General features: G+C 38.6%; 1 protein-coding gene and 1 pseudogene across 5 annotated transcripts; one reads left to right on the plus strand and one right to left on the minus strand.

Annotated features, from left to right (window-relative positions):
• Positions 1 to 19,270: 19,270 nt before the first annotated feature.
• On the plus strand, positions 19,271 to 86,794 carry AKR1D1 (aldo-keto reductase family 1 member D1). 5 transcript variants are annotated; one of them, XM_058297434.2, is made up of 9 exons: positions 19,271 to 19,486; positions 32,446 to 32,613; positions 46,177 to 46,293; positions 56,985 to 57,062; positions 62,262 to 62,384; positions 73,821 to 73,930; positions 74,731 to 74,896; positions 77,831 to 77,934; positions 81,955 to 81,986. In XM_058297434.2, the coding sequence occupies exons 1-8, from the start codon at positions 19,394 to 19,396 to the stop codon at positions 77,927 to 77,929; spliced, it is 954 nt and encodes a 317-aa protein (XP_058153417.1). In that variant the 5' UTR covers positions 19,271 to 19,393; the 3' UTR covers positions 77,930 to 77,934; positions 81,955 to 81,986. The 5 variants fall into 5 exon arrangements, with proteins under 5 accessions (XP_058153417.1, XP_058153416.1, XP_058153414.1 ...); XM_058297433.2 differs by lacking the exon at positions 81,955 to 81,986 and adding an exon at positions 83,604 to 83,673 and having other exon boundaries at positions 19,277 to 19,486; XM_058297431.2 differs by having other exon boundaries at positions 19,283 to 19,486; positions 77,801 to 77,934.
• A 40,368-nt stretch (positions 86,795 to 127,162) lies between these two features.
• Positions 127,163 to 127,926, minus strand: LOC101440874 (V-type proton ATPase subunit E 1 pseudogene; annotated as a pseudogene).
• Positions 127,927 to 144,179: the final 16,253 nt, after the last annotated feature.

Here is a 144,179-nt window from a genome sequence, read left to right on the forward strand (position 1 = left end):
GGAAATTGGAGGGCAGACACTGAAGCAAAAAGAGCAGCACGGGAGGGATCCCTATCTGAGGACCTGGTCACTGCCCTCATTTTGCAACCTCTTAATTATCAGAAACTCCAGTATACATTGCCTGCTCTCATCCCACAGTCTCTGAATCACCAGGAGCTGCAATATACTCAAGCTGAGAGAGTGGATAATCTCTGAGGGCAGGACAAAAGGAGTGAATGGGTAGTAGACATTGCCCAATCACAGAATAGTTGTGCCTTGAATATTAGCCACAACTGTAGTTCAGGACTATCACAAAAACACACACTTGGGAAAAAACCATCCTGTAGAAGTGTTAGAAAGATTCTTCTACATCCCAAGTCTAGTCACTATCACCCATGCTGTATGCCAGTGGTGCGTGACATGTGCAAAGAATAACACTTGTCAGGGACCCACAGGAGAACCAGTAGTCCATGAATTGGTAATATGCCTCTCAAAGATCTAGTAGTTGATTTCACTGAAATGCCATGATCCAGAGGCTACAAATACCTCCTAGTCCTCGTTTTCACCTCTTCTGGCTGGGTGGAAGCCTTCCTCACTCAGTCTGAAAAGGCTGAAGAAGTGGCCAAAGCTCTACTCAAGGAAGTCATTCCTTGATATGGGCTACCCTCTCAAATGACTCTGACAACGGACCTGCCTTTGTCCCCCAAATCACTTAAGAGTTTGCCAAAGCACTGTGCAGCCAATGGAAACTGCACACTGCTTACTGTCCTCAAAGCTCAGGAAAAATAGAGCTAATGAACCATACAATAAAGACTTCTAATGGCAAAATTTGCCAAGAAACTGGGCTAACATGGGTGCAAGTACTCCCGAGTGCCCTCTTCCAAATTTGACCCAGTCCAAGCCATAAGCTAAGCCTAACCCCTCATGAAATCCTCTTTGGGAGGACCCACCCACTTAAAACGAGATATAGAAGGTGTGACGGTTAGGCTATTGTTTCAACTCGGCCAGGTAATTGTGCCCAGTTTTTTGGCTAAGCAAGCACTGGGCTAACTGTAATACAAGGGCATTTATGGACTTTAGTTACCATTGACTTTACTGCAGTGGTAAATCATAGATAGCTGGTTATAATTACATTAATCAGGGAGATTGCCATTAGCAATGAGTGACACTTAGCCTGATCAGTTGAATGCCTTAAAAGGGGAAGTGATTCCAGCATTGAAAGGGAATTTTCCAGTTTGTCTGGACAGCCAACATCTCCCAGAATTCATCAAGAATCTTCATTGAACTTTCGTTGGGCTTACGGTTGCAGCCTGCCTGTGGAACCTGGACTTCTGCATCCCCACGGCTGCATGAGAAACTCTGATAAATCTCTTACTATCAACAGATATCCCTTGTTGATTCTGTTTTCCTAGAGAACCCTGACTAATACAGCGTGGTACCAGGAGTGGTTCTTGAGGAAGAGACTTAAACATGGGGTGTCTTAGGTGGTTCTGGGAGTTTTGCAATTGTCTCTCTACCCTAATTGGACCCAAGGGTACTGATGACTCCCTTTCCAGTAATGAAGAGGCTGCTAACAGTCCATGGCATGAGTTGACAATCAAGATACACAAAATAGCGTCACTGGATACCCCTACTGCCATGCTTATAAGAAGCAATGATCTGGGTGAGAGAGTTTTCAACACCTTAACAGAGTTTTATGGAGTCAAATGGTATAATGATGTTGGCTGGCTCCTCTAGAGTCTCTGGATACTGTTACAAAAGAAAGAGATGAGTTAAAGACTTCAAATTGAAACCTAAACATTGAATGGATGATGCAAAATTCTCTATATATGCTCTGAAAGAAAATCTTGTCTTCTGTAGCCACAGGCCTAAAATATCTGAGAAACAAACTCAGACTTTCATTGTATGAGTAGCAGAGTTACAAAGGAAACTAAAATCTCAACCCCACAGGGTTTCTGCAGTTAAAGTGAAGGCATTGCTTGGAAAAGAGTGTAATCCAGAGAATTGGGATGGAGACATATGGGATGATGATGATATTGATGGAGACATTGGAACCCTCAATTCTGCTGAGACTTTACCAGATAAGCCTGCCATGGCCTGCCCTGTCCCTACCACACTTTGTCAACCTTGTATCATCCAGCCTCCAGCCTGTTCCAGGGAGTCTGAAATAACTGCCAGCCCTGAGGTTGGTACCAGCCAAACTGAAGATTGCCCTGCCCAGCCTCCAGCCTGTCCCAGGGAGTCTGGGCCTTTTCCCAGCTCTGAGGCATGTACCAGACAAACTTCAGCATGCATTGCCAAGCCTCCAGTCTGCCTTGAGGAAACTGCCTTCCAACACCTGCCTGAAGAGATTAATCCTGTCTCACCAGAAGAAAATGCAAGGGACTACCTTGAGGACAGTAGCTTGCAAGGCATTTCTAATCCTTCTCCTTAACCACCCCCACCACCTCTCTTGTCTTTAAGACCTATTACTAGACTAAAATCACAACAAGCCCCCAAGGGTGAAATACAAACTGTGACTCATGAGGAAGTAAGGTATACTCAGAAAGAACTGCATGAGTTTTCCAACTCATATAGACAGAAATCAGGGGAACATATGTGGGAAAGGATACTAAGGGTATGGGATAATGGTGGAAGGAATATCAAGTTGGATCAGACTGAATTTATGGATATGGGCTCACTAAGCAGAAATTCTGGATTTAATGCTGTAGCTTGAGGGGTTAGAAAGGGCTCTAACTGTTTGGGTGGCTAATTGAGACATGGGCCAAAAGATGGCCTAGCATGTCTGAGGTTGAGATGCCCAATTTGCCCTGGTACACGGTAGAAGAGGGAATTCAAAGGCTTAGGGAGATTGGAATGCTAGAATGGATTTACCATTTGAGAGCTGCCCACCCACCCCTAGAATGTCCAAAAGACACACCTTTACCCAGGACTATGAGGAATAAATTTGTAAGACTAACTCCATCTTCCCTGAAGAGCTCTGTGGTTGCTCTTCTCTGTAGTCCAGATATTACTGTAGGGAGGCTGTGATGGAATTAGAATCCTTAATCATTATGGGAATGATTGGATGTCAGTCTGGTAAAAGTCAAGTATCAGCAGTTAATCACAAAGTCAAGGTGGACATGGCTGCCACAAGGAAAGGCAGATTCAAAGAAGCACTCAAATAGTCTGAGTCACGTAGAGTTATGGTGTTGGCTAATACATCATGGGGTACCTAGCAGTGAGATAGATGGGCAATATACTAAATTTCTTTGGGGTCTGTATAAACAGAAGAGTTCTGGGTCAAGCGAATGAAGCCCTAACTCAAACTACAGATGCAGAGAATCACGGTCCCTTAATCAATTCTCAGACCTGAGACTGTTTACAGGCCCAGAGCCGCTTGAATGAGGAGGCTTCCCCAGGTCTCCTTGGGGAAGGATCCTATTAAACTGCCCAAAATTTATACTCTTAATGTTCTTACCACCTTTCCCCAAGGAGATCTATGGCCTTTTACCAAGTACCTGTGCATTGGGGAAAAGGAAATGATCAGACATTTCAGGGATCATTAGACACTGACTCAGAAGTGACATTAATTCCAGGAGACCCAAAACATCACTGTGGTCCACCAGTCAGAGTAGATTCTTATGGAGGTCAGGTGATTATGGAGTTTTCACTCAGGTCCATCTCACAGTTGGTCCAGTGTGTCCCCAGACCCATTCTGTGGTTATTTCCCCTGTTCCAGAATGCATAATTGGAATAGACATACTCAGTAACTGGCAGAATCCCCACACTGGATCCCTGACTTGTTGAGTTAGGGCTACTATGGTTAGAAAGGCCAAGTGAAAGCCACTGGAACTGCCCCTACCTAGCAAAATAGTAAACCAAAAGCAATACTGGATTCCTGGAGGGATTGAAGAAATTAGTGCCACTATCAAGGATTTGAAGGATGCAAGGATGGTGATTCCCACCACATCCCCATTTGACTCTCATATTTGGCCTGTACAGAAAACAGATGGATCTTGGAGGACGACAGAAGATTATCATAAACTTAACCAGGTGGTGACTTCAATTGCAGCTGCTGTCCCAGATGTGGTATCATTGCTTGAGCAAATCAACACATACCCTGGTATCTGGTATGCAGCTGTTGATTTGGGGAATGTTTTTTCTCAATTACTTTTAGTAAGGACCACCAGAAACAGCTGGATTTCAGCTGGCAAGGCCAGCAGTATACCTTCACTGTCCTGCCTCAGGGCTGTATCAACTCTTCAGCCCTATGTCATAATATTGTCTGCAGGGATCTTGATCATCTCTCCCTCCCACAAGACTTCATACTGGTCCATTATATTGATGATATCATGTTGATAGGACCTAGTGAGCAAGAAGTAGCAAAGACTCTAGACTTGTTAGTAAGGCATTTGCATGAGAGAAGATGGGAGATAAATCCAACTAAAATACAAGGTCCTTCCACCTCAGTGAAATTTCTAGGTTTCCAGTGGTGTGGGCTTTGTCAAGATATCCCTTTTAAAGTAAAGGATAAGCTGTTGCATCTGGCTCCTCCTATGACCAAAAAAGAGGTACAGTGCATAGTTGGTCTCTTTGGATTTTGGAGACAACACATTCCAATTTGGGTGTGCTACTCTGGCCCATTTACCGGGTGACCAGAAAAACTGCTAGTTTTGATTGGGTATTGGAACAAGAAGAGGTTCTGCATCAGATCCATGCTGCTGTGCAAGCTGCACTACCACTTGGTCCATTTGTTCCAGCAGATCCAATGGCACTGGAAGTTTCTGTGGCAAATAGAGATGCTGTCTGGAGCATCTGCCTTTGGCAGGCTCCTATAGGAGAATCACAACGCAGAACCTTAGGATTTTGGAGCAAAGTCATGCCATCCTCTGCAGATAACTATTCCCCTTTTGAGAAACAGCTTTTGGCCTGCTACTGGGCCTTAGTAGAGACTGAATGCTTAACCATAAACCATCAATTTACCATGAGATCTGAGTTGCCTATCATGAGATGGGTATTGTTTGACCCACCAAACCATAAAGTGCACAGCAGTACTCCATATAAAGTTGAAGTGGTATATACAGATAGGGTTCAAGCGGGTTCTGAAGGCACGAGTACATTACATGAGGAAGTAGCCTAAATGCCCATGGTCACCACCCCTGCCATGTTACCTTCTCTTTCCCAGCCCTCAGCTTTGGCCTCTTGGGAAGTCCCTTACAATCAGTTGACTGAGGAAGAGAAAAATCAGGCCTGGTTTACAGATGGTTCTGTACGATATGCAGGTGCAACCGAAAAGTGGACAGCTGCTGCACTTCAGCCCCTTTCTGGGGCATTCCTGAAGGACAGTGGTGAGGGCAAATCCTTCCAGTGGGCAGAACTTTGAGCAGTGCACCTTGTTGTTCATTTTGGTTGGAAGGAGAAATGGACAGAGGTGCATTTGTACACTGATTCATGGGCTGTTGCCAATCATTTGGCTGGATGGTCAGGTACTTGGAAGGAACATGATTGGAAAATTGGTGACGAAGAAGTCTGGGGAAGAGGTATGTGGATAGACTTTTTTGAGTGGACAAAAATCATGAAAATTTTTGTGTCCCATGTGAATGCTCACCAGAGGGTGACTTCAGCAGAGGAAGATTTTAATAATCAAGTGGATAAGATGACCCACTCTGTGGCTAAGGCTCAGCCTCTTTCCCCAGCCACTCCTGTCATTGCCCAGTGGGCTCATGAACAAAGTGGCCATGGAGGTAGGGATGGAGGTTATGCATGGGCTCAGTAACACAGACTTCCCCTTAGCAAGGCAGTCTTGGCTAAAGTCACTGTTGAGTGCTCAATCTGCCAGCAGCAGAGACTCACACTCTGCCCCGATATGGCTCCACTCATCGAGACGACCAGCGTGCAACCTGGTGGCAGGTTGACTACATTGGACCACTTCCATCATGGAAGGGCCAGCAGTTTGTTTTAACTGAAATAGACATACTCTGGATATGGGTTTGCAGTTCCTTCATGCAATGCTTTTTCCAAATCTACTATCCATGGACTTACTGAGTGTCTTATCTACTGCCATGGCATTCCACACAGCATTGCTTCTGATCAGGGAACCCATTTCACAGAAAATTATGTGTTTGAATGGGCACATGCCCATGGAATTCACTGGTCTTACCCATGTTCCCCAACACCCTGAAGTCATTGGATTGATAGAATGACTTCAATTATGAAGCCAACTAGGTGGCAGTACCTTGCAGGGCTGGGGCAAAGTTCTCCAGGAGGCTGTGTGTGCTCTAAATCACCATCCACTCTATTGTGCTGTTTCTCCCATAACCAGGATCCATGGATCCAGGAATCAAGGGGTGGAAATGGGAGTGGCACTCAGAGAAAGAGAAAACTTATCAATAGTTCAGCAAATGATCAGCTTAGGAAAAACGCTACAAAACCTGCATCACTGGATCCAAGAAAGGACCCCCATTAGCTTAAGCAGCTCCATACACCCATACAAATCAGGAGATGCAGTCTGGGTCAAAGACTGGAAATCAGCTCCACTAACTCCTCGATGGTGAGGATCCTATCTTGTCATTTTATCCACCCCCACTGCAGTTAAAGTACCTGAAATCACCCCATGGATATACCATAGTTGGGTTAAGCGAGCTGCCCCAGATTCCTGGACCTGTATTCCAGATACCCACAACTCAACCAAACTCATCTTGCCAAAGAACAAAACGCCGAGTCCTGCTCCAGTCACACCCCAGAAGCTGACTGGTCCACACACAGCTGAAGGTTGAGGACGGAGCACCAAGCTCTCCTCCAATCAAACTCCAGAAGCTGACTGGTCTATACATAGCCAAACAGTAGGAATCTGGTTTAATCCCAGTTACAATGCCCCTTCAGTTATTTTCCCTATTCCTAGCCCTGACCCTCCCTTGGTCCCAAGTCAGCACCACAGAGTGTAAGCCATGTATGCAAGAAGTGTGAACGGGGACCCATGTCAATACTACATTAATATACTATAGCCATTACACCTGCAAGGGCCAGATAACCACTTGCCAGTTTCAGGGAATCTCCTATAGTGTCTGTAATGTATCCAGCCAAATAACCTGCTATGACCCCAAGCCCCCAACAGTGTTGGAATAATAGCCAGCATAAAGCATGCTGGAATATTTGACATGACTACTTTAAATAGAAATGTGTGCAGTTTGGCATGGAAATAAATGACTAAGAAAGAAGTCAGTGAAAGGAGACGGTGGCTTCTTGTGCCTCATTGTGTGGGTACATGTTAAGATCAATGTGCATAGTGTTTGCCAAGTTTTTAATTATAGCTTTGCTAAATAGAGCATTGTTTAGAATTGTACAAATACTATGACTTTGTACAATAAAGTTGTCAATAGCATTTGCTCTGATCCCCTGAACCCCAGTCTGCATGATTTTTTCATTTCTTCATGAGTCACACAACAGTTTCCCATAAATGGGAAATAATAGCCTTTAATCAAGATGGGGAGCTACTTAACTCTACCCCAGTCACTAACCGGACCAATGAGTGTCCCTCCTATTTGATGCATGTCAGGTTATAGACTCCAGGATACCATGGAACACCAACTGGAGGACTCAACTGGGAGCAGGAATATACTCATAACAATAAGTATTTGTGTGCTCCAGAAATGAAAATTGCAGCCCAAGGTGGGTGCTTCTGGTGGAAATACATAGGTACATACTACTGCCCTTACTGGTCCTGTGTCACCTGGACTACCTGGGACACAGACACAACTAGACAAACAGCTGTTGTCATCAAAGGAACGGCCTCTACTAACTGTCACGTGGTTATCCTTAAACCTCACCATCCTTAACCCTGAATCCTGGCAGACCCAGGGAGCCCAAATGGGCCTCTGCTTTGATGGTAAAGGAGTAGACCCAGGAGCCTATATCTGGATTGGGTATCAGGAACACCCACTCACAAGTAAAGTCCACTCTGTGTTCCACTCCTTCTATGAAGAAATGGAAAGACACTTTTCCATTCCACAGGTAGCAAAAAAACTCTTTGTAAACCTAGCTGAGGTAGTAGGGGCAGCCTTAAATGTCTCCTTATGCTATGTATGTGGAGATACTAATATGGGAGACCAATGGCCCTGGGAAACTAGAGAATTCAATTATAGCCAACCATATAATGAAACTGGCCTCCCGAGATGGTATGCAGCCCCTACAAACTTCTGTCATAGGAAAGTATTGTGCTTCAAGGGTATGCCTAAACTCCTCTATATCTGTTGGAAACCTAACATGTATGGGAGGAAGATTCCAAAATCACACCACCAATACAATGGAGCCTTGAGGAACATGGAATGAATCTGACCTCATTTTCATAAATCATACTTTCCCCTAATTAATCACAGTGTGGAACTCCACTGCAAAGGACCCCTTTACTGCCCCAAACAGTCTGTACTGGATATGTGGGAAGGTCACATTCCAAGAACTTCCCCAAAATTGGTGTGGTACTTGTATGCTCAGTACAATAAAACCCTCCTTCTTCTTCATTCCCTTAACAGAAGGGAAAGGGCTGAGCCAACCAGTATATCAAAACATAAGAGAAAAAAGGGCTGTCATTACCTGGGGAAATGATGAATGGCCCCCTGAGCATATAGTCCAGTACTATGGGCCAGCAACTTGGGCAGAGGATGGCATGTGGGGTTATCAACCCCCTATCTATATGCTAAACTGAATCATCCACTTACAAACTATGGTAGAAGTAATAACCAATGAAACCACCCATGCTTTATACTTACTAGCCCAACAGCAAACTAAATTCAGAAACACTATCTATCAAAACAGTCTGCTTTTTCCTTTCACGGCCATTGCTGAGGCGACAGCAGCCAAAATGAAGTTCAGTCCCTTTGTGACCTCTGATCAGAGCAAGAAATATAAAAGGCCTTTCAATGCACCTTCCCACATTCGGAGGAAGAGTATGTCTTCCCCTCTTTCCAAAGAGCTGAGACAGAAATATAATGCTCAATCCATGCCTATCCGAAAAGATGATGAAGTTCAGGTTGTATGAGGACACTACAAATGTCAGCAAATTGACAAAGTAGTCCAGGTTTACAGAAAGAAATATGTCACCTACATCGAATGGGTGCAGTGGGAGAAGGCTAATAGCACCACTGTCCATGTGGGCATTTATCCCAGCAAGGTAGTTATCACTAGGTTAAAACTGGATAAAGACTGCAAAAAGATCCTCGAACATAAAGCCAAATCTCACCAAGTAGGAAAGGAAAAGGGCAAATATAAGGAAGAAACAATTGCGAAGATGCAGGAATAAAAGAATCTTATGCACAAGTTCCATTAAAAACTGCTAAAATGAAAAACAAAAACCGTCTCACCCTAGACTATCTCCTGGCAGCTGAAGGGGGAGATTGCTGAAAGTTCAGTTTCTCTAATTGCTGCAAACTTAGACAGCACCAGAAAGGTTATCAATGAAATTATAAACAGAATGGTAAAAAGTGCTCATGTTCCAGTGCAAACCTGGAATGGATGGAATTTAAGTAATCCCTTTGGAAACTGGCAGTCAATAGCAGACAATTTCAAACTTCTGGTGGGAATAATTGCTTTCCTCATAGGAGCATTCACTATACTTCCTTGCCTCCTCCCTTTCATTGTAAGCAGGATACACACCCAAATAAGTGGTATAGTAAAAACTCAGACAGCTGCCCATCTCATGGCTCTATATACATACCAGTCAGTTCAGAGAGACTCCAACAATAGCAATGCTGAAGCTTAACAACATTAAGGAGGCATCAAAGGGGGGAAGTAATATGGCCTGTGCATGAATTCAAACATATCTGATTTTACATCCAAGTATGCCTAGTTCCTGGAAAGCTAGTTAAGTGATTTGACTCTATAGGCTTTGAATATTCAGGGAGGATGCAGATTGAATGTGTATTCGAACTTATATCCAGACAGATTAGGGGTGATAATGTTAATTCAAGCTTGCCTGAATGTGAGCAATATGTTAATTCAAACCTACCTGGTACTCAAACAAACACTTAAAATTCTAAGAAACTAACAAAGAAAGTCCTTTTTGCAAAAAAATCACTGCTTGACTAACCCACTTCTATATCCTCTGTATAAAAGGAACCTAGAAATCCTATTCAGGACTTGGTTTATTTGGACAGAAGTCAGCTGGGCCCAGCTGGCTGTCAATGAATCTTCCTTCTCAGAGATTTCTCATGTCCTGACCTTCAAGACCATGATCACCTGACTTCTCTCTGCCATAACACTCCCATCCCTGAGATATTCGATAAATATGATGTGGAAGCTTGGGTGGAGGCTTTTAGTCCTTGAGACTCTGAGTCCCCTGTTTCCATCTTTTACTAATTCTTGTGCCTCTTAAGTTCTGTGGTGCCTCCTGTTTAAGTTGTTCCTTTGTTGAGCTGGTCTCAACATAACATGACAAAAATACAAAATTGTATTCAATTAATTGAAATTTTAATAGATATCTTCTTAAAGGGTTTAAAATTTTGACATTTTCATATTTCTACGAGTCATAAAACAATGATTTAGTGAAAATTGTGACTTCCAGATTCTTAATTAGCTTGGATCTTAAATAAAAGCTAAATTGAGTTCATTAATAAATTGTATTTGAATGCCTGGCCAATATATTAGTAAGAAAAAGATACAAAAATTAGTCACTGAACAGTTTAACTTACCCTTTTCTCTTTGCATGGCTATAGATTAAGTATATATGTAAATGCCTTTGGATTATGCTGTATAATATGTTTGTTTTTGTTTTTTGCCATTTTATATTTGAGATGAATGATATAAAATATTTGTTAACAAAAAAATAACAAAACACTTCTTGGTTTCCTGTCATTGAGTTTTCTCTGTGTCTGAAGAAAGCAGAATTGGTTACTCTGGTTAAATGTGATAATGTAAATGATTGGCTATTCTAAGTAAAATAGATAACAGAAAAAAATACAAATGCAGAGACAACATAATACATATGAATTGTTTATTTATCAGGGAAGCAGTTATTTTAAAAAATGGTAAATTCAATATGATAAACATCACTTTATTTAATAAACTTATAAGTTAATTATATATTGACTGAAGTTAAAAGTGTTGCATTTATTATCTATTTGTATATTTATATATCTCTGTATGTAATAAATTCTTACATATAAAGGAGTATTAACAAATCCTTTACAACAAATCATTATATGAATGGTGAACAATTTTGCCTTTTCAAATCTAGGCCCCAAAATCATGAAAATAAAATATTATGGAAGATAGAGTTGAATTACAGCTGGACTTGAGAAGCTCTATCTTTTAACTCTGGGTCTCCTGGATTTTTTTTTTTCTTTACTCTTGGCCAAAATAAGGGCAATCTTATGATATGTTACCTAAAGGGTGAAATTCCCCTGGCAATCTGTCCATAACCCCCAAGGTAGTTTTTAAGTGATGGTGAGCAGCTGGATCAACCAGTTAAGTTAGATGGGTTTGAATTTGTGGCCAAAAGACACAAAAAAGCCTCACTGGGTACTTCTGGTTTTGAGTTCCATTCCATCTTGAGATTCCTCACACAGATATTGGTGTTGCAATTGGGAAATACGGTGTGGTCTTTGTGCATATATGGACCCTTGGGAGCTTGAGCTTTGATGTCACCGTGTGGACCTTCATGCTTGCCTGCATGCTCTTGCTGCACTAAATCCTTCACCTCTAAATCCAAGTGTTACCAGTCTATACTCTGAGGAGCCAGGTGAGTCCTTCCAAATATTCCAACTTGAGAATCTTTTCAGTTAAAATGTTTTTTAAATTCCTAGAATTTATTTTTTAGAGCAGTTTTAGGTTTACAGAAAAAACAGAGCAGAAAGTACAGAGAATTCCTATATATCCTCTGCCTTAGTTTCCAAGGGCTGCCATAACAAGTACCACAAAAATGGGTGGCTTAAAATAATAGAAATCTCGTCTCTCAGCTCTGAGGCCTAGAAGTCTGAAATAAAGGTGTCAGAAGGGCTATGCTCCCTCTGAAACCCATAGGGGTGAATCATACCTTGCCTCTTCCTATCTGCTAATAGTTTGCCAGCAATCCTTGGTGTTCCTTGGCTTGTGGCTTCAGCATTTCAATATCTGCCTCCATAGTCACTTAGCCATCTTCTCTCTTGTCTGACTTCGTCTCTTCTCCCCTTCCTAAAGGACACCAGTAATATTGGATTAAGGGCCATATTTCAACTTAACCAGTTCCATCTATAATGACCCTATTCCCAAATAAATTCATATTCATGGTATTGGGGTTAGGGCAAAAGATTTTGGGAGACATCGTTCAAGCAATAACATGCCACTTGTATATAATTTCCCCTATATTAATGTCTTGGATTAATGTGGTATATTTGTACAATTGATGAACCAATATTCATATATTATTATTAATTAAAATCCATAGTTTAGATTAGGGTTCACACTGTGCATTGCAAGTTTTATAGGTTTTGACAAATGCATGTCATATGTCCATTACAGTATGGTATAGAATTGTTTCACTGTCCTAAAAATGCCCTGTTCTCCACCTATTCTTCCCTTCTCCCTTCCCCTGAGTCTCTTGCAACCATTATCTTTTTATTGTCTCTATAGTTTTACCTTTTCCAAAATGTCATATAGTTGGAATCATACAGCCTTGTTGGAATCGTATGTATGCTATGGAATCATATGTAGCCTTTCACACTGGCTTCTTTCCCTTAGTAATATACATTTAAGGTTCCTCATGGTTTTTTGTGTGTGTATGGCTTGATAGCTCATCTCTTTTTATTGCTGCTATAAACATTTGTGTGGGGTTTTTTGGTGGACCTAAGTTTTCATCTTTTTTGGGTAAATACCACAGAACATGATTGCTTGGTCATATATTAAAACTATATGTAGCTTTGTAAGAAATTACCCGATTGCTTTCCAATGTGACTGTATAATTTTGCATTCCATCAGTAATTACTGAGAGCTTCTGTTGCTCCATATCCTCTCCAACATTTGATGTTGTTTTGGAATTTTGCCATTTTAATAGATATATATGGTATTTCATTTTTATTTGAATTTATGATTCCCTAATGACATGATGTTGAGCATCTTTTCATTTGCTTATTTGCCATCTGTGATGATTAGGCTAATGTATCAATTCAACCAGGTAATTGTACCCAGTTGTTTGGTCAAGCAAGTACTGGGCTAATTGTAATACAAGGACATTTATGGACTTTAGTCCCCAGTGAGTTTACTGTATAGATAGCTGATTACATCTACAGCAACCAAAAAGATTGCCATCAGCAAGGAGTGACACTTTATCTAATCTTATGAATGCTTTAAAATGGGAAGCGATTTCAGCATTCAGAGAGAATTTACCATTTTGTCTTTGGACAGCCAACATCTGCAAACTCAAGGACCTTCATTGGACTTTCACCAGAGCTCCTGGTTTACAGCCTGCCTGCAGAACCTGGTCCTGTGTACCCCACAGTCATGTGAGAGACTCTTATAAAATCTCATACTATTTACAGATATCTGCTGCTGATTCTGTTTCCCTAGAGAACTCTGACTAATACACCATCTGCATACATTCATTGGTGAGCTGCCCTTTCAGATCGTTTGCTTATTTTTTAATTGGGATGTTCATTTTCTTAGAGTTGAGTTTTTAAGAGATCTTTGTATATTTTGGACACAAGTCTTACACCAGGTATGTATATTTTCTCCCAGTCTGTGGCTTGTCTTTTTATTCTCTTAATGGGGTCTTGCAGAAAAGAAGCTTATAATTTTAATGAAGTCCAACTTACCAGTTTTGGGGTATTATATTCCAAGAGTCATTCCCAACCCTAGATTCCCCTAGATTTTCTCCTAAATTATCTTCCAGATGTTTTGTAGTTTTGTGTTTTATATTTAGGTTTATGATCCACTTTGAGTTAATTTTTGTTCAAGGTATAAGGTCTATATCAAGGTACTTTTTTTCTGAATGTGGATGTCCATTTGTTCCAGCACCATTTGTTGAAAAAACTATCATTTATCCATTAAATTGATTCTGTTTCTTTGTCAAAGATCAGATGACTATATTCGTGTGGGTCTATTTATGGGCTCTCTGTTCTGTTCCATATGATATCTTTTTATGACTAAATTAACACTGAGTTTCCTGGAAAAACCACTAGGAACCACAAAGATTTATTTTAAAAAATAAAGCCAAAACAATCAGGTTTGGTCAGCATTCTCCAAATTTTAATTAATTCAGAACTATTGGGGGGAACCCTTTTGTTTTATCAAACTTAAGATGAAAAGAAAAAAAACCTGATTAATCAAAATAAAAATTCATCATCTCAACTTAATTATATATAAGTAAAAGATATTAATTTAAATATATATCAACAATTGTATACTTTTCAGGTTAAAAGAAACATATCCATGTTTAGTAAAAAGACCAAACATATAGGTCATAAATACTATACCAGACCCAGCTGGATTTTTAAACACATTTTTTGAGACCTGGGTTTGGTCATCTAGGCACCTGGATGAACAATCTTTTAAAAATAATTTTTTTTCTGGTAATTGCCTGTACTACAGTTGGTCAGTGCATCCTGTCTAGATTCATAAGTGCTATTGTATAGCCACTTTAACATCAGATCATTCAACAACTCATTCTACAATAAAAGAATCAGAAGGCACTAACTCGTGTCCAACTTAGAGGCAACGAAGCAACATTCTCCTGATAACTTTCTTAAAAGGAGAATTATAACAATGAGAAAATGTAGACATCAAAGATTAATGTCTTACAGACTGACTTTGTCCTTGGCCAAAAATGAGAACTAAGGAAAAAAAAAGCAACCTTGACATCAAAATCTACTAGCTTGTAGCTGGTCTGGTTTTTACCACTAAGCAATGGTGTGTCCCTACTGAACATAAATAATTCCACAGCATGTCAAGATCAGTTGAAGACTTTTCATGATCATGATAGACAAGAAATAACCAAGTCCACCCTATAGTTATGCCTGAACAGAGACACTATGGAATTACAAAAATGACTAAAATTTCCTACTTTAGCTGACATAATCACTGCTACATTTTCTCCAATAACAATTCTAGTCACACTCTATTCCTTCTGCCTTGTAAATTAAAATTATTAGCATCTCTATTCACTCTATTGCCCCTCCATGATGGCAACAAAAAACAAAAAACAAAACTCAAACTTACCCCAAATCACCTACATAAGCCCAGTTTCTACAAAAAGCCTTTCCTAACTTTCTCTTAAGACATCCCATCTTTTCTGATGGTGTGCAGTTTTCCTTGATGCAGGAAGCTCATAAAACTAACTTAATTTGATTACAGGTATGTTCCTGGTATGCCCACTTTCACCAATTCTATTCATTATAAAGAAACTTCTAGCCAGAGCAAGTAGGCAAGGAAAAATAAAAATAAAAGATAGCCAAATTGAAAAAAAGTAATAAGTTATCTCTATTCACAGATGGCATGATCTTATACAAAGAGAATCCTAAAGAACACACACAAAGTAGAAGGAATAAACTTCAGTAAAGTTGCAGGATACAGGATCAGCATGCAAAACTCAGCTGTATTTCTCTAGTCTAGCAATGAACAATTTGAAAATGAAATTAAGAAAAATTGCAAGGGGTTGATGGTGGGGTAATATATGGGAACCCTGTATGATGATTCTGTTTTTTGTAAGTTCACAATTTTTACTATACACTTATTGTTTATAGATGTTCATTTATGAATGATAAACTTCAACTTTTAAAAGTTTAATAAAAAAGAATAAAATACTTAGGAATAAATTTTTAGCCAATGAAGTGCAAGACTAGTACACTGAAAATGACAAAATATTGCTGAAAGAAATTAAAGAGGTCAAAATAAATGGAAAGACATCCTTGTTCATTGATTAGAAGAATTAGTATTGTAAAGTTAGCAAAACTACAAAATGCGATCACAGATTCAGTGCAATTCCTACCACAATTCCTATGATCATTTCTGCAGATATGGAAAAGCTTATCCTAAAATTCATATGAGGTTGCAAAGAACTTCAAATAGCTAAAACAAGCTTGAAATGGAAAAGCGAAGTTAAAGAATTCAACTACAAAAAAGTTACAGTAATTAAAACAGTGCGGTCTTTGCACAAGAGCAGACATAAAGATCAATGGACTAGAAATAAGTGCTTACATCTATGGCCAGCGACTATTGACAAGATTGCCTAGTCCTGTTCTTGGAAATGAATTGTCTTTCCAACATATGGTGCTGGGAAATCTGGATATGCATATGCAAAAAAATGAAAGGGGACCCCTATCTCATACGACATACAAATATCAACTCAAATATAAGAAATAAAGCTATAAAACTCCTAGAAGAAAATGTAGGAAAAATATTCAGGACCTTGTATTAGGCAGTGGTTTCTTAGACTTTATACCCAAAGCACAAGTAATAACAGAAAAAATAAACAAATGGGACAACATCAAAATAAAACCTTTTGCACCTCTAAGGACTTTATCAGGAAGTAAAATGACAACCTATACAATGGGAGAAAATATTTAGAAACCACGTATCTGGTAAGAGCTCAATATCCAGAATATACAAAGAAAATCCTACAAATAACTACAGCAAAAAACAACACAATTAAAAGTGGGCAAAAGACTTATATAGACATTTCTCTAAAGAAGACATACAAATGGCCAATAAACACATAAAAAGATGCTCAACATCATTTGCAATTAGAAAAACGCAAATTAGAATGACAATGAAATGCCATTTCACAACCACTATAATGGCTACAGTTTAAAAAATGGAAAATAACAAGTGTTGGATAGGATGTGGAGAAATTGGTATCTTCATACATTATTGGTGGGAATATAAAATGGTGCAGCTCCTGTGGCATTTCCTCAGAAAGTTAAATATAGAAGAATTACCATATGACACAGCAAGCCCACTTCTAGGTATATACCCAAAATAATTGAAAGCAGGGATTCAAACAGATATTTGCACACTGATGTTCATAGTATCATTATTTACAAGAGCCAAAAAGTGGGAGTCCTCCAACTGTCCATCAGCAAATGAATGGATAAACAAAAAATGGTATACATACGATGAAGTATTATTCAGCTGTAAAAAGAAAAGAAGTTCTGATACGTGCCACAAAAAGATAAATATTGCATGTTCTCACTGATATAAAATAATTGGAATAAGCAAATTCGTAGTCAGAAACTAGAATACAGATTATCAGAGGTGGGCATGGAGGTGGGGAATCCGGGACCTCTTTCTTAATTGTTGGTTTACATTTGTGGTGATGAAAAAAATTTGGCAATAAATGATGGTGTTGGTAGTACAATGTTGCGAATGTAATTAGCACAACCTAATCGTATATTTGAAAATGGGCAAAATAGGAAATCTTAGGCTGCATATGGATTACTAGAATAAAAAATTTAATAAGGAATCCAGAGAACTGTACAATTTCAAAGAGTGAAACCTAATGTAAACTCTGGACTACGGTTACTAGTATAATTATATATTGTTTCATCAGTTGTGACAAAGCTACAATGCTAATGCAAAATGTTAATAATAGGGAAAACTGTGGGGTGGTATATGGAAACTCTGTACTATCTGCACAATTTTACTGTACACCTACAACTTTTCTAATAAAAAATTTTAAAAACCAAAACAAACAGCAACAAAGAGGAATAAATATTGATATAAGCAACAACTGGGTGAATCTCAAAGGCAATGTGCTGAGTGAAAGAAACCAATCTCAAAAGATTAAACAGACTTGGCCCAGTGGTTAGGGTGTCCGTCTACCACATGGGAGGTCCGCGGTTCAAACCCCGGGCCTCCTTGACCCGTGTGGAGTTGGCGCATGCACAGTGCTGATGCGCGCAAGGATTGCCCTGCCATGCAGGGGTGTCCCCCACATAGGGGAGCCCCACGCACAAGGAGTGCGCCCGGTAAGAAGAGCTGCCCAGCGCCAAAGAAGTGCAGCCTGCCCAGGAATTGCGCCCTGCCCCCCCCCCCCACTGACGACAACAGAAGCGGACAAAGAAACAAGACACAGCAAATAGACACAGAGAACAGACAACGGGGGTGGGGGGGTGGATTAAATAAATAAATCTTTAAAAAAAAATTACATACTGTATGATTCAATTCATATGATATTTTCAAAAGATAAAACTAGAGTGATAGAGAGCAGATAGTGATTTTCAGGGGTTGGGTTGTAAAGGGGTAGCTTGATGAAGCTCTTCGGAATTGTGGAAATTATCCGTATCCCAATTGTGATGGTTGTTGTATAAATCTATTCATGTGTTAAAATTCACAGGACAAAAAAAATCATAAAAATAAAGAAACATGACTAATCAGTGTTTGTTGGATCAGTTTACAAATTATGTTGAAGACCACTACTGCTTATTTCTTGATGTTCCAGCCTCCTTTAAATAACTATGCATTGTGACTGACCATGTGTACATAAGCAAGAACAACTCTCCTGGAGAGAGGGCAAGTTATTGGACTTCAGAACACTTTCACCATTATAGATCAGTAACCTTTGAAGTTATCAGGTCCAAAGCTCTCATTTTATACTCAGCACCATGCTTTTAAGGGAAGTGTGATAAACATCTGTTTTTTCCCTATTAGCTCCTTCTTTTTCCTTAACAGGCTCCAGACTCTTTCCAGGTAAGATTAACCCCAACTCAAAATCTAGAGATGGTATCTAATTATCTTAAGGCAGTCTATCTTTTTTCCCTCTGACCACTGTGAATAAGTTAGTGATACATAAACGAAAACAGGCGGTCATGAAAAACAAGACTCAGTTTCTGCACTACTCTTTGAGTTGTGGATTAAATGAAATCTCTTTTTGTTTTTTGGTTGGGTTTATACTGTAACCACGTTTGTCCAAAGGCTGCTGGCAATCACTGTTACATGGCAAGGGAGAGATTTTGCTTAGAGTGGCATAAAGACCGAGGAGGTAGAGAAAAAAAGCTAGAGGATAAATAACTCTTTCTCTTCATATCTAACTCATTGTTTCCCAAACTTAGTGGCTGAGAAAATCCCAGTCCCATTGAATTAGAATCTCCAGGAAGATCCTGTGAAACTGCTCCAACCTCACCTGAAGTCAACCCTAAGGCTAGGGTTTTCAGGTACATGACGAAATTCCCTTTATAGTTTAAGAGAATTTGAGGCCAACTGAATTTGTTCCCTTTTATTTTTTATTTCAGTCTTTACTTTGCAGTTAAGTAACCTGAGCTTTTATGGGATATTTTATTTACATACCTCTGAAGATGTTCAAAGGACAACCTCTGTGAGTATTTATTGGAAGAAAAACATTGATAAAACTCCTCCCTCTGACCTGCCTTTCTTTCATTACATAAACCCTCAGACACTTTTTGAAGAAGAGGAAATCTCCCTATGGTGTTCCATTGCACTCATAGAAATTTGGATCCTCAGAACTCTCTCCAAAATGTACTTCAGTGCTGCAAATCACCGTATACCTCTAAGTGATGGAAACAGCATTCCTATCATCGGTATTGGAACCTACTCAGAACCTAAACTGGTAAACTTATATTTCTCTTTTTAAACTCTTGCCCAGTGTAATTTGTTTATGATTTCAAATAGTTCTCACTGATTTACTTTGTGTAATAATCAAAACCTCCAAGGATTACTGTTTGTTTGATCCGGTATTAAGTCAAAGATTGAACTACACCAGAAAATGTTTACATTCCTTAAAAATTGTTTTACAATAGAGACTGAGACCTTCCTGCTTCTTTTACTGAAATTCACCTGATTGTTGTTTACTGGCTGGTTACTGAGGACCATGAGATTTGTGAGTTTTTGGCTTGTGATTACTTTAAAGTTTTCATTTGAAAATTTTTAGTTAAATCTAACAAACATTAGGTTAGTACCTACCATGTGCTAATGACTAGGTTATAGAATTTTCAAGGAGGAAGAGAAAATATCTCTATTGTCTAGAGATTTTAAAAAACCTAATAGAGAAGTACTCTTTAATATTTAGTTGTAGAGCAATGAAAATAAGGGTAAATGCTATACTATAACCATAAACGGTGTCTTTCTGAAAATACAGAAAGGAGAGCAATTAAATTTGACCATTAAGATTGAAGTGGGGAAGCAGACTTAGCCCAGTGGATAGGGTGTCTGCCTACCACATGGGAGGTCTGCGGTTCAAACCCTGGGCCTCTTTGACCCATGTGAAGCTGGCCCATGTCTGCAGTGCTGATGTGTGCAAGGAGTGCCCTGCCACGCAGGGGTATCCCCCGTGTAGGGGAGCCCCATGTGCAAGGAGTGCGCCCCATAAGGAGAGATGCCCAGCGTGAAAGAAAGTGCAGCCTGCCCAAGAATGGCACTGTCCACACAGAGAGCTGACACAACAAGATAACACAACAAAAAGAAACACAGATTCCCAGTGCCACTGATGAGGATAGAAGCAGTCACAGAAGAACACACAGCGAATGGACACAGAGAGCCGACAACTGGAGGCGGGGGGCGGGGGAATAAATAAAAAATCTTAAAAAAAAAAAAAGATTGAAGTGGGTTTCCTTGTAAGTATAGTAAAGTTTGTGAATATAGAAGAATATTTTCCTGCTTTCCTCACTGTAGTTCAATATGCAGTTTGCCAGAATAAACAGTGGAAGATGTAGAAATGCTACTGAAATTTGTGATATCATATTTGAAGCTAAGTATAAATTAGCTAGGCAGAGAAGAGGGGTCGAAGCAAGGCATTTTAGGCAGAAGAAGCAGTGCAGAGGCACAGGGATACCTAATAAATCCAAGGAAGGTTAAGCCCAGAGTGGCTGGCACATGGAGTTATTGGTGAAGTGTGATTGCCCGAATCTAAAAATGCAAGTTGAGACTGGATTGCAGAAGATCTTGATACAATGCTAAGGAACTGGAATTTCACTGTATAAAAAATAAGGAATCATTTAAAGCTAAGAGCAGAGGAATAGCATCATCGAACTAATTTGCATATAGAACAACACTTATTGCAGTGACGGAAAGCAAAACATCAGGAACAAAGCTTTTGCATTTTAAAATTTTTTAATACCCCAATAATTTTTACCTTAATTTTTCTAAATTAATATGTATTCTATATCTAACCTTTGAACTCATCACTATATTCCAATTTGCTATTAATGGAACCTGGCAATGTATTGGGCCTTATTTTTTAAGAAGTTTTAGATCACAGAGAGGTTCAACAATGGCAGGGGAGGAATACTGGTATGTGATGTTATTGACAGGGGACACATGGTTGGCAGGGAGTTCTCCAGGGCATATATCCAGGGTACATAGAAATGTTTGGATATTTTCATAGTGGTTACAATTAGGGACAACAACTGAGGGAGTGCTGGGTTCCTGGCCAGGGGAGACCTATCACAGTCCCTAGAGGAATGGCAACAATCCCCCAAGTGCAATGGCAAGGACCAGAAAGGAAGGAAGGCCCAACAATGAACCCTTGATGCTAATGACTATGCTTGTAAGCCTGTGCACCTGAAATAAGAGCAAGGCCTAGAGCTGCAGGGTGCCTAAGAGTTACCCTCTGAGAGCCTCTGTGTTGCTCAAATGTGGCCAATCTCGAAGACAAACTCAGCATGTAAATGCATTGCCTTCCCCCCAGCATGGGACATGACTCCTGGGGATAAGTCTCCCTGGTGCTGAGGGATTACTACCAAGTACCAGCTGATGATGCAACTAGAAAATGACCTTGAATAAAAGGGTCAACTCAGACCAGCAGAGTATCTCAGTCTACATATAACACCAGGAGTTTAAAATGCTTTTTGACCTGAATAAAAGGGGGAAATGGAAAGGACAAATGAGTTTATATGGCTATCAGTCTCCAAAAAGAGCCGGTAGGTTATCAGAGGGGTTGCCCTTATGCACACCTCAGCAGAGTCCCAGAGACAGATAAAGTAGATACAACTCCAGGTATTGGTTCTTCTGAGGGCTACATAGATTCACAGCTTCTATGGTCATGGCAGATGGAGTTCTGTGCCATGTCAGTTGGCCCTACTTGGAGTTTGTGTTTCTGTGTGATGGAGCTGGACTCAGATGTGATCTTTGTCCACAAGCCTCTCCGGTTACTTTTACCGGAACTGTAGTTGGTGCTGGGGTTTGGTGTATACCCAGGGGACCTGAATCTCTGGACTGACTATGTGATAGCCAGGCCCTGAGCCTCAACAGACTTGCAACTACTACACTCTGGTTTATTGGACTTACCCCACTCAGCTAACATGGAGGTGTGCGGGCGCGGCTGCTGCTGCTGTTTGGGGCTGCGGCCAGGCGCGGGGCGGCGGAGGGGCCCGGCCGGCAGCGAAGTGCTCTGGGCCTAGGCAGAAGGCCTGAGCGGGGCTCTCGAGGTGTGGAGGACACGCAGTAAGGAAAAGGCTGCGGAGACCAGCTTGATGCGCAAGACAAGTCTGCTTTATTAAGGAAGTGCAGTGGGTTATATAGAGGATGAGGAGGGCGGGGTAGAGCAGGAGGAGTAAGGGCTACGGGGCGGCTGGGGATAGGCAGAAACTTGTGGGTGGACTTGTGGTTTGTGCCGTAAGCTGTTACTAGGGAAGTGGGCAGATTTCAGGTTATGGTGCAACAGCGGTGAAGAAGGTCAACCACCACACCAGAGAGCCAAGAGTGCCTACAACTGAAAGCAGAATTGCATCCAGCATCCATGTGGAGTCTAAGCCCCTCTTGATATAGATGTGGAGTTGACACAACCATTCTAAGGTCCACAGGATGGAGGAATAGAGAATGGATTAGAGTGGACTTATTGATATTCTATTCAGGAACTACTATGATTAGTAATCGAAGAAAATGTGGCATTGGTGTAGAGAAAGTGGCCATGGTGGCTGCTGGGGGTAGGGAGTGGGAGGAAGAGATGTGATGTGGGGGCATTTTCAGGGTTTGGAGTTGTCCTGAGGGGTGCTGCAGGGACAGTTACCGGACATTCTATGTCCTCCCATGGCCCACTGTGTGGACTGTGGGAGAGTGTGGGCTATGGTGTGGACCATTGACCATGAGGTGCAGTGGTGCTCAGAGACATATTCACCAAATGCAATGAATGTCTCATGATGATGGAGGAGATTGTTGTGGGGAGAGGAGTGGGGTGAGGGGGGTGGGAGGTATATGGGGACCTCATATTTTTTTAATGTAACATTAAAAAACAAATAAAGACAAAAAAAACACACAGTAAGAGCACATACAAAAAAGATAGCTCTGGTAACAGAATAGAGAATGGAAAGCAGAGGACGAGGAATAACTATAGAGTGGTAACATTTATATCACAATCACCCATTCCACTCCAAGTGCCAAGTTCCCTGGTTTTTGGTAATGAGAAGGAAAATCACCCCTGGAGCAATTCCATGAGTGCATAACCTTGGTCTCTTCCTCTTCTCACTCCACACATTGTCTCAAGAACCATATGCTAGAGGCACCTTTTGACAACCTAATTTTGCTTAGAGCATAGGTCTGGTCCATATTCTAAAATTCATACAGTACACATTGTCTCTGTATGAACTCATCTGTAGTATTAGCTCCAACCACATATATACAGAACTCCAAAATCTATATTTCCTATTCCATATTGTGCTTGTTATATTTCCCCATATTGCTATGGTCTGGTTACATCAGAACTACATGGGACATTTGTTAAAAATACAGATTCTTGGGCATTACCTCAGATCTACTGAATCTGGATCTTTAGTGGTAAAGCCTGATAATCTGCATTTAACAAGCTCTTCAATAATTCTGATGTATGACCAGGTTTGTGTTCCACCTTTCATAGGCATCTCCAACTCAACATGACAAACTACACTCATCATCTCCCCTCCCATAAAAAAAATACTTCTCCTCCCAGCAAATGGCTCCTGGCGCCTGCTGCCTAGATCCACTGGCTTCATATATCAAGTTAACGCCATCTGGTAACAGATCTTCCAGAATTCTGTTTGATCTCTTTTCCTGAAAAAATTGTAAGATGCAGATTAGTGGGATGAATACAGCTAAAGCTATCTTTATGCTGCAATTTATTTGTCACTAAATGTGAATCACTTTTTCCAAGCTTCCAAGAGCTATCCTGATCGTGTGTTAGCATTGTTTCCTGAAGTCATTGCCAGTGCATTAAACCATGTATCAGAAGATATTTCCATATCAATAAACTCTCATTTTTCGAACTACATGTTCCTCCCCCTCTTGATGCAGTATCCTCAATATCCAATTATATGTACTCTCCTGCTCCTATTGCATGTGTCTAGATCTTGCAGTTCCTTCAATGTATAGTTCTCTTTCTTTCCTTAGCAAGACCAGCAATCCATGATCAGGATATCTTGTGATATCTTCGCCTGGTAGTTAGGAGGAGAGATGAAAGTAGATCCTACTTGGGACATATGTTATTTGCAAGGTAGAGGCCTCTGAATCATTGTCAAGGAAAGAGAGTATACTAGGCTTAAGTGGGGAAGAGTGGCTAACTTCTGCAAACCAAGAGAGTTCAAGGAGATCTCGTATTTCGAGATTCTCAAGTACATTGATCCAGTTATCCCTAACCCAAATCTCAGGATCCTATTTCTTTCTAATCAGAGACATGCCAGGGTTAAGAATTCAACCATGTTTGGAGTTCCACTAGTCTTAATAATCAAGTCTATACCAATGTCACATTGTCTTAATGACAGTAGTTTTGTAAAAAAGCTTGATATCTGGAGAAACATGTCCTCCCACCTTATTATTGTATTTTGTGAGTCTTAGGTTGGTGTATGACAGAGGTGGCACTTTAGAACTATAGGAAAGGAAAATCATTTTAGTAAATGTTGAGATAATTGGGCAATTCCATAGGAAAAATAACCTCTGAGTTTAGAGTTTTCTTTGCTGTAATATTTTAGACTGTTTATTTTAATTCCTTCATCGTTACAAGGATTATTAGATTTCATATTTCAAGTCAAGTTTTGTACGTTTTATTTTTGTAGGACTTTTTCGTAAAGTTGTTCATACTATGCTATCTTTTTAATATTTTAGCATCTATAGTGATATCCTTCTATTCATTCTTTTTTTAATTCTTTATTCTTTTAAATGTTACATTCAAAAAATATGAGGTCCCCATATACCCCCCACCCCACCCACCCCACTGCTCCCACATCAACAACCTCTTCCATCATTGTGGCACATCCACTGCACCTGGTGAATACATTCTGGAGCACTGCTGCATCACATGGACAGTGGTCCACATTGTAGTTCACACTCTCCCCCAGTCCACCCAGTGGGCCATGACAGTACACGCAATGTCCAGCATCCGTCCCTGCAGCACCACCTAGGACAACTCCAAATCCTGAAAATGCCCCCACACCATATCTCTTCTTCCATCTCCCTACCATCAGCAGCCACCATGGCCACCCTCTCCACATCACTACTACAATTTCTTGCCTTACTAATCACAATAGTTCCCCAGCAGAACACCAGTAAGTCCACTCTAATCCATACTCTATTCCTTCATCCTGTGGACTCTGGGAAGGTTATGTCCAGTCACCCTCTACATCAAGAAGGAGCTTAGATTCCACATGGATGATGGTTGCAATTCTCCTGCTTGCAGCTGTAGGCACTCTTGGCTCCTTAGTGTGGTGGTTGACCCTCTTCACCTCCCTGTCAGCTGGCCAGGGTAAGTCCAAGAAACCAGAGGGTAGAAGCTACATGTCTGCTAAGGCCCAGGACCTGGCTGTCACATGGACAGTTCAGAGATTCAGATCTCCTGAGTATACACCAACTCAAACACCAACCACAGGTCCAGTAAAAGTAACAGAAGAGGCATGTGTAGAAAGGTCATATCTGAGTCCAACTCCATCTCACTCAGGAACACAAACTCCAAAGTAGGGCCAACTGACATGGCCCTGAACTCCAGAGCCATCTGCCATGACCATAGCACCTGTGGGTCTCTACAGCCCTCAGGAGAACCAGCATCTGGGTTTCCATCTACCTTGGCTGTCTCTGGTACCCTGCTGAAGCGTGCATAAGCATCACCCCTCTGACGACCTCCCAACTCTTTCAGAGATTCATAGCCATATAAACTCACTTGTCCTTTCCATTTCCCCCTTTTAGTAAAGGTCAAAAAGCAGTTTTTAACACCTGATATTACATGTAGGCTGAGATATTCTGCAGTCTGAGTTGGCTTCTTTATTCAAGGTCTTTTTCTAGTTACATCATCAGCTGGTGCTTGGTAGTAATCCCTCAGTGCCAGAGAAGCTTATCCTCAGGAGTTATGTCCCATGTTGGGGGGAAGGCAATGTATTTCACTCTTACTCACTTTTCACTTTTTACTTTTATTCACTCTTAATATTGAGATATTCATCTTATCTTTTTTTCTTAATCAAGTTGCCAGAAGTTTGTCCATTTGTTTTCTATTTCATTGATGTCTGTTCTTAGCATTATATACTTTCTACTTACTCTACATTTATTTTAGTGCTCTTTTCCAACTTTTTGCTCATTTTCAATCTTTGTTTTTACTAAGAAGTACATTTTAAACCACAAATTTCTCTCCAAGCAATATTTTAACTGCATTCCACAGGATTAATGTATAGTATATGCATTAATGTTCAGTTTCAGGTGTTTTCTAACTTTTATTATGAGTTCCTTTTTGGTTGATAAGTAATTTAGATATTTATTTCTTAATTTGCTAATATATAGGATTTTCTAGCTATTTTTATTTTTATTTGTTTGCAATTGCTTTCTCTCTCTCTCTTTTTTTTAAATGTTACATTAAAAAAAATATGAGGTCCCCATATATCTCCTACCCCCCTCACTCCACTCCTCCCATATCAACAAACTCTTTCATCATCATGGGACATTCATTGCATTTGGTGAATACATTTTGGAGCACTGCTGCCCCACATGGATAATGGTTTTCATTATAGTTTACACTTTCCTCCAGTTTACCCAGCAGGCCATGGCAGGACATACAATGTCCAGCATCTGTCCCTGCAGTACCACCCAGGACAACTCCAAGTCCTGAAAATGCCCCCACATCATATCTCTTCTTCCTCTCCCTACCCTCAGCTGCTACCATGGCCACTTTCTCCACATCAATGCTACATTTTCTTCCATTACTAATCACAGTAGTTTCATAGTAGAATATCAGTAAGTCCACTCTAATCCATACTCTATTTCTCCATCCTGTGCTGGGATGGTTATATCCACTCCTCTATATCAAGAGGGGGCTAAGATTCCACACGGATAATGGATGCAATTCTTCTACTTGCAGTTGTAGGCACTCTTGGCTCCCTGGTGTGGTGGTTGACCTTCTTCATCTCCCTGTTAGCTGGCCAGGGTAAGTTCAATAAACCAGAGGATAGGAGTTGCAAGTCTTTTGAGACTCAGGGCCTGTCTATCACATGGACAGTCCAGAGATTTAGGTCCCCTGAGTGTACACCAACCCCAGCACCAACCACAGGTCCTGTAAAAGTAACAGAAGAGGCATGTGTAGAAAGGTCATACCTGAGTCCAACTCCATCTCACTCAGGAACACAAACTCCAAAGTAGGGTTCACTGACATGGCACTGAACTCCAGAGCCATCTGCCATGACCATAGAACCTGTGGGTCTCTGTAGCCCTCAGAAGAACCAATACCTGGGCTTGTGTCTACTTTGGCTGGCTCTGGGATTGTGCTGAGTTGTGCATAAGCACTACCCCTCTGATGACCTCCTGACTCTTTTTTGGAGACTCATAGCCATATAAACTCACTTGTCCTTTCCATTTCCCCCTTTTATTTAAGGTCAAAAAGCAGTTTTTAACACATGATCGTACATGTAGTCTGAGATATTCTGCTGGTCTGAGTTGACCCTTTTATTCAAGGTAAAGTTACATCATCAGCTGATGCTTGGTAGTAATCCCTCGGCATCAGAGAGGCTCATCCCTGGGAGTCATGTCCCATGCTGGAGGGAAGGTAATGCATTTACATGCTGAGTTTGGCTTAGAGAGTGGCCACATTTGAGCAACATGAGGTTCTCAGGAGGTAACTCTTAGGCACCCTGCAGCTCTAGGCCTAGTTCTTATTTCAGGCTCACAGGTCTAGCTATTTATAGGTTATTGAATTCTTGTAGTCAATGAAGATATTTTGTATGATATTAATTCTTTGAAAGTGGGTTAAACATTGCTTTAAGGCACAATTTATGGTCAGTTTTTGTAAATTTTCTGATTGTGCTTGGACAGAATGTATATTCCTGCAGTTGTTAGCATCGAGTTCTATATTTGTTCATTAGGTTAATTTTGATACTTATTTTTTAAATATCCCTTTTTTACTGATTGTTCTTTATGTTATTCTCAGTTTTTGTAAGAAATATCTCTTACTCTCATTCACAATTTTTTCCACATAATTATCTATTTTATTCATATATTTGGAAGCAAACTATTAGATGCATGAAAATTTATGAGTGTTACACCTTTCAAGTGAATTGAATTCTTTATTATTTTGTAATCATTTCCATTTATGCTTTTGTCTTAAAGTTTATACCAGCTTTCATTTGGTGAGGTTTGCATGATATATATTCCCACCTTTTTATTCTTAATCTTTTTGTATCCTTATGTTTCAGATATCTCATTTACATGCAGCAAATGTTTAATTTTTTCATCCAAAATCTTTAGTGAAGTTTTACTGGTAATGAGTTTTCTCCATTTTGATTTATATGAAAGAAAATATCACTTGGATATAAAATTCCAGGTTGTTAGAAATTTTCTCTTAGCACACTGAATATACAAATTATATCATTTCTACTGGGAATTCATAAGAATCTCCTTTGAAAATGATCCATCGTCTTTCTCTAACTTTTAAAAATATCTTTCTTTGGCTTTGATTTTCTGCTCTTTCACTAAGATATGTCTCAGGGTGTTTGTCTTTGTACTTATGTTGCTAGGAATAGCTTGGCTTCTTGAATTTATATATGGTGTCTTTCAACAATTCTAGAAAATTCTCAGTCACTTCCTACTCAAAGATTGCCTCTGCTCATTTCTTTCCTCTCTTAGAAATCCAATTAAATGTATGTTGGAGCTTTTTCACTCTATCCTATATAACTTTAGCCCTCTCTTTTATGTTTTCTATCCTGTGTTCTCTATGTGCTTCAATCTAAATAATTCTTCTGATCTATCTTTCAGTTCATTAATTCTTTCTTGCCATGTCTTATATGCCGCTAATTAGCCCATTTAGGTTTACGTTTCTTATATTTTTAATAGATTTTTTTTTTGGTTTGGCTCTTTCCCAAATATTCTATAACACTTTTTATAGTTTCCTATACCCTGAAAATATTTTAAGTTTGTTATTTATTTAATCAATGTATGCATCATTATTTTATAACCTTTGACTGATTATTCCAATACTTGAAATTCATGGCTCTGTTCAGACTTTCTGTAGTTTTTGCTAGTTCTTCCTTATGGAACTTTATCTTCTTGTTTGCCTGAATTCATCTGTGTGTAGTCAATGCTGCCAAATACACACACACACACACACACACACACATTTCTGTATATATGTGTTAGGATGCCTCAAGGACTAAAATAAAGTATCTTCCAGACTGGAGAGTAGTTAAAGCCTTTCAGGACCTATTATTGCTTTCCTTTTTCATCTCCCGTACTTCTGACTATGAATCTAGGGTTCCAAGGTAATGGTTTTAATCCTGGTTTATCTTTACTTTGAATGCCTAGACCTTTGGGTACCCCATTTAATATGGTGAGCATCTTCTTTAAGACTGCTTATTTTGGGTGGACTTTGGATATTTCCTCTTTTGTGTTTACCTCTCAATGCCACACAACCAAAAAGTGGTACTGATAAATCCTTTGGAAAAAGAGGCTTTGATGTTCCAGTATAACCTTTCACTATCTAAATCTATACTTTCCCACTAAATTTGGTCTGTTGGATAACTACTGTCTTTTCAGAATGTTAATATTTTAAGATAATTTGTAAAGTTTAAATTCAGCATTTTTGGTTGCCTTAAACTGATGGGGGCTTGAATAATGAAACCCACCATTAAAGGAAACAGAACTGTTTGTTTTGCTGTTCAGTGAGTTTGTTCTTAATTGTGGAGTCAAGTTTTTATATTTCAGATTCTCCTATCATATCCCTTATTTGAGTCTTCACATATGGTGTCCTATTTGAGGTTTCTGATTGTTTTGAAACTGATTTTCCTGAAGAATCTGCCTGAATTTATACAGAATTCCCTTATGCTACATTTAGAAATTATATAGTATTTTTTTCCCATCATGTCCACATTACCAACTATTTCCTCCATTTTGATTAGAACTAAATCCAAAATACCAATTCACCTCATTGTTGCTTCTGCCTTCTGAGGGAGAATAAGTTTACCAAGTAAAGAGTGTACCAGATATTCAGCTTTTAGAAAAGGCTTCTTAATAATAGCTGAGAAATTTAAGATTTTCACTACTGTAATTCTCATCTGTACCTGAATCCTTATTAAATAAAACACATTCATATTTTATGTCAGATCAAACAATCAATACCACTTCCTACCTTAGCCCTGGTCTTTCTCACTTTCTTTATCCTAAATGCTCTCCTCTGTGTCTTTTTTCTTGGGTTAATTTTTGAAAATACATGCATAAACTTTAATATGCATTGTTTTGTATTCTTCCCTTGTATTAAGTTTACTTTAGCTCTGCACTTAAATTATCAGTTCCAACTCACAAAAGTCAAATGATATTTCTGAGATTACATTCACCATCTTGTATTAGGCTTTGTTCTTTTCATTACTCATATATACCTGGGAATGAAAGTGGTATTTTATTTACTTTTTTCCTGTAAGTTTCTGGATGTTACCCCTAATTCCCCTTCCCACTACACTTTTGTTGCCCTGCTTGCTACCATTCATAACATCTCATTTTATAGTTTCTTCTGCATTTTTTCCATTTTGCTTCAAATTCTGTTTGAGCATTATCAATCAGGTTGTCAATTAATTAATGAAAAAGGTTATTTTTTGCATTCCAAGAATATGTGGCTCCTTTTTCTGGCTCCATGATATTCATTGCTATTAATCCTGTTTTTTAATATCTTCTGAATAGTCAGATTGTTTGTTTTTCATATTCTCCATGATGAAAACTTTCAGTTGAAATAAGGAAAGGAAATAAAACTTATGCCCCCAATACTTTCTATTTCCTACCCAGGATTATAAAGTCATTAGAAATATATTCCATATTCCACTCATGCTATGACAAATCAATAGCTGTGGGCCATAATTCAAGCATTTGGTTAAGACACTGAAAACATAGAGCTAAGCAGTTCCCAACATTTGTGAATAAGATCAGAACTATTACCCTCCAAATCTGAAGTTAATAAAAATACATAAAAAAGATTAACCCTTGCCCATATAAACATCCTAAAAATGATTTAAAAATGTTATTTGATGAGATAAGATATTTGCCTTGATGGAATTTCCATCAAGTCCCATTCTCATTAAGAAAAATTGTAACTAAAGTGAAACAAACTCTTCTATGTTTGAATGTCATAACTGGGCTGGGAAGTGGGTGTAGCTCAGTGGTACTGAAGAACAGTGATTTTTATGGGATATGAAAAAATGGTAATTTATACCTCAAGGTCTAAACATCTGTCAGGTTTTTTGGTCCAAAAAAATGTTCAGAGGAAAGGATATTCTAATTCTTGTGCTTAATCCCCTTAAAACAAAGGGGAAAAAAAAGAGTTAGCTACCAAATTCAATAAAAAATACACCTTTAAAAATTTGATACTTTGCTAATAATCTTTTTTTCCAGCGTTAATGAGGTACAAATGGCACAAAGTTAACTGCATGTATTTAAAGTGTACAGTTTGATGATTTTTGACATATGCATACACCCATGACACCACCCTGCCACAATCAAGGCAATGAATATATCCATCATGTCTAAAAGTTTCCTCATTCTCCTTTGGAAGCCTTCCCTCCCACCCTACCCACACATCCATCCCACACTCCCATCCCAGATCTGTGTCTGTCACTATGGATTAGTCTTCATTTTTTAGAATTTCATATAAATGGAATCAGATAGTATTTTTTCCATCTGGTTTCTTCCACTCAGTATAATTTTTCTGGTATTCATCCATTTTGTTGTATGCATCAACATTTCATTTCTTTTTTATAACTGAATAGTATTCCATTCTGTGGATATCTCAGTTTATCTAAATCTTTTGATTTATAATTTAGCCTTCTTTAATGAACTTGTTCCCTCCTGTAGTGTGGGTAAAGTGAAATCTCCTGTCAAGGATAAAATTGATGAAATCAAATCTCTGAAGCTGAGGGCAGACTTGAAATGGGTAGCATCTCCCACTGGGAGGTGGTGGTAGTGGTGGGGGGGACCCTGGGAAGTCAATCTCTGAATCTCTTGAAACTACTTTTTAAACACACCAGCAATGGAACTGGGAATTTGTCATCTTAGCTGTGAAAAAATGCATGTGAGAAGTGTCCTTATTAATAATGATTAAATTAAAAGACAGACTAATTTCTCTTTCCCTCCACCCCAACTCCCTTCTCATTTCAGACTCCTGCAGGGACTTGTGCAACATCAGTGAAGGCTGCCATCGACATTGGGTACCGACACATTGATGGGGCCTATGTCTACCAAAATGAGCATGAGGTTGGGGAGGCCATCAGAGAGAAGATATCAGAAGGGAAGGTGCGGAGGGAAGATATTTTCTACTGTGGAAAGGTGAGATCTGTGCTCAGTGTCCCCAACTCCTTCTACTAATGATGGATTTAGTGTCACTTTTCTGCTAAAGCATATTGGACTCTCCTCCCCCTCCTCCTCTTCATTTCCAACTTCCAAATTCCTCACTCTTGCTGAGAATCTAGGGACTAATTAGTTCTCTGAAGGTCAGAGAGAAGTTTCTTCTTCTGACACGGGCATTGATCTAAGAAAACTTAATATGTAAAAAACTAAATCTACAAAGCAGATAAATTGGGAAGTGGAGGGAAGATTCATATTAAGTAAGCATTTACCAAAGCTATTTCTAACAGAGCAGCCTTCTTTATCTTTTTAAAAAAGATTTATTTATTTATTTATTTAATTTATTTCCCCCCCTTCCCCTTCTTTTTTTTTTTTTTTTTGGTCTTTATTTTTTAAATATTACATTCAAAAAATATGAGGTCCCCATATACCCCCCACCCCCCTTACCCCACTCCTTCCCCATAGCAACAATCTCTCCATCATCATGAGACATTCATTGTTTTTGGTGAATACATCTCTGAGCACCGCTGCACCTCATGGTCAATGGTCCACATCATAGCCCACACTCTCCCACATTCCACCCAGTGGGCCATAGGAGGACATACAATGTCTGTTAACTGTCCCTGCAGCACCATCCAGGACAACTCCAACCCACAAAAATGCCTCCACATCTCATCTCTTCCTCCCATTCCCCACACCCAGCAGCCACCATGGCCACTTTCTCCACACCAATACCACATTTTTTTCGATTACTAATCATAATAGTTCATGAATAGAATATCAGTGAGTCCACTCTAATCCATATTCTATTCCTCCATCCTGTGGACCTTGGAGTGGTTGTGTCCACTACACATCTATATCAAGAGGGGGCTTAGATTCCACATGGATGCTGGATGCAATCCTCCTGCTTTCAGTTGTAGGCACTCTTGGCTCCATTCCCCTTCCTCTTCTCCCCTCCTGCTGTTCTTGCTGTCTGTGTCCATTCACTGTGTGATCTTCTGTATCTATTTCTCTTTTTGTCTTCTCTTCTCATTTTTTCTCCTCTAGGATTCACTGGGATTTAATCCTGGGGACCCTTAATGTGCAGAAAGGTTTCCTGTCCATTGTACCACCTCAGTTCCCAGTGGTCTCTACAGAGTTTCACCTTGACCCTCCCCTTCATCTCTCTTTCATTGCATCATCAACTTGCTGTGTGACTCACTTGGCATGGGCACGGGCTCACTGCACAGGCACTCAGCTTGCTGCGTGGGCACTGGCTTACTAATGTGGGCAATTGCATGGGCACTGGCTTGCCACACGGGCATGCTTTCTCTTCTTCTTTTTCATCAGGAGGCCCCAGGGATTGAACCCTGTCCTCCCATATGGTAGGCGGAAGCCCTATCACTTGAGCCACATCCGCTTCCCTCTTCTTTATCTTTTGTACATGCCTTCATGAGTGCTATCAGGGAACAAAATGTTCTGAATATTGTCCCCAAGAGGTTTCAGAGTATATTTTTCTCAGGTTTACTGTTGGGGGAAATAAGAATTTGGATTTTAAGCTTCTTGCCATGTTATAAAGCAACTTGAAACATTCTTTAATCTACCCACACGTTTCTTCAGTGTTTCAAGAAAACACTTATCAAAATTTTTTTCAGTTAAAAAATATGTGGCTTGTGATGTTCTTTATTTAATCACTATTATTGTAATTTTTAGCATGTATAGATAAACAAGGAATCATAAACAAATTATAATACCCACAATCCACTCTTTTATCTAAATCTCAAATTTTATTTTTAGTGCAATGGTCTTGCCAAGTGCATTAAAAAGAATTCAGAGTTTAATCATACATAGAGAATTATCACACTGTTTCATCACTCTCTCTGATGAAGTGATAAATTTATTTATTTATCCTCTCCAGATCTTTGTCCTTTATTTTGACATATTTGGTGTATGGTTTAATATGAATATGTTGAACTAAGACTAATAAAATAACCAAATCATTAACTTTAATAAATAATTACATTGTAGAGAACTGGGTTAATCTGAGTATCTCAAACAGTTCTCAAATTCCATCTAGTACATTAAAATAAGTTACTTGATGGTGTTATTTGATATTAACTTTTTCTTTTGTATGCCTTTCTTTGCTCCATAACAGATTCTGCCATATTTAGAGATTAGAGGTACAGGATGTTGTCTCTATAAGGAGCAGGTTATCTCTTAATTTACCTTAACGACATTGATTTCACCTTCTTTTTTAGACATTCTAAAACTGCCCTTGAGTAAAACTTAAAAAAATGTGTTGGTGATTGTTTAGTTTTGCTTTTCATTGTATGTGTTTTAGCCAGAACAATTCTTTTCAGTTGCAAAAAAATTTTATTCATGATAGGGAGCAAAAGCCAGGTCTTTTCTCCCAATGCAGCTTTGAAACCAATTCCTGACACACCAGGGTTTCAAAGAGAGAAAGAGCACAGTGGTCTAATGACCCCAAACTGCCTCCTTGATCTGCAGAAATTCTAACATTTTATAATATTGGGGTGGAGTTGGACACAGCTTCCAGCTTCCTTCATTAATAAACATTAAGGAACTGAACAAGATGGGAGCAGGCACCAACTCAGGATGAGTCACAAAGTTACAAACATTATCAGAGATCAGGCTCCTGGGATAGGAAAGTACAGAGTAGCAGTCAGTCACAAGATTTTCCATATGGATATTAAACAGGAGAGTGGAGTGTTTACCATCATAATAATAAGCATAGGCAAGAATGAGCCTTATCTATAAACAAGGATAAGGTCAAATTAGAATTATTATCTCAATAGTAGGTATACACCAGGATGAGCCTAAGTCTAGACTAACCGTGAATGAACAAGGTGAAACCTATTTAGAATGACCATCACAGTAGAAGGTCTAGGCTAAATCCAGCCAGTTTCAGCAATTTCAGATATTAACCTTTTGCTGTTTTATAATATAAAGGCATCTATATAATGATTTTTATAATCATAATTATTTGTTAATTTTTAACCCTCCGTTATAATAATTTTTTTTCAAAACCAATATAACTTTCCTTCTAAGATCTAGACAAGTCAGATTTACTAACTAAGTCAATTAACAATTGTAAAAATCCAGCAATCAAGTACAACAGACCTCATGGAACAATTTAGCACTGAGAGTGGGAGGTAAGGGTGGATACAACTGTTAAGATTGGTCCACTCAACTCACTGCAGCCACTCTTCTGTGGCAGTGTCCAGGCCTTATGGCCACCACATGTCTGCCAATATAAGACAGAAGGTGCCAGGTACCAAGAGGAAACATCAGCTTGAGCTCACATATGTGTAGTCTGCATCTTCTTTCAGCTGTCCTGCTGACTAAATGCAAAGGCAGGGTTTTATTTCCTTGGTCAGGTCATTGAGATTTTGTAATGATTTTGTGTCCTCAAGGCCTATACCAACACAGCAGTGGATATGGGTTCAAATTGGCAGACTTGTGACATGAGATATTACATTTACCTGGCTTTCTAGAGGAATGCCGGAAAGGAAATGCAGCATATGTGGCATTTTCATCTCTTTGGGAAGCCCAGTAGCAACCAAGTGCACAGGATTTCCTCTCTCTTTTACAGAGGTCACATACTCTGGCACAAAAAGCACTAAGATATGTGCATGTCACTTTGACACAGAAATGGCAGTCTGGATTTCCAACCAAATTTTATATTGTCCTAGTAATGTATGTTCAAGGCCCATGTGGCCACTCATAACTTCCCACATCTAGATCAGGATTTCATAGTAAATAAGGCAGATAAACATTTCACATTTATCCTAACTCCATAGTTTCCAAGAAGGCAAAACTCCCTGTAGGCCATTTTCCTAGATAAACCTGGGTTATCTCAGGTCTGATGTTAACCTGTATGCACAGGGCTCATGAGCAGAGATATAATGGTAATAAGACCCTAAATTGATACTATGCATCTTGCCTCTCTGGATATCTGTAAATATTAGCTGAGTACACAATTATTGGGCCCTGTAATGTTGCACTCTGGGTTTCCAGTTCATAGATAAATTAGACAAATTCCTAAAAAACTTAATTTACCAAAATGAACTCTCTAACTTAAAAAATTAAAAACCTGAGAGCTTTATAATTATAAAAATTGAGCCAGTAGTCAAAATTTTCCACAAAGAAAATTCCAGTTCTGTGTGCTTTACTGGCAAGTAAAACTGAACATTCAGGGAACAAAAAAATTCCATTTACAGAGTTCTACTAGAGACTATAAAAAGAAGAAATCCCCTCAACTTATTTATGAGCTGGCAAAACCTTAATATTAATACCAAAATCCAACAGGGACAGTACAAGAAAGGTAAGTTATAGGCCAATCTCTCAATGAACATACATTCAGAAATATTAAGCAAAATGTTATCAAACTTAATGCAGCAATGGATTTAAAAGGCAATACATTATCAAATTGGATTTAATCTATTAGAAAATTAACCAACATAATTTATTATACAAAATAAATTTTAAAGATTATATGATTACTTCAGTTGATGTGGGAATGCATTTTTTAAAAATCCATTATATATTTTTAAATTTTTTAAAGTAATAGAACACAAAGAACCATTATATTTAATTTGGTCCTTATGACAACTTTGTGAGGTAGGCAAGATATGAAAGTACCATTTTATAAATAAGGAATGTGAAACATAGCAAGAACTGAACGGATGGAATCTTTCTTCTACTCCATTAACCATCTTCTTGAGTACTATGTTCATTCAAATCCTAGATAGAAATGTTGATGAGAACATTCAGAAGCAACATTCAGTGCTGGAATTCATAAACAGCACTATCTGGTACAGCAGTTTAAGCAGGTCAGTTGCACCTAAAAGTATAATTATTGAACCCACATGGTGCTGTTCTGTTTAAAAGGACAAAACAAAGGGCAGTCACCTAGTTTACTGACATAAATATGAATACTAATCCCAGTGGGGAGGGGAATTGAGGGTAGGCTGTCAGAAATACTTTCTACCTGTCTTACCCACAAAGGGATTGTCATACTGACTGATTAAAGAAGCCAAATCTTTCTCTCTTCTAAAATCCACAAAGACCAAGTTTGTTATTCAGATGGTTCTTAGCATATCCTTTCCTATTCCATATTGCAATTGCTTCCATATAGGCCTTATAACTTCAAATCATCGTCTGTGTTACACCCAGCACTTAGCCTGTTGCTGTTCATGTAGAAGGCACTCATATTAGTAAAAGAAATTTACTCATGTTTGGTTTTTTCAACAGTATCTGGAATCCCTCTCCAAAAACAGACTTGTGATTACAAGAGGCACAGGTCTTTGGCCACATTCCTGACAACATGACTGACTAAAATGGCCTTATTAATCACTTGATCTCAGTTTCCAGCAAATGCTAAGGCCTTTGCCAGTTAAACCCGCTTTCACTGGATTCATTTTGTTTTCTGTGGGTTTTGACCAAAAAATAAAGACAGGTTCTCTAGCAACAGTGATAAAATACCTGGAAAAGTACTACTTCTTAATAATATCAGTCAATCAATGAGGAAAATAAATGATCAATAAAACAAACCATCTGGCTGTAGGATTTTCAAAAGAAAGGAAAAAGGACTAATAAACAAGTGTATAGTGCTTTACTATATATAAATTTAGGGTGGGAATTCTCATTTGACCCTTGCAACAATTCTATGAAGTAGGCAGCATAGATATTATTCTTCTCATTTAACAGATGAGGTAAATGAATCTCAGAGCTGTTAACTGATATCTCAAGGTTCTACACTTAGTAAATGGTTTGTATTAATATCAGTCTTTGGCCTAAAACTTTAGTACCCAACCTCTCCTCCTATGTACCCTACCTATTTCACAGGGATAGTGAAGATAAAATGAATTCAAGGCTAGAAAAATATTTTGAGGGAAAAAAACATGGTATAATTATACCCACAAACTTTTTTCATGCATGGTATATGGCTCATTCCCCTCCTCATACCAGCTCGTGTGTGAACCCAGAATTTTATATGGCCTCTGTCCTGTGCCCAACTAAGCAGTTTTCATAAGGGTAAGACAGGGAAACAGTTGATCCTGTTTAAAGTTATGCAGATTACATTTGCAGCAAGTGCTGTTAGAGAAAATTGTAAAATAGCTAACACAGAAAAGCCAATGTACACCTAAGACCTACTGAAGCTCAGGGCAAAGCAAGGCAATGTTACCAACCTGGCTGATTTCATAGAAAGGAAACATGGTGTTAGAGTTCAAACAGACAGGTGTGGGTATCTAATGTGAAGTTATTGGCATTATATATAAACAAGAGCTGAGGGTTCATAGGAACCAGAGAATCTAAACAACAGTGTGATCTTCATTTTAAACATCATAAATTGTTGGCAAACCACCACCAGCAGCTAGAAGTGACATAGAACAGTCTTTCCTACAGACTTCAAAGAAAGCATGGTCCTGCCAATACCTTGATTTTGGATTTCTAGCTTCCAGAACTGTGAGACAACAAATTTCTGTTGTTTTAATCCATCCAGTCTGTGGTACTTTGTTATAACAGCCCTAAGAAACTAAGTATTAAGTGGTATTAAACAGGTATTAAGTGGCAGATCTGGAATTCTGACCCTGGCCATCAAACACCAGCATATGCACTTAACCACAACACTGCATCACCGCTCATGTGCTAGTTGAGCTGCAGTGAAAAGACCCTTGTGGAGCCATAGCAACTGCGTGTTAGGTGAACTCAAGTAGATACGCACTTTCTCTTTATTTAAGTCAATACTGTCAAAATATATTTTGCATATGTTTGCTGTATTACCCACAGCCCATTATTGACATCATGAATCTATAAATATGGGGCTATATATACAACCAGTGAACTGAACTTTTTGAGCAAATTAAAGGAATTTTAAGAATAATTTGATGAGTTTCTTTTTATATAGTAACTTTAACACCTACTAGACTGAGAAATGACTCTATAGTAAATTAAGTTAAAATATTATTTGTGCATGCCCATGCAGAAGCCCACACAGCTTGCTTTTTTCACTTTGTGTCTTTGGTTTATGGTTTTTGCGGGGTTTTTTGCTTTTATTAAACAAAACCCATAGGTTCCAGAAATTGATCCCATTTCTTGAGGTAATTACACCTATTCAAATGCCTTTTTTCACTCTCCCACACCCCTCAGCTAATTGTTACAGTGTTATTACTTCTCCCAAAGTAATGAATACCCCAATTACACAAGAATACTGACAATTCTACTCTAAGAGATTTTGGCGTCATCTTAGATTTACCTTTCTTTCAAAAAAGACAAACAATTTTTAAGTACAGCATACATAAAAGAGTGCAATGAAAAATCATATATATATACTTAGGTTATATATACATACATAAATAGATGGAAAATGAATAATGAAATGAACACCTGAACCCTCCACCAAGGTCAAGTAATATAACCTTACTTATCCAAGAAATCCACATGGGCCATCTACATTCACACAAAATGCCAAAACAGGCCAGAAGTAGTTAGTCAGATGTATGGTCCCTAGTTATACATCTGGATAAGTGAAAGCTCTGAGGGTCAATTAAGAAATGAGCATGGGACAGGGGAAGACAATTGTCTTTAGTTGCTCTGTGGTTCAGAGAGATCTTTAAATCTCTGGTGCTATATTCTGACAGAATAATATCTTGGGTTTCAAGAGTTATCAGTCCATCCTATACCCAGTTGATACTGCAGCAAAAACATATATTTGGGAAATTAAAGGAATGAATAAAATGAGAATAAGTGTTTTGTAAATAAAAAGGACTAGGAAAAAAGGACTTTGAACAGCTAAAAAAAAGCCATTGATTATGCACTTTGGATAGATCATATGGTGTATGAATATATCTCAATAAAATTGCTTAATAAACAAATAAATAATTGTGCAAGAATAGCCAGAAATAGCAGCTATGTACACCAAGGGAAACAGAGAGATTGAGAAGTGAGGAATTTTCTTGTTTGTTTGCCTATTTTTTGTTTATTATTAGTATTATTTAAATAATGAAAATGCTATAGTAATGATTGAAGTGATGGATGCATAACTATGTGATGATACCAAATACCCATTGACCCGGCCCGCAGGTCAAACGAACCGGCACCTGAAAGAGGGAGTGGGAATTGGGGGACAAGAGGCGAGAGAAACGGAGACAAGACAGGATTCTGATCAAGTCTCTGTTTATTGAGGGTAGAGCATCAGAATATATACTAAGGGGAGGGTATTAGCAGGGGGTGATAGGCTGATGAAGCGGCTCTTCCATATAAGGCAATAAAATGCTGTTACACCACTTGCTATAGGTTGTGAGTCTTCAATGCTGGTCATGGCTTCAACATCTTGTTGCGCAGGCGCGACACTTTTTGCCCAGGAAACTGGGGAAAGGGGAAGAAGAAGGCGGAAGCACAGGGGTGGAGTAGGCGTAGTTATGAAAACCGCCATGTTGTTGGAGATTGCAAATGCATGTAGCTCCGGGCAGCTCCCCACAGGTCCCCCTTCTTTATTATATTTTATGAAGCACCCTGAGTTCGGAGGGAACTGTGCCTGTCTTAGGTCGGGGCATGCAAACGGTTAGGCGGATTGCCTTATCCGTCATGGAGAATGCAACAGCGGCGAAAGGCTGTGTCTCTGTCTTAGGTGGCTCTGCCATGGAACCCATCACGCCCAGTTGCCCGTCATTGGCTATCCAGTTCATCACCTCAGAACCTGACAGGGTTCATATGTATTTAAGAACCGCTGCCAGCAGTCAGGGTGCTCCCATTTCGGTTATAATGTGTGGAGGCCAGAGGGAGGTGCGGTACGCACCGGGTTCTCTTACTGCGGTTTCATAATGGAGGTTTGGGGAGGTGAAAGCAAGAGGGGGAGAGAAACATGAGGGAGCTGTAGCAAGGATGGGCTCTTCAGACGCAAGCAGCTGGCGTTGGTGGATGTGGTGTGTGGCGTTGGCTGATACACTCTTAGGTTGTGCTAAAGACTCGGAGTGCCGGCGTCACAGAAGGATTCCAGGGGGGCTGTACAGCCGCATGGGTTTTAGCGTTGGTTGCTCTCCCTCAAGAAAGCAGAGTTCATCTCAGGGAGAGTTCTCTACCCTGGATAGGTTGTTATTATCTATTTGTTTTACCAATTGTTCCAGCAGCCACCCGGCTGCATCTAGTTCTTTGGAACAGACGCAAACTGATCCTCTGCCCCATATTAGGACGGGATCAGGTTCATGCCAGGTATTATCCATTGGGTCTTTCCATAGGATGGTGGCATGGTTTGTGCTGGTATTAGGGTGCCAGAAGCAGTCAGCCACAGAATGTCCTTTTTGATCTAAGCTTTAAAAATTTAGAATAAAGAGAGAGTGGGATAATAAATTTTTGGGGGATCCTTTGACGGGGTATCACTCCCCCTTTTTTATTTTTTCTATGATGTTTTTTAGAGACAGATGCGCTCTTTCGACTATACCTTGGCCTTGGGGGTTATATTATTTCCTGCCATATGAAACCCCAGGTAGGTATAAGGGTCTTGTAATTGTACTTTATCAGGGGCAATTTGAAGCCCGTGTGCCTTTAAGGCTGTTTTCATATCATGGTAACATGTTAGGACATCTTGTTCCTTTTTACCAGCCATTAAAATGTTATCCATGTAGTGAATAACATAAAGGTCTTTCCACATTGCCCTTACTTCTCTTACGGCGGTAGCCACAAATTTTTGACATAAGGTAGGGCTGTTTGTCATGCCTTGGGGCAAAACCTTCCAGTGATATCTCCTCATAGGTTCTTTGAAATTCACAGAGGGGAGGCTAAATGCAAAGCATTTTTGATCCACCGGGTGTAATGGGATAGTAAAGAAACAATCTTTTAGATCTATGATAATTTTATAATATCCAAAGGGGATGGCTACAGGGGTTGGAAGACCAGGCTGCAAGGCTCCCATAGGTATCATTGTTTTGTTTACTGCTCTTAAGTCTTGCAATAATCACCATTTTCCAGATTTCTTTTTAATGACAAAAATAGGAGTATTCCAGGGAGAGTCACTTTCTGTAATGTGTCCTGCTGCTAGCTGTTCCTGCACTAACCGCTGGGCGGCCTGTAGCTTGTCTGAGAATAAAGGCCATTGATCGGCCCATACAGGTTCATCTGAAAGCCAAGTGATTTGGTCTGCATGGAGTACAGGAAGATTAATGACCCCTAGGCTAAATTTCCCAGGCTTTTTTTGTGGGTGTGTCCTGTGGCCGGTATGGGTTGAGTAATGCCTGTCTCAAGCTTTCCTAAGCCTTTTCCTGGCTTAAATCCCTGGGAAAGCATTTGAGCTGTGACTATATCGTTGGGGCTACCCATACAGAGTCCCACTTGGGCAAGTAAGTCTCCTCCCCACAGACTGACAGGGAGCCCTTGGAGGACACAGGGCTGTATAGTTCCTTGATTTCCCTCCCTATCTTTCCAAGTCAAGAGCTTGGAACTTCTTTTGGGGTTTCAGGTTTGCCCAATGCCCTGGAAGTTGGTTAAGGAGGGAGAAAGGGGCCAGGTGGATGGCCAATCAGCCTTTTTTAAGATGGTAACATCTGCCCCTGTATCTATTAGGCCTTCGAATTGTTTACCGTCAAGCCAAAGAGACATAGTAGGTTTGTGGGTGGTGATGGGGTGTACCCAGTATGCATCAGAGGAGTCAAATGCTCTATCCCTGAGATCACTATCAACGGCAGTGTTGGTGGGTATTAGGGGGAGTATTAGTAGTTGAGCGACCCACTGTCTGGCAGGGAAGGAAATAATGCTTTTTGGAGCAGAAGCCATAATTTTTATTTCTCCGGTGAAATCACTATCCACAACTCCAGGGGAAATGTGGAGGCCACTAATAAGGGAGCTGCCTCACCCAATGATGAGGCCAAAAGTGCCTTTTGGTAGTGGGCCAAACACGCCTGTAGGCAGGGCTTGAACTCCCAGGTGTTAGTACTGTGTGGGAGGAGGTACAGAGGTCCCATCCTGCACTCCCTGAGGTGGCTCTACAGAGGTCAGAAATGGATTGCCGCTGGCGGGAACAAAGCTGATTGCCCCATAAGTCTGATTGTTTGTCGGGGTCTGGGGCTGGCCCCTCCTCCCGTTTCCCTGAATCGGTTCTTGATTTGCATTCATTAGCCCAGTGTCTGCCCCTGTGGCAACGGGGGCAGGAGTTGGGAAGGGGGGTGGCTTTTGGCTAGCAGGGGGGCAGCGACGACAATCTCTGGCTAGATGGCCAGGGTTGCCGCAAGAGAAACAGGCCCTAGGTGCACAGGGCACCGGGGATGGAAGCACTTCTCTCAAGGCCGCGGCAAAGGCTTGGGCCTGTTCAGAGGTGGCCTCCCTTATGGTGGCAGCTATAGCCAGGCCCTGCTGCTTTGTGGGGCCTATGTCTGAGCAAAGCTTAATGTATCCAGAGAGATTTTCCCTTTTTCTATAGGGCAGGATAGCCACTTGGCAGGCTGCATTAGCATTTTCAAAGGCAAGTTGTTTTACATAGTCAGCATCAGTATTTGCATCACCAAACATTCTCTCAGTGGCGGTGCAAAGTCTACCTACGAAGTCGAAGTCGGAGAATAGTTCCCTGGGGCCCTGATGGATAGAAGTTAAAGAGGTAAGGGATTGTCCCTTGGTAGGCAGTCTTTTCCAGGCCTTAAGGGCTGCTGCACGGACTTGTTCGAAAAGTCCGGCATCATAATGCAACTGATTTGAGTTCTGCTTAAAATCTCCTGCGCCGGGAAGCATGTCCTCGGTCCACCCATTCTCAGTTCTGAGATTCCGCTGTGCGGTTTCCTTGCAAAACTCACAATATTCTGACTTCCAGAGGAGATAATCTCCTGCACTGAGAGTGGAGCGGGCAAGGGTGTGCCAGTCATGGGGGGTGAGCCAGCCATCAGCAATGTGTTCTAACAGAGAGAGGGTGTATGGAGCAGTAGGGCCATAGGTGGTGACCGCGGACTTAAGCTCCTTCAAGGTTTTGAAAGGGAAAGGGTTATAGATGCGCTCAGGCTCAGGTTCAGCAGCAACCTCGCTCCCCTCACCAGCCTCATTAGGGCTCCCAGGCCTCTCGATAACAGGGAATGAAAAAAGGGGTGGTTTGCGGAAGTTGGCAGTTAGGGGATTTTTTAGAGGAGGGGTTAAGTTGAGCTGACGCTGCAGAGTTGCGCATTGAGATTGTAGATCCTTTCTCTCTTTTAAAAGAGAGAGCCATAACTTTAGATCTGCATTGGGGTCTAGGCTAGCGGGGGCAGAAGCGGGGGATGCATATGGGGGTGGGCGGAAACCAACAGAGCGTTCTTCAGCCTCAGGGTTGAAGTTATCGGAATCCATACTCGGGGCTAGGGTTTGGATTACTAATAACTCTCCTCCTCTGATTAGGGCCAGCTCTTCCCTTAGAGCAAGGGCAAGGGGCACTCTCATCATCGCTATCTATTTTAATAGACACCGAGTCTGAATGGGGGGGGTGGTATTTAGCAGGACTTTTTGCCGGGGGGGGGATTTACACCTGTCCTGTGCTAGGAGTTCCTCGCCTTTAGCAACTACTTGTGCAGCCAATACGTTGGTGTGGCAGATCACGAAGAGGTCATTGATAACATTCCGGTAGAAGAAAGTGGTTATGGGAACTCTCTCAGGGCCAAAGGTTTTATAAAAGTCTTATAGAGCGTCCCCAACTCTACTCCACCACCTTTCATTTATGGTCCCTTCCTGAGGAAGCTACGGACAGACTTCTCTCAAAAATCTAAAGAATTCTATTAGCTCCTTAAATTTAACCTTTATTCCTCTCGCCTTTAATGCCTCTCCGAGGCTCTTAATAAAAAGTTCGTGCTCACTCATTGCTTGTCCCATATTCGCTGATCACTTACCGAGGCTTCGCAACCGGGAGGCAGGTTCCCTCATGGCCGTCCTCTTATTACTCTCTGATTCTCCTTCTTGATTTCTGGGCATTACACTTGGTCCGGCCGGACTGTCTGTCAACGTTCCTCACTGGATCCCTCGTTTTCAGGTCCCTGTGTTCGGGCGCCAATTGACCTGGCCCGCAGGTCAAATGAACCGGCACCTGAAAGAGGGAGTGGGAATTGGGGGACAAGAGGCGAGAGAAACGGAGACAAGACAGGATTCTGATCAAGTCTCCGTTTATTGAGGGTAGAGCATCAGAATATATACTAAGGGGAGGGTATTAGCAGGGGGTGATAGGCTGATGAAGCGGCTCTTCCATATAAGGCAATAAAATGCTGTTACACCACTTGCTATAGGTTGTGAGTCTTCAGTGCTGGTCATGGCTTCAACATCTTGTTGCGCAGGCGCGACACTTTTTGCCCGGGAAACTAGGGAAAGGGGAAGAAGAAGGCGGAAGCACAGGGGTGGAGTAGGCGTAGTTATGAAAACCGCCATGTTGCTGGAGACCGCAAATGCACGCAGCTCCGGGCGGCTCCCCACAACCCATTGATTGTATACTTAGGATAAATTGTATGTTTTATTAATATGTATCAATAAAATTGACTTGCTAAAAAAAAAGACTATGATTGTAAAATAGTGTAGACTTTAATTGTCTATCCCATTTAATTCTTTCAGCTCTGGGCTACAAATTTTGTTCCGGAGATGGTTCGTCCAACCCTGGAAAGGACACTCAAGGTCCTCCAATTAGATTATGTGGATCTTTACATCATCGAAATGCCCATGGCTCTGAAGGTGAGTTCAGATGTATAAAGGTTAGGCCTCTGTGCCTAGGCAACTGTAAATCAGCAGTGATGGGTATGAACCTAGTTCCTTATTTAGCACCACAGAATGTTATAATATTATGTTATGGTAGATCAGAATGTACTGACCCCGCCCACAAATACCCAGAAAGATCATGAATAGCTGGCTCAGATCTGGATTCCAAGATTCTCAGTCCTTAATCCAATGTAATTTCTATTATATCATGTTTCGTTTTGTTTTAAAATTTATATATATATATCATATATATCATGTTTTACAACTTTAAACTCTTCCTGTAAAACTAATGTATGGTCTCCTAATTGTTGCCCACATTTTAGCTGGCTGACATCCAGTTGTATTTTTCTTCCATTTATGGCCATGAAAACGTCCCTACTCAACATAATATAGCAATAAAATATACAGCTTAAAATGTACTCAATTTCCACTCCTTCCCAAGGGAGGCAACCAAAAGGATGTTCAGGTTTTTGGATCCAACTCCAAGGATCCACCTACTTGCATCCAGCTCCACCTAGGTGGTATCTGTTCTTCCAGCTCAAATACAACACTGCCTTGAAATTTCTCTATCGATGGACACAATGTTAATCTAGGCAACAAAAACACAACCAGTATGTAATGCTGAAGAACAGTAACTGCTTTACACTGTTATTGAGGAGAGGGGAGATTGAGAAAATTGGCCACTTACACACAGGTAAATCCTGGTCAGGAAGAGCAAGAACGCCCTGCTGTTGCAGTGGTGGGAGTTCTTTCAGGCAGTCAGCCTGGTCGCTCTCTATTCTGTTCTCGAAGTGCTTTACTTGTTGACTCTTCTCTCTGGTCATATTCAAGATGGACTCTGGGAAAGAGTCTCTTTTTGCCTTCTGTGTCATATAGATGCAGGTTTAGAAGCTTCACAATTGCCTTGGTAACCATAGGCCCTTTTTGGTCAGGTGAGATTTCATTGAAGAAAATATCTCTTAAAAGTTTGATAGGCTTTCTTTACATTTGGTCTGCTCCATGAGCTAGAAATCCTCCAGGATCACATTTCTTGTGTACCTAATCTTTGGCCTATGGGTTTCTATTCGTAAAGAGCCTCCTTGCTCTGCCCATCTGCCCAGCTCTCAGCTTAATGGATTCAATCTTGGCTCAGATTTGAGATAATGCAAACAGGGAGATGCTCCTTGTCCCAAGCCTGCATTCCATTTGATGGTTCAACTTTGTCTGGATGGCTTGAGATCTCAACTTCAGAAGGAATCTTGAGAACCAGATTTCTCCCAAAACCCAATTTTATTTCCCATTAGGTTTTTTACCTTCCTGCTTTATTCGAACTGACTTTTCCAGCTCTGCACAGCTCAGATCTAACCTTCTGCCCTCTTGAATTGCTTTCTAGAAGCAGAAGTACCTATTTTTTAGCTAGGTATCATCTTACCTCTCTACTTACAAATAGCCCAGTATCAACAAATGTGTTTATCTTTCTTAAGGACCTGGTTTAAAGCTGCAAAAATAGTCATCAAACTCTAAAAGTCAGTGTTTTTCTACTAAGACCCCAAAAGCTCCAGCTTTCATTGGCCTATTGTCTGAGTTCCAAGACTCAGCAAGGTGACAATTTAACCAGAAGTCATGCTATTGCATAACAGAAATTGTCAGTTCTCCACTGCCAAATCCACATTTTCAGGCCCACCTCTTGCAACATCCAAATATCTGTTTATGGTTCAGGACTCTTGTTATAAATGGCAGAAATATACTCAAACTGGTTTTAGCATAAAAGGGAACTGGGAATTCCAGGTACAGCTAGATCCAGAAGTTCAAAAGATATTCTGTATGCTCGTCCTTTCTCTATCTTTATGTTCTGCTTAACTTCTCAAAATTCCCTCTCCATATGATATCAGAAACACCATCGATACATCAAGCCTTCATAGGCAATATAACTTTTAAGAATTCAAAGAAAGAAAGACCACACATTAAGTCTCATGGAGAAATACTGATTAACCCTGTTTGGGTCATATGCCTATTCCTGACTAATCTTTGGTCTAAGAGCATGGATAACTGATTGGCATCTATGGCCTAGAACAGAAGCTGAGTAAGCCCACCCAAAAAGCATAGAATGAGTTCTTCTAGAGAAGAAGGGATAACAATGGTAGAAAGAAAAAATGTTAGATTTCCACATACTCATTAGTTCATTCTGATATTGTAAGAGGTTATTGAGCATAGAAGTAAGGAGCATGGACTCCAAAGTCAGACTGCCTATTTGAACCCCAGTTCTGTCACATACGAGGCAGACGACTGTGGTCAAGTTACTACCTAATCTCTTTCCACATCACGTACATGGTGCGCACTATAGTGGAAAGAGCATGAGATTTGGAGTCACAAAGAAAAGGGATTAACTTTCAACTTCATTACTTCCTAGGCTCATTACTCTTACCTTGCTGAATTTCAATTCCATTATCAGGAAAATGGAGATAATAATATCTCCACTAAGGTCTACACTTGCTCCATGAGTCACCTGTTTCCTTATCAATCATTGTGGAGGCTGTAAATCCTATATTAACAGCCCCCTTCCTCTTTGTTCTGCTGAGGGAATTTCTCCAGGATTTGTTGTCACCATATGTTTAAACACTCTTACTTCATAAGTCTCCCCAGTTCATGTTCTGTGACCTTGTCTCTGCATTTTCCTAGAAAAAGAGATTACAGAAGTTGTCTGGCATGGGTAGGCTGTGATTTCAGTCCTGGAATTAGACTCTTGGCAAACCTCCAGTTCTATTCTCTTTGCCTCGAAAGGAGCCATTGCCCAGCCTTCTACTGGATCCTTTCTGCTAGGACACTTCATTCCAGCCCAGATGCAGTACTCTTGCTTAAACTTACCTGGAATGATTAGCAATACTGTCAACACCTCATATCTATGTGACTTTTTAATAGTTTTCAAACTGATTCTATGTCCTTCACTTCATCTGAAGGCAAAGAGAGATGGTGTACTTAAGTTTCACCATCATCAAAGCCTCCCTTCACACCAGTCCATTAGTTAGATTAGAACATAGCCTCAAGGTAAAACCACTTTCCTAAAGTCACACAGTAAATAAAGAACACAAACAACTAATACCTATTAAATATGTACTAGATGAAAGATTCTGTGGTAGAAACTTCAAGCAATTAAAGATGTAAATGATATGGTCACTGTCCTCAAGGAGTTTATAATACTTCACTGGGATAAGACCAGAACACTAATGCAAGGCAAGATTTGATAAACAAGTGAAGAGGGGTTAAAATGTTTTTAGAGAGTAAGAATTGAATGTGTCAATCCTTTCCTTGCTTGGGAAAATGTCAAGAAGGAGATGGGATTTGAACTAAGACTTGAAGGCTGGATTTAGTTATTCATGAGCTCATTCCTTGCAAAAGAATTAGACAGAAAAAAGACACAGTAAAGGAAAAGTACTGTATGAGTTCAGCATCAGCATGTAGACCAATGCAACTGTAGTATAAGGTGAATGTATTAGGAGATAAGACAGTAGCGTACTTTGAGGCATTATCAGAAAAGACCATAAACTGCAGGCTAAGAAATTTGAATTGAATTCTTCAAGCTCTTAAGAGTAATTGAAGATATAGGAATATAGGAATATTAAGATCCAAATGATGTATTTGGAAGTTTATTCTGCTCTAGGCCATGGTAACATAATCAAGGAGACATGGGGACCAGTAGGCAGTCATTGCAATAACCCAGGTAAGAATCTAAGCAGCCCAATGGTCAGGACAACCATATTGCTGTGCTCCAGAATGTCCCTTTACATTGTTATAGTCTATGTAAATGGTGCCTCCTGGACCTGTGCAATACACAGTTTGTGCTGCTGTAACCAGTAGCTCTGGCTAAGGTATTGGGAATGTTTAAGAGTAAATCAAGGAAAACTTGGATAGAACGTTGCAGCTGCCAAATGTTGTCTTAAAGATGTTGAGTTTGCAACAGTGTGGAAAAACAAAGGTAAGAGATAATTTAGAAGCACTTGGAAATAAATGTTGGTGTTTGAGTTACAGTTTAAGGCTGAAGAATTACAGGTATGAGATGTATGCAGTTTGAGCTTATTTTATGAATCTCCAAAAGAGAAAGATGATATTTTTAAACTAATCTATTCCTCTGGGTGTGATACCCTTTGATTGCATTAAATTCAGTTGGGGAGGCTTTGATTAGATTACTTGATAATATAGCTGAAGGGTTTCGACTAAACTATGTCAGTAAGGCATGACTCAGGTAGAGTCTCTGCCCCTTGTTGGGTTTTACATAAACAGAGACACAGACACACAGACACAAGAAAAGGAAGCTGCCTTATTTGATTCTGCCATATGAGAGAGAGGACTGCAGGAAAAAAGAAGCCCCTGAAAGAGACAAGCCCTTTGCCCGATTGCTCACAGCTGAGCTTCAAGAGATGGTAGATTTTGGAGGGGAAGGCAGAGACCACAGCCGAGATTGGCAGGCTTCTTTCTTCACCACATGGCAACAATACCAGGATCAACAGTGGCTGACTTTGGTGAGAAAGCATCTCTACTGATGCCTGGATTTGGACATTTCATGGCCTTGGAACTTTGAGCTTTTACCCTAAATAAATCCCCATTATAAAAGCCATCAGATTCTGGTACAGATTTCACAGCCCTTTGGCAAACTAAAACAAGATGACTACCCATTCTTATTCTCTGTCCTGCCAAAAGGGATGGTCTCCTGGTAGCAATATTTCTAGCGAATGATCTTTTCTCCTCGAACCGTTGCTGCCCTATCCAGGGGTGGACACACTGGATGCACTCTAGCCCAGATTCTCTCACCCAGAAATTTGGAGTTGAGATTGATAAAGCATAAAATCAGCATCTGTGTATGAGAGCTGTGGGCAGTTGAGTTTTTCAATGTGGATTAAAAATCTGCATAGAAAGAAAATGAAGCAAGTGCACAAAGAGTGAGCTAGATAGGAAGTGAATACTAATTGCATCACTAGTGGTTTCCAATTCAAATTTCTAGTTCTTCCTGAAGACTTCCCTCATATTTCCTAAGACACTCTGCACACTAAATTTGCCTTTTTTTCTTGTATTAGTTCAAGTTAGTTTCTTCATAATTGCAGCTTAAGTGCTAATTTAATAATTTTTAAAGACCTTAGGATCTTGAAAGTAAAATAATAATAGAATATAAGATTTGAGTATTATGAAAAATTTTAGGACTAATTTTTTGTGGGAATCATGACACATTTTTTAAAGGATGAATTAAGTCCTTGCTGAGCAGTAATGGGAGTCAATGAGCATGGAATTTTAGGTGTTTAGATTATTCTTCCAACAATGCCTAACAGTGAGGAGCAGGCATGGAGGAAAGAGATAATGAGGTTATCAGGAGGAAGGGATCTGTAAAGTAGGTACAGTGCAAACCCAAAGGGAGACACTAGAGAAATATCTTAGAGTCATGATTAAAGCAATTAAAATATAGGAAAGTAAAAATTATTTAACAGAGGTCATAATAGAGGTATAGAGTCATCTCAGAACCTGTAGAGTTCCAAAATGCAAAAGGTAAGAAATATTGCAGGAGCCTGAATTAGAGTAGAAACGTGGGTCATAAGTGTTAGACAATCAAAGAGCTTAGAAGTCAGGTTCAGAAAGGGTGATTAACATGAATAACATGAATGAAGATGAGACATCAGGGAGAAAACTTTTTTCCTGTTCTCAGTGAGGTGTGAGGAAATTGAGGGGGGCAGGGATGTCCTGGCTAGAGGACAATAGGAAAAACGTTATCACCAGGGGACAGGTGAGTCTCATTAAGGTGAGGTGGTAGAGGGAAAAATGGAAAGCTTGGGTGGATTTTGTCAAATTGCTTGATTTGCAACAAGAAAATTGTTATTCTCAAGACCACACAAGGCTTCCATGCTGCCAAATCCAATAGATATTTTGTCTTCATTTTAAGAAATCTCTCTCAACACAGTCAACGACTCCCTCTTTTAAACATTTTCTTTCTGTGGCTTCTATGATGCCACGTGTGGAGCAAGTTGCTACAATGGTGCTGTTCGTGGGAACACAGATTCAGAGCACAGCAGCCTCGATGGAGAAATAACAAACTAAGCTGTAAAGCCAACAAAAGCATTTATTTGGGGTCTTAGAATTGCAATTCGGGGAGCAGAGATTCAGTTAGAAACCCAAACGGTGTCCCATTGTGGAGCTTCCGAGAAAGGGTTTTTAAAGAAAACGATTACATAAATTGTTTGTAAAGAATTATGAGCAGGCTTTCCAAATTTCCTTCAAGTGAGAGAGTTTATTGATTTCTATATCTTGTATTTATTTCATGGCATCCAGATGTCCTCAGAAACATTGTTGCCTTTGGTTTCGGTTTTGCATACCTTGGCAGTTTGTCATAGCTGAGACAGTGCACAGGAGGGACTTCCTGAGTGGTCCCTGGACTCCATTTTAAATCTCTTAGCCATAGTAACTCCATTTTGTCTTATTTCTTTTCTCAACAGAAAACTTTCAGTAAACGATCCCTTTGTGGTTTGGAATATGAGTCCAGAAAGTGCAAATCTCCCTGTCATTGACATAGCACAAAAAGTCCAAAAGAGCAGGGGAAAAAGTCCTATCATAGCTGGTCTCGAGGGAGTGACTGAAAATTGCTCCCAGTCGGGATCATTAGATGTCAGTTTGCCCCACCTCATGCTGGAGAAGAAAAACAAATCTATACTGTTTAAGTGTGGTTTTTATCTTCCTCTGGGAAAGAGGGCACTGCCACTAAGAATGCCCATTCTACTAAGTGTTTGGAACTGCTTGTTCTGGTTTCTGGGTTTAAGGTCTGGTCAGGTCTTTTCATTAGACTCAACATCTTCCCCAGGTTGTGGAATGGCACACAATAGAAAAGGAGGTGGGGGTAGCAGAAGTCCAGAGGATGGCCACATAACCTGCATTTATGACTTCCCAAAGAAGGTGGGGGTAGGTGAGGGATGGGTGATGATGGCCCCTTAACAGGTGCCTGTGATTAAGGTGAAAAGGTAGAAGGAAAATTTAGGGAAAAAATGTAAAGATAAGGAATTTTGTCAAATTGCTTGATTCCTACCAAGACAATTGCTATTATCAAGATCACCAAAGACTTCCATGCTGCCAAATCCAACAGATACTTTATCCTCACTTTACTTAATCTTTTTCAATACAGTTACCTATGCCCCCTGTTACTGTAAGCAGATACTGGCTTTTAACTGGGGGGAAATTATTAGCTTACAAGCTTATACTTTCAATGCTGAGAAAAATGTCCAAATCAAGGCATTATCAGTCAATGCTTTCTCCCCAAAGACCAGCCGCCAGAGATCATGGGCTCCTCTGTCAAACAGCTAGGCACATGGCAGCATCTGCTGGTCTTTCACTTCTCTTTCAGGTTTCATTGTTCTCAGCTTCTTGCTTCTGAGGCTTTCTCTTTCTTTGTCTGAATTTCATTATCTTATACATGACTCCAAGAAGAGGATTAAAACTTACCCTGAATAAGGTGGGTTGTGTCTTAAGTTAAGATCCTACTCAGCAAAAGATCCTACTTACAATGGGTCCGTACTCACGGGAATAGATTAACTTTAAGAACATACTTTTCTGGAGTGCATACAGCTTCAAGCTATCACGCCCTCCTTCTTTAAACATTTTCTTCTTGTGGCTTCTATGATACCATCCTTTCATGATTATTTGGCAGCTTCTTCTCCTCTGCCCAACCTCCAAAGGTTGTTGTGCCCCAATACACTATCTTTCATATTGTTGTATTATTGAGCCACACTTTCTCTATAGGAGGATTTCATCCAGTCATATAGATTTAATAGACTTTATATGTTGCTGACTTCCAAATTTTATCTGCTGCCATGACCTCTCTCTGTGCCCAAAGTTCTCTGTTCAACTGCTTACTCAAAAATGCACTTGAATGGACATTTCGACTCAAAATATCCAAAACAAAACTCTTGGTTCCTCTCAAGACAAAGTTGGTCACATCTCAAAGTCACTTGATCAAGGAGCAAAGAAACAAGAATATTTTTTATCTCTGCACCTATTTGTTATGGACTGGCCTGGGGAAGTGTAAAGTCCTGGACACATTCATGTGAGCAGACAAGTAGGTTCCAGCAACCTGAGAGCACTCCTCTACCAAAGAAATGCAGATGCTGTGTGTGGGGAGTAAAAGCAGTGTGTGCATGAAAAAGGTAATGGTATCCAAGGAGTAGGACACGTAACTGACAACAGTCTTCTAACCTTCCTCTGAACATTCACTTTTACTCCCCTGTAGTGATTTGTAGCTGTATGTATCCCTAAAAGTATGTTCTTAAACTTAATTAAAATTAATTTAATACATATCTGTGGGTGTGAACACATTATGAATTTTGGAAGAGGTTACTTCAGTTAAAGTGTGGCCCACATCAATCATGATGGATCTCAATCCTATTAATGGAGTCTGTTATGAGAAGAATGAAATTCAGACAGAGAAAGAGAGAGAAAAACACAGGAAGCATCAACCTGAAAGTCAGTGGAATCCAGAAGAGAAGGGAGAAGCTAGGAAAGGCTGCCATGTACATTGCCATGTAAGAGAGGAGCCAAGGACCAGGAATCACAGGCAGCCAGCCCCAGAATACCCAGTACTGAGGACAAAAGCATCAATTTGATTCGGTCTTGATTTAGACTTTCTCCCAGTCTCAAAACCATGAGCTAAAAATTCCCCATTGTTTAAGCCAACCCATTGCAAGGCATTTGCTAGAGCAGGCAAGGATACTAAAACATTCCCTAAAAAGCTATCCTCCACAAAGTAGCACTGATGATCTTTTTAAAAGCACAAATCAAATATGCCACTTCCCTACTTAAAGATTTCCAGTGACTTCTCATTGTTTTGGAGTGAAATACCAGGTGTTTACTATGGACAACAAGGCCCTGCATGATCTGGTCCTTGCCTATCTCTTTTACCTCACCTCTGGCCCTTAATCCTGCCAAGCTCATTCCTGCTTTATGGTCTTTACACTTACTGTTTCTTCTGCCTAAACGGTTCTCCCCCCTAAATCCTTCTATGGCTGGCTTCATCTCATCTGTCAGAACCCAGTTCCACTGTCATGTTACCAAGGAGGCCTTCCCTAAATATCCTACCCAAAGCAGCCTCCTCCAGTCTTTCTCTATCACATAGTTAGCCTTTTAAAGCAATTATTACTATCTGAAATTATCTTAATTATTTGTTTTCTTACCTTGTTCATTATTACCTACGTCTCCACTAGAATTATTACCTAATCTTCATTGGAAGATGAGTATTGGCTATCTTATCCAACACAAAACCCTTAACAATTCCTGGTACATAATAGATAGTTGATAGGGAGATACAAGAATAAACTGAATGGGTGGAGAATGCAATCAGAAGAAGGAGGTTTCAGGGATAGGATTTGAAAATGATGGTGATGAAGCATGAGTTTCAGAAACAGTCTGAAGGCTTATGTTAGTGGCCAGAAGAAAATCTAATAATGGAGAAGGAAAGATAGTTGATCAAACTCAACATTATAAATAGAAATTTGGCCTTGTGGTACATAAGTAGGTTAAAGTGCCTATAGAAGAAAGTAGTAGGATAAAAATATGAACTATAACCCTTGGTGGAATATAGACATAGCAAAGATGAATCCTGATCAGTGTCACCAGTGTAAGATAGCTCATTACCAAAAAGCAAGGGCTTATGGGATGAGTTAAGGATGGTATTTACTAAAATAAGTGTTCTTGTCCTTAGATTTGGGTGCCCATTTAGAAATAAATTCAGGACAATTTTATTTTGTAAAATTTCTGGACACTTTTTAGGTTCCCATATATGTCAGGTTGGTTAATAATATCCTTGTGTTCCTCCTTACTGCAAATAATAAAATAAAATAAAATAAAATTTTCCTGCAAATAGATAGGTCCCTGTTTTTAGATATACCAAAAGCAGAGAAATATGAAAGATAATATTCCATACCAGAGTAAGTTTTAATTGGGAGAGGGTCGATGAAAAACTGAAGAAGTTGGCTCTCAGATAATGTGTGGAGTGGAAAAAGGATGCTGAACTCTTGGAACCAAAAAGGGAAAGAAAAGAATCAGAGGACAGGTTTATCAGGACTGAGAAACACTATATATGTGTTTCCCTTATACTTAGCGAGCATTTCATTCATCAACTAGCCAAACTTAGCCAAACAATTTCTTCTGCCTCTTAGTGATCATCTTTGGTATCTTGTGAGAGTAAGTAATTTACTGTCCTCAACTTTGACAAGGATCAACATTTAAAATACCCAGACTGAAAGTTCTAATTCTCAACCATTCTTCTTTTTTTGGTAAGAGTAATTTTGTAAGAGAGAACTTCATGGTTTAATAACAATTTGTCAATAAAGAGAGGAAAAATTTGTTCATCCCAAAATTAATACCACAGTGAAATAATGAGACTTTGTCATCTGTGTTGGACAAATGAAAGAATTTTGGACAGTCCCACAAAGGGAACATTATAAATAAATAAATATTTACTTATTTATTTTTTATAAATAAATATTTATTTATAAATATTTATAAATATTATTTATTTTCATATAACTTATTATATAATTATATTAACATATAACAAAAGTAAACTTGAATTGCTTTCCTGGGATCTGGCTATACTGATAACTCAAATTCCATATTTATAACTCCCAGATATAAATAAAATTTATTACACCATTTTTTTTTTGAAGCCTGGAGATGTAATCTATCCTAGAGATGAGAATGGCAAATGGTTGTATCACGAGTCAAATCTGTGTGACATTTGGGAGGTAAGTTCAAATTGGCCTTATATTTTAAAAGACTACATTTTTAAAAATTGTGATATGATTAATCCTTTCAAATTTATGAAGAGATGCAGCCCTTACTCCCACTGGGAATAAATAGACAGGTAGAAATAGTGCATGTGTGTGACAGCTCCATTTCTGGATATTTAATAATTACTGATTTAGTTTTGTTGGAAGAGTAGAAATCCAAGGAAAGGGGACAGTGCTGGAAGGAAAAAAAGTAATCAGTATAACAGTGAGTACAAAAAGTAAAAATGAGATATATTCACAAATTAAAAAAGAATTTCTCAACTTGAATTTTATAAAAACAATCTGATATTGAAAAGAAACAAACTTAAAACAAAATGATATAATAAAAGATGAAAAGTAATTCTTGTTCCATTTCTGACCAAGCTGCTGAACTAGCATGATTTCTAACTCCTTCCCCAAGATCATAAAAGTGGAAAAATTAAGAAAAAAATAAGGAAATCCCTGAGATCCTGGGGATAGGGGTTTATTTATAAGTTATTGTGGCAGCTATGACCTAGAATAGAAGACAGTCTAACAAGCAGCGAGAGGGTAATATAGGAGGGAAACTTCTAGGGTACTTTTTGCTCTTTCTTTTCTCTGCCAAAACTTTGGGACAAACATTGTCTGCTCCACATATGCAGAAACTTAGAACTCTTATCCAGGTATCATCAGGAGTCATATCATAGCAGCACTGAAATCCTGAACATGTTAAAAGCTGAGAAAATCACAAATTACTAAGTGACCTCTGGCAATTGCTTCCCCACTTCAAACTCCAAAGGCTGGGAAATTATACTCTTTATTGAGGATTACTTCCCTAATACAGTTCCCTCCTGGAGGTAACAATTGATAATTCAAGTAGTAAAATTGTTTTGAAGAGTTAGCATGTATTAACTGTTTCCTTGTGGCTGGCACTCTCTACCCAAGAGACCAAACACCCCATTCCTAAGCTTACTGAAGGTTGGGAACCTGGCTTTCCCCTCTACGGGACTGCCTTTCAGATATCCAAAATCCTCAGGGGAAAAGGAGTTCACATCCCAAAATAACAAGGGGTTTGTTCCCCAAGAAAGCAACATATCTCAATTACAGGCCCCAACATGAACAGAACAGAGTTCTATAAACTTCTAAATTATCCAAATAATATGTTAAAGGAGATAAGAAAAGATATTAGGTATGTTAAATAAGAATGATAAAATATTTTTAAATAAACAAGCAAAAATAATAATTAGGAAAAATAAATAATATGATACAATAGATGGGATAAATAATAGAATGGATATAACTGAGGAAATATTTTCAAATTGAAAGACCAAATCAGAATGAGGAAATTCCCCAGTATGTAGAAAGAAAGGACAAGAAAATTTCAGGCCCAGAAAGATTCCTTGGTGCCTTTTACCAAGCATGAAAGAAAAAAATAGCACCAATTCTAAGTTGTTCTTCCCCAAATATAGGTGATGACTTCCCAACTCATTTTATGAAGTCAGTATTACATGGATTCCAAAATGATACTAAAGCATTACCGTAAGGATACTACATGCTGAAATTCTTCGTTTTAAAAAGATGCAAAAAATTTTTGAAAAAATGTTTAGCAAAATGGGGTCTATTCCAGTAATTAAAGGTTGGTTTAACTTTAAAAAAGAAAAGCAAATCATGTAATTCTCCATATTTATAGACTAAAAATATAAAAGCATATGCATCAACAAATGCAGACATGGAATTTAACAAAATCCAACATCCATTCATGATAAAAACACTCAGAAAACTAGGAACAGAAGATAGCTTTCTCAACCTGATAAAGGGCATCTAAGAAAAATCTTTATCATTTTTAATGGTGAAATACTGAATGCACCCTCCTGCCCCGCCCCCCCCCCCCAAGACTGGAATGAGATGAAGATGCCAACTCTCACTATTCTGTTCAGCATTGTATTGGAAGCCCTAGCCCATGCCATAAGGTATAGTAAAGAAATTAAAGTGAAATTGATTGGAAAGGAAGAAGTAATCCTTTCTTTCAGATGACATTATTATCTATATGGAAAACCCTAAGGAATTTAAAAAATGGGGTAATAGAGGGAAGGGGATATGGCTCAAGTGATAAAGTCTCCACCTACCATATGGGAGGACCCAGGTTCAATCCCTGGGGCCTCCTGGTGAAAAAAAAAAAAAAAGAAGAGAAAGCATGCCTGCATGGCAAGCCAGTGCCTGCATGGCAAGCCTAGTGCCTGTGCTGCAAGCTGAGTGCTCATGTGGTGAGCCAAGTGCCCATGTGAGTGCCCATGTGGCCAGCCAAGTGCTCGTGTGGCGAACTGAGTGCCTGCATGGTGTGCCAAATGCCCACGCAAGTACCTGTGTGGCGAACTGAGTGCCCACATGAGTGCCTGTGTGGTGTGTCAGTGTCTGCATGGCAAGCCAGTACTCTGTGCAGTGAGCTGAGTGCCCATGCGAGTGCCCACATGGTGAGTCGAGTGCCCACACAGCAAGCCAGTGCCTGCATGGCAAACCAAGTGCCCATGCAGCAAGTCGAGTGCCCACGTGGTAAACCAGTGAGTTCAAGTGAGTCATGCAGCAAGATGATGATACAACGAAAGAGAGGCAAAGGGGAGAGTCAAGGTGAAGCACAGCAGAGACCGGGAACTGAGGTGGCACAATTGACAGTGAACCTCTCTCCACATGAGAGGTTCCCAGGATTGGATCCTGGTGAATCCTAGAGGAAAAAGATGAGAAGAGAAGGCAAAAAGAGAAAGAGATACAGAAAATTACACAGCAAAGGGACACAGACAGCAAAAGCAGCAGGGTGGGGGAGAGAGAGGGGAAGAAAAAAATAAGGTAATAGAGTTTAACAGTGTAAAACACAAGGTTGATTTACAAAAATCTATTTTATTTCTATGTACTGGCAGGTTGGTTTTTTTTTAAGAAAAACAACATCTTTTACAATAACATCAAAATATTAAATATTTGGGGATATGTTTAAGAAAATCTGTGTAAGATCCTTACAGTAAAAACTGTAGCATATGGTTCAGAGAAATCAAAGACCTAAATAAATGGACAGATATACCATGTCCATGGATTAGAAAATTCAATATGATTACGATGCAAATTTTTCCTGAACTGATCTATAGATTCAATGCAATCCCAAAGAAAATCCCAATAGAAATGAAAAGCTGATTCTAAAATGTATCTAGAAGTGCAATGACCTAGAAAAGGCAAAATAACTTTGAAAAAGGAAAATAAATTTGAAGGGCTTACATTTCAAGGATTATTCTATAACTACAGTAAGCAAGACAGTGGCTATTGGCATAAAGAAAGATATATAAATTAATAAAACAGAAAAGGGTGTGTTGAAATAGACCCAGGCATGTATGGTCAACTGATTTTCAACCAAATTTCCAAGGCCATTCAATGAGGAATTTTCAGTGGTGCACTGGAACCAGTTCACACTAATTTGCAAGAACTGATTGTGCATCTCTTCCTAACTTCACATTCAATGATATCATATTTTTAGCTTGAATTTGGCCTCGTGTGAATATTACACTGTAGAAATTAACAAACACTATAAATTAGGGCTTTTTGTCTTTTGCTGGAAATCTGATTGTAGAATATTTACCAGCACACCACTGGATGTGTTCATGATCTTGATTATGATGATTTCACAGGTGTATATTTATATCAAAATTCATCAAAATGTACAACTTTAAATATGTATAGTTTATTGTACATCATTTATTACAATTCAATAAGTTATAAAAAATAAAATAAAAAATTTCCAGAGAGAAAGAACTGATCACATATATGTGATTGGCAACAGTTTTATTTTGTTCTATTGGTGTTATCATCAGCAACATTGGATGCAAAAAGAAATAGAATAGTATTTTCAAAGTATTGAAGAAAAATAACATTGACCTTGAACTTTTTATACAGTTAAACTGTAAGGCAAAAATGGAACATGATAAAAATATTTTCAGATATATATAAACTGCTCAGAAGTTTTGCCACATAAAGACCCGAAATGAAAACCTTTGAGGATGGTGAACTTGAACATGAAGAGCTGAAAAGCTAAATTTAAGAGATGCTCCAAGAAATGTATAAAGTGAAAGTTATTAAATCAAACTTGATAAAGTTTATTGTTATCTCTAAAAATATCTAAGATCAAAGTAAAAGAGGAAAATATACCCTAGAATTAGAATTTAATCTAGAATTAGAATTTCTATACTATTAACATCATAGATGTTATGGGAAAGACCAAGAAATGTGTGAGTATGATAAGTTCTTGTCTTTATTAGGGAGAAGTTATAGATATAAACTTTTTAAAAGTAATAAAGAATTAAAAAGGAACATGGAAAAAGTGGGATGAACTGAAATAAATTAAGATGGTAGAAACAGTCCAAATATATTTATAGACACAAGAAATGTAAACAAACTAAATTCACCTACTACAAAACAAATATTGGCAAATTAAATAATAGACATAAACATAAGGACTTTTGAAAATTAAAACTTTAAAGATGGGAAAAATCAGTTAAATACTTACCAGGAAAAAAGTTGCTATAGATATATTTTCTATCAGTTAACATAGACTTAAAAATCAACAGCCTGATTAAGGGTGAAAAGGGTCACCACAGCATGATAAAAGATTAAATTTACCAAGAATATATAGCAATTTTAAACATATGTACCAAATATATCTATGAAATATATAAAGCAAAAATTAATAGAACGACAGGAAGACATTAATAAATCCACCATTATAGTGGGCGATTTCTAACATATTCCTTTCAATTACTGGGGAGCCAGGAAAAGCTAGACAAGCTAGAGAGACAGATGGATAGGTTGGTAGGTAAAGATAGTTTTGCGATATACATTTTTCCCTCCCAAGCAGAACATTTATAAAAACTGACCAGGTAACTATGGCATAAAGAAAGCCTCAACAAATTTAAAGAAGATAATTATTAATTTGCTGGTATTTATTGTGAAAATACAGGGGAAGATATGGTATACAATATTTCCCAAAATCATTCAGCCTCAGAATTCCTGCCCCTCTCCTTTTCTTTTTCCTTCAGAGAATGCCTATGAACATACCCAAGAACTTTACTTTTTAAAGAATTTACAGTCGCCTTTATAAATATTCTTCATTTTTGCTTCTTTTGAGGCTTCTTTTTTGACCTATTGGTATTTTCTCCACAGGCTTTGGAAGCTTGCAAAGATGCCAGCTTGGTGAAATCCATTGGGGTGTCCAATTTTAACCGCAGGCAGTTGGAACTCATTCTAAACAAACCAGGACTCAAATATAAACCTGTCTGCAACCAGGTATAGCTTGACTGCTTCCATTTGGGGAAAATTTCCAATAATTACTTAGAAAGAACACTGGGCTGAGAGTCAGGAAATCTTGCGGTGATTCCACATATGTGGAATATATATCTAGTCATAAAACTCTGAGCATTTGAATTCTCTTAATTTATATCTCTTGAGAAAAAAAGACTTGAAATTGCAAATCCAGGCAAAAGTAACCAAAAAAAAAGGAAGATAAACAATTTTTGAAGGAGAATTAGATATACCAGCTATTAATACATATTATAGAGTACTTAAAGTAAATTTAATGCAAGAATCAACATGCAAATAAATGAAAAATGAAAAAAAATCTTAGAAGCAGGCCAAAGTATAATTTAAAACTTTATGTAAAATAATATGGCACAAGCTAATGGCAAAGGGATGGATTTCTCAGAAAAATGGTATGGGATAAAATAGTTGTTTGGAGACAAATATAGATCTTTGCCTCATATCTGATTCCAATATGAATGTCCCTTTGATTAGGAGTTAAAGAAAAAAAAGAAGAAACCTTTCTTAAAATACTACAAAAGAATTTGAGTTTTCTGGAGCTATTTATAGAAAAAGAAGCCATGAAAAAAATTATAAACATAAATCTGATATTCAAATGATTCATGAATCATTTTTGAGGAAAAGGAAAATGGCTCTGATATTTAGAGAAAAAATCAGGGAACAAAATGCAGTATGAATGCAATTATTTATTTTTGTGTGCGTAGGAAAAAAGGCTAGGAGGAAGTATATCAATGTGCTAACCTTTATTATCTCTGGGTTGTGAATTTACAAGTGAATTTTGTTTTCTTCTTTATGCTTCTCTGTATTTGTCAAATCCTCTGCTGTGAGAATATATACCTTTATAATCACAGCAAAACATCATTATCCATCTGGTTAAATGGGGATAATGATGGCCTTTTTGCCCTACTTCATAAAACGTTATGAGCTAGCCTAAAAGAATGATCCTAGATTGGGTAAATTTTCAACTTTTGGATTATGGTCAGCTTGTTCATTTGATTGTTTTTAATAATTTAGGAGAGGCAGCTCTGAAGTCATAATGGAATGAATTATTTATCCACATCCTGTTAAGAACTTATGGTTAAAATAGAAATACTGTTATATTTAGATGTACCACTTTTGAATTGACACCCATGCTAACACTACCACATGCCCTCAGGGACAGAACATAACAACCACCTTTGACCTTCTGACTGATCTCAGTCCAGCATTTCATTCCTGCTGTATTTCTCACTAGCACTTCTCCTTCCTGCATACTTAGAACACTCTCTTGTTATAAAAATGATGAAATGACAAGCAGGGATGGGTTCTTCTTATAAATACACAGAGAATAATGGTGATTTTTTTTTCACTTCAGAATGAAAGCCAGAGTAAAAGTTTGACAGTCCTCCTCATGTCAAGGAGATAACCTTATCTATTTGCACAAGAGTATTGATCATCTTATGAAATATACTCTTCAGGTGAAGCAAGACATGTTGAAGGATTATAAACTGAGCCCATTTATGCGCTCAGTGACATCTGAAAGCAGAGTATACCAATATTCTAGAGATGGCACAGATCAAAGTGCAATTCTACCTGCTGCCAGCACTGGTTAGGGCCACCTCTACTCCACAAATACAAAAAGAGCCCTGTACACAAGCAGCTTCCAATGTTACTACCCACTAACACTATTAACATGTGTGAACAATACACAGAATGGACACATTTAATGTGCAAGGGATATATACCTGAAGGCCTTGCCTAATTCAAAATTCACATGTTTCAAAACTAATTGTCCCATAGGAATAAATATAAAGTAAAATCTGCATTTTTTCCATATTTTGATGATCGACTTCATGACCAAATTCACATAGAATGTGACCTCACTCTATGTTTATGCTCAGAGCTTCAGAGTTCCAAGATTTCTTAGTATTGCCTATGACATCCATCTTTAGCAATTTGTGTCTCCAGGCTCCACTCTATGGTTTACTCTTTATCTGCAAGCTTTCCTGACAGGCTTAAAAATTATGGCAACTTGTCCTGCAGCATTTCCTCAGCCTAATTCAAAGAAGACTATGGATTTATATTAAGCCCTTTAACCTCATAGAAAGTTTAACAACTAACTGATATGCTGTTGGATATTGAAAAAGTTCAACTTTCAATGACTATATTCCTTAGGGTGAATCACCTTTGCTTTGACTTAGAACTCATAAAGCAATGATTTTCCCAAATTGACTTTCTTATTGAAACAGTAATTTGTTAACCAGCCAACCTAATGAAAAAAGAATTAATATTTACTGAGAATTCATTAAGTTAAGCAATTCTCATGTATTTTCTCATTCAGGCCACTAAAATTCAATGATGTAGGAAGTTTTATTTTCTCTGTTTTATAGATATTGAAACTAAGGGTTAGAGTCAGTGATCGAATAACTTGTCTAAGATCTCACCACTAAGAAACAGCAAGGCCAGGGCTTGCACTCATTCCTATCTGATTTCAAAGACCTTGTTCTTAACTATTAGACTATGTTATAAATTAATAAACAGGCTTTCTGGTTTATAAATCATTATTTTATGCATTTAGCTGGAGTAATTCTATTACATTTGGTCTTAATCTGCCCTGTTGAGGATGTTTATTGCCATCAATTTTTCCCCTTCAGGAGCACTGCAATCTTGTAGGCTCCAAAGTAATGCACAGACAGCACAGAGCCAGAGTCTTAGGAAACATCACTATTTCCAGGGTGTCATCCCAGGCACATCGTGGGAATAGGTTCTAGCACACTTCACGCTTAGCTCAAAGGAATAAACTTTTCCTGAGGCTTCTATGTGACAGTCCCTTTTCCACATGTTCCCCTTCTACTCCATCCCTCTCCATCAATATATTAATCTACATCCATTAAGTAAAAGGACCAAAAGAGATAGAGTGTGGTAAAGGAAAGGGCAATTATTAGTAGACTTTTCAGGAGTACTGAAGAAAACGGAACATCAAATTTGGCCTGAATTGCCTGGTTTGGAGAGGGTGTGTGTGGTAGAGAAAGCATGTTAAGTTACATAAGGTTTCGGATGGGAGGTTGGGAGGGGGAGAAGAAAGAGAGGGAGGAAGGAAGGGTTTTCAAAGTCTTCAAAGGTTTTTCCTTGCCCAATTCACTAAGCTTAACTCACATATGTCTTGGGACATAGAACTCAATTTATATTTGTTGAATGACTTAATTAATGAAGTGAAATTCAGCATGGGATTTTACAGAAACAAGAGGGGGTTAATGGGAAAAGGGCTTTTGTCATTTTCCTTCGGGGGTTCTACTCAGCTTCTTAACTTCACCATGTGAAATTTTTGCATATAAATCTACAGCATTACCAGTCAGTGTTATAAAAGCCCCAGATACATCAAGATACTGCCTTGACAAGTTATAACAATCCTACATAGCAAACAAGAGAAAAGTAAAGGTCGTATCTCAACTGGCCTATTCACAAAGGGTCATCATCAGCCCCTAGAAAGAAAGAAGGCAAGTGTGCTTAGACACTCTTCTACTTGGAAACAAAGAATTTCCATGGCTATGATGCTTCTTAGCCAAGGCCATGTGACATCAAAGATACCATCACAACTTCCACTTTAAACTGGGTATCTGGTTCAGCCTAATCAAACCAGGGCCATTCCCTGGCCTGAAATGACCCCACCAAGCTGCAGCCTCTGTGAAGCCCAGTCTATGACAGTTTGTAACATCAGTGATATTTCCTAAGATTCTGCATCTGTCCTCACTGTATATTTACTATTTTCATTAATTCGACAAATGTTACTCTAACATCGGCCTTATGACAAGGCACTTTCCTAGGCTCTAGGGATATAGAAGTGACCAAAGACAGATAATAGTCCTTGCTCTCATGAAGCTACATATCTAGTGCGGGGCAGACATTGTTCAATCAAAAAAACTATTTGTAATTAGAAACTGAGATAAATGCTATGAAAAGACGGAACAGGGAGTGGCTGTAGCTTAGTGTTTGAGTACGTGCTTCCCATGTGCAAGGTTCTGGGTTAAATCCCCAGTACCTCCTTAAAATAGGAGGGGAGGAAGGAAGGAAAGAATGAAAAGGAAGGAAAGGGAGGGAGGGAGGAAGGAAGAAAGGCAGTTCTCTGAGTTCATAAGTACTTCAACCATATTAGTTTAAACCACTCCCACCCCAGGATTTTCTACACCAAGTTTCTCTTTTGTGCCCTAGAATTTTATCTAAGAACTATCTAGGCAAAGCTCACTTTTATATTAATTCAAAAGCCTTTGTTGAGTACATTTTTCTAGTATATTGTCCAGTACAACTCTCTGTAAAGTCCCAAATCACCCCTGAGATGGCTCCCTTGTTTGTTTGCTCATTGTTTTTGCTCATTGTCTGCTTGTTGTTTGTTTGTCTTCTTTAGGAGGTACTGGGAACCAAACCTGGAACCTCCCATGTGGGAGGCAGGTACCCAACTAACTTCCTGAGACATATCTGCTTTCCCTATTTTAAATTTTATTAGGCTTTTTATTTGTAACTTTTGCTGCAAACCAAATAAAATCCTTTCTCAAAGGGTATGTTATAAAAAAGCCCAATATATGTACTTAAATAAAAATACACACACATACATACATATATATATACTTAATAAGTGTGTGTGAGTAAGTGGTATGTTTGGAGCAGGCAAGCAGCCTTTAATTAAAGAATTCATATTTCCTGTAAGCATGAAGTGACATGATAAAATCTGTGGTTTGGAAAGGTTGCCTGACCAATAATACACAAGATGAAAATTTTAAAAGAGACTGAAGGTGAGGCTGGGGTTGGAGAGGGTAAAGGAAAGAAACACTAATAGCATGGTCTCTACACTCTAGAAATTGACCAGTCAAATATTCAGTACTCTAGACTGTGAAAATAATAATTAAACACTTAGAATATTTCATTAAACCTTAGTTTAATTTAATTAAAAAGAAAAGAAAAGCATGGATCAAAACCTACCTTAGTTGATGTTTTAGTTTGCCTCTTGCCTGCTGATACAAAGTACCAGAAATGTGTTGTCTTTTTTTTTTTAGGTGCTGAGGGATTGGGAATTGAATCCTAGAACTTGTACGTGGGAAACTGGCTTTCAACCACTGAGCCACATTGGCTTTCCTGAGTTGGTTCATTTGTCCGTTTCCCTTGTTGTTTGTTATTGTTTATCAGGAACTGAATCTGGGACCTCCGATGTTGGAGGTGGGCATTCAACTGTTTGAGCCTCATTCACTCCCCTGTGTTGGCTTTTATAATGGGGATTTATTTGGGATAAAAGCTTACATTTCCAAGGCTGTGAAATGTGCAGATCAAGGCAACAGCAGAAATGTTTTCTTACCAAGATCAGCTGCCATGTGGTGAAACAAGATGGCTACCACTCTCTGCCGAGGTCTCTGCCTTTCCCTCCGGAATCTACTGTCTCCTCCAGCTCAGCTGATGGCAATCAGGGATAGGGCTTGTCCCTTACTGGCCTCCTCTCTCAGTCTCAGCTACTCTGCTTTCTTCCCAAATTCAGCTGTGATGTATCAGGCATATGGCTCATCTCTCTCTTAGCCAGCTCTTTTGAGCCTCTTCTGTCCTTGAGCTCAGCTGTGGACAAATCTGGAGTACTTTTCTCACATTGCAGCATCAAATATGGCAGCTTCCTTTTCCTGTGTGTGCATTTATATCAGACCCAGCAAGGGGGTGGAGACCTAGGCTGGCTCATGCCTCATTGACATAATCCGAACCAAAGGCCCCATAGGAATGGATTAGTCAAAAAAACATAATCTTTCTCTTTTGGGGATTCATATAAGAATGTCAAACAGTCACAGTGGGGAATGTAAAATGATGCAGACACTGTGGAAAACAGTGAGATGGTTCCTCAAAATATTAAACATAGAATTGCCATATGATGCAGCAATTCCACTCCTAGTTATATACCCAAAAGAATTGAAAACACATACTCAAACAGACATTTGTATACCTATGTTCATAGCAGTGTGTTATTCACAATTGCCGAAAGGTAGAAACACTTTTTGTCCATCAATAGATGAATGGATAGATAAAATGTAGTATAGGCATACAATGGAATGTTATTTGACCATAAAAAGGAATAGAGTTTTGATACATGCTACAACATGAATGAACCTTGAAAACATTATGCTAATTGAAATAAACCAGATACAAAATGGCAAATATTGTGCATTTCCACTTATTTTAAATAAGGAACAGCAAATTCACAGAGAAAGAAAGTAGATTAGAGGTTACCAGGAATTGGAGTGAGGATGGGATGGAGGGGTGGCGGGTTAGGGGAGATGGAAGTCATTGCTTATTGAGTACATAGTTTCTGTTTGGAGTGATGAAAATGTTTTTGAATGGGTAGTGATAATGGCAGCATAACTTTGTAAATATAATTGTCTTAGTTTGCCAGGCTATTATGACAAATACGATACAATGGCTTCATGGCTTTGAGGTTAGAAGTCCAAAATCATGGTATTGACAGAGCTTGCTTTCTCCCTGAAATCAATAGCATTCTGGTGCTGCCTTGCAGCAATCCTTGGAGTTCCTTGGCTTCCATCTCTGCATCTCATCACATGGTGATCTCTCTCCTTGTATCAGCTTTTCTGGCTTCTGCTGACTGCCAACTTCTTCTTGAGTGGCCTTCTCCAACTTCTGGTTTCTGGTTTCTTCTCTTTAAAAGAGCTTCAGTAATGTGGATTAAGACACGCCCTCATTCAATTGGGCCACACTTTAACCAAAAATGGCATCTTTAAGAGATTCTATTTATGATGACTTCACATCCATAGGAATAGGGATTAATTTTAAGAACATCTCTATGTTGGGATACATAATTCAATCTACTGCAATAATTAATGCCACTGAATTATACACTTAAAAATTGATAACAGGCAAATTTTGTATTATATAGGTTACCAAAATAAAGTAATAATTCAAAAAACCCAAAGTGTTTAAGAAGAACCTTTGAGAAGAACCTTGTTCACACACATATTTTTAGTGTAGGAATCAAGTATATATCTTGTCAATGAGATGCTTAAACTTAAAGTAGGCTTGCATTTCGTGGTACAAAGAATGTTCAGTCAAAGAGACAAACTTCATCTTTAAATTTAAATTTTATTCATGCTTCATCTTTTTAAAAATACACAGATATTTTATAGGTAAGGGACAGGGATCTTCTGCAACATGTCACTTCTACTTCCTAGTACTGGTAATATGAACCTTGAGGTTATGTGTGTGTGGTAGTTTGGTATTATTGATGAATTCCATAAAGAAATATTGGATTATGTTTGTAAACTGGTCTTTTTCCCCTGGGCATATTAGATTATATTGGATTCAGAGGTTTACATAATTATGTAAACCTCTTGTTCCAGTAGGATGGACATTAAGTCCCTGCCCCTTGGTGGGTTGAGACTTACAGATAAAAGGCATGGCAAAGGACAGAGTTGAGGGTTTTTAATGTTGGAATTTCGATGTTGGAGTTTGATGCTGAAGCCTTAAACTGGAGCCCTGGGAAGTAAGCACACAGAGGAAAGAGAAGCAAGCCCTGCAAAGAGAAGAATCCTGAGACTGGAAAGAAGCAAGCCCTGTGAAGAGAGGAACCCTGAGCCCAGAGAGAAGCAAGGCCTGGGAAGAGAGGGAACCAGGAAGCCTGAACCCTGGCAGACATCAGCAGCCATCTTGCTCCAACACATGGAAATAAACTTTGATAAGGGAAGCAAATTATGCTTTATGACCTGGTATCTGTAAGCTTCTACCCCAAATAAATACCTTTTATAAAAACCAACCAATTTCTGGTATTTTGCATCGGTACCCCTTTGCCTAATATATAATTTGGTACCGGAGAGTGGGGTCATACTTTTGCAATTACCAAAATGCTGAAATGGTTTTATAAATGGCTTTGGGGTATTTTTTGGAGGAATTGTCAGATGCTTGATGGAAAAGGCCTAGATCACTTTGAAGAGACTGTTGATAGCAATATGGATGCTAAAGAGACTTTTTCTGATGCCTTAGAAGTAAATGATGAAAACTATTATTGCAAACTGTAAGAAAGGCGATCCATATTTTAAAGTTGCAGAGAACTAGCAAGATTAACTCCTGGTGTTTTATGGAAGGAAGAATTTGAAAATGGTGAGCCTGGGCATTTAGCTGAAGAAATTTCCAAAGTAAACCAAGAGAATGTGGCTTGGCTTTTGCTTGCAGCTAACAGCAAAATGCTGGACAAGAGAAATAGCTGAGGACTGAACTGTCAGGCACAAAGAAAACAAAAACTGATTCTGGAAATTACAAGCCTCTGGAAATCAAGCTCGCAGGTGAAAGTACCCTGCTGGAGGACTGAACTAAACTTGGAACTTGTAAATCAGGACTGAAGATGTAGTTATGTCAGTAAGACTTCTGGAAAGTCTTACTGTCTGATGGCTTGGACCCCTGCTTCCTGCATGCTAAACCAACAGACTTTTTGAGAGAGCTGTATGAACAAAACCATACTCAGCCTGGAATAAAAGGGACATGGAAAGGAGAGATTGAAGGGGAAATGACTTCAAGAGGACAACCATGGAAGCTGAGATCTGGAATTAAGGCATCACCTTGGGCCAAGAGAAGAACCCCAACCATGTGTACAGAGAAGATGAGTTTGCCCCAGCAGTTGAAGAGGGTGGATATTCCTGCCCAATGTTCTGGGAGAGTTTTGCTGCCCCAGGGTACAGAGAGGGTGGAGCACATTCCCCAAGCATTAGGGTGGTTAAGGTCAGCACCCCACAGGTCTGGAAGGGGTGGACCTGTCCTCCATGGATTAGGGAAGGCCAGGTGGTCAACTCATTGCTCTGAGAGGGTTGAGCCTGTATGCCAAAGTTTAGGGGGAATGTTGTCTTCCCATCATTGTTCTAGTGGTGTTAAGACCCTAACCCAGGGAAACAGATGTGGCTCAACCAATTGGGCTTCCATCTAGCACACAGGAGGTCCAGGGTTCAATGCCCAGGGCCTCCTGGTAAGGGCAAACTGACCCACGTGGTGAGACAACCCATGTGGAGTGCTGGCCCATGTGAGAATGCAGCCACCCTGCACAGGAGTGCCAGCATATGCAGAGAGCTGGCACAGCAAGATGATGTAACAAGAGACACAGAGGAGAGAAAATAAGACAAAGCAGAACAGGGGAGCTGAGGTGGCGTGCAAGAGAGTAATCATCTTTCTCCCACTCCGGAAGGTCCCAGGATCAGTTCCTGGAGCCACCTAATGAGAATACAAGCAGACACAGAAGAACACACAACCAATGGACATAGAGAGCAGACAATGGTGGCAGGGGCAGGGAGGAATAAATAAAAAATAAATCTTAAAAAAAAAAGGACACTAAACCAAAGATTGGGTAAAGTGAGGCAATCACCCCAATGTTCTTGGAGGGTGAGGTTTGGAGTTTGGTAGACACCCAGATGCTTGATGAGGGTGGAACCAAGAAAATGGCCATTGGGCAAGCCTGTGGAAAGGCTGGATTCCCATAAAGCACCAAGGAGAAGAAATTATCATCTTAAGAACGACTCTCAGACTTTGACATCTAATTAAGCATGTCCTGCGGGTTTATTGAAATGTAGAGGACCTGTGACTCAAGTTTCCCTCCCAATTTCTCCTATTGTTATGAAAATGTTTATCCTTTTCCCATTTGTGTATTGGAAGCAGATAAATGGTTTTGTAAGTTTCAGAGATCTACAGCAGATGGGACTTTGCCCCAAGACAAACTGTATTTCTTTAAATTGATTATGATATGATTTAGTACTTGCATTGTTTAGCTGATCTAAGGTTTTGGGTTCTTTTTTTTTAAGATTCATTTTATTTCTCTCCACCCCCGCCCCCACCCCCCCCCCCCCCCCCCCCCCCCCCCCCCCCCCCCCCCCCCCCCCCCCGCCCCCCCGCCATTGTCTATTCACTGTATATTCTTCTGTGTCCGCTCACACCCTCAGTGGCACCGGAAACTGCATATCTTTTTCGTTGTGTCATCTTGCTGCGTCAGCACTCCGTGTGTGGTGCCACTCCTAGGTGGGGCAGCTCTCCTTGCATGGGGGGGCACCCCCACATGGGGGCGCCCCTACATGGTACAGCATCTTTGCACACAGCAGCTCTGCACATAGGTCAGCTCATCACATATGTCAGGAGGCCCTGGGTATTGAACCCTGGACCCTCCCATATGGTAGGTGAATCTCCATAAGTTGAGCCACATCTGCTTCCTGATTTAAGGTTTTTTTGAATATTGTAATGTCTTTTTGGATTTCAGAGGGTGGAAAGTAGCAGTTTGATTTTATTGATGAATTCCATAAAGAAATATTGGATTATGTTTGTAAACTGGTCTTTTCCTCTGGGTATATTAGATTATATTAGATTCAGAGGTTTACTTGATTAAGTAATCATGTAAACTTCTTGTGCCAGTAGGACAGATGTTGAGTCCCTGCTTCTTGGTGGGTTGGGACTCGCAGATAAAAGATATGGCAAAGGACAGCACTGAGTGTTTTAATAACAGAGTTTTGATGTTGGAGTTTGATGCTGAAGCCTTAAGGTGGAGCCCTGGGAAGTAAGCACATGGAGGAAAGAAAAGCAAGTCCTGGGAAGAGAGGAATCCTGAGCCTGGAAAGAAGCAAGCCTTGGGAAGAGAGGAAACCAGGAAGCCTGAATCCTGGCAAACATTGGCAGCCGTCTTGCTCCAACACATAGAAATAGACTTTGATAAGGGAAGTAACTTATGCTTTATGGCCTGGTATCTGCAGCTCCTATCCCAAATAAATACCCATTTTGAAAACCAACCAGTTTCTGGTATTTTGCCTCAGCACCCCTTTGGCGACTAATATAGTATGTAATGAAAAATTGTATTTGCTAGAATGTTTACTATAGTTAATTGGGTTCATTCACTTAGAGTTTTACAGTATGATTGTTATACAAAATTTGTTCACCAACTATTTTGGAATTAACCCATAGATGACAAATCTCACTAGCCTTGTTTTAATTAATTTCATCAGTACATAAACAATATAAACTTTCTTGTTAGGAAAAATATTTAGAACTTCCTCTTTATCCATAATGATTTTTTAAATGTATTTTTTATTTTTATTTTTTTAAGAGATACTTAAATTACATAAATATTACATTAAAAAAACATAGGGAATTCCCATGTGCCCCACTCCATATCCCTCACCCATTTTCCTACATTAAAAATATCCTTCATTAGTGTAATACATTCTTGACAATTGATGAACACGATTTGGAGCATTGTCACTAAACATGGATTATAGTTATGTTTATAGTTTATGTCTCTCCTATACAATTTTATAGGTTATCTATAATGATTTTTAATGGAATTAGTTGAAGAATTTTTAAAAAAATGTATAATTGCATTAATCTATAAGGCTTTAATTTTGTGCTCTTCTCTCCAATGCAACCACGTAGGTTGAGTGCCACCCGTATTTCACACAGGCAAAACTCATAAAATTTTGCCAACAACATGACATTGTCATTGTTGCATATAGCCCATTGGGAACTTCTAGGAATCCTTTATGGTAAGTAATGCTGTTAGCTGTGTTATCTTAAGAAAGCAACTTAACCTCCTCACGCCATTTTCCATCTATTATTAGAGCTAATAATACCTTCTTTGCGAGGTGTTATAAAACTTTATTACAATGTATGTATGAAACCACTTAACAGAGTCTAAAACATGGGAAATGCTCAATAAATGTTTGTTTAAATATTATTTGAGACATAGTTCCCATGGTATATTTCAAAATTTTTTATTTTTTTAATCTCTTTCCAATGGTGACACTTCTACTGCGATGTGTTCCACAGACCAAAGTGGAACACTTTCATCTCCCTGACTTCCCCTATATGTCTATTTCTGACCTAGCTCTCCCTCTAAAACTCATTAAGGAAGCCATAGCTATCCTCTGAAAGTGGGAGCTTTATAAACTTGCCTCTCAACTGTATACTTAACAGTGGTTAAAATGGGAAATTTTATCTTGTATATATGTTAACCATAATATAACATTTTTTCAAAGTTAGAGTAACACAAGATGGTAATAGCAAAACATTGTAAAAGTCATTATACCACTAAAGTGTTCATATAAAAATGGTTGAACTATATTACTATAATGTTTTAAAAAAATAAAAAACCTTGCTTCTCTCGGCCTGCCCAACTCTTCATTCCATGAGTACTCTGCACTCAGAGAAATTGGTTACAGTAACCTGAAGTGTTCTGGAAAATGAGGAGGTCAGTGGGAGATACAGAGGAGAATGACTGATTAGTGGTTAATCAGGGTTTTCATTACCCAAGCAAAATATGACACATGTTTTGGTTTTTCAAAAGGGTGAATATATCTTCTCCACCTTTGTTAAAAGATGAACTTTTAAACTCAGTGGGGAAAAAATACAATAAAACAGCAGCTCAAATTGCTTTGCGTTTCAACATCCAACGAGGGGTGATTGTCATTCCTAAAAGCTCTAATCCTGAGAGGATCAAAGAAAACTTCCAGGTAAGAGAATTGCTTTTGGAAACATGAAAAGGAAATTTTCTGATTGTCTTAATAAGAAACTTGTAATGGCTCATATTTTCTTTTATAAAAGATCCCCAACCCAAGAGGACATTATCTGGATTTAAATTTAGCTGAATTTGAGACAATTCCCAGTACCTCCAGGATTACTTTGCTGTTTGTACATTATCCAATGCCCTTATTTCTCCTCTTTCCTTATCTATTGACTGTTGACACTAACTACTCATTTCTCTACCAGCACAGTAGGAATATACTATATATAAAATTTGAAATCTGTAATAGTAACATTCCAACTTCTTAAAAGTTCTGATAAAAATTATAAATTGCCAATATTCCCTCTATATGCAATCTGTGACCAGCATTAGGACTTCTGGGTGAGAAAACAGACCACTGGACAAAGGAATGACTAGCTACTCTGCTACTACTAAAGACTAAACTTCTAGAATAAAGACAACCCTAGAAAAACACCATATCAAATTCATCAGTTACCCAGCAGTTTATAATTTGTTTCAAAAGTAAATTGTTTGCTCAGCCATACTTACAATTAAAGGTAAATATCCCTAGTATTTATCCCTAGTATTTCCTATCTCGATAGGAAAAATATTAAAATGTTTGATTATATGTGGGAAAGCAGGTACTTTCATACTCTATTAATAGAAACATTAATGGTCATATGGTTTGGGAGCGGGGAATGCCACTGTTCCAAATTCATCAAAGTTTCAATTGCACATATGCCTTGACCCAGAATTTTGTCCAATACTTGTATTTGCACACACATGCACACACACAGATGTTTATTGCAGTATTGTTTATAATAAAAACTGGAAACAACCTCCAATAGGACCTTTTAAAACAAATTACATTTGTAAAATGTAATATTATGTAGTCATTAAAAAGAATAAAATAACAATGTAAGTACTGACATGGGAAGATATTCATGATATTAGACAATTGTAAAGTCAGAGCTCTTTTGTTACCACATGACAGAATGCAACTCAGACTTAAGGAAAAAGAGACATAGTTATTAGCTCATATAACTGAAAAGTCCATGAATAAATTGGACATGGCTGTACAAAGGTGCTCAGATGATTTAAAAAGGGATTTAGCTCCCCTCTCCCCTCTGCATTTCCCCATCTCTCTATGCTGATTTCATTATTAGATAAGTTCTTTCTACATAGTGGCACAGACAGTCCTGAAAGCTCCAAGATAGTCTGTTATTCAACAATGATGATCAAAGAAGATAGAGACATCCTCTCTGCCAGGTTCTATATCAATCTTTGATCGACCTTTTTGGGTTATGAGCCCACCTCCATAATAATCATCAAATATTGAATAGGATAACCTGATTGGTCTCTTGGTCTATATCCCTATTCTTGTGTTAGAGTAGGTGAAGGCAGTTGATAGACAGCCCCACTAGGTGGAGGAAGGGTGCTTCATGAAAGGAAAAAGGTGACACCATTATTAGCAAGGAAGCAAAACAGTTATATTAACTACTACTAACAATACTCTAATATTTACCAAAATATCTCATATTGTTTTCAGTCATCTTAAAAGATGGCTAATTAGTAGGTGATCAAAAAGTAAAACAACATGAATTTTGATAAACCTGAAACAAATGCTTTCATGGATTCCTAATTTTACTGTTCAGAAATTGAGAGTAATTACTACTGGACTTTGTAAAGAAGGCTAAAACCTATGGACTTTATGGCACTCAGCTAGTCATAATTCTGCACCAAAGACAATGCCATGTTACTTAAATTTTGCAACTAATTCTATTATATTCTATATATTTCCCTAACTCTAAAAATAAAGGAATGGAAACCAGAGACTTACATGATCAAAGAGAAAATATAAAGGGTACAGATTTACAAGGAAAATGAAAGGGAACATCACAACCAAGTTCCACTCTTTGGGCACAGACTAAACTATAACCAAGCGTTTTGTTGGGTATTTTGATAGTTAGGCTAATGTGTCAACTCGACCAAGTAATGCTGCCCAGTTGTTTGGTCAAGCAATCATTGGACTAACTGTAATACAAGGAGATTTCATGGACCTTAGTCATCAGTCAGTTGATTGCAGAGATGATTGATTACACCTACATTCAACTGAGGAGATTGTTGTCATCAATGAGTATCTTCTCATCTGTAGCAGTTTGGATTATGTTTGTAAACTGGTCTGTTCCTCTGGGTGTGATCAATTTATGATTAGGGTTTTGATTGGACCACATCGGTAGGGCATTGAATCCCCACCCACTAAGGGTAGAGAAAACCACATGATAGAGAAGAGAGTTGGAATTTTGAGCTGGAACCTGGGAAATGAACACACAGGAGAAGAACACAGAGAAATAGAGATGGCTCCTTAGACATGGCAGAAGCCCCGGGGAGAGAGACAGAGCCATTTACCTGATAGTCTACAGCTGGCCTTGTGAAGAGAGCACAATAGCTGAGCCCAGAGAGAAATGGAGCCCTGGGAAGAGAGGAACCCAAGAAGCCTAAACTCTTGGCAGACATCCACAGCCATCTTTCCCCTACATGTGGCAATAGACTTTGGTCAGAGAAGTAACTTATGCTTTATGGCCTGGTAACTGTAAGCTTCTACCTCAGATAAATAACCTTTATAAAAGCCTACAGATTTCTGGTATTTTGCATCAGTAACCCTTTGGCTGACTAATACATCACCTAATAACTTAAAGGCCTTAAAAGGAGAAGTGCGTTCACCATTCAGAGAGAGAATTCCCATCTCTACTTCAGATAGCCAGCTTGTCCTGGAAAATTTAACGAGGACATTCATTTGAGTCCCTGGTTTGCAGCCTGCCCTATGAAATTTAGATTTGTGCATCCCCATGGATGTGTGAGACAATTATATAAAATCTCGTACTATTTACAGATCTCTCTTGTTGGTTCTGTTTTCCTGGAGAACCCTGAAATTAGGTATCAAGCCAAAAAAAAAAAGAAGAAAGAAAGAAAGAAAGAGAGAGAGAAAGAAAGAAAGAAAGAAAATTATGCTCTTTTATGACTGAGGTAAAGAATATTTTTAATGAATGGTAAAGATAAAATATAAACCTTAAAGAGAAAATTAAATATTTTGACTACTAAAGAAGTAAATGTCAGAAAACTAAAAAATTACATTTAAAAAGTTAAATGAACCATGAATTTAAAAACAAAAACTAGACACAAAGGCAAAAAATGAGGAAAATTAATAAAGAGGCAGAATATTTTAAAAATTAAAATAAGAAATAAAACGTAAATTTTTATACCACTCACTCTTCAGACTTGTTGCCATCATCCATTGACCCCCATTTCTTGAAGTTTTATTCTCCTGACTCACTGCCCCTTTCTAACACTCCTCTCATAACTCTTGATGAATTCAGTGTCCCCATAGACAATTCTCCCAATATACTGGCCTGACTGTTCCTTGACTTCCTTTCTCCAATGATCTGGTCCTGTACACTTGAGCCTCTAAATTCCATGGCCATACCTTAGAACTTGCAATTACTATGAATTATTAACTCCTCCATAATCTCAATTTCAAACATTCCACTGTCTCTCCTCCACCTCATATCTTTCTGATTCATTACCTCTAGTATCCAACTCTACTTGGATCTATAATCAAGTAAATCTACCACCTTTTCTCTGGTTAGGGCTGGAACATTTCTTTCTCCTGGCTAAGCTATATGGTCTATCCATCCCTCCTTAGTTCTGATGCATCTTCCTTTGACCAAAAAGGCCCACAACTACAATATTACTCATTATAGCCTCTCTTATACCTTCTGTATGTTCCAACCAAGACAGATTTGCTGTAGACGTTGGCCATTTAATATGAAAGCAGTCTAATCTGTTAACACCCTAGTTAAACTATACTGGAAGCTCTAATACTTAGACTAAATCTCTTGCTGGTATTCTCAGATAGTTATGAGTTTGTATATTTCATATGAGTTTGTTATAATTTCCTTTTGCCTCCTATGTGTCTTGATGGTAGCCACGCTGACTTCAAATGCAAATACTGCTACATGCATGGTGTGACTTTCACCATGGTGTGTTTAAGAATGAGAGTGGGATGTGAAGCGGGGGTTAAAGACCTTTGCCTCAGGATCAGATTAAATCTCCCTTATGGATAACAGATGGGATTCCAAAAACAGGCTAACATCTTCCAGTAAGAATAGGGTGATGAAGGAGGCTATGTTTCTCCTCCAACCTACACAATTAATTCCGTTGATTAGTGCTGATTCTGCCTATGCCTAAAGCTAGACACAGCCCCAAAGTGGAACCTTCTTGAGCATAGGTTATTACATTAACCCTCCAGAGTTCAAGGGATTCCATTTTCCATTTAGTTTGAGAGATAACAGCTGGAATGAGCTTTCCTCCACTATTAAGAATCTTGATCGAGCAAGTTAGGATGAATACTGCTCTCTTGCCTTTCTTTCCTCATATACTCACCCTCTTACCTGGTCTAAATTTCACAGTTAATCATAACAATCATTCCCTTGCACCCACTTGCAATTCTCTTGCCACAATTGCTCTTTATTAAGCTGCTCTCTTCTCCATCTATTTTATGCCAGCACACCCACCTAAATGTGGTCAGAGATATCAAACAGGCTCTTCTTAAATGTATTATCACTAACCTCAGTTAAGCTCTTAATGCTGCCTGGCAACCATGCAATATTCTCCTAGTTTTATAGTTCTCTTCCACTCTCCCAGACAATATTTTTTATATTTTTCCTTTTCTCCCTTTTTCTCTAACCTTTAATATTTGTTTCCGCACCACCAGCTGATCAACTTGATTCCTATTCCATTGGGGAGAAATGGAAACAATCAGAAAAGAACTTTCCAAAGCTCACACTTAACATCTACTTACCTGCCTGTATCTTTTTGAATATATACAACTTGGTTTCCTGTTTCTGTGATGAAATGACCCTGCTCCTGGCTGAAGCCAAACCCCATACTTATTTACAGAGTCCATCCTATGTTTCTGAATGATAGAAGAAACATAGGTCCTTCCATTTTCCACCCACTCTCTCTTCTGCAGTATCAATTATTCCTCTCCACAACATAACACCCATCAACATACAGACATGCTGTAATCTCCAATATTAAAAAATAAAATTCAACTTAGGCCCATTTTACTCTCTATCTATTATCCATTTCTCTTTCCTTTTACAGCAAACCCCTTGCAAGAGAAGTCTGTTTTGCAGCCTCCAATTCCCTTTCCCCATTGCCCTTAAACCCATTCAAACCAATCTTTCACCATAACCACTCCACAGAAACAGCTTTTGTTAAGGTCACTGACTCCATATAGCTAGATCCAATAACTAGTTTTCAGTCCTACTCAATCTTTCAACAGCATTTAATATGGTCAACACACTCTCCTTTCTCCCTTGCCCTTCTCAGTTTCCTTTGCTGGTTTTCCTTATCTTCCTGACCTCTAAACATTTGAGTACCCCTGAATTTAATCCTTGGAATTCTTTTCTCTATTTTATTATCACTCTTTTGTGATCTTATCCACTCTGATAGCCTCAAATATCACCTATTTGCTGATGATTCTCAATTTTTTTTCTAACCCAATACTCTCACTTGAACTCCAAATTCATATATTCAATTATATCCTTGACATCTCTACTTGGTTGTATAATAGGTATCTTAAATTTAACATGTCCAAAACTGAGCTCCTGATATTCCTCCCCAAATCTGCTTCTCACAGGTTCCACCTCAGTAAATGCTAATACCATCCTTCCATTTGCTTAGGTAAAAACCCTTAGAATTATACATGACTCTAACAAATGTTCACATTTTTAAATGCTACCAGCCTAGTCAAAGTACTAATCTCTCTTCTCTGCTACTGCAACTCCTAACTGCCCTTTCTAATTCATGTTTGGACCCCTTTAGTATATTCTCAACCAACAATCAAGGTGAACTGATTAAAACATAAGTCAGGTATAAGTCACTCTGTGTTCATACCCCTCAAGGGACTTTCCCTCTCGTGGTAAAACCAAAGTTTTTACATTGACCAACTGGGCTCTCCATGATCTGCTTTCACCACTACTAGCTACCTCTCCAGTCTCCTCCTCCTCATTTCCTTCCCTCTCCATTCCCATACTGGACTCCTCAGTGTTCCTTAAGCATATTAGATACACACCTGCCTCAGGGCTGTTGCACATGCTGGTCCTTCTGTCTGAAATGAACTTCCACAGATATGCAAATAGCTTCTCCCTCACTTACATTTCAAAGAAGGCTTCCCTGACAGTGCTACCCCATCTAAAACTGCAGCCTCTCCAATACTGACCCTTCTCTGCTTATTTCTTCTCTGCACATACTACATATTTTATTTATTGTCTCTGTCCCCCTTTAGAATATAGGATTCTATATTCTATGGGGACTGGGACTTTTTTTGGATATGCTTGTTGACTGCAGTACCTCCAGCACTTAGAACAGTGTTTGGCATAGGTTATGTTAACAAAATAAATAAAATTAAGAATAGTGATAAAAGAAAAACTAAACTTTTAAAACCTCAGTAAAATTTGCCATCAGCTTGAAAAATTTTTAAAGCTTCGTAATATCCAGCACGTAAATGATATAGCAATTTTGACACTTAGGAATCAAAATTTTAAATATGAATCCCTAATTCTAGTTCTAGAAACCTATGCAACAGAAACTGAAAAATGTTCATAAAATATATGTACAAAGATGTTCATTGAAAATGAATTATCCTCAGTCACTTCGGACAATTTCTGCCATGAGAAAAAAAGTCCACTGAAATTTAAGCTATGTAAAACTAGGAAAAATAGTGCATAGAAATAATGGGGGTGGGGGGGTGGGGGTGGGGGTTGGAGGGGAGAGAGCTGGGAGTTTATCCTAAAATTGAAATAAAAAATTATGAAAGTATTCATCATTTGATATTCACAACGTTCAACAAAATTTAGATTAAATTGCATATGCACTAAATCCTAAAAGAAACAAAATGTGAAGTGTTTTTTTTAATGTGCCTGACAAAATCACATGATAGCATGGTATCTACTATATCTACTTACACAGAGTTTTTTGCAGAATGATCACACAGAGGATGATTTTGACAAAAATGTTGGAAATTCATCTGAAGAGGATTCTTTTTTTTTTTTTTAACGAGGCACCAGGGATTGAAACCAGGATCTCCTACGTGGGAAGCAGGCCCTCAACCACTAAGCTACACCTGCTCTCCTGAAGGGGAGTCTTAATTGTTAGATATTTTTTCCCAAGTCATTCTGTTTTATCTATCGAAGTAGATTTTAATTCTGTCAATTCTCACTTGTAAAAGATTTTGCTTGTAATTAAGTCAATTGACAAGGTCACCTTCCTTGACTTCATGAAATCTTGCATCTTTGGCAAGATTGGCAAATTTCACTTTGCCATCAGGTTACATTGTATTTTCACTGAATGACAGACTCATTGGGCATGACTAATTTTAATCAAAAGGGATGTTTGAGTAAGGATTCCATTTTATAAATGATTGGTTCATTCATGACTTTTTATGTTATGCAAACTTTTGATTTCTTACACAATCTCATAACCTCTAATACTTGGATAGTAAATAATCAAAGGAAAGGATTCCCAAAAAAGAGCACTTGAAATAATACAAATGTCCATCACCCATGGAGAAATGATTAAATAAATCATGTTATATCCATAGTATGAATACTATGCCGTGGTTGAATGATTAAAGTAGGTCTATCCATATATTGACATAAAAGATCACCAAGACATATCATGTGCATAAAAGAACGTTGAAGGGTAATAAAGATATGAAAAAGATACCTGCATTTTGCTCTCTTAATGTGTTGATGTGTCAGATGATTGTCTGGAAAGGGGAATAGAATTTGGGTGGTGGGTAACAAGAGGAACTTTCATTTTATATTTCATATGTGTGTATGCCTTTCTGAAGTGTTTCATTTCTTCACAACGAGCATATATTTATATGCTACCTATATAATTAAAATTTGTAAATGGTTAAAATGTATTAAAATAAAAGTTATAAGATAGGAAGATGAAATAATACAGCAAGAAAAGATAAGTTCCAAACAGAAAAGTTAAATGTTAAAATTATAAATAACCTAAATCATAAAAATGTGCATAAGGACAATTATAAAACAAGAGTATAAACAAAGTATAAAATCCAAGAAAAAGAAAACAATGAAAAAGTGATTATAAGAAAATATAGAAGAGAGAAATTTTAAATGATGAGAAAAAGGATTGAGGATAAACCAAAGCAAATGAAAATTTTAAACATATAAGGAAATGTAGAAACTAGGGACAACTAAAACAAAAAATGAAATTGAAGATGGTGGTCCAGAAACATAAGCTCAGCATCTTATGTGGAAATAATGATCCCTCACATTTGAAATTTCAGGAGACTTCCTGGACATATGTTGCTTCTGAGCACTTGGAATATCTTTCAAGAAGTCCCCACCAGGATTCTGTCAGAGACAAAAGGCTGCACAGAATGTTTGGTTCCACATTAGTACTAGAACTGAGCTAGCCCAGAACCAGCCCCCCTATTCTTACATATGCTCATAAGTCTTTGAAGGGCTCCCACTGCCATCCCCCCTTTATAACCATCCACAAGCACACTGGCCCCATAGCCCATTCCCACCACTTCCCAATTCCAAGCTTGACTCATCTCCTACCTTCAAAAACATTGTCTTCTTTTTCCGTTATATTAGGTCTTTGACTTTTCTCTCACTGAAAAAGAAATGAAGGACATTGAAGCTTTGAATACGAACATCCGTTATGTGGACCTGCTCCTGTAAGTTCTGGGAAGGGGGGTAGTGCCCAGTGGTGTTGGATTGGCAAGTTGTAACCAACAAGCTCATATACATGCTGACCTATATCCATAGAAAGCACAAGGGTAAAGGCTGGTGGGTAGCATGTTCTGAATATTAAATGTCCACTATAGGAACTTCCTACAAAACTATACTTTTAAATAAAAGATTCCTGGTACTCATTACACTTCATGACTTAGGTTAGGACAGAGCAAACTAAGGACTTTGAAGAGAATTAAGATATAGTATACATATGTTAATTTAACAGTAGCACAAATATTGAAAACACAAATTTATTTCTTCCTAAAAATCAAAGTGATGCACACATTAGAGAAAAGTGTTCAGCAAAAAATAGTTTCAGGAAGAGAGACATAAAAGTATAGTAAAAAAAGTACTGGGTTGGGAGTTAAGAACCTAGAGTTTTAGACAAATACTCCCTTTCTAACCCCATCTTTTGCTGACTTTTCAGAAGCAGATTTCCTTACATGCCTTCAAAATGTTTCCAAATTCAGCTAATCAGCTGAAGTGCTCTTTATTCTCTGTTACTGGGCCTTAAAATAAAAAAGAACCTAGTTTATATACAGTCAAATATATTTGTGTATACGCACATGCATACATTTTTTTTCTTCTTAATTATTTTCCATTAATCTTTCAAGTTTTTCACCTGGATAATCATATTCTTTTTTGCAATCTTCTCTTTAACTGAACACTTAGATAATGCTCAGGTTGTTCAAATAGTTAGGTCATGTGTCTCATTGGTCCCACTATATTCCAGGATTCAGAAAATGCTTTAACTTGATTAATACAGAATTTCTGAATTAATAAAACAGATTTCAAATATTAATTTTTCAGAGGAGGAATTATTTGACATTAAATGGCACTACCTATCCTCAAGAACAAAAGAATAAAAACAAACATATGACCTTTTCCAAAGCTAATAAATACTTATAGGTCAATAACTCCTAAGACAAAAGATGTGTGTTGAATAAAATATGAGAGAAAGTAAGATATGGACCATCCACTAACATACTTATTTTTTACAAATAGTTATTGGTGTTTTAGTTTAGTAGGCTGTGCCAGCAAATGCCATAACATGGATTGGCTTAAACAACGGAAATTTATTACCTTAGTTTTGAGGCTGGGAAAATGTTCAAATCAAGGTATTATTAAGGCAATGCTTTCTTCCCAAAGACCAGCTGCCGGCAATCCCTAGCTCCTTTACCACATGGAAAAGCACATAGCTGGTATCTGCTGGTCTCTCCCTTCCCTTCCGGGTTTTGTTGATTTCAGCTTCTTGCTTCTAGGGCTTTCTCCTCTCTCTCTCTAATTCCATCCTCTTATAAAGGACTCCAGTAATAGGATTAAGACCCATCCTTAACTGAAGTAACCTCATCTAAAGTGTTCACACCCACTGGAATGGATTAAATTAAAGAACATGTTTTTGGGTGGCACATACAACCTCAAACCACCACACTTAGTCATATTATTTGATTTGATGTTTGCTATTTGACACGTCATATTTAATACTTAATCCTAGCACCACTGGGAAAATAATTCCTCCTGCCAGGAATAACTAGAACAATCAAAAAAGAGAAACAAGTATTAGGACCCATTGACTCCTCCCCCCGCCCCCCTCAAGGAAACTACCATTTAGAAATAGTGGGTTATGATTCTTTTTAACTTATTTTCCAGTTGTTCTTTGACATTGGAAAAACCTTCTATGTTTTATATTTTAATGTAACATTCACAATACTTGCAGAAAACCGTATCTTGGATATGTTCCATGATTGGGTGTACACACACTCCAGATCTTTTACAGACTGCTTCATCATTGTTATTTAAGATATAGGTTCATAAAGATAATAATAGTAATAATAACAACGACAACAAAGGAAACTTACTTTGCTGGTCATCAACTTTCCATATCTCAAGTCTTTAACTCTCAGAAGACCTAGTAAGAAGTGCAAGTAAAAATACTGACAGAGTTTTGAAAATTAATGTCCTTGTGGTTCATTGAAATGGAAGACAACCAGTATCAGGAGAGGAGAGGGAGGAAGGAGGTGGGAAGAGGCAGGCCAATGAAGGCAGACACAACTCAGCTCCGTTGCTTTTATTCTGAGCAGAATGTTGGTGCCTTGGTAATCAATTGTACACACACATTCACACCCTCCACACTCAGGGTGCTGTTAGGGCTATAGAAGAAAGTGCTGGCTTGAGGGGGTGGGGGAAGGAGGTAAGCAGGTGAGAAATAGAGCAGAAATGGGTAAGAGAGAGGGGGGGTCTGTGAAATTACCAAAGGATGGTAGTAGCACATCTTGTGTGACTTTAAGGATTAATTTTTCCCTTTTTGGGGAATTGTTTTGGCAGGTGGAGTGATCATCCCGAATACCCATTTAATGATGAATACTGACTTCAGAGATCTTCTCAACAGATTTTCCCTCCTGTGTATCTTAGGACCTTCAGCTAAGTAGTTTCTCCACATGTGGAAATAAAAGGAGGTTTATTATCCTCTGAAGAAGTGGTGATGGAAGCATTAAGGTTTTATGTAGTTTGATTTTCATTTAGCTATATTGAAGAATAAAATGTTTAAATCTGTTGAAATAATTATTTGGAAATTATCAGCAATTATTTTATTAGATCAGTGTCTTCTGGGTTTCAGAGAAAACATGAGGCTTTAGAAAGACTTCAGAAGATAACATATAAAGGCAAATAACTGATAAATCTGGAGACTACTTTGGTAATTAAGTTCTTGAATAAGTAAGTGGGCAACAGATCATGAGAATTCAGCAACAGAGATGTGCATATTTTCAATTCAATCGGAGAAATGTATTTCCTTCATTTGCATTAGGTCACTCTCACAAGGACGAGAGGGTTATTTGAAAATTATGTTTATCTAGAACCAAATGCTTATAAATAATCTTCAGTGATCTGAAAAAATTCTGAGAAATTATCACTAAAAAAAAAAGATCTAAACTAATTGTTTCCAATATTAACAGAATTAATACATTTCTAATAATAAAAAATTAGACTGCTGTCCTCTGGAAAATATTTTGTTCTCAAGAAATAATAAAGTCTGATGATTTGTTCCACCACATTAATCTTTATTTTGTTTGCTTCAGACTCTGTTACCGAGAAGGGGAGAGAATGAGGAAAAATCATATGAATCCAACTCAAACAAAAGGCCCTTGATTAAGTTCCTACTGTAAATTTAGCATTGGGAAGAGTGGGAAGATAAGGGGTACCCTAAAAATGAACCATTTTGAGTCCTAATCCTGTTATATAAAGATGGGAATAGAAATGGTAATAGAGACCACACATATGAAATGATTTTTAGAAGACTTTGAGATTAGAAAAGGCGCACACCATTTGTCAGGAAAAAAGTATGTTGAAAGATTGGAGGAGAATAATCCTCCCTTATTTCATAACAGAGAAAGAAGGATACATTTTGAAAACAAGAAACAGGCATGTCAAGAAACTCAGAGTCTGAGATGCGTTTCTGCATTCTCTCTCCCTTTGGTTCTCACTCCTCTGAAGATTTACCTCCCTTAAGTCTCAAGGGGCATTTTGGTTATAGTGGTTAATATCTCTGGCATGAGTTATACTACAAAGGAGCTTCCCTCTTCTCTGGACACTGAGGGACCCAGCTTGTGCTCACTAATTGTGCCTTGGGGGCAGAGGTCTCCTTTTGCAAGGCATATGATTCAGCAGTCGTTGATTTTTCAAAGCATTCAGATAAGACATCTTTAATAAAACCATATTCTCATCTCTCTTTGCTTTCTACAACCTCCCTCCTGACACCCATCCCACCCCCACTGCCCCAGTTCAAACCAAGGATTTAACTGAAGGTCACAGGAAGGATCCCACACAAATCTATCACAGCACTAAAGCTTGAATGTAGACGGGTACATGGTCCAACTTCCAAAATATAATAGTTTAACCAGCTCTTTTGTCAAGCAATTCTAAATTTCTGGAGTCTTCACTTATCCTACCCCACTTCCAGGTAACTCTCTATTTCTTAGGATATTTTTAGTTGCTGGTGACAGAAACCCAACTCAGACTAGCTTAAATTCACTTAAGAGTGAATTTAGTGGCTTACAACACTAGAAAAAAGTACAGGACTAAAGTGACTTTAAACAGTTAGAGCCAGGGCTCAAAAAGCGTTGTCACAAATGGTGTCTGTTTTTTACCCTTTGGGCTAAACATTTTCGCATAGCAACCTAGATATCTCTCAACAGTTTTGGACTCTTATACAACCAAGTTAGAACCCCAGTAGAAAATGAGTCATTTATCATAGCTCTATCAAGGAAGTTCCAGGAATAACTCTGACTGGCCCAGCATACATCATGTTTGAGCCAACCACTGTGACCAGAAGTTAGGGCAGTCTGTCCAAATGGAGGGGCCTAGGACAGAAGCTCTTTCTTGTGGCTGAGAAGAGGTTGGAGAGGAATGAAACTGTAGTGGAAGCCGAGAGGATTCAGTGATCGCATATTGAAGGCTAGGACTTAGGAATCTATGAGAAGGAAGATTTATTACGACTGGCCTGGCCTGGTGGGCTCCTGTCCAAAAAGCTGAGCCCTGCGTAGAGGTTTTAGGTTATTTTTATACACACATGGTGGGGCCAGGAGAAGTTTAGAGGTCAAAAAGACTTTGTTAGTTTTTTTAGGGGTAAGCCATTTGTTTGAATACCAGCTAAGCTTGAATTAGCATATTGCCCACATTCCAGGTAAGTTTGGATTAACATATTGCCCACATTCCATCTGGATGTAACTTTGAATACACACTCAGTCTACATCTTTTCTGAATATTTAAAGCCTATAGTGCCTATATTAGTTAATTGGCTTTGTAGAAACTAGGCACACTTGGATACAGAATTAGAAAAGTTTAAATTAATGCACAGACTATACTAAAAGGAGATAGATGAGAGTGGAGAAGGAGTGCAGATAGGAAGGGTTGGAAAGGGAGTAGGTTGGGGGAAGAAGGAAGGTTCTGGTAGCCTCTGTTACTGTAAGGATGGCTATTTCCAATAGGCTATTTCCTTTCCTGTCAAGCACCACAAAGGACAAACATGTCTCTTAATGAGAAGGTAGTTTATTGCAAATGCACAAACAAGGAATTGGGGGAATTCTCCCAAAAGCAGTTTAAACTGAGAATGGGAGCTAGGGTTTTTAATGGCAAAGGAGAGGAGTAGGAGGAGAAGAAAAACAAGTAAAAAAAAAAAAAAAGTAATGGCAGAGGTCTTTTGAGGAGGGTGTGTGAAATTTCTCAATCCTGAGTTGTCTCAAGCACATCTAACTAGTTCCTGATTTCAGCAGCTAATAAACTACAGTTTAGATATTGTGTAGGCGCAAGGTCTTCATGGTTCCTTTCTCAGACAACTGCTCAAGGTATCAAACTTTTTGTCTCTGAGAATGGTTAGATTTATACCATTCTGTCCAGTTTTGCTTGGAGATGTTATCTTACTCCTGTAAGCAAAACTGAGAAAGTCTGATTCACATCCTTCAGGGAACTAAGTGCAAAGAGTAAACTTTAAAATTAGTTTAATAGAAAATCAACTCAATTAGCTTTAGAATTTTCAAAGTTGCTAAAGTGAAAAAATTTTAATAAGCACGTTTTTCAGCTATTATCTTCAGTCCCACCTGAATCACAAGGAATAGGTTCCCCCAAAAAGGGGAAAAGGATTTGTAGTGGAAGCAGAGAGGATTCAGTGATTGCATATTGATGGTTAGGACTCAGGAATCTCTGAGAAGGAAGATTTATTAGGACCAGGCAGGTCCAGCAGACTCTTGTCCAAAAAGCCAAGCCCCAAGTAGAGGCTTTAGGTTATTTTTATACAAAAGACACACATGGTGGGGCCAGGAGAGGTTTAGGGGTCAAAAAGACTTTCTTTGTTAGTTTTTTTGCGTTTAGCCATTTGTGTAAATACCACCTATGCTTGAATTGTATATCACCCACATCCCAGGTAAGTTTGAATTAACATATCGCCCACTTTCCATCTGGCTGTAATTTGAATACACATTCAGACTACATCCTTTCTGAATATTCAAAGCCTATAGGGCTTATATCACTTACTTGGCTTTCTAGAAACTAGGCACACTTGGATACAGAATTAAATAAGTGTGAATTCATGCACAGGCTATATCATACCTTTCTGAACAAACAAAATGAAAGATGTTCACAAGGATTTTCAAGTCAGAGCACTAAGTTTTAGTTCCCTCTTTCTCTCACTTTGGATTCCCCTGAAAATGATGCAGTAAGAGAAAATCTACATCAGCACTAAAAATTAAGAAGGTTTCTATCTACCTATTAGAGTGTAAATTATATAGAACTGTATAACTTTTTTTGAAAAGTCTAACTTTTCAAAAAGTTAAAAATACAATTTTCATACAGGTACTGATATGGGCTTACCTAGTTCCTGGAAAGCCCCCAAGCCCCCAAGAAACCCAAACTTAAACCTTTCACGCCAAATGCTTCTTAATCCCACCCCTCCAATACTCTCTGTATAAAAGCAACTTAAAAGACTGACTCATGACTCAGTTTTTGGACTCAAGTCTGCTGGGCCTGGCTGGCTGTAATAAACTTCCTTCCCACAAAGGTCTTGAGTCCTGGCTTTCAATACCATGATCATAGAATCCTTCTCAATGCTGCAACAGTACAAACTTTATCCTTAACAATTATCTAATTACCTCATTAATGAGGGAACCAGCAAAATGGCAAAAGAAGTAGTGAGAGAATTGGAGAAAGTGAATTATTTACAGTAACTGAAAGAATGAATGCTTGAATAAGATTGCTAAAATAGACCCCAAACCAGTTAATGTTTTGAATAGAACAAAGCTATAACCTTTTATCTTTTCTATCTGATGTAATAATTTATACCTCTCCCATCCAAGATCTATAATCATTGCTATTGAGCAAGAAATATTTATATCACTATCAGTTTTCTACAAGTTAACAACTGCCCTTACAGAACTGTAAAATATTCTTTTCAATAGTGTGCAGTAAAAGGGTGACTCAGCAGATCTGATATGTCCAAACCCTGTACATTCCAAAGAAAAGGCTTGCCCCTGTCCATCACCTGGGAGATAGCCTCTAAACCAGGGATTCTTTTTTTTTTTTTTTTTAAGATTTATTTATTTCTCTCTCCTTCTCCCCGCCACCCTGGTTGTCTGTTCTCTGTGTCTATTTGCTGCATCTTCTTTGTCCACTTCTGTTGTCAGCGGCACAGAAATCTGTGTTTCTTTTCATTGCATCATCTTGTTGCGTCAGCTCTCCATGTGTGTGGCACCGTTCCTGGGCAGGCTGCGCATTCTTTCGCGCTGGGCGACTCTCCTTAGGGGGCACACTCCTTATGCATGGGGCTCCCGTACATGGGGGACACCCCTGCGTGGTATGGCACTCCTTGCGCGCATCAGCACTGCACATGGGCCAGCTGCACACAGGTCAAGGAGGCCCAGGGTTTGAACCGCGGACCTCCCATGTGGTAGACGGACGCCCTAACCACTGGGCCAAGTCCGCCACCCTAAGCCAGGGATAATTAACCTTTTTTGTTCCAGCACTCCTTTGGCAGTCAGGTGAAAACCCTGGACCCCTTACAAAGTCCATACTATAGTGTGTATTATTTAATACATACAATACATCACACCTGCACCAATAGGTCCCCACAAGAATAATATTTTTTTGAATTTCAGTTCAAGCTCACAGACCCCTTGTTAAGAATCCCTGCAAGCCCTTGGAATATATCACCTGATAATATCTTTCTTTGCCTGGATCTTGGGTCACGCTAGATGGTTTATGCTACCAATGTCATTTCTGGTGAGGGTCTCAGTTTGACTCCTGGATGGGCTAGACACTGAATAAATAAGGTCTGCAAGTGACCAATTTTTGGTCCATATGTGTTTAATGGGTATGGCTACATCCCCATCCTCAGCTCCAGGAATGGGTATGTAACACACAACTTGGACCAATGTGAGTCATGCCAAGGACTTTTACTGGAACTTTTCATGAGAGAAATCTCTCTTTGATGTAAGCTATTGAGTGTCACCAACAGTTTACATCCTCTGACTGAGAATAAAGCAATAACAGAGTCCTCTTATGTAGAACTCCAGTAAGAGGATTAAACCAAGAAATGAAGACAGCAAAATGTAGTCTTTGACATTTGAGCCCCTAAATCCAGTCTTTTCTGATACTAGTAATATGCCTTGACTTTTCAGAAACATGTGTTAATAAAGTCCCTTTTAATCCAAGCCAATTTGAGCTGACTTTTTGGTCACTTGTGATTGTGCCATTCCAATAAGTTACCATTTTTCTTTTAAGTAATTTGAGTGGGTTTCTGTTACATGAATCTGAGGCTTCACCCACTAATAACCTGTTCTGGAGTAGGCAATGAGAAATGGAGTCAAAACATAAATTTAGATTTAAACAGGTCTGCCCAGACCTGTAGGAGATTTTGGAATTTCACTCGAGGTGACTTGGTTTCCACCGTTTTCCATTTGTCTTTATTCAAGTCTCTGGTGAGCCTCACAAGCAAGTGAGCTCTGGATTTCTGCATACTACACCTGATTCTTGGTTCTAATCCTTATTGTGCATAGCTGTTTGGGTCCTCCCCATTGGCAGCTGTGGGGACACCCAGGTTTTGATTGTACAGATCAAGTATTAAGCTATTTCTGTCATTTGGTAGAAATATGGTTTCTGTCAGGAGGCCATTGACAAGGAATCTAGATTCTGGTTGAGGCTTCTAACATTTCCTGACATTTGAAAATACAGATTTAAGAGGATTTTGGTGTTGTTCTGATTATTGGTAGATTCTTCTGTGCTTGTGCTTTTTGTGTGTATCCCCATATGATTTCTTCTAAAGTCTTTTACCAAAGAGAAGCCTTAGAACAAGGAGGATACTGAATTCCTAATATGCTTTCTTGGTTTAGTGTTCTAGTTTGCTTAAAGTTCTCAAAGCAGATACCACAAAATGTGTTGGCTTTAACTATGGGAACTTATTAGCATGTAAGTTTACAGTTTTGAAATGATAAAAAATGTCCAAATCTAGGCACCATCAAGACAATGTTTTCTTCCTGAAGACCAGCTGCCAGTGTCCTGGGACTCCTCTGTTACATGGCAAGGCACATGACAACATCACCTGGTCTCTCCCTTCTCTTTTTCATTACTTTCAGCTTCTTGCTTCAGTGACTTTCTTTCTCTTCATCTGAATTTCATTCTCTTATAAAGGACTCCAGTAAGGGGATTAAGACATGCCCTGAATGAAGTGTGTCACATCTTAATTTAAGATCCTACTCACCAAAAGAGTCTACTTAAAATGGATGCACATCCACAGGAATGTATTAATTTTAAGAAGATACTTTTCTGGGGTACATACAGATTCAAACCATCACATTTTGTATACTGAAGCCTCCAAATGATTGAAGAATTCTAAACTACTGTCTGTTTAAGATTTTTAAATAAGACTAAAGAGATTTCCATTATCATAAGAGACATGGAGACTGAAAAAAGATTTGCTGCTGTTTTCAGAAAGATGTCATAAAATTGTTTATATTTTCAATAATGATTTTCCCCTGAGGGATCTACTGCTATGTAATTATACATTTTGTTTCTTTAACTGATCAGCATTCTCAATAAGATATTGACAGTTCTTTTTCTGTATTAGATTCCTCTGCTTTATCACAATTGGCAATGCTAGTTTAAACAAGAGTCCACAAAATTTTCTGTTTTATAAATATAATTTTTGAGCTAACATATATCTTATCTACCTCCAAGTTAAATTTATAATTCAGATTATAATATTTCTTAAAATTTATTAGAATAAGCTCCACTTGCAATTATCCAGGAGAAATGATATTAATGTATCAAACATTAGTATAAATGTGAAAAGAAACTCAAAGATTTCTAGAAAAATTTTTATGCCCTAAATGTACTATCTCTAAGGAAACATTGTCTTGTTAAAGCTGTAATGCATAAAAAAATGTTTTTAAATTTAACTATGAATTTAGTTAATGGTTTTGGTTACTAGAAAATAAGAAGCAAACATTTATTTTTAAACAGCTTAAAAGTTTTAAGTTGATATATAGTTGTATAGGGAAAATATTCATATAATCCTAATCAAGATGATTCCTTGAACAAGTTAGACTGCCCTAATACATTTGGTTTTCAAATAGCTATATGCCATTTCCCTGATTTTGCCACTATAAAATTCTTTTCACAGATTTTCTTGTTTTAACATACCTTGGGATTATTTCTTAATACAAAGCTTAATTAATTTGAGTTTTCTAAATTTACTTCTTTTTCTGGTCAGTTAAGCTAATACTAATTAAAGTTATAAAATATTAAAATTATGTGCCCAATTAAATTAATTTATAATAGATAATTCTTTAAAAAGGGGATTAATTCTTATGATGCTATAAATCATATAAGACTTAATATGTCACCTTAATTTGTAATTTCCAGATCTTCAATTAATTTTAAGACCATAAACTTGTATTAAATTGAATTAATTATTAAATTATCTTTGGAAAATTTCTAATTAAGGCAAAGATATAAAACAGTCACTAAACATCATTTTTATTTTATACTTTTCTTATTTTTATAAAAATTATAGAATATGGATCCTAGCAGGAACTGACAGCTAGAACAGGTAATCAGTGAGCTGGTCTGAGGAAGGATTAGAAATTTAAATATGCTTGTCTTCATTATATTCCGATGATCTTTCTTCTTTCCATCTTTTAAAACTTTTTATTGATTAAAATTTGAAATACAATGAAATATACCAATACAAAATTATAGAATGGCCATCAATTAGCAGATCAAAGAATGTAAATGTCTTTAAATGATGATTACACACATGCATATTTTTCCACCTTAAAATTTGTTAAGATGACAGCAAATGAGTACTCATGGACCAAACTACCAAGATAGTTCTGTTATCTGCCTCATAGCTTCTCTTGTTTGGAGAACACAAAGTTGGTTACTATGGTTAAGGGGCTCTTGGGTACTAGATTCCATAAAGGCCTTTTCCTTTCTTAACAGATAGCAATGTAACCCCCAAACACAGGGCATTTCTAACTATTTGTTCATAAAACCTAAGATTATGTTTTAGTGTATGGACTCCAATTTAAAACTCTAAAGTTGTCTCATTCTAGTTTGTCTGATATTCATCCCTAATAATGGTTTTAATATGATGTTATTTGTAATCAAAAATAATGAAAGTAATTTCTAAATAATATATTATAGAATAGTATGCTGTTAATAAATAATTCTATTCAAATTACTCTAACCCAAACACTGCACATTATTAGAGGTTTAAGAATGAACACCTATACTGATATGCCTTTAAAGTTGTTTGTGAATTTGACAAGCTATGAAAATAAAAGAATTTTCTAACTTCTTTGTGAATGACAGACATTAAACTGAAACATTCTGTCCACATCATCTTCAAAGCTCTAAGAAAGAAATAACAAACTAATGATATTTTAAGTTCAAAACTGCCCAGCTTCTAGATATGCTCACTCTTCCTTGCTCTAAAGGTTTATCCTTAGCCCTAATGATAATCTACACCTCAAAATCCCCTAAACTCTCAATAGCAGTTTTATATTATTTATGAATTCCAAAAATAGATATTGGATTATGTTTATAAATTGGTCTTTTCCTCTGGGTACATTAGATTGTATTTGGATTCAGAGGTTTCACTCTTACTTGATTAAATTATGATTAAGGCTTTGATTGGCCATGTCAGTAGGACATTGAGTCCCCACCCCCTTGGGCAGGGACTCAGAGAAAATGACAAGGCAGATGAGTCAGTTGGAGTTTTGATCCTGGAGCCTGGGAAGTAAACACACAGAGAAGTAGATACATGAGGAAGGAGAGAAGTCTCCATTAGACATGGCAGAGGACCCGGAAAGAAAGATGAGTCATTCACCTGATAGTCTATAGCTGACCTTGTGGAGAGAGCACAGCAGCTGAACCTGGCGAGAAATGAGCCCCATGGAAGAGAGGAACCCAGGAAACCTGAACCATTGCAGACATAGGCAGCCATCTTGCTCTGACACGTGGCAACAGACTTTGGTGAGGGAAGTAACTTAAGTTTTATGGCCTGGTAAACGTAAGTTTTTACCCCAAATAAATATCCTTTATAAAAGCCAATAGATTTCTGATATTTTGTATCAGCACCCCTTCGGCTGACTAATATACTCTCACTATTTGAAATTATTACTAAAATTCCCTTGAAACCTGGCTTTAATTTTCTACTCAAGATTCCACCTGACAGATTCCACCTCAGTACAGCCTGTTCTCATCAGATATTGTTATTTAACTAATTTTATACTTAGTTATATACCCAGTTATATACAGATTCCCAAAAGGGACACCAAAAAATGTAGCACTACAGCATTCCCACTTTAGTACTTAGGATTCAACAACATGGAGATCTGACCCTGAGGCTCACTAAAAAGCCCAGAAGTAGACTACTAAGAAAAGCAGACAGCATCTCCAAGATTCTGTGAATCAAGATAAAGTAGATACAACCGCAGGTATTCATTCCTTTGAGGGCTAAAGAGACCCACGGGTTCTATGGTCATGGCAGATGGGGTTTACTGCCATGGCAGATGGCCCTTCTTTGGAGCTGGTGTTTCTGCGTGATGGAGCTGGACTCAGATGGGATCTCTTTGCACAAGACTTTCATGCTACTTTACTGGAATTGTAGTTGGTGTTGGGGTTTAAGATATATTTAGGGGATTTGAATCTCTGGACTGACAATATGATAGCCAGGCCCTGAGCCCCAACAGACTTCAGCTCCTACAATCTGATTTATTGGACTCACCTCACTCAGCTAAGATGGAGTTGAAGAAGGACAACCACCACACCATGGAGTCTAGAGAGCCTACAACTGAAAGCAAGAGGATTGCATCCAGTATCCATGTGGAATCTGAGCCTCCTCTTGACATAGAGGTGCAACGGACACAACCAATCCAAGGTCCACAGAGAAAAGGTGGCATTGGAGTGGGAAAAGTGGACATGGTGGCTGATGGGTATGGGGAATGGCAGGAAGAGATGAGAGGTGGAGGCGACTTTGGGACTTAGAGTTGCCCTGGATGGTGCTTCAGGGGCAATCACCGGACATTGTAAATCCTCCCAGGGCCCACTGGATGGAATGTGGGAGAGTATGGGCCATGATGTAGACCATTGACCATGGGGTACAGAGATTCCCAGAGATGTACTTACCAGGTGCAATGGATGTGTCATGTTGATGGGAGTGAGGGTTGCTGGGGGGGGGGGCGAGTGGTGGGGTGGGGGTGGTAGGGTTGAATGGGACCTCATATTTTTTTAATGTAATATTTTTACAAAATCAATTAAAAAAAAAAAAAAAAGATGACATCGGGTACAGATAGCATCCAGCCAAGGTCTTTAAGTCAAGACCCATAATCAGGATAAAGGATTTATGTTTGAAATTAGGTGTAACAGTTTGGCATTGTTTATGATTTCCAAAAGTAGGTATTGGATTATGTTTGTAAATTGGTCTGTCAGAGGTATCACTTTTAATTGATTAAATTATGACTAGGATTTTGATTGGTCCACATCAGTAGGGCATTGAGTCCCCACCCTATGGTAAGCAGGAATTCACAGAGAAAAGACATGGCAGAGGACAGAGTTGGGAGTTTTTGAACTGGAGCCTGGGAAGTGAACACACAAAAGAACAGAGGAATAAAGATGACTCCTTAGACATGGCAGAAGCCCTGGAGAGAGAGACAGAGCCTCAGGCCTGATAGTCTACAGCTGGCCTTGTGGAGAGAGCACAGCAGCTGAACCCAGAGAGAAATAGAGCCCCAGGAAGAGAGGAACCCAAGAAGCCTGAATTCTTGGCAGATGGTGGCAGTCATTTTGCCTTATCATGTGGCAATAGATTTTGATGAGGGAAGTAACTTAGGCTGTATGGCCTGGTAACTGTAAGCTTCTACCCCAAATAAATACCCTTTATAAAAGCCAATACATTTCTGGTATTTTGCATCAGCACCCCTTTGGCTGACTAATACATTATGCTTTATTAGTTTTCTTGCTTTTCTTTTTTCTTTCCTATTAATCATTTTTGGCATTTTCACCATAATCAATTTCCAACAGTTAGGTTTGTTTTTCTATCTTCCCAAATATCCTAAACAAAACCTGATATCATAACTTATCAAAAGGATATAAGACAAGGGGTTTTCCTGGTTTCTATAAGGATTCTATTCTGGCAAGATGTTTCAAAACCAACATCGTGTCATCTGTAATTTATCTCTGATGATGAACCGAATAACAGATGAAATACTAAATTAAGACACAACAAATAAAACAACTTATTCACCTTAATATAGTAAAACTACTGTCCTTCTTAGATCTATGCTAACCAAAAACAGTTATATATAAAGTAAGTTCCAAATGTATCTCAGTATTTGTGGTTGTCCTCATAGCTGTATGCCTTCCTCTGCTGTCTATAGCCAGGTGTTCACATGTTGCCACATAGCCATTCCATTCCCCCAAACTGACATACAACCAATAGGACTGTATTGAAAAGAGACGAAGTGGCACCTAAACAGGGACATGACACAGCGACCAGGACAAGGAGGGATACTGATGGCAGTCATACATTCCTGGTAAGGGAAGTAGGACAATTCACGTCCACAGCTCATTCTAACTATGGAAGCAAAGTTATCTAAGGAACAGTCAAAATTTCTTAAGGTTTTACAGCAGCTACTCAAAGCTGCTAGAGCTAAGGTAGCACAAGAGCAACTTGTGTCTTTTTTTCAATGTCTCTTTGATTATTGTCCTTGGTTTCTATTCTAGGGAGCCTAGATTTGTGAGACTGGAAAAAGGTGGGTGAGAAATTGAATTATCATCATGAAGCAGGAGGACAGGTTACAGTTGAGCATTTAGCTCTCTGGGGCTTAATTAAATCTGCCCTTGAACCATGTGAACCTTTACTGGAGCCTTCGGCCCCTGAGCCTTCCAAAGAAGTACTTCCTAAAGCCTATGTACTTGAAAGAGATATCTCTAAGTGTGATCATAATTTTGTTCCCCAAATGCAAAAATGTTTAAAAGAAGCCTTAAAGGAGGGGAATATATCAGCCGGTTTGTATCCAGTGGTATTAAATCCTCAACAATAGCCTGTTCATGACCCCTTCCTTATAATGTTTTTAAAGAATTAAAAAAGAGTATGAAAGACAATGGTATGCATTCCCCCTATATGGAAGGACTCCTCAGAGCCTTGGCAAATTCTCATGCTATGACACCAGTAGATTGGAAAATGTTGGTCCACACTCTTACTATGTTGGCTCAATATAGCATTTGGCTAACTGAATATCATGAAGAAGCTGAACTACAGCATACTCATCATCTTAATCACCAAATTCCTGTTACTCTTGAAGCTCTTCTTGGTATAGGCCAATTTGCTAATCCTCAGGCTCAGGCGGATCAGAGGTTGTTTACTCAATGTTCTGAAATTGCTCAAAAGGCACAGGAGGCTGTACCAGAAGGTAAATGCCCTCAGAAATCTTTTGCCTCCATTAGACCTCCATGAACCTTATATGGATTTCATAGATTGGCTTAAAGAGACTATTGATAGGCAAATAGACAATGCTCAAGCTGCTGATACTTTGCTTAGTAATTGGCTTATGAAAATGCTAATGCTGATTGTCAACTGGTTCTGTTACCTATCAAATCCACTGCAGTTGCCATAGGAGATTATCTAAAGGCCTGTCAAAATGTGGGTACTGAGATCCATAAAGCAAAAGTTCTTGCTGCCCTTATTAATACCAATGTCACTTGCATTAAATGAGGGAAAAGAGGACATGTTTAGAGGAATTGTACTGTTAAAAAATCTTCTCCCTCTGAACGCTTGCCTACTCAAGTCTGTCCTAAATGTAAAAAAGGAAGCATTGGGCTAATGAATGCAAATCCCAGTTTGACAGTCAAGGGCAACCCTTATCGGGGAAATGCCCAGAGGAGTGGGGCTCCCAAAACATACCAGAGCAAACCTCAGGCATTTTGGGAAATGCCCAGTCTTCAATCTCTGACCTTAGAGCAAGCACCCGAGGAAGTGCCAGACTTGACCTTTGCTCCATCCAAGAAATAATTTTAAAAGAACGGAATAAGATTGAGTTGGTTCCTACAGATGTCTGGGACCCTCTACCCAAAAATACCTTTGGTCTTTGTGTAGGACCATCCAGTGCTACTATTAATGGGCTCACTGTTCACCCTGGTGTTACTAATAAAAATTATATGGGAGAAATAAAAATTATGCGTAGTTCCAATGTGTTTCAAATTGTTCCAAAGGGGCAATGTTTCATGCAACTTTTGCTGCTTCCTATACCTCCTATCAAATCAGAATCTAACGACCAAGCTGGGGGCTTTGACAGTACCACTGTTCAACAATTTTGGTCTCAGGTTCTACAGGAGAACGAACTTATTCTAGCAATGTCCATAAATGGAATAGAGTTTCCTGGGCTGGTTGACACAGAAGCTGATGTATCGGTTATTTCAGAGTCCTTTTGGCCATCTTCCTGACCTAAAGAATCCTGCTCCTTTCCTTTGCAAGGAATCGGAGGCTCAACAACTACACAGCGCAGTTCTATGCTGTTACAAGTAACTGGGCCAGAGGGACAGCAAGGACATTTTCAACCTTATGTTGTCTCCATCCCTATTAATTTGTGGGGAAGAGACTTACTATCCCAATGGAATGCCAAAATCACCATTCCGCATTTTTGATGATGGTCACTGATCCTTTAACTCCTCTGCCCCTTACATGGATCTCGAACAAACCTGCCTGGGTTGACCAGTGGCCTTTATCAGAGGAGAAACTTTATCATGCACATCGAATGGTGAAAGAACAATTAGCCCTTGCTTGCCTGGAAGTGTCCCACAGACCTTGGAACACCCCTATTTTTGTTATTCAAAAAAAGTCTGGAAAATGGAAACTATTTGTGATCTTAGACAAATGAACAAAATCATTCAACCCATGGGAGCCTTATAACCTGATCTCACTAACCCCACTTTGATCCGCCAAAATTGGCCTCTAATTATTATTATCTTAAAAGATTGTTTCTGTACTATTCCCTTAGCTGTGCAAGATGGCCCTCAGTTTTCTTTTTCCTTGCAGCTATTAACAATGCTTCCCCTATGCAGAGATATCAATGGACTGTGCTTCCTCAAGGTATGGTTAATAGCCCTATTTGTCAATATCTACTTCATCAAATTTTACAGCCTATTCATGAAAAATATCCAAAAGTTATTTTCTATCATTATATGGATGATATTTTACTTTCAGCTGATACAGAAAAAGCTTACAGATTCTTTTACATTAAACCCTTCGCATCATCCAAACTAATGAGTTACTTATTGCTCAAAAAAAAATGCAGAGTTGAACAGTGGTAATATTTATGTTATATCTTAGCCAACAGAAATGTGCGGCCATCATTCTTTAAGTTAACTGTTCCTTCTGAACTTAGAGTGATTTACAACATATTTTAGGAGTCATAAACTGGATAAGACCCTCATTAGGAATTCCTACGTATCAACTACAACATCTGTTTAATACCCTTAAGGAGACACAAATCTGACTTCCAAACGTGCGTTAACTGATGAAGCCAAAGCTCAATTGGACTTAGTGTCACAAGCCATCTCACAAAGGTATTTACATCGTCTTAACCGTGATTTCCCAATACATTTTTTCTGTCTTTTTACGCAACATTCTCCAACAGGATTAATAGGTCAGCTAACTCCAACACTTCGTATTCTTGAGTGGGTTTATTTATCCCATATCCCAAAGAAATCACTTACTCCGTACATTCAACTAGTTGCCTCCTTGATCAAAAAGGGACGGAATCACTGCTTGCAGGTAAGTGGAAAGGAAACTTCATCATTATTCATTCCCTTTACCATTCCACAGTTCCACGCATTGCTACAGCATTCTCATGACTTTCAAATTGCTTTAATAGATTTCTATGGAGATATCAATTTCTCTCTTCTTGCTGATAAATTTCTCCAGCACCTACATAACTTGCTCTTTACTCTCCCTACTACTATTTCTCATTAGCCCCTTTCTCACACTCTCACTGTGTTTGTTAACAGATCTGGAAAAAATGGTAAAGCTGCTATTACCTGGAAAACACCTGAAGGCTGGTAATCATCTACTTTGCAGGGCTATTCATCCACTCAAAAGGCTGAACTCACAGTGGTCATCACATCCTTACAATATTTTTCTTCACAGCCCCTAAATATTGTTAGCGACTCTGCTTATACTGTCTACGTAGTTTGCACTATTCAAACTGCACTTATTAAACCTTTGGATGACAAAGTTTTACATACACTTTTTCGTACCCTCCAATCTCTTGTAGATGCTTGAATTAATCCTGTTTATATTACTCACATCCATTCTTATACTTCTCTACCAGGACCACTGACGGAAGGAAATGCCGAAGCTGACCGCTTAGTCGTAACTTCCACACTTGCTTTTCAGCAGGCTCATTTATCTCATGATTTCTTTCACCAAAATGCCAGAGCTCTCATGAAGCAGTTTCATTTGTCCCTTGCTCAAGCTAAACAAATTGTCTGCAGCTGTGCCAATTGCCAAGCTGTTACTTCACCGCAACCTGCAATGGCTGTTAACCCACGTGGCTTACAACCTAATGAATTATGGCAGATGGATGTGACTCATTATCCCTCATTTGGCCGACTGAAGTATATTCATGTTACTATTGATTCATTCTCACATTATTTATTTGCTTCCTTGCACGCTGGAGAATGCTCCTCTCACGTGAGTTCCCATCTTCTTTAAGCTTTCTCCATCATGGGTCATCCATGCACTTTAAAACCTGATTATGGTCCCGTTTATACTTCACAGGCTCTTTGACGTTTATTACAGGATTGGAATATTCAACACACTACTGACATTCCTCATAATCCACAAGGACAAATCATTGTAGAACGTTCACACCATCTCCTGAAAACATATCTTAAAAAACAAAAAAGGGGAAATATGGATCTCCTCCCAGGGGACCAGTTACAAAAGGTCTTATATACTTTAAATTTTTTGAACCATGATGCTCAGTCCCATTCTGCCATGGAAAGGCATTTTTCTAGTCCCTCACATCCTCATTCACATTTGCTGGTTTAGTATAAGGATCCTAACTTGGGCCCTGAATGGCAGGTACCCACCTCTCTCATTGCAAGGGGACAAGGGTATGCTTGTGTTTCTGTTTCTACAGGAATCCGCTGACTGCCAGCCCGAAATGTAAAGCCATATCGTTGACCTCTCTGAGCTGGGTCTCTAGCCTCCCACCTGCAAACTGGAGAAGACTACAACCCCGAATGACCTAGGAGTCCCCATGAAGCAACTGAAGATCAGCACTCAAAGATGCCATAGGAAAAAAGAAAACGAGCCTGCAGGAATTACCTGGAGAGATTTAAAAACTTTAAATCAGCAAGTAATGGGCCTTTTACAACAAACAGATAAAGACAATACCCCAGAAAATTGGTTTCTGGCATACCTTGCTGTGGTGCCTAACAATACCACCAAATTATTTGCCTGCCTGTTACTTTTGGTAACTTTATTGGGCTTACGTGCTTAATCCACCTACCTTCTCCCTAGTTTCTTGGATGGATACAGATCCTCCTATCTCTTCTTCTTCTTCCTTTTTTAGATTTCATGATATTTATTTATTTTATTTTATTTTTCTCTTTATTTTTTTAATGTTACATCCCTGCAGCACCACCCAGGACAACGCCAACCCCCGAAAATGCCCCCACATCACATCTCTTCCTCCCATTCCCTATCCCCGGCAGCCACCATGGCCACTTTCTCCACACCAATGCCACATTTTCTTCAATTACTAATCACAATAGTTCATGAATAGAATATCTGTAAGTCCAGTCTAATCCATTCTCTATTCCTCCATCCTGTGGACCCTAGAATGGTCGTGTACACTCCACATCTATATCAAGAGAGGGCTTAGATTCCACATGGATGCTGGATGCAATTCTCCTGCTTTCAGTTGTAGGCACTCTTGGCTCCCTGGTGTGGTGGTTGACCTTCTTCACCTCCATGTTAGCTGAGTGGGGTAAGTCCAATAAACCAGAGTGTAGGAGCTACAAGTCTGTTGAGGCCCAGGGCCTGGCTATCACATGGTCAGTCCAGAGATTCAGATCTCCTATCTCTTCTAATGATACTTTTTATATCGGAGGCTATTGGCTTCCCCCTACTGAACGCTGAGATTCTCCAAACCAGCAATTTATGCTTAATACCACTATTACTTCTATGTCTACTAATCCACCTTTTTGTCTTTCTAAAACACTCAACGCCAGTTGCCTACCTATCTGCAAAACTCTTTATGCATATGACTGGAAAGGTAGGTTAAATTCTAATGTCTCCATCAGCACCATAAATTTCTCAGTTACTCTGTACTGTCAGCTTTGCTGGGGAAGCCCCATCTCCCTATTTCTCTGCTAATCTCTCTACACCAGGCTATAGATGCTGTAGACAATTTCAAGATGGACTACCATATTGGAAACCATGTCAAGACACTTGTCCTCTCATCTCTCATAGTCGTAACTTTAGCTTTGTTTCTTGGGGACCTGGGTTTAAAGTTGATGTGAAGAATGTTACTTACCATACTTTTCCTGTTAATAAAACAACCCAATGGAGTGGCACCGGTAGTGGCAGTCCATCGGTTCAATTGCTTAACCCTCTAAAATCTCCATGGCATCTGAACCTTTGGAGGCTGGGATTGCCTTTTTTTTCCTAGAGAACATTGGATTGTACAATATCCTAAGGGTACTGTGGCCTGTCCCGAGAATCCTCAGTGCAATGCCATTATTGTGGCTAAAGTTCCCATAGATTCTGTTACTGTTTGTACAACCCATCCTTGTGTATTCCTTGCAGCTACTGATCACTCCCTAACCTTTGAAGAAACTGTTTATAACATCACACTTAAACCTCCAATATACTATTTAAGTTGCTTAACTCATCACCATGTTACTACTTTAAATATTACTTCTTTGCTTATTCTTTGATGACAGGCACAACAGTTGGTACCCGTTAACCTCACACGTGAATGGCAGCCTCCTAAAGGACTGTCCCTATTAGCTGAATCTTTTGACAAATTGTGAGTGAAGCACTTCCTTGACACACTGATAGCTGCCATAATCTCCATTGTAGCTGTTGTTGCGCTAATGCTGCTACTGCTGTTGCTCTAACTACTTCAATTCAAACTGCTGAAGAATTAGATTCATTTATGGACAATATAACAAATGAACTGTTGATTCAAATGAACATAGATAGTGAAATTATATCTGGATTAGCTGCTTTAGCAGCTGCTGTTATGTGGATAGGACAACAACAAGAAGCTTTTGCTGTGTGAATTAAGTTGTCATGTGATTATAATTTTTTTCGTATTTGTATAACCCCCCATTCACAAGCTTTATTGAATTAAACCTGGCAGACTGTCCAGCATAACCCTAATACTGCTTTCTCCTGTAATACATCACAAGAGCTTGCCTTATTACAAACACTTCTATCTCATAATTGCCATGAACATAGTCAAAGATATATTAATGTAATTATGTCCACATTGCAACAATTCTCCCTTCTAAATGGCTTCCTCATCTTAATATACACAATTGGATACAAGCTTCTTTCATTATATTAGTAATTACAGCCATTCTTTATCTTTGCTACAAGTTTGTAAAGAAAAGATCAAAAAATAATATTTTTTAATGTTTTAAACTCATCTGAAAAACAAAAAAGGGGGAAATGTGGCAAACCAGGCTGCCTCTGTGAGACCTGATGGAAGCTCAGTTCGGATAGCTGAACGCAGCTGTCATAAAAGCCTTGAGCGTAGATAGCTGAACGCAGCTGTCTCTATCATGTCTGGCTGAGGAGCCTCATAAGTCATGTAGTACCCAGGAAAATGTTGAGTACACAGGAGGATAAAGCAACGTAACATTCGGAACATAGCCTGCTATAAACACACAATGAGACATTTAATCATGAGCTGTACTAGGTTAGACATGCTTATGATTAACCAGGAAAATAGATTCATGAGATATGATTGATTGTTAATTCTGCATCAAGGTTGGAAACAGGAGAGATATATACTGGGAGAAAACCTAATAAAAAGGAGCTTCTTTCTTAAGCATTCAATTGTCATGTATGCTTGTGCTTTCTTCATACATCTGAGTCTTGTTGGACAAGACTCTTCCCACTTCTGAACCACAACAGTTGTCCTCATACCTGTGTGCCTTTCTCTGCTGTCTATAGCCAGGTACTCACATGTTGCCACATAGCCATTCCATTCTCCCAAACTGACATACAACCAATAGGACTGTATCGAAAAGAGACAAAGTCTTTATGGCCAAATCTGTTCCATTAGGACCTTGTTTGAACAAAAGGGAAGAGTTGAAAAATTCCTTGGAGGGAGGTGGAACAGCCCTGGGCTAAATGAGGGAAAGTTCTAACAGGACATGGACAGACATTACACAAAGTCAAGCTAATATATTGTTACTAATAACATTAGTAATAAATTACCACTTAGTAATAAATTACTGATAATTTATTAATAATTAGGAGTAGTCATTACTGCTAATATATTAGTAATATATTAGTAGTATATACTCCACAACTAAACTCCCAAAGCTTTCTGGAGAACCCACAAACACTAAGGTTCTCAGATACCCCTAGTTGGCCTACTTAAGGACAGAATGGCCTATTAATGTCCAATATCAACTGGAGAAATGGGAAAATGTGTCAATGAGGAAATGGAGATATACTGTAACAAGGGATTTATTTGAACACGAAGTGGTATAAAGTTATTTAATAGTATCCTGTTTTAACTTAAAATGCGTAAGGTAAATTCTAGAGCAAACATAAAGAAAACCACAGCCAAAAGAAGATACAAAAGGAAATCATAAAAATATTTAGTTAATTCGAAAGAAATCAAGAAGAGAGGAAAAAGAAAATAAAGAACATATTGAAACAAATAGAAAGCCTATAACAAGATGGTAAACACAAACCAAACTGATAATTACATTTAATGAAATTAGTCTGCTAATTCAAATTAAAAAGCAAAGAATGTCAAACTAGATAAAAATGTACAACTCAACTACATGCTATCTACAGTAAAGTTACAAATAGAAGTATAAATGTAAATGATAGAAAAAAATACCACGCAAACACTTACTATGAGAAAGCTGGAATCAGGACCAGATACATAATTTTCAGAATCTGGTAAAAAATGAAACTGTCTAAGTGGGGACCCTTCTTCAAAAAGCAGGAAAAAAATGGCACTAAAATATAAAATTCCTTCCTTTCTTCCATGAAAGAAGAAGCGTGAATTTTATGGTTTATATTGTGTAAACGAGTTTTAACTGAAAATATACAGCATTTAACTTGATGGTAGAATCACTGAAATTACACCATGCCTAATCTGCAGCTCATATTTGCACATGTATTTTGTTCTTACCAGAACAATGGAAACTCTGCAAAAACCTAATGCAACTTTTTTTAATATCTCATCATTATACACACACATTCTACCAACACTCTCTACCTTGAACTCTCTTCCTTACGAATGAGTAAGGAGACAAAGATAAAGCAACTGTGGTTACCTTTCTTACCCTTTCCTTTTATATTATCTTTGTCTGTTTAACTGGTTGACTAATACAGAAAGGATGTGAGAGGATTCCTTGGTCATTCATGTTTCTTAAAGCTCAGTTAACTCCTGTGATGGTTAGGCTATTATGTCAACTCAGCCAGGTAATTGTGCGCAATTGTTTGGTCAAGCAACGCTGGGCTAATTTTAATACAAGGACATTAATGGACTTTAGTCATCAGTGAGTTTACTGCATAGATGGCTGACTACATCTATAATCAACCACGGAGCTTGCATCATTAATGAATGATGTTTTATCCAATCATTTGAATGCCTTTAAAGGGGAAGTGATTTCAGCATTCAGAGAGATTTTTCCAGTTCATCTTTGGACAGTCCTGGGAACTCTTCAAGGACTGTCACCGGACCTTCATGGGAGCCCCTGGTTTGCAGCCTGCCTGTGGAATCTGGACTTGTACATTCCTATGGTCACATGAGAGAATTTTATAAACTCTCATACTATTTACAGATATCTCCTGTTAATTCTGTTTCCCTAGAGAACCCTGACTAATATAACTCCTTTCTGCCTTTAAAGCAAGTTCTGGTTCTTTTGAAAGCATGGTCTCTTAGGGCTGTCAGTGCCCCTCCTCCACTTTTTCAACCATACACTTAACACATTTACCTTGGACTCATTATGAGTCCCCTGGAACTGTGGGCCTACCTGGATTCGGTGCCCATGGGTCATCAGGAACACTAAATGTAAATGGATCAGCAAGGAACAGCAGATATGTGCTTTGCACATATCTCCTATGCTCATATGCATGCCCCATTTTCCCATCAGACTTCACTTACAAAAACAGAAGATCAAAGATAAAATGTTAAGAATTTCAAGATAATGACAGCAGAGCATTAAAACAAGCACAGGGTCCCTCTGAGCATAGGACACTGACTGACTGCACAAGCCACACATTCCAACAGCTACATGAAAAGCAGACAAAATAGGCTTCAAGATAAGAAATATTTCCAGAGTTAAAGAGGAACATGTCATAATATTGAACTGGTTAATTCATCAAGAAGATATAACAGTCTTAAAACTGCACATAATTAATAGCAGAGCTTCAAGATAAATGGAATAAAAACTGACAGACCTGAAAGGAAAAATAGATAAATCTGCAATTATAACTGAAAATTTCAACATACAATTGTGAATTGGTAGAACAAGTGTACAGAAAATCAATAAGAATACAGAATGCTTAAACAATACTACCCACCAGTTTGACCCAGTCAGCCCTATTATGGATTGACTTTTGTCCCCCAATTCAAGTCCTTAACTCCTGTCCTGTGAATATGACACCCTTTGGAAATACGATCTTTGAAAATGTTATAAGTTATGATGAGGCCAAACTGGATTAGGGTGAGCCCTTAATCTAAATGATTGCTGTCCTTATAAGCAGAGGAAATTTGGACACAATCCATAAAAGAGAGAGAGGTGGCCATGTGAAAAAGGCAAAGACTGAGTTATGCTGCCACAAGTCAAGGAACACCATAGAATCCTGGCCCCCACCAGAAACCAGGAGAGGGCATGGAACAGAATCTTCCCTTAGAGGAAGCATGACCCTACTGACACCTTGATTTCAGACATCCAGCCTCAAGAACCGTGAGATAAAACATTGCTCTTGTTTAAGGCAACTAGTCTGTGGTACTTTGTTATAGCAGCCCTGGCAAACTTACAGAACACCCTAGCCAAAAACAACAAATACAATTTTCTCTAATATAAATGGAACATTCACCAAGATGGCTAGGCCATAAAACAATTGCAATCAATATAAAAGGATTGAACTTTTTATTTAGATAAAATAATGATATTACTCTACACCTGTAAAACTGATGGAAATTAGGAAAATTAGAGAAAATGGACCTTAATGATCAATGTATACAGCAGTGCAGTCATTCTGGAGAACTTGATCTAGCACTTAACCAAATTACATTTATACTATTCCATATCTGGGTATTTGTTCCAAAGAAATTCCCACCTAGGTCCAAAAGGTTACATGCACAAGTATATTCATGGAAGCAATATTTCTTGGGTCTAGAAATTTGAAGTACTCTGGGTGTCTATCATTGGAGAGAGGAGAAATAAAATATAATAAATGCATGCATGGAGTACTATGTAGTTTGGAGAAGCAACAGGTCTGTTGTAAACATAGCAATATGGATCTTTAAAGGGTTAGTTCTCAGAAAAAAAAACCAAGCTCTATAATGTGACACAATTTACATAAATTAATGACATGTATTCTAAACCACACATCCACTTTAGAGCAATATAAACAAAAGAATAGGCATTTAATAGTCAGAGTAGTTGCTTATACATGTAGAGGGTGAAAAGATTAAAAGAGATAAATGAGATTAAATAAATATATATATTTTTAAAAGAAGGCTGCACAAGTTAACAATAATATGCAATAAACGGAAGCATTTAATTAATTCAACTCTCTACATGAAGTCTAAAAAATACATATGCACAATAAAATGTGAGACAGTCAAATTTGTCAGCATTTTCCTTTAAATATTCCAACTTTCATCATATCATATAATTATATAATTGCTTCTATTTCTTCTAATAGTTTGTTGTTTTTTGGTTTCATTGTTTTTACATCTAGATCTTTAATTCATCTGAAATATTTTTGCACACTTGCTATGCAATACACATTTTAACTTTAATTCTTTCAAGTGGAAATCCAGTTCTCCCAATGCCTTTCATTGAGGGGCGATCCTTTCCTCACTGATTTGAAAGCTTCTATTTATCATACACTTAGTTCCCATATGTACATGGATCTATTTTGGGATTCTTTCTATTACTCTGATACATTTGATTATTCCTTTACCAAAGCTACTAATTAGTGTTGCTTTTAAATATATTTTAATATCTGTTGGATCCTCCCTAGCTATTATCTTTTTCAAAAATTTCTTGGCAATTATCACATTTTTTTTCTTTCAGATGAAAATAGGTCCTCCAAATGCTCCACGGGATTCTGTTTGGAATTGCACACAATTTATTTTGAGAAGCCTTGATAGTTTTATCATATTAACTCTCCCCATCAAGAAATATATGTTTCTGTATTCAACTATTATTGCACGTCTTTCAGTAAAATTAGTTTTCTTCAAATAAGTGCTCTACCTCTTTGTTTAATTTATTCTTAGGTAATCTATAGATTTTTTGCTATAGTAAGTGGTTTTTCATTCTAACTTATAAGAATGATGCTATTATTTTTTAAAAGTTATTAGAACCAGAAATTAGAATACAGGTTACCAGAGGTAGGGGTAGAGGTGGGAAATGAGGAAAGGAGAATTAATGCTTAGTTTCTATAGAGTCTATGTTTGGGGTGATGGGAAAGTTTTTGTAATGGATGGTAGTGATGATAGCATAATATTGAGGTTGTAATTAACATCACTGAATTGTATACTCAAAAGGGGCTAAAGTGATTAATTTAAGGTTGCACTTACATTACCGGAATAGAAATGCAAAAAACAAAGAGTGAACCCTAATATAAACTATGGACTATAGTTAATATAATTATAATGTTTCATTAATTGTAACAAAGGTACCACAATAATGCAAAATGTCAATAATAGAGTAAACTGGGGGATGCGGGTATGGTTTTCCTATAAATTTACAATTGCCTTAATTAAAAAAAAAAACAGAACAAAGCTATTAGTTTCTTAACTATCTTGTATCTAGTTATTGCTCTAAATTATCTTTTAATACATAGTAGGCTTTGGGGGGCAGGGAGTAGGGGATACCTTGAATTTTCAATTATCAGAAGGTGATTGATCATTGTTTTTCTTCCAAAATGAGCAGGGGGAAAATGGAACTTAAATTCAAATAATTTTCATTTTCTTTACACACACATGCACATAATGTGAGCAAAATGCTTACAGTGTCATTTTTTTATAAGAAAATTTTTAGTCTTTAGTTAAACAATATGTAAGGTAAATGCTATATCTAGAAGTGAATATAAACAAATATAAGGCATAATGAAGTGAGCTATTCAGAGGAAAAGAAATATACAGACACAGATACATAGTAAGGCTCTTCTATGGGCCAGGCACAGTATAGGAACTTGAAGTTTAATGTGGAGAAGCACAAATAATATTAAATTGTTTTAACCCAGATAAATGAGAAAATTACCATTGTGACATCTAAAATTTTTGTCAAAACATTAAAACCTTTTTAGAGTTGATTATAAATAATATAGTGAAATGAAAATAGTACAACTAATATTTATTCAATATTCTGTATTTTAAAATAGAAACATTGAGAATTGTGTCTTATTTCTTTGTAAAACTTATCAAGCATAGTTTGAACAGTGCTTGCCTTCTTCTCGCTGTATAATTCATGATAGAGAACAAACATCTTTTCTATGCTTTGAAGAACTGTTGTTCTCTCTAGGACTGGATCAATTACCAACATGTTATCTTCTGTGCTTTCAATGCCATAAAAGATCTCTGAAAGTTCCTGTTATTTGAAGTTTTTTTGGTTTTTGTACCAGCATCACTTTCTCTGAGACATCCTCATCCTTTTTGTCACAATCACTTCCCTCATTTAGGTTGATAAGTTCACATTCACTAAATCCTTCTGGCTGCATACCTAGAGTCTCTTGAATGGCATCAGTGTCAACATTCCCACAGTCAGCTATTTTTTCTATAAGTTCATTTAAATTTGTTTCAAATTTCCTTTCCAGTGTTATCACTCCTCATTTCCTTGCTACACATTCATCTTTGTAGGCCAATTCTCTATTTCATTTTTGAAACATGTTGTATGGGTTTATCACTGGGAAAAAAGGAAGCAACACAACTACAAACTTTGCTGTCTGTGTGCCTACTGAATAATAGATGCACATTAACCAATAACTGACTGACTTTGGTGGTGATTGGTCGCCAATCATAATGCCTGTCTGTTGTTTTTGTAATTAATATAATTTTTTACTATAAAAGTTGTAGGTTTGCCTAAAAATCATGCAGAAAATACAGTTTCCAAATTACTCTCCCCATTATTAACAATTTGCATTAGTATGGCATTTTTGTTACAGTTGATACAATTGTACTATTAATTATGGCCCATAGTTTGCATTAGGGTTCACTGATTGTGTTATAAAATCCTATAGTTTTCTTTTTAAATTTGATTCCAGTAACATATATACAAACTAAAATTCCCCCCTTAAACTACATTCAAATATATAATTTAGTTATGTTAATCATGTTCACAATGTTGCACATGGATCACCAATATCCTTTACCAAAATGTTTCTGTCACCACAAATGGAAACTCAATATCAATTAAACATTAACTCCATATTCCCTACTTCCACCTCTGCTCTTGGTAAACTGTGTTCTAGTTTCTGATTCTATGAATTTACTTATTCCATTTATTTCATGTCTGTGAGAGCATACAATATTTGTCCCCTTTAGGTCTAGCTTATTTGACTCAACATGATGTCTTCAAGATTCATCAGTGTTGCCACATGTATCAGAATTTCATTACTTTTGCAACTGAATAATATTCCATTGTATGTATACACCACAATTTGTTTACCCATTCATTCATTGATGGACACTTGGGTTGTTTCCATTTTTTGGCAATTGTGAATAATGCTGCTATGAACATTTGTGAACATGTATCTGTTTGAGTTCCTGCTTTCAGTTCTTTGGGGTATATACTTAGAAGTAAGATTGCCAGGTCATATGGTAATTATATATTTAACTTTATGAGGTACCAAGAAACTATCTTCCACAGAGATCGTATCATTTTACATTCCCAGCAATAATGAATGAGTGTTTCTATTTCTCCACATTCTCTCTACTTGTTATTTTCTGTTTTTTAATAGGTAGTGTGATAGTTTGAAGATTTTGTGAATCCTAGCAAAGATCATGTTCTTAAATTTAGCCCATTCCTGTGGGTGTAGAATATTTTGATTGAATCTTTTGATTGAATTCAGTTGAGGAGCCTTTGATTGGACTACATCAGTGAGGTCTGACCCCTGTTGGGTCTTGGCCCTCTTTCTGGAGTCATATATAAGTAAAGAACTGAAAGCAGAAACACACAAAGAAAGAAAGATACCGCCATCTTTACCTGGCCATGAAAGAAAGGACCCCAGGATCACCTACAATTGCAGAAAGTCAGAAAGACAGGAAAACCCTCAGAGGTTGAGAGAGAGGCCAGAGGCTGTAATCAGCCAAGCAGCCCAAATCCAGGAGAAGAGAGAGTTGAGTCATGGATCTAAGCACCAACAGCTGAGTTTGGGGAGGAAGTGAGCTTGAAGGAGAAAGCTGAGAAAGAAATCAGCAGACCCACCATTTTGCCTTGCATGGCATGAGTCCAGGATCACCCTCAGCTGCAATTCAGTGAGAGAGCATCTCTGATGATGCCTTCATTTGGACATTTTCACAGTCTCAGAACTGTAAGATTGTCTGCTAAAAAATCCCTATTGTAAAAGCCAAGCCATTTCTGGTGTTTTGCTTCGAGCAGCTTTAGTAAACTAAAACATGTAGCCACTCTGGTGGGCATGAAAGGGTATTTCATTGTGGTTTTGATTTGCATTTCCCTAGTGATTAATGATGATATGTTGGGCATCTTTACATGTGTTTTTCTGCCATTTGTATATCTTGTTTAGAGCAATATCTATTTGTATATTTGCCCATTTTTAAATTTGATTGTCTTTTGGTTGTTGAGCTGTAAGATTTCTTTATATATTCTGGATATCAAATCCTTATCAGATATGTGCTTTCCAAAAATTTTCCCCCATTGTTTAGATTGCTTTTATTTTTACTTTCATGTTGTATTAGTCAGCCAAAGGGGTCCTGATGCATAATACCAGAAATTTGTTGGCTTTTATAAAGGGTATTTATTTGGGGTAGAAACTTACAGTTACCAGGCCTTAATGCATCAGTTATTTCCCTCACCAAGGTCTGTTGCCACGTGTTGGAGCAAGATGGCTGCCAATGTTAAGCCTTCCTCTTCCTTTTAAGGCTCTGTGGTCCCAACTTCTTCCAATAGCTATAGTCCATCAGGCTCCCTAGGTTTTGTCTCTCTTCCCAGGGCTTGATTCTCTCTGGGCTCAGGCTTGCTTCTCTTCACAAGGTCAACTGTAGACTATCAGGTGAATGGCTCATCTCACAAAGGGGTTGCAGACTCAGCAGCCTACTGACGTGGCCCAATCAAAGCCCCTAGTAAATATTAATCAAGTAAAAGTAAAACCTCTGAATCCAATATAATCTAATATACCCAGTAGGATAGATCAGTTTACAAACATATCTCAATATCTATTTTTGGAATTCATAAACAATATCAAACTGCTACAATGGTTAAGTCCTTTAATGCACTAACGTTTTTAATTTTGATGAAGTCCTATATTTCTTTTTTGTTATTGTTGTTGCTCATGCTTTTGGTGTCAATTCTGTAGCATATATGACTTTGCATTTTCTCCCCCAACCCTTCCAGTTCTTTCTTCCCCAAACTGCATCAGCATTACTGAGTAGATAAAAAGGCAAAGCTCAAGAACTCTTTGTAAACTGGTGACTGATCAACAGAGCTTATCCTAATCAATCCAAATCAGTAAACCTTTCCTGCCTTGCAGAAAACATCTGCTGCTTTAGGATCTGTTTCCTGTCCTTTTAGTTAGTGCGCAATTCACTGCATTCTGTAAAGCAGCTCTCTTCCCGGTTGCTGCACATCGACATGCCCCATAAAAGACATCTCTTCTCTGGAGGTGAGTGTGAATGTCAAGCTGGGGAGTGCCATCTCTCCTCACTCAGACAAGAATGAGGACTAGACCATGGCTGTGCTCAGAACCATCTCATCCTTTGGCCACTGAGGATAAGGACCCCACATAAATCCCCTAAATAAATGCTCATTATTCACCAAGATGGACTTGTCCCTGTCTTTCTTTGGTCTGATTTATCCACTAACCTCAGTGGGAAGCTATTGTTTTCACACAGCTACTTGCCACACTTGGAACAAGTCTAAGAAACCATGGCCTAACACAAAGTCCTGAAGATGCTTCCCTAGGTTTTTATAGTTTTGGTTCTTATATGTAGGTCTTTGATGCATTTTGAGTTAATTTTTGTATATGCTATAAAGTAGGGGTCCACTTTCATTCTTTTGCATATAGACATCCAGTTTTCCTAGGACCATTTGTTGGAGAGACTATTCTTTCCCCCATTGAATGGACTTGGCACCCTTGTCAAAAATCAGTTGACAGTTGGGAACTGTGCGAAGACAACAGAGTAGGAATCTCCAGGAATTGGTCCCTCCACCAGAACAACTACTAATTAACTATTTTGAAACTTGAGAGTCTAGTAGAACACTGTGCAGCATCCAGGGAGGAGCTGGGAGAAGGCACTGGAAGTTGTAATAAATACTGGTGAATTTCTCTTTCCATGCAACAACTACCATCACCTATTCTTTCTCCCCCTCAACCTTGCAGCAAGCAGCAGTGAAGTACTCAACCCTGGGCCCTGGTGCAGCTTGTTGATGCCAGGATGGGCTACAAAGACCTAGTTTTCCAAGATCCGGGAATGTGTAATCCAATTGCTGATCACTGTTTTTTATTTATTGCAGATCCCTGGGGACCCGATTCTGAGGGCAGGCATTGTTTCAACCCACTCCACAAAAGTGGTAGAAAAGACTTAAAGACAATCTACAGAAAAGATTTAAAGGTTTATCTTTACTGGGCAAGTGCTAAATCAAGAAAATACAGCTTTAAAGAGCCGTAAGAGAAGTTCCCTCCTGACCCCTTTCTCAGCCCTCCGCAGGGCAGCATGGAGTCAGCTGGAGCACCCTATGTGGGTACCTGACCTTATTCCCTCTGGAAAAGACAGACCTGGCTTACCACCCTCCCTCACTACTCCTCCTCCTCGCCTGAATATGTCCTCAATGCAAAAGCAGCTTGAGGGAGTGGTATAAGCAACAATTGAGTCTGCCTGCCTGGGACAAAGGCCTATCTGCTTCTGTTCTAATATACAAGAACAGGTCATCTGCAAATAGACTAAGCTATACTTCTTCTTTTCCAATTTAGATGTGTGTTGTATCATTTTCTTGCCTAATTGCTCTGGTTAGAACTTTATTACAATGTTGAATAACAGTGGTGAGTGGGCATCCTCATCTTTTTCCTCACATTAGAGGGAAAGCTTTCAGTTTTCACCATTGAGAATGCTGTTAGTTCTGAATTTTCATATATGACTTTTATCATGTTGAGGAAGTTTCCTTCTATTCCTAATTTTCTAAGTGTTTTTATCAAGAAGGGGTGCAGGATTTTGTCAAATGCATTTTCTGCATCAGTTGAAACAATCATGTGGGTTTTTACCCTTTGTTCTATTTATGTGATATATTTCACCAATTGATTTTCTTATGCTGAACCATGCTTGTAGACCTGGGATAAATGTTACTTGATTAAGGTATATAATTCTTTTAATATGCTGTTGGATTCAGTTTGTTAGTATTTTGTTGAGGATTTTTGCATCTGTGTTCATATGAGATATTGACATGTAATTTCCTTTTTTGTAGTATCTTTATCTGGCTTTGGTACATTGTATTTCAATATTTTGAATTTATTGAGACTTGTTTTGTGACCTAACATACAGTCTATTCTGGAGAATGATCTATGTGCCCTAAAGAAGAATATGTATTTTGCTGCTATTGGGTGAAGAGCTCTATATATGTCTTTTGGGTCTAGTTGATTTAGAGTATCATTAAAGTCTTATATTTCCTTATTGAGCTTTTGCCTAGGTGTTCTATATTTTATTGAAAATGGTGTATTGAAGTCTCCTACAGTAAGGCAGAACTGTCTATTTCTCCCTTGAAATCCATCATTATATGCATCATATATTTTGGGCTCTGCCGTTAGGTGCATATATATTTATAATTGATATGTCTTCTTATTGAATTGAACCTCTATCATTATATAGTACCTCTTTGCCCCTAATAACAGTTTTGACATAAATTCTACTGTATCTGATATCAGTATAGCTACTCAAGCTCTCTTTCATTCACTATTTGCATGGTATATTTTTCCATCCTTTCACTTTTAACCTACTTGCTTGAATTTAAGGTGAGCCTCTTGTAAACAACATATAGTTGTTCATTTGTTTTAATTCATTCTGTCAGTCTCTGCCTTTTGACTAGAGAGTTTAATCCTTTTATATTCAAAGAAACTAATAATAATGGACAATTTTCTTCTGCCGTTTTGATACATGGACTTTGCAAACCATATCTTTTTTTGTCACTCAATTCTTCCATTAATGCCTATTTTCATATTTGTTGGATTCTTATTGTAGCATTTTGAGTCTCTTCTCATTTCTTTCTGTATATATTTTTTCATATATTTTCTTTGTTGTCATGTGAGCTTAAATTTAGCATCCTAAATCTATAATAAGCACATGTGATTTGATATTAATTAACTTTAATAGCATAGCCATACACTGTTCACATATGCCTCTATCCTCCCACCTTTTTGTTGTACTTGTTACAAAGTATATCTTTGTGTATTGTATGTCCAAAACCATAGATTTATCATTACTTTTTTCATGTTGCCAAATATATTTAGTTCATAGTATGCAATCATATAGTATTTGTCCTTTTGTGTGTGACTTCCTTCACTCAACATAATGTCCTCCAGGTTCATCCATGTGGTCATATGCTTTATGAATTCATTTCTTCTTACACCTGCATAATATTCCATCATGTAAATACATCACAGTTTGTTTACCCATTCATCAGATGATGGACACCTGGGTTGTTTCCAACTTTGGCAATCATGAATAATGCCACTATGAATATAGGTGTGCAGATGTCTATTCATGTCACTGCTCTCAGTTCTTCTGAGTATATACACAGTAGTGGTATTGCAGGGTCATGTGGCAAATCTATATTCAACTTCTTTAGTGAACTGCCAAACAGTCCTCCACAGTGCATGAACCATTCTGCATTTTCATCACCAGTGAATAAGTGTTCCTATCTCTCCAATTTCTCTCCAACACTTGTAGTTTTCTATCTTTTTAATAGTGGCCATTCTGATAGGTATGAAATTATATCTCATTGTAGTTTTGGTTTTCTTTAAGGATTTATTTTATTTATTTCTCTCCCTCCACTCCCCCTGTTGCCTGCAATCTGTGTCCATTTGCTGTATGTTCTTCTGTGTCTGCTTGTATTCTCGTTAGGTGGCTCCAGGTACCAATCCTGGGACCTTCCAGAGTTGGAGAGAGGCAATTACTCTCTTGCGCCACCTCAGCTCCCTTGTTCCGCTATGTCTTCTTGTTTTCTCTCCTCTTGTCTCTTGTTGCGTCACCTTGCTGTGCCAGCTCTCTGTATCAGCCAGCACTCCTGCGCATGGCAGCTTCCCCACACGAGGTGGCTTTCCCATGTGAGGCGGTATTCCTACACAGGGTAGCTCTCCGGCATGGGGCTGCATTCCCACATGGGCCAGCACTCCACATGGGCCAGCTTGCCCTCACTAGGAGGCCCTGGGCATCAAACCCTGGACCTCCTATATGGTAGATGGGAGCCCAATTGGTTGAGCCACATCCATTTCCCTCATTGTAGTTTTGATTTGCATTTCCCTAATCATGAGTGATGATGAACATTTTTTCGTGTGTGTGGAGGGGGGTTTCCATTTATATTTCTTCTTTGGACAAATGTCTATTCAAGTCTGTTGTTCATTTTTTCATTGGATCATTGGCTTTTTATTGTTGAGTTGTAACATCTCTTCATATATCATGGATATTAAGCCCATATCGGACATGTGATTTCCAAATATATTCTCCCATTGAGTTGGCTGTCTTTTCCCCCTTTTGACAAAGTCCTGTGAGGTGTAAAAGTGTTTCATTAATTTATCTATTTTTTTTCTTTTGTTGCACATGCATTGGGTGTAGGTCTAATATACCACTACCTACCACAAGGTCTTTAAGATGTTTCCCTACATTTTCTTCTAGTACTTTTTTGGTCTTTGCTTTTATATTTAGGTTCAATCCATTTTGAGTTGATTCTTATAGAGGGAGTGAGATAGGGTTCCTCTTTCATTCTTTTGGTTACAGATATCCACTTCTCCCAGCACCATTTGTTGAAGAGACTCTTTTGTCCCATTAACATGGACTTGGTAGGTTTGTCAAAACCAGTTGACCGTAGAAGTGAGTGTTTATTTCTGGATTCTCAATTCTGTTCCACTGCTCGGTGTGTCTATCTTTATGTCAGTACCATGCTGTTTTGACCATGATAGCTTTGTAATATTTTTCAAGGTCAGGCAGTGAAATTCCTCCCATATTACTCTTCTTTTTAGAATGTTTTTGACTATTCAGGTGCACTTTCCCTTCCAAATGAATCTGGTAATTGCCTTTTCTATTTCTATAAAGTAGGCTGTTGGAATTTTTATTGGTATTGCATTGAATCTATAAATCAGTTTGGGTAGGACTGACATCTTCATATTTAGTCTTCCAATCCATGAACATGGAATGTCTTTCCATTTGTTTAGGTCTTTTAAAATTTCTTTTAGCTTTGTTTTGAAGTTTTCTGCATATAAGTCCTACACTTCTTTGATTAAATTGATTCTGAGATATATGAGTCTTTTTTGTACTATTGTAAATGGAATTTTCCCCCTGATTTCCTCCTCAGATTGTTCAATACTAGTGTACAAAAACATTACTAATTTCTGCATGTTGATCTTGTATCCTGCCACTTTGCTGAACTCATTCATTAGCTCAAGGAGCTTTGCTGCAGACACTTCAGAATTTTCTAATAAGGGCATCCACAAATAGTGAAGAGTTTTACTTCCTCTTTTCCTATTTGGATGTCTTTAACTTATTTTTTCTTGCCAAATTGTTCTATAATGGCTAGAACTTCTAGTAAAATGTTGAATAACAATGGTGACAGTGAGCATCCCTGTCTTGTTTCCTATCATAGAGGGAAAGCTTTCATCCTTTCCACATTGAGTATGATGCTGTCTGTGGGGTTTTTCATATATGACTTTCATCATATTGAAGAATTTTCTTTCATTCATATCTTTTGAAGATTTTTTATCAAGAAAGGATGCTGGATTTTGTCAAATGCCTTTTCTGGGTCAATTGAATTGATCATGCTCTTTCTTTTTTTCCCCATCAAGTTGTTAATGTGGTGTACTAACAAAGATTGATTTTCTTATGTTGAACTAGTCTTGGATACAAGGAATAAATCCCGCCTTGGTCGTGATGTATAAGTCTTTTGATGGGCTGTTGGATTTGATTTGCAAGTATTTTGTTGAGAATTTTTGCATTTATGATCATTAGAGAGATTGGTCTGTAATTTTCTTTTCTTGTACTGTGTTTATCAGGCTTTGGTATTGGGGTTATGTCGGCTTCATAAAATGTGTTGGGTAATTTTCCCTCCTCTTCAATTTTTGGAAGAGTTTAAACAGAATTGGTGTTGATTCTTTTTGAAATGCTTGATAGAATTCACCTGTGAAGCCATCTGGTCCTGGACATTTCTTTATTGGGAGATTTTTGATGATGTATTCAATCTCTTTAAATGTGATTGGTTAAGTTCTTACATTTCTTATAGTATCAGTGTAGGTTGTTTGTGCATTTCTAGGAATTTGTCCATTTCATCTAGGTTGTCTAAATTGTTGGCATATAGTTTCTCCTAACATCCTCTTATGATCCTTTTTAATTCTGTGGGGTCAGTTGTAACTTAACCCCTTTCATTTCTGATTGTATTTATTTGCATCTTCTCTCTATTATTCTTTGTTATTCTAGTTAGGGAGTTGCCTAGTTTATTAATCTTCTGAAAGAACCAGTTTTGGTTTTGTTGATTTTCTCTATTTTGTTGTTGTTGTTCTGAATTTCATTTACTTCTGCTCTAATCTTTATTATTTTGTCCTACTGCTTGCTTTGGGATTGGTTTGCTGTTCTTTTTCTAATTCCTCTAGTTGTTCAGTTAAATCTTTGAGTTTGGCTCATTCTCCTTTTTTAAGATAAACATTTAAGGCTATAAATTTCCCTCTCAAGACTGCCTTCACTGTATCCCTTAAATTTGATAAGTTGTGTTCTCATTTTCATTTGTCTCAATATATTTATCGATTTCACTTGCAATTTCTTTTTTGGCCCACTGGTTATTTAGAAGTGTGTTGTTCAGCCTTCACACATTTGTGAATTCATTTTTTTCCTGTCTATTATTGATATCCAGTTTCATTCCATTATGATCTGAGAAGGTGCTTTGTATAATTTCCAAGTTCTTATATTTACTGAGAGCTGCACTGTGACCTAATATGTGGTCTATCCTGAAGAAAGATCCATGGGCTCTTGAGAAGAATGTATAACCCACTGAGTTTGGGTGCAATGTTCTGTATATGTCTGTTAGGTCTAACTCTTTTATCATATTGTTCAAGTTCTCTGTTTCCTTGTTGATCTTCTTTCTAGTTTTTCTATCTAATGATGTGAGCATTGTGTTGAAGTCTCCAATGGTTATTGTAGAGATGTCTATTTCTCCTTTAGTTTTGCCAGTTTGCCTCTTGTATTTTGGGGCACCCTATTTAGGTACCTAGATATTTATGGCTGTTATATCTTCCTGCTGGATTGTCCCTTTTATTAATATATAATGGCCTTCTGTATCTCTTATAATATTTTTTGCATTTAAAGTCTCTTTGTTAATATTAGTATAGCTAACCCTGCTCTTTTTTGGTTACTATTTGTGTGGAGTATCTTTTTCCAACCATTCAATTTCAGTCAGTTTGTATCCCTGGGTCTTAGGTGAGTCTCTTCAAAGCAGTATATGGATGGCTCATGGATTTTTATCCATTTTGTTAGCCTATATCTTTTGATTGGGGAGTTTAATGCATTCACATTCAGTGATATTACTCTAAATGCATTATTTATTTCTTGTGGTAGGGGCAGTCTGAGCCTGGCCGAGGGACAGGAGGCCGTGGGCCAGGCGACTCTTCCCGGAGGCGAGGGCGAGGCGGGAGACTTGGCCGAGTCTCCGGCGGACGCGTGCAAGGTGTGGAGGGCGGCGGGGACGAAGGAGATGAGACACACACTTGTGGAGCTGTAACAGAGCCGTTTATTGGGGAATGTACAGAGATTATATAGGGCTGTGGCGGAGGGGCGGGCAGAGTTCTTGCTGGGATGCCGTATAAGGCGTGCTGGGGAGACTTTCGATGAGGATTGGTAAGGAGCAACACGGAACTGCTAGGAGGGGGGGTACAGGAAGGGGCGGGAATGGCGTCACAGCGAGGGGAGGCGGGAAGAGGAGGGGGCAGGGGGAGTGGGGGAGCCGTCCGGATGTTGCCTTTTGGTGGGAACAGTGGGTGTAGCCTAGATGACTGGGCGGGCTTTAGAGCGCCACATACCAACGGTCTGAGGACGTGGCATCCGTACCGACCGCTTCATAGTGGCCCTGGGCAGGCTGAGGGCTTGCGCCCGTACCAGCCCTTCCCTTGACCACTGGCTCCAGGTTACGCGTCTACCTTCCGCCAGGGCTGGCCCCTACTGAGGAGGAGGCTATCCCACAATTTCTGCCATTTTCTTCTTTGGTTTTCATATATCATATCATATTTCCATCTGTCTTTTTACTCTTTTGATTATCCTTTCTTCTATTCTTTCTTCTATATACTCCTCCAAGCCTCTCTCTCCTGTTTTTTTCTTTCTGGCTCTAAGGCTTCCTTTAATATTTTCTGCAAAAGTGAATTCTTGAAGACATTTCCCTACATTTTCTTCTAGAGTTTTGTGGTTTTTTAAAAATTTATTTATTTCTCCTGCCTCCCTCTATTGTCTGCTCTCTGTGTCCTTCCCTTCCCTGTGTGTTCTTCTCTATCCGCTTGTCTTCTCATTAGGTGGCTCTGGGAATCGATCCTGGGAGAGAAGCGGTCATTCTCTTGTGCCACCTCAGGTCCCTGTTCTGCTATGTCTCTTGTTGTCTCTCCTCTGTGTCTCTTTGTTTGTTGTTGTTGCATCATCTTGCTGCATCAGCTCTCTGCATTGGCCGGCACTCCTGCGTGGGGCAGCACTCCTGTGCAGGTGGCACTCCATGTGGGCCAGCACTCCACATAGGCCCACTCGCCAAGTGGGCCAACTTGCCTTAACCAGGAGGCCCTGGGTATCAAATCCTAGGCTTCCTATATGATATACAGGAGCCCAATTGCTTGAGCCACATCTGCTTCCCTCTTCTAGGAGTTTTATGGTTGTTGTTTTTATATGTGAGTCCTTGATCCACTTTGAGTTAATATAAGGTATGAGAAATGGGTCTTCCTACTTTCTTTTGGGTATGGATATCCAGTTCAACCACTTGTTGAATAGACTGTTCTGGCCCAGCTGGAAGGGATTGATCACCTTGTCAAAAATGACTTGACTGTGGATGTGAGGGTCTATTTCTGGGTTCTCAATTTGGTTCCATTGGTCAATGTGTCTGTCTTTATGCAGTACCGTGCTGTTCTTAACCACTGGAGCTAAGTAAGATCCTTTGGCCAATATGTCTCTCATGCCAATACCATGCTGTTTTTACCACTATAGTTAGGTAATATGCTTTAAAGTCAGGAAATGAGAATCCTCCAATTTTGTTCTTTTTTAAGATCTTTTTGGCTATTTGGGGACCCTTACCCTTCCAAATAAATTTGATAATTGGTTTTTCCACTTTTGCAAAAAAGGCTGTTGGAGTTTTTACTGGGACTGTGTTGAATCTGTAGATTGACATTTTAATGCTATTTAGCCTTACAGTCCATGAATACAGTCTGTCCTTCCACTTATTTAAGTTTATTCAGTTTCTTTTAGGAATGTTTTGTCGTTTTCTGAATATAGTCACTGTTAGGAATGGATTTTTTTTCCTGATTTCCTCCTCAGATTGTCCATCAGTTGTGTATAAAAATACTCATCTTCTTTTTAGGAGGCCCTGGGAACCAAACCCGGGACTGCTCATGTTATAGTTAGGAGCTCAATCACTTGAGCCACACCCACTTCCCATGAATCACTTTTAACAATTGATGAAAGAACATCCTTAAAATATTATATATAATATATAAAATATTACTAACCAAAGTACTTACATTTAGTGTATTTTTCGCTCAACCCACCCTAATGGTTTTTTTTAATATCATTCATACATGAACAGACATTAAAAATAAGTGCATAGGTGGCAGACTTGACCCAGCAGTTAGGGCATCTGTCTGCCATGGTTCAAACCCCGGGCCTCCTTGACCCATGTGGAGCTGGCCCATGCGCAGTGCTGATGCACACAAGGAGTGCCCTGCCACGCAGGGGTGTCCCCCGCGTAGGGGAATCCCACGTGCAAGGAGTGTGCCCTGTAAGGTGAGCTGCCCACCACGAAAGAAAGTGCAGCCTGCACAGGAATGGCGCCGCACACACGGAGAGCTGACACAACAAGATGACGCAACAAAAAGAAACACAGATTCCCGTGCTGCTGACAACAACAGAAGCGGACAAAGAAGACGCAGCAAATAGACACAGAGAACAGACAACCGGGGCAAGGGTGGGGAGCGGGGAAGGGAAGAGAAATAAATAAAAATAAAATCTTTAAAAAAAGTGTATAATAAAAGTTGTGTACTTACAAAACAAACATGCATAACATCATACAGGGGTCCCATACCTCAACCCACCACCAACACCTTGCATTGTTGTGAGGCATTTGTTGCAAATTATTTAAGAATTTGTCAAAACCTTACTACTAACTATAGTCCATATCCTACATTTGGGGTATTTTTCCCCCAACCAACCCTATTTTTTTTTTAATATATTTTTATTACAGACATTGTGGACTTAAAAAACAATCATGCACATGTGTAGAATTCCTGTACAACATCCCTTCATCAACACACCACATCATGGTAGGATATTTCTTACAGATTCTGAGATAATATCATCAGACTATTACCACCAGCCATGGTCCATAGTATGCATTTTTGTCACACTTTTCCCATACTCTATTATCAACACAATACATCTTTGGCATTGATGCATGAGTATTACAGTATTGCTGTTAGCCCCAGTTCATAGGTCACTCCAGTTGTATTTTCCCCATGTTTCTCCACATTCCCACCACCCTGCAATAGTGATGTACGTCTGCTCCAGTTCACAGAAGGACACTCTAGCATCTGTATCATCAACCACAATTCTCATCCATCTCTGTATTATTCAGTCCCTAGATTATTCTCTAGTTTTCTTTCAGTTGACATTTGTATCCCTAGACTACCCTTTCCAGCCACATTCCCATTTATAAACCAGCTATTACTCACTATAATGTGTTACCATCAATGCAATACATTTCCACACTTTTATTAATATGGTAAAGTTAATTAAAACTTCTACATACATTAAGCATTAGTAGTCCTTCTTAGCCCTCCTCTTCTCTCCTTTAATAATCCTCCACCTACCACCAGGTCTTGAAGATGTTTTCCTGCATTTTCTTCTAGAAGCTTTATAGTTCTTGCTTTTATCTTTAGGTCTTTGATCCATTTTGAGTTAATTTTCGTATATGGTGTGAAATAGGGATCTTCTTCCTTTTTTTTTTGACTATGGATATCCAGTTCTCCCAGCACCATTTGTTGAATCAGTTGTTCTCCCTGAGCTGGGTGGGTTTGACAGGTTTGTCAAAAATCACTTGACCATAGATGTGAAGGTCTGTTTCTGAATGATCAAGTTGGTTCCATTGATCTATGCTATCTTTATGCCAGTACCATGCTGTTTTTACCACTGAAGCTAGGTAATATGATTTAAAGTCTGGAAGTGCCCTCCAACTTTGCTTTTCCTTTTTAAGATGTTTCTGGCTATTCAGGACCCCTTACCCTTCCAAATAAATTTGCTAATTGTGTTTGTTTTAAAAATGCTAGTGCAATGACAGATACAATGCATTATATATCTTGTCATAACTTACAAAATTGCATGGGAGAGAGTGTAAACTACAATTTAAACTATAATCCACACTTAGTGGCAATGCTCCAATCAATTGTATTAAATATAATAGCAAATGTACCACACTAATGAAGGATGTTGTTAATATTGGAAAGTGTGGGAGGGTTAGAGAGTGGGGCACATGGGAATCCCCTATATATTTTTATGTAACATTTATGCAATCTAAGTATCTTTTTTAAAAAATTAAAATAAAAAAATTTTTTTAAATGCTGAGGGAATTTTTATAAAAATTATACTGAATCTGTTTATCAATTTGGGTAGAATTAACATCTTAATGATATTTAGTCTTCCAATCTATGAGCATGCAATGTTCTTCCAATTATTTAGATCCTTTTTGATGTCTTTTAACAATACATTGTAGTTTTCTGAATACAAGTACTTTACATCCTTAGTTAAGTTTATTCCTAAATATTTGATTCTTGTAGTCACTATTGTAAATGGAATTTTTTTCCTGACTTCCTCCTCAGATTGTGCATTACTACAGTCTTTTTTTTTCCCACATAAATCTTTTGTTTTAATAAACAAAGCTTTTACATGGCTAAGACTTTAAATCGTATTTACAGATAAGGAAAACTTCTAGGTCCAATCAGGCAACAGTGAAGCTACTGCAGCTGGAAGGAAAGCATGCCCCACATGTGTTTTAGACTTAAAGCCAGAATACCAGACACATCACTCTCTAGGCAAGATTACAAGAGTTAGAGAAGAGCGGAAGACTTGCGGAAGTTCACGCAACCACCATCTGATCCTTATTGCTGCAGAACCAACTGAGAGTTGTACCACCTTTAAATGAACAGGCTCCAGATTCTCTTAAGTGAAACTTTCTCCCCCTATTAACAATTAGGCCAGGATCCTTAACTACAGAAGGGTATTCCACTGATAAGTACAGACGAATATTAGAACAGAAAGAGGAAGTTACATAGATAATCTGTTTCTTCGAATATCAGATGCTTCTGTATCATAGTAGTAGAAGAGTGGAATGAATTCCAACTCCCAAAGGGTTAGTCCAAAAACTGTCCTGTTGGCACATGCACCAAACAAGGCTCCCTGTACTTCTGACATCATCTGCTAGGCTACAAGATCCAGCCAGCTTTCTAGGGTATTGGAAAACTTAATTGTTCGATCTCCAGTATAGATCGCAACACCACCAGCTATATCCTCAAGCAGGTAGGCCTTCTGATCAGTTTGGACATCAACTTCTTTTTTGGTGGCGATATTGTACATAGGAATCACTTTTTGCACTGCAGGTTTTACCAGAGGGAAATCTGTTTCCTGCAATGAATAATCATCTGGGGTTCTAGCAATGGGTACAAACCCTGGAGGACCTGTCCATCCAGCAGCACTTGGTACCTGGTTGTATCTTTTACTACCTTGCTGAGCCTCTGCTTTGCTTCTGTTAGTAGGTTTGTGATAAGTTTGTCTCTGGCTCTGAGAACTTTAAGCCATGCTTGGTTCATCAGATTGGACATCTGAATTTTCTTTTGCTGCACAATCTGCTTTTCTTTCTTCTCATAGTATTCCATAATCTTCAGTCTTTGGGTTTGCACAAGACAACCTTTCTCAATGTTAAACTCTTCTTCTGACTTTGCATCTATTCCTTCTGCTTTCTCATTAGCTTCTTGTTCAATGAAAGCCATGTGCTTAATCTGCTTTTGCACATCAGCATTACTGAGGGTCATGGTGAAAGTGATGCTAGCCCAGTGAGCAAGACATTCAAGTTTAGATTTGAAAAGGCCAGTGGAAGGAAAGGGAGAAGAAAACCCAGCTCAGGGCTTGCCTTCCTTTGCTTTGTAACCCAGACTTCTGGTTCCAGCCAGGTGACCACTCAGTCACTCCCCAAGCTCCTTCTCAGCCAATGGACATTACTAGAGTCTTTTAAAGTTTATTTCAGGAAACGGACTTGGCCCAGTGGTTAGGGCATCCGTCTACCACATGGGAGGTTTGTGGTTCAAACCCCGGGCCTCCCTGACCTGTATGGGGCTGGCCCATGAGCAGTGCTGATGTGTGCAAGGAGTGCCCTGCCACGCAGGGGTGTCCCCCATGTAGGGGAGCCCCACGTGCAAAGAGTGCACCCCATAAGGAGAGCTGTCCAGTGTGAAAAAAGTGCAGCCTGCCCAGGAATGGGGCCACACACATGGAGACCTGATGGAGAAGATGATGCAACAAAACGAGACACAGATTCTGGGTGCTGCTGACAAGAACCCAAGCAGACACAGAAGAACACACAGCGAATAGACACAGACAGCAGACAACTGGGGTGGAGGGAGGGCGGGGAAGGGAAGAGAAATAAATAAAATAAATAAATAAAAGGGAAGCGGACTTGGCCCAATGGTTAGGGCGTCTGTCTACCACATGGGAGGTCTGCGGTTCAAACCCTGGGTCTCCTTGACTTGTGTGGGCCTGGCCCATGTGCAGTGCTGATGCGTGCAAGGAGTGCCGTGCCACACAGGGGTGTGCCCCGTGTAGGGGAACCCCACGCACAAGGAGTGCGCCCCGTAAGGAGAGCTGCCGAGCATGAAAGAAAGTGCAGCCTGCCCAGGAATGGCACCACCCACATGGAGAGCTGACACAACAAAAAGAGACACAGATTCCATACAGCTGACAACAACAGAGGCGGACAAAGAAGAAGACACAGCAAATAGACACAGAGAACACACAACTGGAGTGGGGGGTGGGAGGAGAGATAAATAAATAAATTTTTAAAAATAAAGTTTATTTCATCTGATATAAGTATAGCTACTCTGCCTTTTTTTTTGGGGGGGGGGTTACTGCATGCATGGAATATCTTTTGCCAGCCTTTCACTTCAACCTATTGATATCTGTATTAGTCAGCCAAAGGGTGATGATGCAAAGTGCCAGAAATCTGTTGGCATTTATAAAGGGTATTTATTTGGAGTAGAAGCTTACAGTCACAAGGCCATAAAGCTTAAGTTACTTCCCTCACCAAAATCTGTTGCCACGTGTTGGAGCAAGATCACTGTTCTCTTCAAGGGTTCAGCCTTCCTCTTCCTTCTAAGGCTCCATGGTCCCACCTCCTTCCTTTCCCAGCTGTAGGTTAGCATAAGGCTGGTCTCTGTCCCTGGGGCTTGTTTCTCTCTGGGCTCAGCTGCTTTGCTTTCTCCAGAAGGCCAGCTGTAAACTATCAGGTGAATGGATCATCTCTTCCCTCTGCCATGTCTAATTGAGCCATCTCTCTTTTCTTCATGCATCTGCTTTTCTGTATTTACTTCCCAGGGTTCCAGAATCAAAAATTCCAATTCTCTCCTCTTCCTTGTCATTTTCTCTGTGAGTCCCTGCTCACCAAGGGGGCAAGGATTCAATGTCCTACTTATGTGGCCAAATCAAAGCCTTGATCATAATTTAATCAATCAAAAGTGAAACCTCTCAAGTTAAAACAATCTAATACAGCCAGAGGAACAGACCAGTTTACAAACACAGCCTAATATTTTTGGAATTCATAAACAATATCAAACTGCTATAGTATCCTTGGGTCTAGGGTGTATCTCTTGCAGACAGCATATTGATGGCTCATATTTTCTTATCCATTCTGCCAATGTGTGTCTTTTGATTGGGAAGTTGAATCCACTAACATTCAATCTTACTACTATAAAGGCAGTTCTTATTTCACCCATTCTGACCTTTGGGTTTTAAGTCATATTTTATTTGCACCATGCTTTTGAGATTTTTAATTACTTTTACTGATAGAATCTTCATTTCATTTCTAGACACTCTTCCAGACTTCTGCCTCCTGCCTTTTATTTTCAGACTATAACACCCTTAGTACTGCCTGCAATGCTGGTCTCTTTGTTATAAACTCTCTCAGTTTCTGTTTATCTGTGAATATTCTAAACTTGCCTTCATTTGTGAGAGACAATCTTGCTGGATATGATTCTTGGCTGGAAGTTTTTCTCTTACAATATCCTAAATATGTCTTACCACTGTGTTCTTGCCTTCATGGTTTCTGATAAGAAATTGGCACTTAATCTTATTGAGTATCCTTTATATGTGATGCATTGCTTTTCTCCTGCTGCTCTCAGAATTCTCTTTGTCTTTGGCATTTGACATTTTAATTAGTATGTATCTCAGAGTTGGTCTATTTGGATTGATTCTGTTGGGAGTACATTGTACTTCTTGGACATGGATATTTATGTCCTTCAATAGGCTTGGGAAATTTTCTACCATTATTTCTTCAAATATTCCTTCTGCCCCTTTTCCCTTCTCTTCTCATTCTGGGACACCCATGACACATATGTTTGCATGTCTCTTGTTGTTGTTTAGTTCCCTGAGAATTTGCTCAAATTTTTCCGTTCTTTTTTTGTCTGTTCTTTCGTATGTTAACTTTCAGAGGCCATGTCTTCAAGCTCACCAATCCTTTTTTCTGCCTCCTCAAATCTGCTGTTATATGACTCCAGTGTATTTTTTATTTATTGTGCCTTTCATTCCCTTAAGATCTACTATTTTCCTATATATGTTTTCAAATTCTTTTTTGTACTAATTCAATATTTTCTTAATATCCTTAACCTCTTTGGCCATCTCATTGAATTTATCAAGACTATTTGTCTGAATATCTATGATTAGTTGTCTCAACTTCTTTATGTCATTTGGAGGCTTATCTTATTCCTTTAACTGGGTCATATCTTCCTGTTTCTTGGTATGGATTGTAGTTTTTGTGGTAGGTTGGTGTCTTGTTGTCTGGCTTACTAGATGCATTTATTCTGGGTGCAGTTTCTCTTTCTTGCTCTTCCTTCCTTGTTGGTTGTGTAGCAGGAAATAAGGATGTAGTTAGTGCTGTAACTAAGTGTGGTGGCTCAAACTGCCCACATTGCCCCAGGGACCAATGAAGTTTCTTCCACATTTCTCCTTTGCCAGTGGTAGGGACAAAGCCACAGCCATGTGGAATAATCTAAGTCATGCAGGCCAAGACCACCTGTAGTTGCCTGGAGAGACTGATGTAGATTCACGCCCCTTCCTCCCCTGTCTGGAGTGGGGCTGGAGCTGCAAGCATGGGCAGCAATCTATGCCATGCAGGTCCAAAATGACACAGTTGCCCAGGTAGACTTCCTACTGTTAAGTCTGTGCCAACTAAATGGACCTGCAGTTACCCAGAGGGGCTAATGCAGGTCTTGCCAGCTTCCTCCCTGCCAGAGTTGGGACTGACACCTAGGCTAGGGCTGCAGTCTGATCTGGCTGAAAGAAGATGGTCCCTACTGTCACTGTGATTTTCTATTAGCCCTGCTTCCCCTCATGCCAGGGACAGAGTTAAATGGCAGCTACCAGCCTCTTTCTGACTTGGACAGGTTCAAACTTTATCTTTTCTTTGCATTATTCTTTAGCCAGCTGAATTATTAATCAGTAGCTGAAGTTGGTGCCCAACCATCTCTTCCTCTCCCATTTTTGGGGAATGAAGCTTCCTATTCTAGCCATGGAATAGCTCTTGAGGCAGCTTGTGCTGCCAGTGGAGAATGGGCAGCAGCCTCCTTGTCATTGAGTGCTCTACTCTCTAATGTGTTTTTTAAAATTTCTCACAACCTCCTTGTTGTTTTTCACTTGCTGTGTTTTTTCATCTTCTTTGTTTCTTTAAGAAGCACCAGGAGCTGAACCCAGAACTTCTGATGTGGGAAGGAGGTGACTGATCACTTGAGCTACCTCTGTTCCCTGCTTTGTTGTATTTCTCATTATGTTTTTTTCCCCTTCTTGTGTCTCTTGTTGTGTCAACTTGCTGTGCCTGCCCTTCACGCCAGTTCACTGTCCTCTTTAGGAGGCACCAAGAACCTCTGTTCCCTGCTTTGTTGTGTCTCTCACTATGCTATTTTTTTTTCCTTCTTGTGTCTCTTGTTGTGTCAGCTTGCTGTGCCTGCCCTTTGCGCCAGTTCACTGTCTTCTTTAGGAGACACTGGAATCCAAACCAGCCACCTGCCATGTGGTAGGAGGAATCCCAGTCACCTGGGCTATATCCACTTCTCATCTCTAATGTTTTTTTAATCTCATCCATCATGACTTTCATCCCTATAAGATCTGTTACTTTTCTTTGTAGATTTTAAAATTGTTCTTTATACTCACCCAGTGTCTTCTTAACATCCTTATCTCTTTAGTCATGTTTGGTTTCAATTCTTTAAATTGATTTAGGAAAGTTGTGTAATTATCATTGACTAGTTGTCGTAAATTCTCAATCTCTTTAGGATATTTGGTTTGTTCCTCTCAATGGGCCATCTCTTCCTGTTTCCTGGTATGGCTTGTAATTATTATTATTATAATTATTTTTGCTGATATCTAGGCATCTTCTAAGTTGGTGAATTTACTCTGATAGCCAATTTCTCTCTTTTGACTGTTGTTATTATTTTTTCACAGCTCTTCTTTGATATTTGGTTCAACTTATGCTAAGTCTTTAAAATTTCCTAGCTTAAGTTATAAAAATCATGCCAGGGACTCACTAATGGGGTGCAGACTTTCTACCAGGGGTACGGTGAAGAGAGCTCTAAAAACAATTTTTGTCCACGTAGTTTCCAGACTGGTCAGCAGATGGTGCTAGTTGACACACCTTTCCACAGAGGTGTATGTCTCATGGTTTTCCTTTGTTTTTGTCTGGCTACAACCAAGATTCAAAGCAGGCTCCACTGGCTGAATTCACTGAAGAAAAGCTCCCTCAACTCCCCCTCCCTTTTTCCTTGTAACAGCTCACAGGAAAGAAGACATCTGTTCCCCTCTCAGTCAACTGCAATGAGCCAGGGCTTTTATCCCCACTGAATATCTTGGGGGTGGGGGAGGGGAGCCCTTCCTGGCAGCCAAAAGATTTAGTAACTCACAGTTTTTTGTTTTGGCTTCCTTCATCTCTCCTGGAGTTGTGAAGCACTGTCTTGGTCTGTTGACCCCCAAAGCAGGTCCCTTTGGGCAGCTTTTGTTTCTTTCTCTATTGTTTTCTGTGAGAGAGCTTAGCCTTATCTGCCAAATCCAATGCCATCTTCCCACAACCTTCAACTCCCCTGTTCATTTTTTTCCCATTCTTTTCTCTCATCAATTTCTGCTGTTCTATCTTCACTATCACTTATTCTTTCTTTTACCATTTCTTGTCAGCTGTTGTATGCTTCTAATATGTTTTTGGTCTCACCTATTGTGTCTTTCATTTCCATGAGCTCTCTTGCTTTTTATTCAGGATTTCAAATTATTCTTTGTGCTCACTCAATGTCTTCTTGATGTTATCTCTTTAGCCATATTGCCTTTCAACTCATTAGTTTGATTTTGGAAATTTGTGTGCATCTCATTAATTAGCTCTCTCAAATCCTGTGTCTCTTCTGGGGCTTTGATATATTCTTTTTCTTGGACCACATGTTCCATTTTCTTAGTCTGGCTCATAATTTTTTGCTATGTCTAGGCATCTGATTAGGATGGTAGTTTACTAAGATGTTCCGTTTCTTTCTTTTTCATAGGTATCTATTGGTAGGAGGCTGTGAGTTACTGCTGCTCTTTGATTCTTGGTTCGACCTGGATCATTAGGTTTGTCCCTGTTAGTTGCTCAAAACTGGGCTGTGGATTCAGTAATGGGTTGCAGGTCTCCTTCTTACGGCCTTGGGGAGCAAGTATTATAAAGACCAGAAAAAGCCTCTCTTATTTATTTTAATTTTTTAATGTGAGCTTCCTTGGTCTACCAGCAGATGATGCTCTTTGGAAGTTCCTCAGTTCAATGCCTGGTCAGAGTGTTTGCTGCAACACTGACCAGATGATTGTGATAGAGGTTCCTGCCTGGAGGCTAAGAACCTTGTAATTTAAACTTTCTCAGACAGTTCTCCAGCCTTTTATGGCAGCCCCCTCCCTTCTCCCTGGTAGGAAATAATTCCATTTCCCTGTTTTCTCAATAATCAGTCCCAGTTAGTTAAGGAAATTGGGAGGGTTATATCTCTTTAGACCCTTGCTGGCTTCCAAGGCAAACAATGATCCAGTTCCTCCTGGCCTGGAATTGCCCACGGAACAGAGCAGACCAAATCTATGGGTAAAAGTTGAGTCAGCCTTAGGCTGTGTCCCCTTCTCTCCCCTTCCCTGGTGAGGTGTATCCTCAACAACCAGTCCCAGCTAGAAGAGAGGGAGATTGGGATGACTGGATCTCTCCAGACCTGTGCTGTCCCCAAGCACAAGCAATGGTTCAGTCCCACCCAGCCTGGAAGGGCTGATGGGTCACAGCAGAACAAATTTTTGGATCAGAAGCTGAGTCACCCTTAAGCTGTGTCCCTCTCTCCCCTTTTCTGGGGTGGTGACTTTCTGGAGCCCCCTTTGTCTATAGTCAGCTAGAGGCTTGAGAATTCAAAAGTGTCTTTAGTGTGGGGGAGGGAAGTCGCTGCTTTCCACTCACAATTTTGCTGGTGTCAAAATTCCCCTCCTTTGTCACTCTCTCTTCTGGGCAGTGTCTAACCTTTGCCAGGTGTCCTAAACACTAGAAGATCTTTTTCCAGGCCATTTCACCCTGTCCTCTAGCTATTATTCTGAAAAATAAGAGAGTCCCGTGTCTTTCTAGTCCGCCATCTTTCCAGAAGTCTTATCATTACTTTTTATGTATTTGCACTTCAGAACCTGTCAGAAGTAAAAAACTGGAGTACCAAAAATTAGTATATAATATTACTAGCATTTATAATTACCCATATGGTTATCTTTGTCAGAGGTCTTTATTTCTGTATGCCAATTTGTTCCACTGTCTAGTGTCCTTTCTTTTCAATCTGAAGAACTCTCTATGGCACTGCTTGTAAGGCAGGTCTAGTCATGGCAAAATCCTTCAGCTTTTTTTATCTTGGAATGTCTTAATCTCTCCTTCATTTTTGAAAGTCTCCCCAGATATGAAAATCTTGGTTGGCAATTGTTTTCCTCCAGCATTTTAGATATTTTGTCCCACTGCTTTCTTGCCTCTATAGTTTCTAATAACAAATCAGCATTTAATCTTATTGGGGCTTCCTGGTGTATAACATGTTGTTTTTCTCAGTCAGCTTTCAGAATACTTTCCTTGTCTTTGGCATTTGACAGTTTGACTAATATGCATTTGGCATGGTTCTCTTCAAGTTTATCCTATTTGGGGTTTGCTTGGATTCTGAATGTGCATATTAATGCCTTTCTTTAAATTTGGGATGTTTTCTGACATTATTTCTTTGAGTATGCCCTTTTCTCTCTACTCCCTCTGGGACTCCCCAAAATTCATATATTGGTACACTTGTTGGTGCCCCACAGGTCTCTTGGGCTCTGTTTACTTTTTTAAAAATATTCTTCTTTCTTCCCCTCAGTTTAAATCATTTCAATTATCTTGTCTTTGAGATTACTGATTCTTCTGTTGGTTACAAACTGTGTTGAAACCCAATGGGGAAATTTTCATTTCAGTTATTGTGATCTTGAACTCCAGTAATTCTGATTTATCCCTTATCCCTTTTTAAAATTCCTATCTCTTTATTGAGATCCTCATATTGTTAATCTGGTTCTTACTTCCTATCCTTTAGCTCTTTCTTGTGTTTTCCCTGATTTCCTTGAGCATATTGATGATTATTTTAAGTCTTTGTCTTTTATATCTAAAGTCTGCTCTTCTTTCTAGATGGATTTTGGGTTTTTATCTTGTTCTTTTGAATGATCCATAATTTCCTTTTACTTTGTCTTTAATCTATTGTTTCATACTTTACATTTTAATATTTTAAAGTATTAACTCTGGATTTAGTCCCTGAGCTGTCTATTCCTTAAGTCTGTATCCAGTTAGTTATGTGACAGAGATTCCCTTGAGTTCCACTAGCTAATAAAAACAAACTAATGCAAAAAAAATGCTTCACAATCTTTGCAAATTGACTCTGCTTTGGCTAGTGGTCTCCTTCAGAATTTGGCCCTCCTATCAAGAAGACTAGCCCAAGGTGAATGCAAAATATACGGTCCTCTCTCTTATCTGAGCCTGCTTGGAGCCTGCTTCTAGTCCTGGACTTGTGTTTTCTTGTGACCTTAGAGATTTCTCTCTTTCCAGGAATTTGAATGACTCTCTACTCCCTAAGAAATAGGCTTAACCTCCTCCTAAGTGCTCTATTGTATGACTTAACACAGGTCATCTTTGCCTTAGGCCAGTTTGACTTAATTGTTTCTCACACTGATTTACCAGTCTGCAAACTGCTTCTTCATACAGGACAAGTCCTTGGAAGGTGAGCCAAAGACATGTTTCCTTGTTCAGTCTTTCAGGCTTCCACCTGATAGACAGGCACTGACATATAGGAACCGTAGTATGTACATAGGGATTATTCTGATCCCTCCAGAACAGGGACAGGGGCCCACCATGGAAGCACACAGTGCTTAGGAGAGGCTGGGAAAGGGACTAGCAAGGTTCTATGAACTTTGTCTACCAATTTTTAAAGATTTTTTCCTTCATTCAGCACTTGCCCAGTTTTTGCAACCCTTTAACTTCCTCAAAGTTTTGAGGAAGATGACTCTGCTAATATTTTCTAGTAATTCAAAGATTCTCACAGGGAGTGGCAACCTGGAGCATCTTACACCACCATTTTGGTTGACCAAAAGTCTTGTTTGTTTGTTATTTTCAACAAACAGTGCTAGAAATACTGAATATGTACATGCAAAAGAATGAAATCAGACCCCACCCCACCTCATACCATATATAAAAATTAACTCAAAATGGATCAGAGACCTAAATGTAAGTGCTAAAACTATTAAAATCTTAGAAGAAACTACAGTATAAATCTTTGTTGCCTTGCATTTGACACCTGGCTTTGGACTGGCTCTATAAGATAGGCTATGAGAAAGGGCAGGTTGGGACCTCCAAGGCACAGCCAAAGCTACAATCCACAGGTAGAATTTCTTCTTCCCCAAGGAAATTTCAATCCTTTCTTAAGATATTTCAATTGATCGAAACAGGTCCACTCAGATAAATGGAGGATAATATCCTTTACTTAAAGTCAACTTATTACAGATGTTAATCACATCTACAAAATACCTCCACAGCAACACAAAAACTGAGCAAGTGTTGAATAAAGAAAACACAGATTAGTGTTCCATTGAATAACTAGATACTATAGCCTAGCCAAATTGTTATATTAAAGTGATCATCAAGTAACCCCAATGTCCATCAACTGATCAATGACTAAACAAAACATGGTATATTCATACGATGGACTATTACTCAGTCATGAAATGGAATGAAGTACTACTCATCATATAACATGGAAGAACCGTGCAAACATTATGTTAAGTGAAAGATGCAAGTCTCAAAAGAACACGTGTGTGATTCCATTTATATGAAATGTTCAGAATAGACAAATCCATGGAGGCAAAGTCGATTAGTGATTGCTAATAGCGGAGGGAGGAGGGAGAAATGAGGAGTAACTGCTATGGAGTTTCTTTGGAGGTAATGAGTTTCTTTGGGGGTAATGAAAATATTCTAAAATTCATTGTGATGGTGGTTACATAATGCTATTATACTAAAAACTACTGAATTGTGCACTTTTAAATGGGTAAATTATATGGCATGTGAACTATAGCTCCATAAAGCTGTCATAAAAAAATCTTATTGCCTATTTATTTTAAATGTTGATGGGAATGAAGGCAGATAATCAAGGTCTTAGGAAGCTGCTCAATGTTCAAGGAAAAAGAAATAGATAAATTATGATAAATCATCTCAATGAAACACAGTCATTAGAAATTATGAACATAAAGATTAAAACATGGAAAACCCTTATAATGTTAAGTAAGAAAAAGTTGAGAGCCAAATTGTATCTACATAAGCAAATTCCAAAGTGTTTCCTGGAACATGGTTCAACGCTGTTATTTTTGCTCCCTTATCACAGAATCTGCAATTCCTAAATCCTCTGGAAATTTGCTCTCCCTTTCTCATCTCCCCAAATGAGATCATTGCAAACCATGCTATAAAGAACTATTTTACACATATTGAGATTTCCTTTTACATTAGTTGTCAATACAAAGTAAAACAATATGAGGGAGGAGACATCATTTTACCTTGTTTAAAGAAAAGATGATCTTTAAGAGAAACTTTGTGTTTGAAATAGATTAATTACAGAGGTTCATGTTCTGAATAGAAGGATTTTGATCACTCTGTTCTGGCTTCTGCCTTGTTAAGGATGGAGACAAGAACAGAGAAAAAGGTGAAAACAAAGGCAAGGCTCTCCTCTGCTCTATCTGTAATAGAGAAAAGGACTGTCATTTAAAAAGGGGGCCGGGGACTACCAACAGATGAAGTCTTGTCTATGAGCAAATGCAAACTGCTGAAACCAGAATGTTTGAAGGAATATATGTGTGTGTATATGTGTGTTTATAATTATTTTCAAAGATTGTTGATAAATTATAAGGAAACACAAAGGGTTTCTGATCACTTTAGGGCTAGAAATGCTCCATCATAGAACTGGATAGCCTTCAGAAACTTGAGTAGGTATAGCAGTTTTATATTATTGATGAATTCCAAAAAGAAATATTGAATTATGTTTGTAAACTGATACTTTCCTCTGGGCATATTAGATTATATTGGATTCATAGGTTTACTTGATTAAGGAATTATGTAAACTTCTTGTGCCAGTAGAGTGTTAAGTCCCCACCCTTTGGTGGGTAGGGACTCACAGATTAAAGGCATGGCAAAGGACAGAATTAAGGATTTCTTTGATGTTGGAGTTTGATGCTGAAGCCTTAAGCTGAAGTCCCAGGAAGAGAGGAACCTTGAACCCAGAGAGAAGCAAGACCCAGGAAGGGAGGAACCCAGGAAGCCTGAACCCTCACAGATGTTGGCAGCCATCTTGCTCCAACACATGAAAATAGACTTTGGTGAGGGAAGTAACTTATGCGCTTTATGGCCTGGTATCTGTAAGCTCATACCCCAGATAAATTCCCTTTATAAAAACTAACCAATTTCTGGTATTTTGCATTAGCACCCCTTTGGCTGACTAATACAGTAGGTTATGTAAGCTCTTCCATAGAATGAGGCATAACTGGCACCTATGCAGGCCAGGTCTAGCAGGCAGAAAAGAAAAACATACTTGGAGTCTTTTCACAGGCAGGCCTGACTTTTAAATTTATTTCCAAATGTCACCAACCATGTGACCTTGGGCTAGTTAATTAACCTCTTTGTCTCTGAACTTCTGTATTCCCAACGGTGAAATGGGAATAAAATATACCTCAAAAAGCTTTTGTGGAGAAGTGAGGAAATAAGAGCAAAGCAACCAGCAAGGGCCAAATGTCAAGTGAGTGGGTTAGGGAGACAAAATTGGGAATCTATTCAGGAATTCATCAAGCAAGCAAAATAAATATATATTTTTAAATTAATTAATTTATTTATTTATTTTTAGGAGGTCCTAGGGATTGAAGCTGGGACCTCCTATGTGGGAAACAGGTATGCAACCACCTGAGCTACACCTGCTCCCTGAAGAAAAAGAAATAGAGAGTGTAAGACGGAAAAGGCAATAATCTCAAGGATGAGATCAAGACTGAAGAAACAGAGAAGATGGGCAAGGTTGAAAGAAGCAAAGTGGTTTAGGACTTTGCAAGCCCCCAAGGGGTCCTGGCCCATCCAAGGTTTTTATTCTTCCAGGGCAAAGTTTCTTTATGCAGTCCAGCCCATTCTATCTCCTGTAGTCCAAAGATCCTGTGAGTTTGTTAGTAACTAAAGGTATTTCCACCTGAACCAGAAAGGAGGCCAAAGGTCCTGAAATTTCCTAGACTGATTTTTCTACTGAGAATGGGTCAATTTTCTTCAATACGTATTTTACTAGAGCCCTGACATTTTCAAAGCTAGTGATTTTCCAAACTGTTTTTAGCAGCAGACCTCATTTTGCAAACACCAATTTTATTTGAAATCCCAATATATATGGAAAATAAAAGCTATTTTCAATTAATATAATACATTTTATAAATTAAAATGTATGGTCTTTATGCATTATAAAGCAAATCAATTAGAACAATGAGGGCTGGATTTGTTTTTATTGAAGTATAACATCCATATGGAAGAGTGCATATATCAAAGAGAACAGCTCAATGAATTTTGAAAAAATGAACATACCTATCTAACCAACATTCAGATAAAGGAGTTGAATATTACCAGCACCCCAGAACCCTACCCTCATTTCCCCCTGCCAGTCACTACCCTTGACCGAAGGGTAATGCTATTCTGACTCTAACACCATAGTATGGGTATTAGAGTCCTGATATAATACAGAAATAGTTGTAAGGAGTAACAGTTACTAATTTTTCTTATTTTTTAACTATCTTATGTTGATGATTTTTCCCTCAACTCTGGTAAAAATGACAGCAAAATCATATATACAATTTTGCATGCTTAGATCATTAACATAAAATGAGTCATCAGTTTTTAAAATAGATCTAGAAACTAAAAAGAAGAATAACAAGAAATGTTTATTTCAAAGTTGAACCTCTAGCAATATATAAACCTAGTCTGTATTCTTATCAAACATCTAAAAATCAAACAAAAAGCCCCAAAAATTTCCAATAAGGGCTAAAATTATTATATGACATTATCAGTATGGCATGTTATATATTTACTTACTATTGCACAATAACAGTAACCCAATGCTGTAAACATTCCCAAGGAGTCTTAAGACCAGTAACCTGAATCTCTGCCTTCCATTGTGAAACAGTACACAAATTACCATAGATTTTTAACAGGTTTCTTTCCACTTAGTAGTTTTAAAGGATGCCAAGAAATTACATGTAAACATATATTTAAATACATGCATATGGATATATATAAATAAAATTTGAACTCAATTCAACATTAAAATAAAGTGATATCGCTGTTATTTTACATAGAACATGTAGAAGGCGAAAAGGCCACTGAAGAACCTGGATGGTTATGACTCGGCATAATTTAATGTTTTGCAATTCTTGTACCCAGCAATTTTGAATTTATTATTTTTGCAGATTTTCTGATTTAGGTAGCAAATTCCTCTTGAAGGGAGGATAAAAATTGACTCTGGAAATGAATGTTCATATACTGATGAGAGAGTATATTAATTCCCTGAGAGAATTAATATGATTTAAACAAGAGAGAAAGCGTGTGTGTTTCTGTTTCTGTTCCCCCACCAAAAATCTTCCATCAATGGGTAAAACAACACAAACAATGCTTCACATTCAAGGCCAGTGCTGCATCTCTGAAGAATTATGCCATGGCCTCATCTCCTGAGTTGAGGCCCCCACAGGCCTGCATTTTCGGGCTCCTAACACCAGGTGGCATATGGTAGCTGAAGCAGGGATTTGGTAACCATGGTAACCAACTACCAGGCCAGCTCTGCAGCTGCCATCTTTTACCAAAGCAGTGTTTTGTGCACACTGGGGGTTTTGCTTTGAAATGGTTGTTCTATATACTTTTCATTCTTCACATAGTTAGGGTCTCTACTTCTGGGAGGGAAATTCCTGTGCCAGAAAAAAAGAAATACCTCAAGGCTGTTGTATTTATTTTATTTACTGTGCATTATTCATAGTGTCTGTGTAAAGCAGTCTATACACTGATACTTGAGAGGGCCACACCTTCCAGAGCAGCCTTCTCTAGGGAGTCTAGACTTCATTGAAGGGAAATGGATGACGGAATGAGTGACCTCCTCTCTGGACTAAGGTTAGGAAGGAGAACATCCAGGGCAATGCTTGAATCAGTTGTAGCTGCCTGTATGTAAGAGGTGTCTGTTGAAAATATTGTGCATCTATAGATAAAAGATCTCTCTTCACCAGTCTACTAGAAGGATGCATTTGACATAAATAGCATCTTCTCTCAAAATTTGCTTTGTATCTGGCATGCAATAATAAACTAAATATTTCTAAATTGGAAACCAGCCTTTCCCTTTTATATCAGTCAAAAGCGATGTGATTTTCTGAGTTAATTATCAGGCTCTGCCCCTGGTGATTGGCAGTAAATCACAAACCAAGCTGCCAAAAGCCATTCTTCTTTGCTACTGGGAGAAGGGCTGAAATGAGTAACGTTACCCAGAACTTCTCTAAATTCCAAAAAGGCTCTGAACAGAACCTAGACTCACTTAGAGTGACATCTACTTAAGCCTGATGTTGTTTCTGGCCATCTGCTTAATAGAGGGACCATATCTTAAACGTGCATTCCGAGGAGGAAAGATCCATCTCACAGAATGAAAATTCTATTTTTAAAAAAAGCATTATTTTATATCAAGTGAAAATGGAGGATTCAACATTGTATATGTAATATAATAATAATGAAGGATAGAAGAGAGGATCCTCTGCCTAGAAAACGACTGAAAAGAAATACAATAAATATTATCAGTTGTGAGACTCTGAATGAATATTTTCTTCTGACCACATTTATGGGTTTTCTGCTTTTTAATCAGAAGCATGTATTACTTACATCATGAACTTATAAAAACATTAAAACGTATTTTAGATTGAATTTTTATTTCATTAAGCAATTTCATTGTTTCTCACTTTTCATATTACCATTGTCAAACTTTTAACATTTTATTTGAAAAAATCATTTGAAATCATGACCTTCTTAAAACAAAATAATTTTAATACATTTCAATTATTAAACAAATTATAATATGTTTGCTCTAATAGAAAAAAAATTTCATACTCTATAAGGAACTACTATTTAAACAGTTTTTATATGATGTGCTCTAAGAACTAAAGAATTAATTAGGGATATTGGAAGAGGTGAGTTAATATATATAATTTTATGTCAAAAGCAGTTTCCTGTTATTTAATGAAAATGTCTTTTGACATTTTGTATAACTTTATTGATAAACTTGCTTGTAATTAGAAAAAAAACAGTCATGGGTTTCTCACACATTTACTGGTTTCATACTCCCACATCTCCCCTCCCCCCTTTCATCCATTTTTTTGCTTAAAAAAAAAAAAGGAATTTGTGGAAAATGAATCAAAAGAGATAGGCAGTTCTGGATCAAGAGAAACAGGTACCCCCATGCAGGCCAATAATAATTTGCTAGCACTTCATAAATGTATGCCCATTGTTTTTTTCAAAGGATCCATATCATTGACTGGGGAAAGGATGGAGGAGTCTTGCTGACAAAAGTTCTCAGCTTACTCTCCCCTAAAGCAGTTCCACTACAGTAACCCCAAAACTGTATACCAATCTCAGCAAAGTGGAATTCTGTCAGTATTAACAATTATATTCTGGAAGTATGCTTAAGATTATGGAAACATATTTAAAGTATGCCATTATGTGAGAAAAACTATTATATTGAGATAGATGACAGAGATAAACTCTCCAGGTGATTAAGAATCATCATCTCTAGCATCATTTAAACTGTGCAATTACAAGCAATTATTTTCTTTTTGTTAATATATGTATGTTGCAAATATTTTCTCCCAGGTTGTTGGGTTTTTTAACATTTTTTTTAGCATAGCTTTTGTCATACTTATGTGTTTTGCTTGTAAATATGTCTCTATGTCTCTAACTATGAACTTTTCATCTCTGGGTTTTGAGTCTTACCTAAGAAGGCCTCCCTAGCCTGAGTTAAATTATTACATATTTTTTCTATTAGTTCTATAGTTTTTATGTCTATTTCTTTAGTATATACAGAATGTATTTTTGTATATGCTAAAAAATAATTTTGCAAAAGGGAAAAAGTTGTTATTGCTAGAATTAGAATTATTTCTGTCATTTTAACCAGGACCTCTCTGGATCTTGTTCCCTTTCTCCTAATTCTTGGCAGATCCCCTGAATCAGATACAGGTATTTAAATTCTCACTTTTCCATGAAGGAATAATCTGAGACAGTAGGAATTATTTTAAAAATAAATGCAAATATTGCACATATTCATCTGGTTGCTTGCATACATTGGTGACCAATGAATGATTGATATCAATGGATGATATTAGGAAGGAGCTATAATACTGTTTCAAATACACTTAAGCCAATTTGGTCTTGCACAGTTATTAGTTTCCCTCTGACAGGTATCCACGGTTCCAACTAATTAGAGGT

This window comes from Dasypus novemcinctus, chromosome 5 (assembly GCF_030445035.2).
Source record: "Dasypus novemcinctus isolate mDasNov1 chromosome 5, mDasNov1.1.hap2, whole genome shotgun sequence".
In the NCBI taxonomy this organism is placed as follows: Eukaryota; Metazoa; Chordata; class Mammalia; order Cingulata; family Dasypodidae; genus Dasypus; species Dasypus novemcinctus.

Coding starts and splice junctions, on each gene's coding strand:
- AKR1D1 (XM_058297431.2), top strand. CDS start 19,394: ATGTACTTCAGTGCTGCAAATCACCGTATACCTCTAAGTGATGGAAAC. Junction 32,614..46,176: donor ATATTTTCTACTGTGGAAAG/GTGAGATCTGTG, acceptor TAATTCTTTCAG/CTCTGGGCTACAAATTTTGT. Junction 74,897..77,800: donor GGATCAAAGAAAACTTCCAG/GTAAGAGAATTG, acceptor TACTATTTACAG/ATCTCTCTTGTTGGTTCTGT.